General features: G+C 45.2%; 1 protein-coding gene and 1 long non-coding RNA gene across 14 annotated transcripts; both read right to left on the bottom strand.

The window, feature by feature from the left end:
• Positions 1-27,492: 27,492 nt before the first annotated feature.
• LOC123481626 lies at positions 27,493-65,588 on the bottom strand. Its single transcript, XR_006657214.1, has 3 exons — positions 65,215-65,588; positions 49,232-49,315; positions 27,493-27,531 (listed from the first exon to the last, which is right to left on the bottom strand). It is a non-coding gene; the product is annotated as an uncharacterized LOC123481626 (long non-coding RNA).
• Positions 65,589-65,807: 219 nt separating this feature from the next.
• Positions 65,808-139,129, bottom strand: gab1 (GRB2-associated binding protein 1). Of its 13 annotated transcripts, none has more exons than XM_041843258.2 (15): positions 137,832-138,284; positions 137,696-137,750; positions 137,458-137,579; positions 83,820-83,948; positions 83,329-83,494; positions 79,846-80,071; positions 78,801-78,914; positions 77,554-78,239; positions 75,797-75,891; positions 75,240-75,585; positions 72,632-72,721; positions 71,533-71,626; positions 71,006-71,123; positions 68,021-68,149; positions 65,808-67,929 (listed from the first exon to the last, which is right to left on the bottom strand). In XM_041843258.2, the coding sequence occupies exons 3-15, from the start codon at positions 137,527-137,529 to the stop codon at positions 67,771-67,773; spliced, it is 2,424 nt and encodes an 807-aa protein (XP_041699192.2). In that variant the 5' UTR covers positions 137,530-137,579; positions 137,696-137,750; positions 137,832-138,284; the 3' UTR covers positions 65,808-67,770. The 13 variants fall into 13 exon arrangements, with proteins under 13 accessions (XP_041699192.2, XP_041699191.2, XP_041699195.2 ...); XM_041843257.2 differs by having other exon boundaries at positions 137,688-137,750; positions 137,832-138,283; XM_041843261.2 differs by lacking the exon at positions 71,006-71,123 and adding an exon at positions 68,519-68,594 and having other exon boundaries at positions 137,688-139,124.
• Between the last annotated feature and the right edge of the window lie 5,050 nt (positions 139,130-144,179).

The following is a 144,179-nucleotide window of genomic DNA, read 5'->3' as shown; positions in this document are numbered from 1 at the left end:
CCTCTCACACACAGAGAGGGCTGAGGAAGAAATGGAGAATAGAATAGGTGTTGAAAACATACAGTCGCCGTGGGGTATGTCTAGGAAAAAGGCATTTGGACAATTAAATCAATGCATGCAATTTGTACTCAATGTAACAGTGGTTGTGTGTCAAATGGAACCCTATACCCTGTACAGCAGGGGTAGGCAACTAGATGGGAGGGAAAATTATTGTCATAATTTGTACACTACAAATTGACCACAACTAAGCTCAAAAAGAGATTGTATTTGAAAATAATGTCTGCTTTACATTGAAACACTATCACATCTCTTCTTATTCCTGGGAATACTTGGGAACAGATTAAACTCAATTTTTGCTGAATTCCTGGTGAATTTATAGTGAGTCAAAACAACCTATATAGGGAATAGGGTGTTTACGGAGTAATTCCAGCAATAACATCCAGCTGCACACCAAAGTGAACAACAACATCGCCTACTCCAGTGAAAGTTTCCCAGCAGTTTACTGTAGAAAGACCCACTCAGCACTTTGGGTTCGGAACATATGCATTACAATGAAAAACAATATCACGGTTTCTCTGTGCGTGTGTGCCTCTAGTGTCGTCTGTACGTACAAAAACGAATAACACTCAAACAGCACTGAAGCACAGCCTCTGAGTACAATATAATACTCCCCTCACCAGGAAATACTGTATATTCCCATTCCTGATCATATACCTTCATCCAGATAGATAGGGAATGGTAAAGTACTGCAGCTGTAAGTCACATTCTTTAATGAAACACAACTAGATTAAATAACAGATATGCTTTACATGTAACCCTTTACACTCCTACCTGTATACGGGTTGAAAGTGGTAGATTTGGCCTCTAATAAGCGGCTAAATTGGAACGCAATGGCTGTACAGTAGCATGCTATACATGACGTCAGAGCTCTGGCTCTGTGCTTCACAGTGCTGTATGGGTTTTGACTGACAGTCATTCTGGACTTGAGCACTGCGCGCAATATGAAGAAGTTGCCCCCATCCCGCCCACTAATTGGGTAAGTTTTGCAAATGTTTTGTTGTTGGAGTGATAATAAATACCACTGATGTCATACAAAATGTAAACAAAATGTGAACAGTAGTTGTGTGATGCCGGGGATACAGGGCTGTGTTCAAAACTACTACAAGTCTGCTTGCTCTAGTTCCTCAACAGCACAGCTAGGAGAGCTCAAAAAGTACCTTATAGTTGAAGACTCTTCTTTGAGTCATAAAAGTGCATTGAAATTACTTAAGAACGATGCACACTTTGGAGAGGTGTGTGGCCACTTGGAAACACCAGTGAGTCCTCTCACTCAAACCCTTGTCATTTTTTTGTCTTATGTTGCACCTACCCCACATTTTCCAGGAGTAATCTTATCATGTTACTGAATGTATCCAGAGTATTTTCATATTTTGTTATCAACAAATGTGGCGAAAAGTACAGTGAATGTAAAATGCACATAAAATTCAACAGTGTAATGTTTGGATTCAGTCTTGTGTCAGGAGAACTGTTGTGTCCTCAACTTGTCTAATAATTTCCCCATAATCTTCTAACTGTTCCCTTTTGATTGCTACCATGCTTATGCATATATTTTTCATATTTCTTCTGTAAGAAACATTTCAATGTAGCCCTATCCATATAGGCCAATTCCCATGAGTATAAAGGGTTAATGGAATACACTACCATTCAAATAAAAATAAAATAAATCCACAATCATTAAAGAAGAAGAAAATATGTTGACAACATCTATTTAAAGAAAGTCAATACCATTTACTCCAATTGAAAAAGCGAGAGTCTTTTTACATAGCTTGTAGATAAGCTACAAGAGAGGAGTCGATAATTAGTGGAACAAAATGGTGGATGGCCGTCTACAAAGGGCCCCGTGAGCTCTACATTTAGTATGAATCCCAAATGGCATCCTATATTCCCTACATGGTGCACTACTTTTGACCAGAGCTCTGTAGTGCACCACAGTACATAGGGAATAGGGTGCCATTTGGGATGCAACCCTACAGCAACCAGTTACAGCCTCTATTTAGTTTTAACAAAGTGGAGGAGAAAATTAGGGGATTAATGGAAGACATAATAGAGAGATGGAGGATAAAAACACTCTCAGGTGAGCTGTGTGGATCGATACAGTCAGAGTGGAGAGAGGAGAGAGAGTGGAGAGCGAGAGAGAGAGAGAGAGAGAGAGAGAGAGCGAGAGAGAGCGAGAGAGAGAGAGAGAGAGATAGAGAGATAGAGAGAGAGAGGATAGAGAGAGTGGAGAGAGAGAGAGAGAGAGAGAGATAGAGAGATAGAGAGAGAGAGAGAGAGAGGATAGAGAGAGTGGAGAGAGAGAGAGAGAGAGGAGAGAGTGGAGAGAGAGGAGAGAGAGAGAGAGAGTGGAGAGAGAGAGAGAGGAGAGAGAGAGAGAGAGTGGAGAGAGAGAGAGAGAGGAGAGAGAGAGAGAGAGAGGAGAGAGTGGAGAGAGAGTGGAGAGAGAGAGAGAGAGGAGAGAGTGGAGAGAGAGAGAGAGAGAGGAGAGAGTGAGAGAGAGAGAGGAGAGAGTGGAGAGAGAGAGAGAGAGAGAGAGGAGAGAGTGGAGAGAGAGAGAGAGGATAGAGAGAGAGAGAGTGGAGAGAGAGAGAGAGAGGAGAGAGTGGAGAGAGAGAGAGAGAGAGGAGAGAGTGGAGAGAGAGAGGAGAGAGTGGAGAGAGAGAGAGAGAGAGAGAGAGAGAGAGAGAGAGAGAGAGAGGAGAGAGGAGAGAGAGAGAGAGAGAGAGAGAGAGAGAGAGAGAGAGAGGAGAGAGTGGAGAGAGAGAGAGAGTGAGGAGAGAGGAGAGAGAGAGAGAGAGTGAGAGAGAGAGAGAGTGGAGAGAGAGAGAGAGTGAGAGAGAGAGAGAGTGGAGAGAGAGAGAGAGAGAGAGAGAGAGAGAGAGAGAGAGAGAGAGAGAGAGAGAGAGAGAGAGAGAGAGAGAGAGAGAGAGAGAGAGAGAGAGAGAGAGAGAGAGAGAGAGAGAGAGAGAGAGAGAGAGAGAGAGAGAGAGAGAGAGAGAGAGAGAGAGGGAGAGAGTGGAGAGAGAGAGAGTGGAGAGAGAGAGAGTGGAGAGAGAGAGAGAGAGAGAGAGAGAGTGGAGAGAGAGAGAGGTTTTTTTTGACCAGCGCAACGTGATAAGGTCTTGATTAGGCAGCATGATTGCAGCAGAGATGCATCGCCGTGGCAACATCACGCTGAGACAGCCATGGAACACTCTCTGGACCTCTGACGTTGGTTACGTCCCAAATGGCACCCTATTCCCTACATAGTGCACTACTTTTGACCAGCGCCCACTAGTGCACTAAACAGGGAATAGGGTGCCATTTGGGACGCATCTGTTGTCTATAGACATCACAGTATGTGCTGACATGTTGAAAAGGCCTGGGAGGGGGAAGAAGGGAGGAAGGAGAGGGGAAGGTGGTCAGGTGTATGTTGTACTGTATGTGTGGGTGGGTGGTTGATCATGGTATAAGACCATGGAGGTCTATTTGTATAACCTACAATCAGCTGCCAGGGGTCAACACACACATACAGTGGGGAGAACAAGTATTTGATACACTGCCGATTTTGCAGGTTTTCCTACTTACAAAGCATGTAGCGGTCTGTAATTTTTATCATAGGTACACTTCAACGGTGAGAGACGGAATCTAAAACAAAAATCCAGAAAATCACATTGTATGATTTTTAAGTAATTAATTTGCATTTTATTGCATGACATAAGTATTTGATCACTTACCAACCAGTAAGAATTCCGGCTCTCACAGACCTGTTAGTTTTTCTTTAAGAAGCCCTCCTGTTCTCCACTCATTACCTGTATTAACTGCACCTCTCCACACTGTAGGTGATTTATGGGGTAGAGGGAAACAACTGAAAAGGAGGCATTGAGCCATGTAGAGGTAGAGAGAGCGACACACACAGAGAGAGAGAGCGACACACACACAGAGAGAGAGAGAGAGAGACAGAGAGAGAGAGAGAGAGAGAGAGCGACACACAGAGAGAGAGAGAGAGACACACAGAGAGAGAGACAGAGAGAGAGAGAGAGAGAGAGAGCGACACACACAGAGAGAGAGAGAGACACAGAGAGAGAGAGAGAGAGAGAGAGAGAGAGAGACAGAGAGAGAGAGAGAGAGAGAGACACACAGAGAGAGAGAGAGAGAGAGAGAGAGCGACACACACAGAGAGAGAGAGAGAGAGAGAGAGAGAGAGAGAGAGAAGCGACACACAGAGAGAGAGAGAGAGAGAGAGGACACACAGAGAGAGAGAGAGAGAGAGAGAGAGAGAGAGAGAGACACACACACAGAGAGAGAGAGAGAGAGAGAGAGAGAGAGAGAGAGAGAGAGAGAGAGAGAGAGAGAGAGAGAGAGAGAGAGAGAGAGAGAGAGAGAGAGAGAGAGAGAGAGAGAGAGAGAGAGAGAGAGAGAGAGAGAGAGAGAGAGAGAGAGAGAGAGAGAGAGAGAGAGAGAGAGAGAGAGAGAGAGAGAGAGAGAGAGAGAGAGAGAGAGAGAGAGAGAGAGAGAGAGAGAGAGAGAGAGAGAGAGAGAGAGAGAGAGAGAGAGAGAGAGAGAGAGAGAGAGAGAGAGACAGAGAGAGAGAGAGAGAGAGAGAGGCCTGTAGGGATGAGACTGTATGTGGCTGCTCTGGAAGTCACTGGATGTACAGTAGTCAACACACAAAGTGAAGGGGATACATACTCTATTACTGGGGGGTGAGCTCTCTTTTTCAAAAAATATTGTTTGCATTTTGAAAAGGGCAATTCCTATCACTGTGTTACCTATTTATATATCTAAGACTTAAAATGATACAGTATCAGGACTGTGTCCAATTCCATTTCAATTCAGTCAACACAGGAAGGTGTGCAGAAATGCCATTATACTTCCTACATTGACTGTATTGAAATGGAATTGGCCCAAACTCTGTCTTTCTTGGCCTGGAGAATACTGTTGGAGATTTTCTACAACATAACCAAGAGGAAATTACTTATACGTTGTTTCATATTTAGGGTGTTCTCAAAAGCCCAGAGCCTGAAGTTCCTTGACTTAAATGTTTTATGTGCTTTGATAAAAAAGATCTTGAACCGTCTCTTTGCGTGATCCGGACGATGTAAACACGCTCAGGTAACTGAAAAACAAACATACAATAAAATTCATGGTTGAGGACGCTGTTCAAGTGCATTGTGTATCCCCAAAGTGGTGCCTTTTCTCCGAAGAAAAATAAAATAATAACATGACAATAATCGTTTTTTTGATGGACATCCTTTCATTTCTTATCAATATAAACAAACAAGCCTTTGAGCAGAGGGCTTCTGAAGAGATTTTTATGAATAAGGGAAAATAAATGCATAAAAAATTAATTAATAAAAATATGTTTTAACCTGTACACAAATCCAAGGAAGCACATGTTAAAAAAATAAAAATAAAAAACACTGCACATTGTCGAAATAAATATGGCGAGGCAAGCATCCAGAAAACAATTACACAAATAAAAGCTAGTGCCTGTATGCAGATGGTGACTCCACTGGAGTTTATCCTTTAAGACAGGTGCAATGAAATGGAGCTTTGTCAAGGATTAGTCATGATAATATGAATACAAAATCATGAATAGCTTATTTTCAAGTGCCGAGTGACAATTATAACTATGCTGTGTGGTAAGGTTGCTGCTGTCCTTAGCTACCTCTAAGTTTGTCAATGCAACAAAAAAGGACATTCAAGATTTTGTTGAATTCAAGGTGATATGGTTTCGACAGAAAAAGGTTTCAGATGAATTATTTGTTGTCGGGGAAGGCTACACATGAGTGGTAGGTTGTCACGAGTTACCAAGTTAGCACTATTCTATCAAGGCTAACCAGTTGTTGATCCATTCACATCTTAATGGCAGATTTTCTAACGGTAACAGACAATGAAAAATGGTCTTCTCTGATAGTGGCAATTGGCTGCTTGTGTGTCCACTGAGTTTTGCCTCAGAGAGTGAGTGCAGCGGTGAAGAGAGATCAGCTCATCTGTGAGGAGGGATATGGAGGCTGTGAGAAGGCACCCAGTGACTACACAGTGGGGAGCGCAGGGACATGGTAGGATACAGTTGCAGTGCCGTTGTAGTGGAGGATCTTCACATTTAAGAAGTTGTACCCTGGCACGTGACACACCCATGATAGGCGGAGCGCTGACAGGTCATCCTAATGTCACCACCACCTCTATCTCCCCCCCAGCACTTCACCAGGAATCACAAAGGTGGGGATATAGGAGGTGACGGACCCAACCAGGGAGACGTGTACAATCTCTCTCTCTCCCACTCCCTCCCTCCCTCCCTCCCTCCCTCCAGTTGGGACTGTGGAGGGAGTGCCTGGAATTAGCTTTGGAAGTTTCTCAGCTGGATCCGGCTACCCATCAAACCAATTAATTACCATTTGTAACAAGCGATAACTACACATTTGAAGGGGACCCCATAGTGGCTCAACAGCCCTCCAGTTTCCCACTAACACACCAGCTATGAGGCAACTGGGCTGCGTAACTGAAATACACACTGTGCATCTAGTGCCTCTAGTACTGCATCTCAATGAGAGCAGCCATCTTCTACCTAACCCAATACAATTATCAATGATAATCCATCAAAGAGCTTAAAAACACAATCAGTGATTTGTGTAATTTGTTTATTGCCTGCATGTTTACGGATGCTTGGTATCATACAGTAATCCCATCATCGTTGTAGTTGGTGGCTTTATACATCAATTAACGTTATTAGCTAGCAAGTACAACATGGTTCTTCTTCATGGAGATGAAAGATTGCACCGTGGTACTTCATCAAAGATGCGTCCACTGAACTGACAAGACAGCTAATAGGAGATAATGGCTAAAAAGATATATACTTGATATGCAATCAAATATAAAACTCATGCCATTTTGAAATATGTAATGTTCACTCTTCTATATTACCTGCATATTGAGGACCTCAGATTGCCTATTATTGTCATGAGTCTTGTCCTGGAGGCAGAACTGAGCGATTCCCCCTTACATAGGCCAGCTTCAAAGTTAAAATTCGTTATATTGTAAATATTCCTGAAAACAAAAATTGGCTTTTTTGGTCTTAATTTAAGGTTAGGGTTAGGCATTAGGGCTAGCAGTTTGGTTAAGGTTAGATATAAAATCAGATTAGATGACTTTGTGGCTGTGCTAGCTAGTGACCACTCTGCAGAGCTGCCTCCAGAACAAGATTCATGACGAAAAATGCTAACCTGCTATTAGGCATGTAAGTCACATTTTAGATTGTTGTTTTTTGGCATTTATTTCTGCTGCTCATAAAGATGCACTTATATCCTTGATGTCTTAAATCAGCACATAAATGTAGGTTTGTGGCAAAATAAGCTGCTTTGTACTGAGTTGAGATTTTTCCAATAGTAGTTGACAGTGATTTATACAATTCTAATTTGGAACTGTTGGCAACTCATTAGCATATGGAGATGAAGCATGATCAGGTGTGTGTGTGTGCATGTGTGCGCGCGCGCCAATGGGTGTGTGTACAGTGGGAACGAGGACAGTCAAAGAAGCCTAATTAGTCTTTTGTTGGGCTGTCAGTCCATTATGGGCCAATTACCTCAACCTTTATCTGGCTCAGAGACAAAACAGTAATGAAGTCACTCAAGTAGTTGTCATGGAGATGACTCATTCAATGATGGAACCCACACGCTCCAGTGTCAGGTACACACAACCTAATTATCAAACAGAGTGAGTGTACAAAACATTAGGAACTGCTCTTTCCATGACATAGACTGACCAGGTGAATCCAGGTGAAAGCTATGATCCCATATTGATGTCACTTGTTAAATCCACTTCAATCAGTGTAGATGAAGGGGAGGAGACAGGTTAAAGAAGGATTTTTAAGCCTTGAGACAATTGAGACATGGATTGTGTATGTGTGCCATTCAGAGGGTGAATGGGCAAGACAAAATATTTAAGTGCCTTTGAATGGGGTATGGTATTAGGTGCAAGGAGCACCGGTTTGAGTGTGTCAAGAACTGCAACGCTGCTGGGTTTTTCACTCTCAACAGTTTCCCGTGTGTATCAAGAATGGTCCACCACCCAAAGGACATCCAGCCAACTTGCCAACTGTGGGAAGTATTGGAGTCAACATGGGCCAGCATCCCTGTGGTACGCTTTCGACACCTTGTAGAGTCCGTGCCCCGACCAATTGAGGCTGTTCTGAGGGCAAAAGGGGGTGTTTTGTACACTCAGTGTATATGATACCTCCAATCTAAACCTATTCAATTGAAGGAGAAAGAGAGAGAGAGATAGAGAGAGACCAGAGTTAGAGAAATCAAAAACAGAATTTCACCTTGTGAGAAAAGTCTGTTGGTTTTCAGTCAGTAGAAAAGCAACACTATTCTGTAAGTGATTCGCCTCTCGCTCCCCCTTCTCTATTCTCCTCGTTCAAACACACACAGGAGCAGTGAGTGTCCTTCTACAGGGGAAGAAACCCTATTACTTCTGAAACCACCTCAGTGGCACCAAATGATAGTCCAGCCGGAGCCAATGATTGGCTGTGACAATTGGCACAGCTAGCTAGGGAGCCAAAGAGTCACTCTGCTGGGCAGTTTGTGTGTCGGGGGACTTTTTTGGGCGCGACACCGGGTCATTCAAAGGGAAAATTAATAGCTAGGTCTCTCTTAGAAAATAGATTTTTTATCTCAATAAGACTAGCCTGTATAAATAAAGATTAAATGGAAAAATGTGTCAGGATTTTCTTGGGTGCGACACCAAGTTATTGAAGGGCAAATCATGTATGGTGACTTTTTTGGGTGCGACACCAGGTTATAGAAGGGCAAATAATGTATGGGGACGTTTTTGGGTGTGATACCTGGTTATTGAAGGGCAAATAATGTAAGGGGACTTTTTTGAGTGCGACACCAAGTTATTCGAAAGTCAAAGGGATGTCATATTATCGGAAAAGCCAGTATAGTAATTACAGTACAAGGTAATTCAAACTGGGCTTGATACAAATGCTACTTATCTTCATTCCTTGTGGCATTAACCGTTAGGTAAGGCAGTTAAGTACTTAATTGTGTCCAACACAGAAAGCAATAAGAGAGATAACTACGGTAGAATAATTACTTTTGAATTAAACCCTGAGGAAAGGGTTTATCACTAACTTAACCACCTCAAGCGCTCCTGTACTGACTGAAGAGAGGAGAAGTGGAACACACTGAAATACTCTTCCATGAAGGACTAATGAAGAAACACTAGGAAAGCCACTGTTTTATCACATGACAGTTACCCTCTCCCCTCTCTATACCCAATCTCTACCATACTCTCTCCTTCCTTTTCCATTCTCTCTCCTTCGACTTATATACCTGAGCCTTTCCCTTCAATGAATTGCATTCTCTCCCCCCTTCTCTCTCATTTCCTTGCCCCCTCAATCAATCAAATCAATCAAATGTATTTATAAAGCCCTTTGTACATCAGCAGACACAAGGTGCTATACAGAAACCAGCCTAAAACTCCAAACAGCAGCGATGCAGATGTAGAAGCACAGTGGCTCCCCTTCTCTTTCCCCATGCTGGACCCTGTCAGTGAGGTGTCCCCATGCGGGCCAGACTAGATCTGCCTCACTCTGCCTGACAGCCCGGGGACTTGGTGGCCATGGTGACAAAGTGCAGCCGCCCCGTTCTGTAAATCACTCCCCAATCACAGGGGGGAAGAGGGGAGGGAGAGAAAAGAAGGAGAGGTAGAGAGAGAGAGGTAGAGAGAGAGGTAGAGAGAGAGAGAGGTAGAGAGAGAGAGAGAGGTAGAGAGAGAGAGGAAGAGAGGTAGAGAGGTAGAGAGAGAGGTAGAGAGAGAGAGAGAGAGAGAGAGAGAGAGAGAGAGAGAGAGAGGAACATGGTGCATGAAGAGTGGAGCATTGGAGGATCTCTTAGCCTTTTATTCCACTCAGACCTGACATCCACAGAGAGTGACAGCGGTCCTTTAAAAAGGGTTATAATCCCAGAAATCATCAAAAGCTGAAAAGATGGAGAGACAGATGGGTATCTGAGGAATTGTGCATATTTTCTCCTCTCTCTCTCCCTCTCGCTCACTCTCACACACTCAGAATCCCACAGAGTTTGAGTGGTTCAGGCATCGGGGGCAAAGTACTGTATACGTGCGAACACACACACACACACACACACACACACACACACACACACACACACACACACACACACACACACACACACACCCCTCACCTACCCCCACACATATCCCTCAGCTATTATTTGACCATTAAGCTAGAGCAGACATAGCCTAATTAATTAAATATACCAATTTAAGAACATTCTCCATTAGTCCTCTTACATGTTTTATCAACCGCTGTACAGTTGCAACAGGGCCACACACACACACACACACACACACACACACACACAACCCCCACACATATCCCTCAGCTATTATTTGACCATTAAGCTAGAGCAGACATAGCCTAATTAATTAAATATACCAATTTAAGAACATTCTCCATTAGTCCTCTTACATGTTTTATCAACCGCTGTACAGTTGCAACAGGGCCACACACACACACACACACACATATCCATTAGGCCAATACTTTAACTGTCCTATTGATCTGCTGTATGTGGACTCATCAGAAGCCTCTCTGTCCACATCAATACTTCTCTGTACCTCACTCTGAGTTTCCTGAGACTTTGTCCATACTTCCCCAGAGCTGATTTAAAAAGCCCACCCTGCCCATCTCTGCACAGTGCATGTTGGCTTCATCAGGATCAATTAGGAGAGAAATTAGAGAGACGGTCTGCGTCCCTAACGGCACTACAGTACATAGGGCCCATATGGCTCTGGTCAAAATAAGTGCACTTTATAGGGAATAGGGTGCCATTTGGGACACATCCATGGTAACTGCCACTTCCAGAGAGGCTGGCAGGTCCATTTGGAGGAGCGTATGGTCGGTGGGAATGTTCAAGATGGTTCACTAAGATATGCAGTCCCCATTAGCTTTCTCTCCGAACTAGGGTTTTTACTTATTAATGAAGCTGTTGTGGATATTGCAGTGTGTATACACACACTGACACATACACACACACACACACACTAAACCCAGAGCAGCTGGAAAAAGTATTTTCCCAATTAAAATCTGTTTGCTGAGTAAACACATTCTCTACACAAAAGCCTGAGTCTTCCCCTCTCTGCATCGTTTGATATGCAAACTCACCGTGGCTCTCCCATTCGCTAACTCTGTAATTGTAAACATTAGTTTAGAGGGTTTACACAAGACGACACCACTGGAACCCCTAGTATTACCCTCTTCATTTCCACCCTTTTTGGTGCTGTATGGACCTTCTGAGACGCCGTACTCATTCAAACATGGTATGGGACTTTATACAGGGTTGTTTGGTACTGTAATATTCTTTGTTTAGTCTACCTAGAGATCATTTAACACCAATTTTCCATTGGTTGTGGATGACGTGCAGGTGAGTTGGCATCCTTACAAGGCAAGGCAATAATGTTATTTGAGCGCACTTGGAAAAGCACTATACTTCCAATTCATTAGTACTGTATTATTATAGTGGTTTCTTTGGAGTTAAAGTGGGTTTTCAGGGAAAGGTTCTTCCAACTCCTCTCTGTTTCCAACAGTCGGGAGGTACCAAAAATACAAAGGAAGGAATTGGGATTTGACTTGGGAGTTAAGCGAGGCAATGAGACCTAAAAGGCCTGTATCCACAAAGCCTCTCAGAGTAGGACTGCTGATCTAGGATCTGTCCATACAATCTTATTCATCATGAAATAAAAGGCTAAACTGATCCTAGATCTCTGAGACGCCTTCTGTTTTGAAACATAAACATAAAGTATCCTCAGCAGGCCCCCTCTAACATCCCTACCCGATTTAGAAGATGAAACATCCTTCCCTCCATTGAGGCTCCCTCCCTCGTTCAGGGGAGGAGAGCAAAAACAGAGAGAGGGAAATTGAGAATTCTCGTATCCACTATTGCTGGGAGCGAGGCATGAAGACAGAAGGAAAGAAAACTATACAGAGGAGTTTCTCCTCCTTCTTTTGGGTAGTTGGCAGAGTTATTTCTCCTGCTAGCCTGTAGCTAAATGATTAGGACACACGAGAGACAGAGGAGGTGAGGAGAGAAGAGAAGATATAGAGAAACCCACCAGTAGTGGTGGTTCCCAAGAGCTCCAAGGTAACCTGCCTAAATGACTATCGCCCTGTAGCACTCACATCTGTAATCATGAAGTGCTTTGAAAGGCTGGTCATGACACACATCAACACCATCAGCCCAGACACCCTGGACCCACTCCAATTCGCATACCGCCCCCAACAGATCCACAGATGACGCAATCTCAATTGCACTTCACACTGCCCTCTCCCACCTGGACAAGAGGGGATATAAATATGTCAGAATGCTTTTCATAGACCACAGCACAGCGTTCTACACCATAGTCCAATCCAGGCTCATTACCAAGCCAGGGACCCTGGGACTGAACCCCTCCCTCTGCAACTGGGTGCAGCCTACAGGGAGGAGGTCAGAGACTTAGCAGTATGGCGCCAGGACAACAACCTCTCCCTCAACGTCAGTAAGACCAAGGAGCTGATCGAGACTATAGGAGAAAGAGGGGAGAGCACGCCCCCCTCCGCGTCAACAGGGCTGTAGTGGAGCGGGTCGAGAGCTTCAAGATCCATGGTGTCCACATTACTAAGTACTTAACATGGTCCACACATACCCTCACAGTCGTGAAGAGGGCACGGCAGCGCCTCTTCCCCCTCAGGAGGCTGAAAACATATTGCATGGGCCCTCAGATCCTCAAAAAGTTCAACAGCTGCACCATCGAGAGCATCTTGACTGGCTGCATCATTGCTTGGTATGGCAAATGCACCGCCCTCGACCACAAAGCGCTACAGAGGGTGATTCGGACAGCCCAGTGCATCACTGGGGCCGAGCTCCCTGCCATCCAGGACCCCTATATCAGGCGGTGTCAGAGGAAGGCCCAAAAAATTGCCAAAGACTCTAAATAGTTGATAAATAGTTCATTAATGCTTACCCGGACTATCTGCACTGACCCGACGCACATTCACTAGACTATCCATCTATCTATATACACACACTATATTCACATACACTACATACGCACACACACACACACAACACACACAAGCATACTGACACAGCAAAAACACACATGCATACACACACGCACACACACACACACAAACACTTTTACACTCATCATTTGCTGTTGAAACTCTATTCTATATTTTACTCTTATTATTATCTATCCTGATGCCTAGTCACTTTACCCTGACTTCATGTACATATCATTCTTGTGTATTTTATTCCTTGTGTTACATTTAAAAAATAGATATATTATTATTTTTAACTACATAATTGGGAAGGGCTCGTAAGTAAGTATTTCATGGTTGTGTCTACACCAGTTGTATTCGGCAAATGTGACAAATAAAAAGTGATTTTTTGATTAAACATGATAAATTGTTAGCTCGTTAGCAATCAGCTCAATTAGCTAGCGCCTCAGTGGACATCAAATGAGGTTTTTATCCCATCGTGTTTCATCCTCCTGTACCAAGACACTGTCGGCCATTGTTTTTCTACATGTCATGATAGATAACAACACTATTGTATCTAACGTTTTATCAGTGAAAAGTGATGACTCTGGGCTGCAGTGAGGGCCCCTGGGAGCCATTTGGAAACTAAGATGGAGGCCCTGAGTCAACCCCCGTCAGCTTTAAATGGGGCTCTCCAGTCTAGGAAGAGGAGAAAGGAGGGATTGAGAAAGCATGAGAAAAGGAGACAGAGGATGGGGGGACTGTGGGGAGACGAGGAGAAAAGATGGAGTGAGAAAGGATGAAAAAAAGAGAAGGGAAGGAGGACTGTGGGGAGAAAAGCGTGGAGCGTTGTGTTGTCCTCATATGTCACGTAATTAACCTTTGCTGTCTGACTGTGCGGCGCTTTGTTTGGTTTAAAGCTCTACTGACCTTTAGTTAGCATTCTTAACCCACTTTACAAAACACACACACAATGGCGAGCTGCATTGACGCGTCGAAGACGCGTAGAGAACGTGTTCTGGTGTGTGCGTGCATGGGTGCGTGCTTGCGCAATCAAGATGTAATATTTACAGTGAGTGGCTATGTGTGTCTTGTTTATGAAAATGGGTGTTTGTTGTAAGGCTATATGCACAATGTATTGCCGTATGTCTGTTCAGGATATACTGCATAGATGTGCCATTCTATTCTGAGTCATGCCTTGCGTTGCACTGACTGCTCCGTGACATTTATAGACCCTATCAGATGGTGTAATATTATGGGGCTGCTTTCACGTCACACACTGTGGGGGTGAGTTATTGCACCCTTGGGAAATACTCTCTAATTAATCATTGCACAGATAGCGGTAGGAGATGGGAATTAGACTTCTAATTCTTTCTGCAGTATAGCTGCTTCAAATTAACAGAGTATGCATCCCAAATGGCACCCTATTCCCTGCAGGACCCATAGGGCTCTGGTCAAAAGTAGTGCACTATGAAGGGAATAGGGTACCACTTGGGACGCATCCAGAGTGTTAGCGTAGCATGCTAAGTACAATAACAATATTGGTGCATATTGCAAATGAAATGTCTGGGGTATACCTGCCCGTGCAAATTACACTTAAATCGATCACACACAGAAAACAATATTGGCACCATTTGAATGTTATTACAGTGGGGGCACTGTAGAGATATGAATTGTTGGTAGGAGTAAACATTATTATGTAGTACCGTGGTGTGACGACTAATAGATGCATTCAGAAACTAGTTTGTGTTCAGTCAGTTTATTAAAAGATCGATAGTCCTGAATCAATGTGTGGAAAATATATAAAGAGTAAAGTACTACTTTACATGCGATGAATGAAACTACAGTTTAAGTGGTAAAAAGCTAAGTAAAATAACTGTCAAAGAGCTAGGGCTTGAAGGCACTACACTCCATCCATACATCCACCCACCCATCCATCCATCTATCCACCCACCCACCCACCCACCCATCCACCCACCCACCCACCCACCCATCCATCCACCCACCCACCCACCCACCCACCCATCCATCCACCCACCCACCCACCCACCCATCCATCCACCCACCCACCCACCCATCCATCCACCCATCCATCCATCCAGTGAGTATTTCATCTGTAACTGCAGTAAGCAACAACAAAAAAAGAGACATGACCATTCAATAGCCATTTAATTTATTTCCAGTTTATCTCATGGCTGCAAACCAGACGAGTTGAGTCTCCATTGTCTCCCTGATCCAAGAGGTGCCATAACAACAGGGGAGAGGAGAGATATTTTGAGCACCAAATAAATGGTCTCTTTAGCCTGTCATTACTACAGGCTACACACACACACAAAGACGAGTGTTCTGTTTACAAGACGCTAATTGGGAGCCAGTAAAAAGCTAATAGCGATGGAGGTTAACAATTTTTGCCCATACTGCTGGGTCAAACACACACACACACACACTCATTTCTCATGAGTTTACAAGTACAAAGTGTGTGTATTTGTGTGGCTGGATTCAAAGTGTGTGTGCTGTGCAGACTACATGTATGTGTGTGTGTTTGTTTTACTACATGCATGTTGATCTACTGTCGCAGCTACACGGGACAGAGCCACGCACAGCACAACAGACTTATCTACCAGGGAGAGAGGTTTAAACACACACACACACACACACACAGCAAAGCCTCATGATTCTTCATGACTTCTAAGGTCAGCAGATGGAACAATCTCCCCGACCATCCATCTTACTGCAGCAGCCTTCAGAGACAAATGTTCCATGTACAAACAAGACTGTCCTGAAAGCTCTGCATTTATCCTCATCACACTAGAGGGCACGAATATATCTCTTTCTGATTTCACCGTAAGCCTATTAGCTTAGGTCTAGAAACAAAGGTAGATATTTTGGTTGGAGGACAGATTTGAGTGGGCCTGACCTCAAAATACCTTTCTATAAGTTACTGTACAGTACTATGTCTTTGAAGTGCACACAACTGAAGTGTTTCAAATGGGGTCGTGTAGCTTTCTGACTGTCTGTTAATGGGAATGTCAGGCAGACAAGAGGAGGTGGTACGTGGGCTTTTAAAAAAGTGTCATGTCATCTCTGGGGTCCCACTGACCTGGAACAGTCACATCTCGTCAGGTTAGAGGTGTCGATATCGTCAGAACCCTGCTGATGAAAGAGAGGAGGACAGGTGCCATGACAGGTGCTGTTCACTGAGAAGGGGTTTTCATCAAGGCATTAACTCCACGTGCACGGATGCACACACACACAAAGTGCAGACACACACACACGTATGCAAACAAGCACACACACACAGGGGGGGGTTATGTGTGAGGAAGTGCTGCCAGCCTGGCCAATTTCTTTGAATTTAATGACGGCATTTGTACTTGGCCTTGTAAACTTCACAGCCAGCTGTTTTATGCACCGGTTACTTTCACACTGATGTCAGCATAGGCGGCGCGTCCAATAGGCTTGGGGAATATACGCTTCACCTAAAGTAAATTCAATAAAAATTTGCCAAAATTAGCTATATAATTACTCATGCCTACACAGAAATAAATATAATCATTCAAAATACTACACCAGAGAGCATGATTTGGCCACAGAGGATCATTCGCTTCTTTTAAAAATTAGCTGTGGATTGTTTTAAGTGTGCAATTTGGGCAGCGAGCTCAGCAAATAGCCTACCAAATAGCTGATTGTTGAGTTGCAGCTGCCAGTGAAAAGCAGTTAAATAGGCCTAGGCTTATCGCAATATTTCAAAAAAACAATCGTAGGAAAAACCGTTTAGAAAGCAAATGGCTATTGCTGAGAAGAGAAGTCAAAGATAATACTCATCTGTCTCTAGTTATCCAAATTCACAACTCCTAATTGAGCGAACAGTAGCCTATCTTATTGGCACCAGCAGAGAGCATCAACAATATCCCCAGTGAGTGCATGCATATTCACTGTCTTTATCATTGGATCAGTACCACTGGAAAGTTTTTTTGGGGACAGTAATTCCCTCCTCCAGGCTAGATGGTCGTCATATCGTACAGTTTGTGTCTCTCCTTTTCGTAGGCCTAGATTAGATTGTTGCATTCAAGACAAGGACGTTTTTACGGATCTGTTCGTAAGTGTCAGCAGAGTAGGCTAGTAATTTGTGTTCTATTAAAAAAGATGTTGCTAATGTCTCCAGTCCAGTGGCGATCTTAGCATGTAAATCTTCGTGGGGCAAACAAAAACAAAAAAATGGGGGATGCATGTCAGCAAAGCCACTACACAACACAACACTAAACAATACATTAATTGCGCTTTAACGGTGACAAACAGTGGCCACAAACTGTTAGGGCCTACATAAAGCTGTCCCAATAGCAGAGCTTTCTTTTCAGCACCATGGAGTGAATCCTTACCACCGCTACACCTGGCTATCAACGAAGCCTTGTCTAGCAGCGAAACAGTTCATTCAGCCTCATTTACTGCCTTTAAAAAAAACATAGCTGATATGGCTGACTTGCTTAAACAAATGTGGTTTCTACTGACAATTGAGATGTACAAACTATGGCATAAGGGGACGACAAGCGGATCAGAGGCAATCCGTAATTTCGATTAAGACATTAATGAGTGAGCTAGGACGGACGTAGTCAATATAACTATTTGTTCAGCACTTTTGAAATGTACAGCGACAGAATTCAGAACATGGGCCGTTCTTACAGTGTTCTCCCTGTACACCAAGTCAGAACCGTAGGATAAATAAAGGGGGCATATAAGCAGACAATGAAAGCTCTTACAATATTCAATGATTACATTTCTCTAAAACAGGTTATAGGCTACATGTGAACCACCAAGTCAGAACAGTAGGCGAAATTAAGAGGGGAAAATACTTAAGCAATAAGGCACGAGGGGGTGTGATATATGGCCAATATACGGAGTGCCTGGATACGGCCCTTAGCCCTGGTATGTTGGCCATATACCACAAACCCCTGAGGTGCCTTATTGCTATTATAAACTGGTTACCAACGTAATTAGAAGAGTAAAAACAAATGTTTTGTCATACCCGTTGTATACAGTCTGATATACCACGGCTGTCAGCCAATCAGCATTCAGGGCTCGAACCACCCAGTTTATATACACAACATACACTTAGTATTACTTTCTTAGCTACAGTATACATATCTCCCTGGCATATTACATCATTTATGCACCAGCATACAATACATTTTTGGACTCACCTTGTTGTGCTGTGCTCACTTGAACAGGAAGGTGGCGCGGCGGTCCTTCGTGGGCAAATTTTGTCATCCAACTTTGTCATCAAAGTCTGGCATTCTCTGGATTTATGGTGCTTTCAAGACAACTGGGAACTCAGAAAAAAACAAGGTCGAATCACGATGATTCCGAGTTCCCGACTTACAATTCCGAGTTGGATGACCGTTCAAAACTTATTTTCCCAGTCAGAGCAAATTTTTTCCTGAGTTTCCAGTTGTCTTGAACTCACTGAAGTCAGATTTCCCAGTTCTGAATTAAGTTGAGCAGGGCAGAAATCATGATGGATTTACAGCATGGCCAATGTTAAATGTTTATCATTTTAAGCTTGGAAAATAGACCCTTAAACCGAGAATTGGGACCACACACCCACTACACTGAATAGCAGGCTAGTGATTGCTTTGCAATGCTTGCAGTTAGCCACTGATTCCTTCCAAACCACTCATTGTTGAATTTGCGATTTCCAACATGTTGTGTCCAATGGCCGATGAGCACCGATACGTTTTATCTATAATTTCTCTTCATTATTTCTCTTCATATGACACGGATTAAAAAGGATTTGCCAGTAGATTGTTGACTTCATTCATGATGGTGACTGCTAGCTAAGATTTTGAAAGTATGATGACGTAATCAGTCCAATCAAAGCTACTGTAGATATAATGTAATTTGACGTCATTTTATCTGTGGCCAATGACCTTGAGCCTTCTTGGATGGGCACTTCTAATGTAACTATGGCAGCACCCAAGGGGCAGTGAGTTAGTGTCCCCATGAGTGACAGAGCCAATTACGGTGCAACTAGAGAACATTACCAACCTCTGCCCCACCTGCCCTGAATGACGTGACGCACTACTCCAGCCATATAAAGTGTAGTAGAATTGCATGAAATGTGTTATAAACGTCCACATTTGTCCCGCGCAAAGAAAGATGAAACGTCTCCTGACTATATCACTAGGCATGCATTGTTCAGAATTGTCTCCCTACTGTCACTTTATTTTACTTCTGCTCTTTTTTTCTCAACACTTTTTTTGTTGTTGTTTTATTCTTACTTTTTTTGTTTAAAATAAATGCACTGTTGGTTAAGGGCTGTAAGTAAGCATTTCACTGTAATGTCTGCACCTGTTGTATTCGGCGCATGTGACCAATAAAATTTGATTTTATTTGATTTTATTTGATTTTATTTGTTTTGAGAACAGTGATTGAGTTATATTATTAACCTAAATTATGACTATGCAATCTACTCATCACATTAGGTCTTACATTAGCCTGCAAATGCGATGATAGATTCATGCAATCCTTTATTATAAGGGCGCAATTTATGGTGAAAAAATGGCTTCCCCAAACGTCAAACTCACACGGCGCCTATGGATGTCGGCATTTGAGATCAGCCTTGTTGTGACTTGAAAGTGTATATTATGCATCTATTCCATATTGCACTGGATGCGCCGTTCCAGAAGTAAATGAGTCAATTTAGGATGAGGTTGACCAGTGGTTGACATTGTATATGCCGTTCCACAGACTTTTAACCTACTATTGCGGTGATAATTAATGGCTGGGATCTTTTGTTTTGTTTTTTGTTTTCTCCAAATAGCATTTTAGTGTTTTTAAATTGTGTTGAAATGCAGTAAATTAGCTTCAAATTCCAACAAATGTCCCACTTTGCCATACCCTAGGTTTAGCTGAACTGACGCCACTAGTGGAGGGATACATCGCTAACTTCAGAGAGAGAGAGAGAGAGAGAGAGCGGGGACGGGTGACAACACCCGGTGACTCATCATTGATTCTGATGTCGCCATGGCGCCCACAAAGTGAGACAGAACAAGCTCCAAAACAAAGAGAGTAAAGAAAGGGGGGAAAGTGGAATGTAAAGAAGAAAGAAAGAGAGCGAGAGACACTGTTGTTGCTGCATTGTTACAGTACTTCCTCCCCCAGGTCTTTCTCGCTTCCTTTTCTGTTATCTCCCCTCCCTCTGTTTTCTCTCTCTTCCTATACTACGAGCTAAAGCTCATGGGCTTAAGGCATCCATGCTACACAATCAGACGCTACATTTCCTGCACTTGAAGAGGGTGCTTCTGGGTATTACTCTGCCAAGCCCATTGTCAGCCTCTAACACACTGTGGGGGAACTTCTGAGATTATTTGTTAAAGTGCGTATGAACACAGAGGCAGAACCGCACCATGCACAGCCATAGAGTTGTTATAGAGACCGACGTTGTAGATCTAAGCATGGCGTAGCAGGCTGCTCATGACTATTAGGATGTCCTTGGATCTCTAATTCATCTGTGTGTTCACAGAAAAGAGAAACACACACACAGCTATAATTCAGAGCTGGTGGTATATCAGAATCTAACTTACTCTTGATTTCACCGTTTCAACCTCGTTATTGTGGCAGTATTACTTCCTCGTGGGAGCAACCACACAAAGGGACTGCCCGTTGTCCTTGGAGACTTGCACAACAAGGGTGACCTGGCCTTGCTTGAACTCGGGCGCCCAATGGGCAGTTTAGGGGGTTAAGTTTCTTGCTCAAGGAAACATCGGTGGTAGGAGGCACCTGAGATATTGGTGCCAGCAACCCTACGGTTGCCGGCTCACTCCCCGCCAGATTTATAGTAGAGGTGGTGGAGAGGTGAAGAGTGGCCCAGGTGAGAGGCCTGCAGAGCGGGTTACGTCTGAGCCCCACTGGCCTCTTCTGGAAGCCCTGGTCCATTAATAACTCGATGCTACCTTGTACAGTACATGCACTAGAAATGCTTCTGAACATACTTAAATTGTTCTGTGATTAATAGTTTGGTGGCTAAATAGTTAGTCCAACCCCTGAGTTTTTGTTCCTATATGCAATTTAATTATGCAACTTAAGAGCAGACTACGGAATTCCCTTGATATGTTTTTGCAGTGAGGAAGAGAGACAGAGACCGAAAGAAAAATAGAGAGACAGCGAGAGAGAGACAGCGAGAGACAGCGAGAGAGAGAGACAGCGAGAGAGAGAGACAGCGAGAGAGAGAGACAGAGAGACAGCGAGACAGCGAGAGACAGCGAGAGAGAGAGACAGCGAGAGAGAGAGACAGCGAGAGAGAGAGACAGAGAGACAGCGAGACAGAGAGAGACAGCGAGAGACAGCGAGAGAGAGAGACAGCGAGAGAGAGAGACAGCGAGAGAGAGCGAGAGAGCGAGAGAGAGCGAGAGAGCGAGAGAGAGCGAGAGAGACAGAGAGACAGAGAGATAAAGAGAAAGAGAGACTTCACACTCCATTGCGCAGGTCACATTTAGGGTGACCCAATATGCGAGGTACTTTGAAATAATTACAAGTAAAGACAACCAAAATGAACGCTTTCACACCCACTTGTTTTTTTCTCTTACTCTAAGTGAAGGTTTATTAGCCAAGGAGTTCATTATTATAAAACTCCCACACAGATCTGCAGAAACCACACAGATCGGCAGAAACCACACAGATCGACAGAAACCACACAGATCGACAGAAACCACACAGGTCTACAGAAACCACACAGATCTACACTCACAGTGACACAATCATACACACATGCGTGCGTGCAACATATACACAAGCATGCACACTCTCTCCTCTCACCCCTCTCTCCTCTCACTCTCCTCTTCCCTTCCCTCATCCCCCTCCTCCTGACCATCACCCCTCATCATTCTTTCTGAGGAGCCTCCCCACGCAGGACTGGACCGCCCCAATCGTATTCCCAGTCCTGCCCTGGACAGACCGCCCCAATCCTTGTCCTACCCTGGACAGACCGCCCCAATCCTTGTCCTGCCCTGCCCTGGACAGACCGGCCCAATCCTTGTCCTGCCCTGCCCTGGACAGACCGGCCCAATCCTTGTCCTGCCCTGCCCTGCCCTGGACAGACCGGCCCAATCCTTGTCCTGCCCTGCCCTGCCCTGCCTTGGACAGACCGCCCCAATCCTTGTCCTGCCCTGCCCTGGACAGACCGCCCCAATCCTAGTCCCTGTCCTGGACAGACCGCCCCAATCCTAGTCCCTGTCCTGGACAGACCACCCCAAACCTTGTCCTACCCTGGACAGACCGCCCCAATCCGAGTCCCTGTCCTGGACAGACCGCCCCAATCCTAGTCCCTGTCCTGGACAGACCACCCCAAACCTTGTCCTACCCTGGACAGACCGCCCCAATCCTAGTCCCTGTCCTGGACAGACCGCCCCAATCCTAGTCCCTGTCCTGGACAGACCACCCCAAACCTTGTCCTACCCTGGACAGACCGCCCCAATCCGAGTCCCAGTCCTGCCCTGGACAGACCGCCACAATCTTTGTCCCAGTCCTCTCCTGGACAGAGCCCAGAGGGAAAAGAACCATTACAGAAGCTAAGAGAGAAAGAGAGAAAGAGAGAGAGAAAGAGAGAGAGAGTAATTATGCAATTTAAGAGAAGACTACCGAATTTCCTATACATGTTTTTGCAGTGAAAGAGAGATAGAAAATGAAAGAGACTTCACACTTCATTGCGCGGGTCACATTTGGGGTGACCCAATCTGCGAGGTACTTTGAAATAATTACAAGAGAAGACACAAACTAAATGAACGCCGTCACACCCGCTGATTTTTTCTCTTACACTAAGTGAAAGTTTATTAGCCAAGGAGTTCATTATTATAAAACTCCCACATTCTCTTAGAGCTCTATCTGCATAATAATATTGTCGGTTTGTTTTTAGTTCGTTGCACTCTGGGAGAAGTCACGTACCCACCACGCGACTGCTACTGTTGTCTTCTCGCACTGTTTGCCACATCACAGACACTACAATGGCTCTCAGTGGTGCCTAAATGATTTCCGCTCCCCCTCTCACAATGGCTCTCAGTGGTGCCTAAATGATTTCCTCTCCCCCTCTCACAATGGCTCTCAGTGGTGCCTAAATGATTTCCGCTCCCCCTCTCACAATGGCTCTCAGTGGTGCCTAAATGATTTCCGCTCCCCCCCTCTTTCTTTCTATGCAGCGGGAACTTTTGTCTCTTTTTTCCCCACCATTACATCAGAATTGTCTTGTGTTCTTAACTCTTAAATAAATAAAACTGTTTTTTCAAAGAACTGTCAGGAGGGGGGCTGTCAGCAAAGCAAGAAATCAAGAACATTAAGAACAAATCTAACATCAATCACAGTGTTTTTTGACAGACAGACAGACAGACAGACAGTGTATGACTGCAGAGTGTTGAAAGGTGTGTGTTGCCTGCCTGAAGAGATGTTGGTGTGCTTTGGTTGGTTACACTCTATTTGAACCCACTGTTTGGTACTATTAGAGTTACGTTTATAATGGAACAGAGTATCATTAATAGGTAGGCTTTCTGATGTGTGTCATGTTGATGTGTTCGGTTGGGTTGTCTTCACAGTAAATACGTTGACAGTTTAAAGGTAGAATTGGTAGTCAGGCGATGGTTTGTATGGTTTAGGTTTAAGGAAGAGGCACATAGGCTAGTCTTCATAACTGCTCTAGAGTTTACAGAGATCTTGCATCTTTATCCCACTCACGCTGTCATACACCAACTGAATATTAAACTAGTGTAGCCTTGGAAACAAGAGATTTAAAGAGAAATTATGCCAAAACTCACGTACATGCACACACCGACACACACTTTCTAAACTTATTGTATTTCACAACACATTGTAATTAGAATGACAGAGGCTGGCAGAGTGGGATAAAGAAATCTGACATGGCCGGTTGGCAAAGCCATAAATTGCTTGATAGTTTCTATGTTACTTTCCAGGGAAATTGACTATTTGACATGAAGCGTCCAGCAAAATGTCAGTGCTCTGACAGCAAATTACTGGGATGCTGCAACATCGGTCTCCAATTAATAATTTCAAAAGCTATGCTGCCTGCCGGGTGATGTCTGTCTGTCCATATGCAGACTAGAGACGGTTATTATTACAAATGACCACCTCTTTACAAATCATAGAAATAATGCCGTATTTTTCTCTTTGAAATGGGCAGTGTTAGGGAAAATATTGAAATTGTGGGGATGGAGGGAGGATGGGAGGGAAAGAGAGAAAAGAGAGAGAAAGATTTTTTTAAAAGAGGGAGAGAGTGATTCGACATTAATTTGGATTTCAGCTGAAAGCAAAAGAAGATTCCAGTCTTTATATTCCCCTTCCCATGCAGTTTCTCTTCTCTACCCCGTTTGATGTAACTCGAGCCTAAATGAGATAAAACAAGCTGACGTGAAATTTTAATTTCAACCTATCGCTCCCATCTCCCAGGCCCTTAGTCTACGCCTGTACCCAAATCATTAAAACAGGACCAAATTGCCTTTGATATGCTTTAGAAAATGTATTTCACTGTTGAATATTGGTCTGGCTTTTATTATTCTGGCTTTTTCTTTAAGGACTGAGAAGACTAAGGCCTTTTCAATCTGAGGAAAAAGCAAAATGGCTGCAACGTGTTATGATTATAATAAACAGGAAAGTTATTCTCACTACGTTGAAGCAGAGAAAGGTTTTTGAGTTTGACCGTGTAAATGTTCCTTTCTAAACACTTCCATAATCTATTCCACACCAGGGTACTAACGAGGTAGCTAGCATGGTTTATTTGACACATTATTAGCATTCAATTAGCGTCCGAACAAACTAAGACTTGAGAGGTCAAAGTATTATTCAAATTGACTGCTTCATAGCACGGACGCTAAACATTGATAATTACTTAATGAATGAAGCAAAAATAAAAAAGTCTCTCTAAACGAGAGAAAACCAATGCAATTACATTGAGGTTGCTAATTGCTAATTGACGTCGTAGCTCGTTTACTTTTCATTGAAACTCATGACCAAGTAAAACAATGTATGTGGCGGATTCCTAAATGTATTTTCCATTAGTGTTAGAAGCCTACGGGTTATGGAGGATAGATAATGATTTAGGAGATGTCGGGAGACAAATTGACTGACGAGCAAAATGGAAGCACTTCACTTCAACCCCTCCCCCCTTCCCAGTGTGTGTGTGTGTGTGTGTGTGTGTGTGTGTGTGTGTGTGTGTGTGTGTGTGTGTGTGTGTGTGTCCCTCCAAGGATGTGTTAATCACCTGCGTTTAAAGGCAGTCCAATGAAGAGGGCATTTCTCACAGGCTAATGCATCTCATTTAACACAATGACATCTTAATGGCCGTTTGATGATAGCGTGGTGCGATAGAGCCCCCGACGGTCACCAAGATCAACGGTCGTCATGGGAGTGGTGGCCGTGGTGACGCCTTATCTTTTAGAGGACATGATCAAAACCCCTTCAGATCTGTGTAAGACTAGGAAATTGGTCCACTTCACAGGGGTGCTGGCCTAACCCCCCTCCCTACACTCTCATCCCAAACTCTCCTCTCCTGAAAAAGTCCTTTGAAGAACCTCACACCCCAAATCAAAAGGAGACATCCTTTAACTTGAGTACGTGGGGATCATTATTAATACACTATTCACCCAACCACTACTTTCTTTCTTAAACTGTCCTCTATGAAATGCATCAAATGAACTACAACCTTATATTAACACTCCAATGTCTAACATGCAGGTGTTCAAAACACAACAACCAAAGTGATTTCTTGGACCGGATAATGAAGGCCCAGGTCTGCCAGAAAGATCTGTAGGTGTCGAGCACTCGCAGACGATTGGCCTCCCGTCCCAGTCCTGATGAAAAACAGAAGAGCGCGTAAAATTCACAGGGGATGAGATTGACAAGACTGGTGGGGTGGCCCATTACCCTATCCATCCATCTCTCTCTCTGTCTCTCTCGCTCTCCTCTCTCACCCTCTCCCACCCTCCCTCCCTCCCTCCCTCTCTCTCCCCCTCTCTCTCACCCGTTCTCTCTCGCTCCTCTCTCCCTTTCCTCTATCACCCTCCTCCCTCGCTCTCTTTCTCCTCTCTCTCCAGTCTCTCTCAGACAGAGGAAAGAGGCCCCTTCGTTTCATGCGCTGTCAAAGGGGCTTCCCAGACTCCCAGTGTTTCAGCGGAGATCTCTCCAGCCCAATTGGGTATCCTGAGACAAACCGAAACAGAGGCCGGCTACTACAAAACACCATGATGGAAGACTGTGGTGCTGTGTGTCTATGTGTGTGTGTGTGTGTCTGTGTGTGTTTAACTCTTTTTTTTTAGGACAAACTACCTGAAGTTCCTGCAGGCGATTGGCCCCCCATCCCAAACCTGATGAAAAACAGAAGAGCGCTTAAACTTCACAGGGGATGAGATTAAGAAAACTGGTGGGGTGGCCCAATACCCTTCCTTCATCGCTCTCTCTCTCTCTCTCTCCTTCTTAATCCTTCCTTGCTCCTCTCTCTCAGACAGAAGAAAGAGGCCCCTCATTTCTCATGCTATCAAAGGGGCCTCCCAGAGTATTACAGCAGAGAGCTCTCCAGCTGTCACGACTTCCTCCGAAGCTGCCTCCTCTCCTTGTTCGGGCAGGCTTCAGCGTTCGTCGTCACCGGCCTTCTAGCCACTGCCGCTCCTCATCTCATCATTCCATTTGTTTTGTCTTGTTTATTACACACACCTGGTTCATTTCCCCTCATCAGTACCTGTATAAGTGTTCCCTCTGCCCCCCTGTTGTCACGCGACGTGTATGCGGTCAGTGAAGTCAAACGCAGGACACAGAGCGGCTGGCAACGTACTTTTACTGAACACAGTAAAATAATGTACAAAACAACAAACCTCCAAACAGGGAGGAAAACACAATAACCCGAACACCAAAGCAACTGCCGGAATGACAAAGAACAATCACACACAATAACCAATGAGAGACAGGGGTTAATATAGGGAATACAATACAACATAATGGGAAACAGGTGTAAACAATAAAGACCAAACAAGACAAACACCGAAACATCGATCGGCAGTAGCTAGTACTCCGGGGATGACGAACGCCGAAGCCTGCCCGAGCGAGGAGGAGGAGGAGCAGCCTCGGCTGAATCCGTGACAGTACCCCCCCCTTGACGCGCGGCTCCAGCCGCGCGCCGACCCCGGCCTCGGGGACGGCCAGGAGGACGCGGAGCAGGGCGAGTCGGATGACTCCGGTGGAAATCCCTCAATAGGGAGGGATCTAGGATGTCCCTCGTAGGGACCCAGCACCGTTCCTCCGGACCGTACCCCTCCCACTCCACGAGATACTGCAGACCCCCCATCCGACGCCTCGAATCCAAGATGGAACGGACTGAGTACGCCGGAGCCCCCTCGATGTCGAGTGGGGGCGGAGGAGCCTCTCGTACCTCATTCTCCTGGAGTGGACCAGCTACCACCGGCCTGAGGAGAGACACATGGAACGAGGGGTTAATGCGGTAATTAAAGGGCAGTTGTAACCTATAACATACCTCGTTCAATCTCCTCAGGACTTTAAATGGCCCCACAAACCGCCGACCCAGCTTCCGGCAGGGCAGGCGAAGGGGCAGGTTTCGGGTCGAAAGCCAGACCCGATCTCCCGGTGCATACACCGGAGCCTCACTGTGGTGGCGATCGGCGCTCGCCTTTTGCCGCCTGATAGCCCGCTGCAGATGGACATGCGCAGCGTTCCATGTTTCCTCAGAGCGCCGAAACCACTCATCCACCGCAGGGGCTTCGATCTGGCTCTGATGCCAGGGTGCCAGGACAGGCTGATAACCCAGCACACACTGAAAAGGCGTAAGAGTAGTGGAGGAGTGGTGGAGTGAGTTTTGGGCTATCTCTGCCCAGGGGATATACCCCGACCACTCCTCCTGCCGGTCCTGGCAATAGGACCTCAGAAACCTACCCACATCTTGGTTTACTCTCTCCACCTGCCCATTACTCTCAGGGTGAAAACCTGAGGTAAGGCTAATCGAGACCCCCAGACGTTCCATAAACGCCCTCCAGACTCTAGAGGTGAACTGGGGATCCCGATCAGACACTATATCCTCAGGCACCCCGTAGTGCCGGAAGACGTGAGTAAACAGGGCGTCGGCAGTTTGTAGGGCTGTAGGGAGACCTGGCATAGGAATGAGACGGCAGGCCTTAGAAAACCGATCCACAACGACCAAGATCGTAGTGTTCCCCTGGGAGGGGGGAAGGTCCGTGACAAAATCTACCGATAGGTGAGACCACGGCCGTTGTGGAACGGGTAGGGGTTGTAACTTCCCTCTGGGCAGGTGTCTAGGCGCCTTACACTGGGCGCACACCGAGCAGGAGGAAACATAAACCCTCACGTCCCTAGCTAAAGTGGGCCACCAGTACTTCTCACTAAGGCAGTGCACTGTCCGACCAATACCAGGATGACCAGAGGAGGGTGACGTGTGAGCCCAATATATCAGTCGATCACGAACCTCGAGCGGCACGTACTTCCGTCCCTCTGGACACTGTGGGGGAGTAGGGTCGGCACGTAACGCCCGCTCGACGTCCGCATCGACCTCCCACACCACCGGTGCCACCAAACAAGACTCCGGAAGTATGGGAGTGGGCTCAATGGACCTCTCCTCTGTGTCATATCGTCGGGACAGGGCGTCTGCCTTAGCGTTTTGTGACCCTGGTCTATAGGTGAGCTTAAATACAAATCGGGTAAGAAACATGGCCCACCTAGCCTGGCGAGGGTTCAGTCTCCTCGCTGCCCGGATGTACTCCAGGTTACGATGGTCAGTCAGAATGAGAAAAGGGTGGTTAGCCCCCTCAAGCCAATGCCTCCACACCTTCAGGGCTTGAACCACCGCTAGCAGCTCCCTGTCCCCCACGTCATAATTGCGCTCCGCCGGACTGAGCTTCTTAGAATAGAAAGTACAGGGGCAGAGTTTTGGTGGCGTACCCGAGCGCTGAGACAGGATAGCACCGATCCCCGCCTCGGACGCATCTACCTCAACTTGGAACGCCAAAGAGGGATCCGGATGTGCCAGCACCGGAGCCGAGGTGAACAGGTCCTTCAGATGTCTAAACGCCCTGTCCGCCTCAGCCGACCACTGCAGACGCACCGGGCCCCCCTTTAGCAGGGAGATGATGGGAGCTGCTACCTGTCCAAAGCCCCGGATAAACCTCCGGTAGTAATTGGCAAAACCCAAGAACCGCTGCACCTCCTTCACCGTGGTGGGAGTCTGCCAATTACGCACGGCTGAAACGCGGTCAATCTCCATCTCCACCCCTGACGCGGACAACCGATGTCCCAGGAAGGAGATGGACTCCTGGAAGAATCCTCTGCGGCCACAGTTGGTGCAGGGGACGGCCTCTCTCCTGGTCTCTCTCCTGGTCTCCCTAGCACCAGCACCCCCGAGCTCCATAGGGCTCGGCTCGGAAGTGCTGGGGGATGGAATGGACGGCCCCAACTCCGGACGTCCGCGGGTAGCCAACAGGGTATCTAGGCGAATCGACATGTCCACCAGCTGATCGAAGCTTAGGTTGGTGTCCCTGCAGGCCAATTCCCGACGCACGTCCTCCCTCAGGCTACACCTGTAGTGGTCGATGAGGGCCCTCTCATTCCACCCCGCGTTGGCAGCCAGAGTCCGGAAGTCCAGTGCGAACTCCTGCGCACTCCTCTTCCCCTGTCTGAGGTGGAACAGACGCTCACCCGCCGCCTTCCCCTCTGGGGGATGATCGAACACCGCCCTGAAGCGGTGGGTGAACTCCGCATAGTTGACTGTAGCGGCGTCTATTCCCCCCCACTCAGCGTTGGCCCACTCCAGCGCCTTGCCGGACAGACAGGAGATGAGGGCGGACACGCTCTCGTATCCCGAGGGCACCGGGTGGATGGTTGCCAGGTAGAGTTCCACTTGGAGCAGGAAACCCTGACACCCGGCCGCTGTGCCATCATAAGCCCTCGGGAGCGAGAGCCGAATCCCACTGGACCCCGGAGGTGAAGCGATGGGTAGAGCTGATGGTGGTGGGCAAACCTCCTCTTTCCCATCGCTCCATGGTGTTCAACACCCGTTCCATGGCGGTGCCGAGAGCCTGGATCATGGCCGCTTGTTGTGCTACGCGCTCCTCCATTGATCCAGCTGGCACCGCCGCTCCTGCTGACTCCATGTCTTGGTCTGTGATTCTGTCACGCAACGTGTATGCGGTCAGCGAAGTCAAACGCAGGACACAGAGCGGCTGGCAACGTACTTTTACTGAACACAGTAAAATAATGTACAAAACAACAAACCTCCAAACAGGGAGGAAAACACAATAACCCGAACACCAAAGCAACTGCCGGAATGACAAAGAACAATCACACACAATAACCAATGAGAGACAGGGGTTAATATAGGGAATACAATACAACATAATGGGAAACAGGTGTAAACAATAAAGACCAAACAAGACAAACACCGATCGGCAGTAGCTAGTACTCCGGGGATGATGAACGCCGAAGCCTGCCCGAGCAAGGAGGAGGAGCAGCCTCGGCTGAATCCGTGACACCTGTCTTTGTGTGTGATTGTTACTTTGTGGAGGTATCGCTAGCTCGGTTGAGCATTTTGTTATTTTTATCGCCGGGAATATTTACCTGTGTATGTTTGGTTCCCAGTACGCGTTTAAGTCGCACTGGGATTGTTTACGTATTGCTGCGGACTACCTTATTGGGCTGAATAAAGCATATTCCTTCTTCACACTCCTGCGCCTGACTCCGTACATCCCCTCACCACAGAATCACACACCGAACAGTATGGAGTCAGCAGGAAGCGGGAATATGCCTGGAGTCGTGGAGCGGGTCCGGGAGCATTCCACCATTCTAGCCAGCCTGGGCAAAGCGATGGATCGGGTTCTCCAGGTCGTCCAACGCCTGGAGAGGAGAGGACCCGACCCTTCTGGACCAGCTGAGCAACCGGATCCAGCCACCCACACCCCAGCACCCAGAGGGATTCACCTATCCCGACCGAGGGAGTATGACGGGACAGCTGCCCGCTGCCAGGGATTCCTTCTGCAGCTGGACCTCTATTTTTCTACCATCAGCCCGGCTCCATCGGAGCGGGAGAAGGTGTCCGCTCTCGTTTCCTGCCTCTCTGAGAAAGTCCTGGAGTGGGCCAACGCGGTCTGGAGTGAAGGGGGAGACGCTTTGGACAACTACGGGGAGTTCGCTCGCCTCTTCCGGGCAGTCTTCGATCACCCTCCCGAAGGAATAGAGGCGGGCGAGTGGCTGGTCCATCTGAGGCAGGGGATGAGGACCGCGCAGGACTTTGCCCTTGAGTTTAGAACTCTAGCGGCTGGGTCCGGTGGAACGAGCGTGCCCTCATCGACCGCTTCCGGTGCAGCCTGCGAGAGGACGTCCGAAGGAAGCTAGCCTGCCGGGATTCCACGTTGGCTTTCAACCAGCTGGTGGTCATGGCCATCCGGTTGGACAACCTGCTGGCTTCAAGAGGACGTCCTGCCCATTTCACCCCCCTTTAACTTGGATTACGTTCCGATGGAGCTGGGTGGTGCAGCGATCCGGGAGAACGAAGGAAGACAGCTCCAGTGTCACTCTTGTGGCAAGAGAGGACACTCTGCTGCACGCTGTCGTCAGAGTTCTTCTGGGTCTGGAGGCGGCAGGCAGGGCACTCTCTCGTCACCCCAGGTAGCGCAAACCCACACTCGTTCAGAGCCCTCTGCTGCGCACTTCACCATACACGTCACCTTCCCTGATTACACGGTAGTTCCCCAGTGTAAGGCGCTGGTCGATTCAGGCGCAGCTGGGAACTTCATGGAAAGGTCTTTAGCTAATAGTCTATGTATCACCTTGGTTCCCCTACCCATTCCATTGCCCGTCAAAGCACTTGACAGTCAACCATTAAGGTCAGGTTATGTTAGGAAGGTTACAGCACCAGTCACAATGATTTGGCAGGAGACCCATAGGGAGCAAATAACCTTTTTTATTATTGGATCCCCTGATTTCCCTGTTGTGTTGGGTCTTCCCTGGCTCGCACTACACAACCCCACCTTTTCATGGCCGCAGAGGGTTCTCACGGGTTGGTTGCGAGAGTGTCAGGGTAGGTGTCTAGCTGTTTCCCTGTTGCAACCACGGTGGAAAGTCCAGACACTACCTCCACCATGCGCATTCCCCCCGAATATCTCGACTTGACGCACACGTTTTCCGAAACGCAGGCGACCAAATTACCTGTGCCTCCCAGGAGTCATGTCTATCCCCTGTCGCAGGCTGAAAAGGAGGCTATGGAGACATACGTCTCCGACTCCCTGCGCTAGAAGTTCATACGTCCCTCCACTTCGCCCATCTCCTCGAGTTTATTTTTCGTGAAGAAGAAAGACGGAGGTCTGCGACCTTGCATTGATTACTGATTACCAGGCACTTAATCAAACTACCATTCGCTATAGATCTCCGGAGTGCGTACAACCTGGTGCGTGTCTGGGAAGGGGACGACTGGAAGACAGCATTCAGCACAACCACGGATCATTACGAATACCTGGTGATGCCGTACGGGTTGATGAATGCTCCATCAGTCTTCCAGTCCTTTGTGAACTAAGTGTTTCGGAACATGCTTGGTCGCGGTGTGGTGGTCTACATCGATGACATTCTGGTGTATTCCGCTATGTGCGCCGAGCATGTGTCCCTGGTTCGCAGAGTGCTGGGCTGACTGTTGGAGCATGACCTGTATGCCAAGGTAGAAAAGTGTCTGTTCTTCCAACAGTCCATCTCCTTCCTCCCAATCACTATCGGAGGTTTATCCGGGGCTTTGGCAAAGTCGCAGCTCCCATCACCTCTCTGTTGAAGGGTGGGCCGTCCCGGCTCCGCTGGTCTGCTGAGGCTGACAGGGCTTTCAGTAACCTGAGGGCTCTGTTCACCTCAGCCCCGGTACCGGCCCATCCCGATCCATCATTACCGTTCGTAGTGGAGGTGGATGCGTCCGAGGTAGGGATAGGTGCTGTCCTATCCCAACGCTCGGGCACGCCACCCAAGCTCTGCCCCTGTGCCTTCTTCTTTAAGAAGCTCAGCCCGGCGGAGCAGAACTACAACGTTGGTGATCGGGAGGTGTTGGCTGTTGTCAGAGCCCTGACCGCATGGAGGCACTGGCTCGAGGGGGTGAAACACCCTTTCCTCGTCTGGACTGACCACCGTAACAATAATAATAATAATAAGCCATTTAGCAGACACTTTTATCCAAAGCGACTTACAGTCATGCGTGCATATATATATATATATATTTTTGTGTATGGGTGGTCCCGGGGATCGAACCCACTACCTTGGCGTTACAAGCACCGTGCTCTACCAGCTGAGCTACAGAGGACCACGTAACCCGGATGTACCATGTAACCTGGAGTACATCCGGGCAGCGAGGAGGCTGAACCCTCGCCAGGCCAGGTGGGCCTTGTTCTTCACCCGGTTTGATTTCACGTCATACATACCATGTACTAAGAACGTGAAGGCAGACGCGCTGTCACGGCTGTACGACACAGAGGAGAGGCCCATTGACAACACCCCCATACTCCCGGCCTCCTGCATTGTGGCACCGGTATTGTGGGCTGTGGTCGCGGACATAGAGCGGGCATTATGCACAGAGCCATCTCCACCTCAGTGCGGTACGTGCCGTCTCTTGTCCGTGACCGTCTTAGCTATTGGGCACACACGTCTCCCTCCTCTGGTCAACCAGGTATCGGCTGTACAGTGCGCTGCTTGACCGGGAATTACTGGTGGCCTACCTTGGATGTGAGGGTGTATGTCTCCTCCTGCTCAGTGTGCGCCCAGAGTAAGGCACCTAGGCACCTCCCAGTGGGTAAGTTACATCCCTTACCAGTTCCACAACGGCCATGGTCCCACTTGTCAATGGACTTCCTCACGTCTTCCCCTCTCTCAGGGTAACACCACCATCCTGGTGGACCGCTTTTCTAAAGCCTGCCGCCTCCTTCCTCTGCCCGGTCTCTCCACAGCCCTGCAAACTGCGGAAGCCCTGTTTACTCACGTCTTCTGGCACAACGGGGTGCCAGAGGACATAGTGTCTGACCAGGGTCCCCAGTTTACATCCAGGGTCTGGAAGGCGTTCATGGAATGTCTGGGGGTCTCGGTCAGCCTGACCTCTGGGTTTCACCCCAAGTCTAATGGGCAGGTGGAATGTGTGAATCAGGATGTGGGTAGGTTCCTGCGGTCCTACTGCCAGGACCGGCCGGGGGAGTGGTCGGTGTTCTTGCCATGGGCTGAATATGCCCAGAACTCTCTCCAACACACCTCCACTAACCTAACTCCCTTTCAATGTGTCTTAGGGTATCAGCCGGTTCTGGCACCGTGGCATCAGAGCCAGACCGAAGCTCCTGCGGTGGACGACTGGTTTCGGCGTGCGGAGGAGACGTGGAACGCTGCCCACGTCCACCTCCAGTGCGCCGCCAGATAGCCAACGCTGACTGCCACCGCAGTGAGGCCCCGGTCTTTGTACCGGGTGATCGGGTCTGGCTCTCGACTCGGAATCTGCCTCTCCGCCTGCCCTGCTGGAAGCTGAGCCTGTGGTTTGTGGGGCCGTTCAAAGTCCAGAGGAGAATCAACGAGGTTACGTATAGGTTACTACTCCATCCTGATTACTGTATTAACCCCTCGCTTCACGTGTCTCTCCTCAGGCCGGTGGTGGCTGGTGCGCTCCAGTAGTCCCTCCGCCCCCCTCTGGACATCGAGGGGGCCCCGGCGTACTCCGTCCGTTCCATCCTGGATTTGAGGCTTTGGGTGGGTGGGGTACGGTCCGGAGGAGCAGTGCTGGGTCCCGGTGAGGGATGTCCTCGATCCCTCCCTGTTGTGGGATTTCCACCGTCGCCATCCGGCTCGCCCTGCACCGCATCTTCCTGTCTTCTAAGTTCCTCAGTCAAAGGGTCGATGGATGACAGGCAGCTCCTCAGCCAAAGGGTCGATGGATGACAGGCAGCTCCTCAGTCAAAGGGTCGATGGATGACAGCCAGCTCCTCAGTCAAAGGGTCGATGGATGACAGGCAGCTCCTCAGCCAAATGGTCGATGGATGACAGGCAGCTCCTCAGCCAAAGGGTCGATGGATGACAGGCAGCTCCTCAGCCAAAGGGTCGATGGATGACAGGCAGCTCCTCAACCAAAGGGTCGATGGATGACAGGCAGCTCTGTGTGTTTTCATTACAGCTCATGAATAAGAGGAAATTAGACCTTCGGTGTAACACAATGGGTTGTTGTTGTTTCAACAATGTTTTGATCGACCACTTTTAGGGCTATTTATCTTATAGTTGCATAATACATGTTAGATTAGTAAGCATTCAGGAGTTAAGTTAGGCCTGCAGATATTATCAATTGACTCTTAGAAGGTTGAGGTGCTTCCCTGATTCAAATCCAACAGAATCAAATTAACAATTAATAAACTTGTTATAAGATTAGCCAGGGTTACAGGACACAAATTAATTATTAATAAGTACGTGTGATACTTAAACGCATCTGAAGAAGCATAAACGCTAAAACCAAAGAGGAGTTGCAAAACAGTTTAGACTTTAACAGCACCGCTGTTCCTTTTATGATTAAAGAAAAATGAGGATTTTTTTATTTGGTTAATATCTGTTCTGACTTCAAAAACAACATTTGCTTTGGTAACAGGCAAGTTTTATAAGCACTACCAGAGAGACTAGTCCCACAGTAAAGACTGAAATAATAACGAATAATGTTTTTATTATAATCCATACCTTTTAATATCCTATCAATTGATCATCTGGTTGGGATAAACAAGTGGATCCTTTTTGCTTTTCATGTAATCTAATGTGTACGTATTTCATGTAATTTAACCCATAACTAAAGAATTTGAATTTGTATGTTTTGAAAACTACATGAGTATAGATCTGAACACAAGACAGGGACATTTGATGGAAGAATGCTCTTCCTTCCAAAGCTTGAAAATAGCACAACTGCTTCTCTAGTCTCCATCAACACAACCATAACATCACAAAACCTTTCATTAAGTGACTTAGGAGTTAACAAACGACGAAGGCTCCAATCAGACATGGGTGCAAATACTATTTTAAATATTTTAAATCCATTAAGACAGGCAAGGTCAATCAAGCACAGGTAGCTCACATTATATGAAATAACTGAATAACGCAGGTGTAATGTATTTAGACCACACATTCACTACATATGCTCCAAACTCATAACTCCTCCTCAGAGAATTAGTGAGTGACACACAGTGTGGAGGGGTTGGAAAATACATTCTTAGTACAGGGTTTGCAAACAAAACTTAGGAGGGTTGAGTAGCTTCCACTCTGCCCCAAAACTGCTTAGTCGCCGGTATTTGTTGAGTATATGCTAATCAACCCTATCTCTCTCCATTTTAAGAACAGCCCAGTTAGTTCCCACTAAGCTTTAATCCACGACGGCTCTTTCTGAACATTTACATTTTAGTCATTTAGCAGACGCTCTTATCCAGAGCGAATTACAGTTAGTGCATACATTTGTGCATAGTGCATTTATTTTTTCATACCCCCTGTGGGAATCGAACCCACAACCCTGGCGTTGCAAACGCCATGCTCTATCAACTGAGCTACATCCCTGCCGGCCATTCCCTCCCCTACCCTGGACGACGCTGGGCCAATTGCGCGCCGCCCCATGGGTCTCCCGGTCGCGGCCGGCTACAACAGAGCCTGGATTCGAACCAGGATCTCTAGTGGCACAGCTAGCACTGCAATGCAGTGCCTTAGACCACTGCGCCACTCGGGAGATGAGCTACTAATAGTTTCATGCCCCTGGTGAGTACAGGCCTATATAGCTGGAGGGTACGCCCTAAATGGCACCCTGTTCCCTTTGTAGTGCACTAATTTTGACCAGGACCCAAAAGTAGTCCACTGCATAGGGAGTAGGGTCCCATTTTTACCCTGACAGTGTGATACATTACTGAGCATATTTCATCTTGCTTTGAACTGCTTTCTCCTGCATGCTTAATTTTTTACTGCTGGACTCTTAGTTGTCCCGTTCTCTTCCGGGTGATATCCTACAACCACTAGCATTCCCTTAATGATCACTAATGTCTGAGATGCATGTCTCGCTTTAGGGCATTTATGGGCTACACTTTATTTTATAGTGCAGTGTTTATCTGATATTCACCTAGTAATAACACGGTGAAATTACGTATTTCTTTGAAATTCCCAGACACAAGATGAATTCTTCGAAGGTAATACCAGAGTACATGTTCTTAGATGAGTACCAGGTCAAACAGGACGGATCTACAAAGCTTGGGTAGCAGAAGAAGCCTCTACCAAGCTTTGAACTTGTACTGAGATCTATGGAACTCCAACCTCTGATCACTACACCCCATTTCTCACACCATCTAAACAGGAGTTTGAACCTGTCAGGACTCTGTTGTGAACAGAATCAGTTGTGAACCATCAGCCTACGATGGCCTGTTAGGCCGTGACACGCTGAGACCAGCAGATGTGCTTTAATATTCACCAACACGCTGCTTTCCAGGTTGGAAGAGACATCCTGAAACATCCGCCACAGCAGGTTACAGAGAGCAGAGAATAAAGTTTAGGGGCACTGCAAGGTAAACACCAGTCATGCCTCCCCTGCTACACTTAATCAACAGCTCCAAGCATCAACACTGGGGGCTGCATCCAAAATAGCACTCTATTCCCTACATAGTGCACTACTTTTGACCAGGGCCCATAGGCTTCCCAAAGGGCTGTGGTCAAAAGTAGTGCACTATATAAGGAATAGGGTTCCATTAGGGATGCAGATTGGTTCTGTTAGCCTCCTCCGCATGAGGCTCCTGACTGCTGCCCGCCTGATCCGCGCCGCCTCGGGCACTTCTCTCTCGCACTGATGGGATTATTTCTTACTTCATCTTTTTAAAAACGCTGAGGTACTGTACCGTCTCCTTCCATGAGTAAGCACTTGAAAAGCAAACAAGGAAATGAATTTTCTCTGGATAACAGAAGGCTGTAGGAAAGCTGAGGAAGGGATTTGTTTTATTAGGAATTTTTTTGTTGAGTGCGGTGTGTGAGAGGTGGGTTTCAAACAGGTTACCTTGCTTCTAAACAAACACATTCATCAAAAGTCTATCCTCGAAACACTTGCTTGGGAGGTGAGTGGCTTTAACAACAAGGACACCTGCATTCACATGAACCAACGGTCTTCAAACAATGACCCCAAAATTGCAAAAACGCTTATCAGCTAGAGTGTGTGTTGGTTTATATTTGTTGGACTGAAAACACCACACTAGCCAAAGCACTGTATCCCATTTAGTCCCCAATACTTCCCAGAAATGTAATTCCATCTAGTAGATCTGATCTGGGGTTCATCTCAATAAGTCGTTTGAGGACGTTATCGATCTGGAGAGTCTTGTTTGGCTACCCATCCATATCGCTCTGTCCAAACTGACATTTCTTCTCAATGATGAGTCTGGATTTGCCTTCCAGCCCTGTGATTTCTACAATACGAACACATTCTGACCGTTCTGATTGATCTCAGAAACCGATGGGTTGGGCCAGAGCCAACCTCCATGACATGTTGTCAACTTTGACACTCTGATTGGATCATCAAACAAATCTAACCAATCACTGATTAATTTGGTTTGTACAACGCCCCTCATTTTGCAGAATTGCATTCAGGGTGAGTCGTCAGGCAAGAGAATGAATGGGTCTGGTCTCATCTACGTTGTCTAACTCCTACTAGGCCCACTAATCCCACCAGTGTAGTGTGTATCGCTGACTAAAAAGCCAGCGCCAAAGCCACCCTAAGGGGAGTGAAGGAGCCCAGAAGACAGCAGTTAGCCTGAGATAAGGCTTCTCCTTCAATAGCATTTCTCCCTCCCCTGGCATCCCTCCTCGTCGTGGCTCTAAATCAAAACGCAAAGCCTCTTTATTAATGGCTTGTCAGGTGACTGAACATTTATTTCGTGTGAATTCATCTGAACAGGATTTTACAAATGGCGCTTGAGCACCGCGGCGGTGCTCCTGAACCTCCTTGTTGAAAAAACGTGCCTTGTTTTTTTCCCCCATGAATTTCAATGACGGAACGTCATGGTGATGCCGTTACCGCCGTAGCCCTACCTGACGTTTGTTATTGTGCCCAGGGTAAAAGGAACATGAGGATTGGCTATATTTAGGGTGTTCAGAAATGTCCCAGCGTGAGGTAGTTTGTTAAAAACGATAGGCATTATCAGGGGACATTGAGGCAGATGTCCGGGTAGACATAGTCAATTAATCTCTTGGCATTATGCGGTGAGGAGAGAAATGCTTTCTGCACACAGACACACACAAGTCCAAGCCAAACCAAGCCAATTTGACACTCACAGGCCACCATTAAAACACACACATCCAATCAAAGTAAAAATGCTCAGCAAACGCTTCTGCATCCTGTCCATCGCCCTAAATAACTCTTCCTCATAAAGCCATTCAGGGTAACACTTTGAAGATGGAGGAGTGAGAGAGTGGGGAGAGAGCCAGACTGAAGGAGCACGCCAACAGGAGACGCTAACAAGATGCATCTGTATCAGAGACCCCCCCCCCCTAAACCTAAGTGAAGCCGACAGGGTCTCTCTCGGCAGGATTTACGGTCACCCATTATTTCATTTAGTGAATACCAAGTGTTCCCCTGCATTGGCAGTTCCAGAAAGAAGGCCTGGTGTGCTGACACAAATTGATAGTGGGAGCCAGGAGACAATCTATTTCCCTCTAAGCTGATAGGAGAGAGGGAGAGAAAGAGGAGGATGAGGAAGGGCTAGATAGAGGGTGCTAGGAAGGTTGATGGAGGTGGCTTGGCAACTACTTCCCATCTCCAAAGACTAACAACACTGTTGCAGATCCCATTCTGTGATAACTGCTGCACCTAACAAAATGTAAATCTGTATGTATGTATGTATGTTAGCTTTGCTTTCTCTTTATATAACTGCAGAGCTACCCACACATTGAGGAGATGCGTGAGGCAGCGGAAATATGATCAACTTTGCATTAATAGAAATTAATTAGTGATGTGTAGTCGGCGCGAGAGAGCGTCCTTCCTTCCTGAGTCCTAGGTACAAAGCAAGTTCTTTTTTTGTTTGTTGGTTAATTAGAACAGAGCTCCTGCGGTTTGGATTCCAAATCATCATGGAGGGAACTACCGTAGTTACAGTACATTCATCTCTTTAATTTAGTTAGCAAACACGTTAGCAAACACCCTCATAATTGTGAGACTACACTTTGATTTGAAGCTAATATCAATTCACTTATTTTTAATTTATTGCGGTTTTTAAAGGGACTGACAAAGAAAAGTGATCTTCTCTCTCTCTGGTTAAGCATAGGTAAAAGCAGACAGCCAATACATTTGTCCTTCAGTTTGGACAGCCCAGTCTTACTAATGAGGCATTTAGTGCCGGTGTGTTCTCAAAATTAGTCCCACGGGAAGGCCCTTGTGGGTTTGGAGAAGAAGAGTGCCTAGAGACCGAAAGGTATGGCAATACCTCATATTGACAGGGAGAATTAATAGTGAGAGAATGTCCATTATTTCCATTGAGGTTGTTTTAAAAGAGGAACTAATCTCTTCTGCTCTTCTGTCTCTCTCCGTTCTCCCTCCGTTCTTCCCAAAGGGAAGCTAGCGTGTCTGGTCCGTCGCCCGCGGAGCCTGCGGCAAACTCCAACTTTCACAATGAACGACTTAGGTAATGCATGATTTATTGCCCGCACTTGGCTGTGGAAAACTGTCAAAATGACTGGCGGCCACATTCTAGAATCCTGTGGTTGTTTTGGTTTTCTCTTCTAAAAGATGCCTGCCAACACTAATGGAATTTAAAAAGGAAACGCTGGAGAAGGCGATGTGACAGAAACTAAAAAAAAGTGAGTCTACCTCCTTTCCTTTCCTAGTGTTTAATGCCAACTCGTCGTCTCGAGCGGATATTTCAAACAGAGACTTGAGCGAGGCTCTCTTCTCAACATATAGCTCCCCAAAGACCAGCACCCCTGTCATCATCCAAACACACACCTGGAAAATGTAGGATCCGTGAAAACAGAGCCTTTTTGGATAATCTCATTAAATCTTGTGAATATTCATGAGTTGGAGTGACGGTAATCTCCTGTGGGGACAAATCCGTGATCAACAACTTCTGTCTGTCACTGTCAATGAGAACAGGATGCTCTGGGGACATTGTTAGCTTTCCATTATGAGGCATGAGTTGCATTCCAACGCTCAGCAATCATTCCAGACAAAGCAAGAGCCATATTGAGAAGAATTCAAAATGACCACCTTCAAAACGGCACGTTTTCTTCTTTGCCAGCCTTGCCGACAAAGAAGTCATCAGGCATCTCCTATTTACCAAGTTTATTCAATTTAAGAAGTTCATGAAGAACTATGAAAATACTTTGGATAAACAATGTATTATCCCACAATATTTTCGTCATCTTCCCAAACCAACCTTCCAAGTAAATGAGCCTCCATTAACTGCTAAAACAGAACGCTTGAGAAAGATTCTACGACTAGTACACTGTAAAAAGTAATTAGTTCAACTAACTATTTTTTTTTGTGGAATCTCGTTGCCTAGAACTATTTGAGTAACCCAACTCAAAGTGTTGCAGTGTTCAATACATAATGTAATAAAGTGACATCGTCACCCATATGGTTATCTTTTTAAGTTATAAATACTTAACTGTTTTGTGTTCTATTAACTTTTTTACACTAAATGTCATTATTACATTTACATTTTAGTCATTTAGCAGACGCTCTTTTCCAGAGCGACTTACAGTTAGTGAGTGCATACATTTTCATACTGGCCCCCCGTGGGAAACGAACCCACAACCCTGGCGTTGCAAGCGCCATGCTCTACCAACTGAGCTACAGCGGACGATTGAAGTTACTTGAACATAAATATTTGTTGTAGTGAACATAAAAATGAAGGGTCCCTTCTACTTAAATTATTAACCTTCATTACTATTTTGTAAGTAGTAAGTTGTTCTGATTAGTCATTTTCAGTGGTCGTCACTTAATGTTTACCATTGTTTTATGTATTTGACGATTTGTCATTTTAACCCACTTTAGCAGGCTTTGTTGAGCACGGTGCTCATTCCTCTAGCAGTAACTGGAGGTGTAGCTGTAAGCCGCCTGGTATGGCAACTGCTTGGCCTCTGACCGCAAGGCACTACAGAGGGTAGTGCGTACGGCCCAGTACATCACTGGGGCCAAGCTTCCTGCCATCCAGGACCTCTATACCAGGCGGTGTCAGAGGAAGGCCCTCAAAATTGTCAAAGACTCCAGCCACCCTAGTCATAGACTGTTCTCTCTGCTACCGCACGGCAAGCGGTACCGGAGTGCCAAGTCTAGGTCCAAAAGACTTCTCAACAGCTTCTACCCCCAAGCCATAAGACTCCTGAACAGCTAATCATGGCTACCCGGACTATTTGCACTGCCCCCCCACCCCATCCTTTTTACGCTGCTGCTACTCTGTTAAGTATTTATGCATAGTCACTTTAACTCTACCCACATGTACATATTACCTCAACTAGCCGGTGCCCCCGCACATTGACTCTGCAACGGTACCCCCCTGTATATATAGCCTCCCTACTGTCACTTTGTTTTACTTCTGCTCTTTTTTTCTCAACACTTTTTTTGTTGTTGTTTTATTCTTACTTTTTGTTTAAAATAAATGCACTGTTGGTTAAGGGCTGTAAGCAAGCATTTCACTGTAATGTCTGCACCTGTTGTATTCGGCGCATGTGACCAATAAAATTTGATTTGATTTGATTTTGATTTGAAGCGTTACAGGATGCTGCATTAGCCTCGGTCATTAAGAGTGGTGCACATTAACTTGTTGATGATGGGAATGGCTTGTCTCTTTATTGAACATCAATTTGCTCAACGGTTTTGATATCCATTCATCATGAACAATTACACTTCATAGCACAACAAACTGCTTAATGCTATTTTAGAAATATATTTCAAATATGCTTACAACATTGTGTGAAAGTATCATAGTCTAAAAATGTTGAGTTACCCACAATCCTCTAAAAACAGACCCACATGGCACTATTAAGTATCATAACTTGCAAAAACGTTATAACAAAGTGTTTTTTACTCAAATAACAGTGTCTGACTACTACTTTATTTTAAGTAAAGATGTAAAATATGATAGAATCAAGTAAGAACAACTTATTGAATAAATGTTAGATTGACTTTAAAATATTAAATAATTATAACTTGTAAAAACTCAATAACTTTAGATTTGCAGAACACTGTCACGACTTCCGCCGAAGTTGGTGCCTCTCCTTGTGCGGGCGGCTATCGGCGGTCGTTGTCACTGGCTTTCTAGCTGCCACGATCTACGTTTCTGTTTTCCATTTGTTTTGTCTTGTTTGTACACACCTGGTTCCCATTGCATTATGATTATTTCCCTATTTAACCCTCTGGTTCCCACATGGTTTTGTGCGTGTTTGTTCGTTGTGTTGTGTCATACACTTTTGTGAGCTGGTGTGTTTTCCCTGCGTGGAAATTAGTGTTTGTTTTTTCAGAGTAAAGTACGTCTTGTACTCAGTTCTGTGTCCTGCGCCTGACTCCATCCTACCGCTGCACATTTGACACATGACAAACACAAATAAATAAAGTTTACTCAATAACTTAATACTTGTTAACAGTTCTCAAAAACATTAAGTGACAAGAGATCTTATTGAGATCTGAGTTAGTATCACTTACAGTGAGAGAAAAAAGTATTTGATCCCCTGCTGATTTTGTACGTTTGCCCACTGACAAAGAAATTATCAGTCTATAATTTTAATGGTAGGTTTATTTGAACAGTGAGAGACAGAATAACAACAAAAAAATCCAGAAAAACACATGTCAAAAGTGTTATAAATTGATTTGCATTTTAATGGAGGGAAATAAGTATTTGACCCCCTCTCAATCAGAAAGATTTCTGGCTCCCAGGTGTCTTTTATACAGGTAACGAGCTGAGATTAGGAGCACACTCTTAAAGGGAGTGCTCCTAATCCCAGCTTGTTACCTGTATAAAAGACACCTGTCCACAGAAGCAATCAATCAATCAGATTCCAAACTCTTCACCATGGCCAAGACCAAAGAGCTCTCCAAGGATGTCAGGGACAAGATTGTAGACCTACACAAGACTGGAATGGGCTGCAAGACCATTGCCAAGCAGCTTGGTGAGAAGGTGACAACAGTTGGTGCGATTATTCGCAAACGGAAGAAACACAAAATAACTGTCAATCTCCCTCGGCCTGCGGCTTCATGCAAGATCTCACCTCGTGGAGTTGCAATGATCATGAGAATGGTGAGGAAAGCTCATACTACATGGGAGGATCTTGTCAATGATCTCAAGGCAGCTGGGACCATAGTCACCAAGAAAACAATTGGTAACACACTACGCCGTGAAGGACTGAAATCCTGCAGCGCCCGCAAGGTCCCCCTGCTCAAGAAAGCACATATACAGGCACGCCTGAAGTTTGCCAATGGACATCTGAATGATTCAGAGGAGAACTGGGTGAAAGTGTTGTGGTCAGATGAGACCAAAATCGAGCTCTTTGGCATCAACTCAACTCGCCGTGTTTGGAGGAGGAGGAATGCTGCCTATGACCCCAAGAACACCATCCCCACCGTCAAACATGGAGGTGGAAACATTATGATTTGGGGGTGTTTTTCTGCTAAGGGGACAGGACAACTTCACCGCATCAAAGGGACGATGGACGGGGCTATGTACCGTCAAATCTTGGGTGAGTACCTCCTTCCCTCAGCCAGGGCATTGAAAATGGGTCGTGGATGGGTATTCCAGCATGACAATGACCCAAAACACACGGCCAAGGCAACAAAGGAGTGGCTCAAGAAGAAGCACATTAAGGTCCTGGAGTGGCCTAGCCAGTCTCCAGACCTTAATCCCATAGAAAATCTGTGGAGGGAGTTGAAGGTTCGAGTTGCCAAACGTCAGCCTCGAAACCTTAATGACTTGGAGAAGATCTGCAAAGAGGAGTGGGACAAAATCCCTCCTGAGATGTGTGCAAACCTGGTGGCCAACTACAAGAAACGTCTGACCTCTGATTGCCAACAAGGGTTTTGCCACCAAGTACTAAGTAATGTTTTGCAGAGGGGTCAAATACTTATTTCCCTCATTAAAATGCTAATCAATTCATAACATTTTTGACATGCGTTTTTCTGGATTTTGTTGTTGTTGTTCTGTCTCTCACTGTTCAAATAAACCTACCATTAAAATTATAGACTGATCATGTCTTTGTCAGTGGGCAAACGTACAAAATCAGCAGGGGATCAAATACTTTTTCCCCCTCACTGTATATGATTTGAGTTCTACTGAGCGTTGGAGATGTTTGAGTAGCCACTACTCAATTTCTTTAATGAATTAGGCAGTTACTTTTCACAGCGTATTCTACTATAATGAACTCAAAGGACTTTATGCATAAGCGACGATTACTTATAAATAGGCTGTCAGTCACATTAGAATTAAGTCATAAATGTTTATTAATGAGCGCATACAAGTCTGATGGGCTTTAGCATCAGAACTTATTTTCAAGTGATTCTTAATTTAGCAGGCTATTGCCGCAGTGTTTAATACCGAGTCGTACAGTTACAAAAATGGTGGCCAGATCACCACTTTGAACAGAACTAGATCAAACACTGCTGTACCTTGTTTGCAATAGCGCTAGAGGCTAATGTTGACATGAAGATCACCAAGTACACCTTGCAATCTAAACCTGCCTCGGGAAACAGGAGAAAGCATTTCATTTAACCCAATCCCCTTTACAACATATTCAAACATTTAATTAAGACCACATACTGTACCCTCAGACTCACTGAAACCACATACCTCGGGCTCTCTGAAAGTTCATGACAGCAGACCTGGCTGTCATGCGTGTGTCTCTCTGTGTAGCTTCATGGGATTTTTGTATCCGAGGATAAATTCTAGGCTATGTAGGTATGATACACTAGTAGAGCATCTGTATATTATTCTCCACCAACACTATATCTGTGGCTCTTTGACAAGAGAGGGACATAGTGGTTTGGTATAGTTATGAGGTTAAGAACTCAAGGGAAATGGAGTTGATTAATGTGATGTTGTGACTAGAATAAGGTCACACAATACAGCAGATATGAGAAAGTAGGGGAGTGGGTGGGAGTTAAATAAAGAGATGGGGGGGGGAGAGAGAGAGACTTTGCCTCAGAAACCAATTAAGTCTGCCAGTAACAGCTTGAAGACTTGGTAAAGAATTAAATAGAAACTTCAGAACGGGGAATCTGACAACTCAATAGTTTTCCCTCCTTAATGATTTGATGATGAGGCCATCTGTTTTATCTGTAATGAATAAACCCTAGCAAGCAGTGCTGTTGCGCTACATTGCAATTTACATAATGCAACATAGCTTAGAAAGACATTAAAGAATATAAAATGAAAGATATTTGTATGTAAAACAACAGAATACCATCTAACAGCATGTTGACAGTCTACACACAGTAGCCTTTGGCAACAATGATCACGCTATTAAAATACCAGCATGCCATGAGTGTTCAGGGTCTCTGCCATGGTTTCCAAATGGGATAATGCATTCCACCTGACTAAGATAGTGTATATGAGAAAGTAGGTGAGAGAGAGAGAGAGAGAGAGAGAGAGAGAGAGAGAGAGAGAGAGAGATGCTTTGCCTCAAAAACCAATGAAGTCTGCCAGTAACAGCTTGTAGACTTGGTAAACAATTAAACAGAAACTTCAGAATGGGGAATGTGAAAACTCAATAGTTTTCCCTCCTTAAAAGGCACAATGCAGCTGTTTTTGTATCAATATCAAATCATTTGGGGTAACAAGTGAGTACCAGCCAGGGGGCAACAGGCATACTGTAATAGATTTCCATTGAAATGTGAAAAAATAGCTTTTTAGCAAAACACTTTTTCCTCAATAAATACTTTTGCTAGGACTGTCTGGGAGTGGTCTGAGTGGGGAGGGGGAGACTGAAAACAAACTGTTATTGGCAGAGAGGTTTGGAACTTTCTTTGTTATTGGTCTAATAACCAATTTACCGCATGGTGATGTCACTGTGGAAAGCCGAAACTCCAGCGCATGCAAACCTGCTGATTAGAAGGTCCTGTGTAGATTATATTTTCAACCAGGAAAGAACTATCATGAAATAACACTGATCACATAGTATCATCAGCTGTTGTACAATATGATACAAAATAAAGGGTAAACAGAATGTTGATTGCACTGGGCCTTTAATGATTTGATGATAAGGCATCTGTTTTATCTGTAATGAATCAACCATGGCAAGCACTGCTGTTGCGCTACGATAAAATTAACATAATGTAACATTGGGCTTTAGAAAGATACTAGATTATGTAGAAAGAAATCCATCTCATGTATATAAAACTACAGGAAAACATGTTGTGTACAGATAGTAAAGTCACCCTTAAAACAACAGCATGTCATGACTCATGAGTGTTCAGGGTCTATGCAGTTGTTTCCAAATGGGATAACACACTTTATCTGGCTAAGAGTGATACAACATGGCAACAAGGAATGTCAAGCCACCTGAGTCAGAGCTCAGGAAAACAGTATCCTACTGAAGGAATACGTCACCATTCGTTAATGATTAATGATGACATAATAAGACAATCTCTTCAGTCAGAGTGGTCTCCCTTTAAAACTCACAGTCCCACCTCTATCTCCCATCCAATACGTAAAACTGCTTCAGTTACAAAACGTTCCCCACGCTTTGATAACGAGCTACGACGCCACAAATTGCGCCACCCGCAATTAAGCGCCGACACGACAAAGACGTTAACATCCAGACTGTGTCCTTCCTGTCAGTATGATTAGACCTCTGGGTTCCTGAACGCTGCGTCTTCCACTGGCTCGCTATCGAGGCCCGTTCATTAACCAGAGGACCTCAGTTTTATTTGCAACGGGCCCACTTGTCTTTCTCTTCCCCATGTGCTCAAGTACCATTCACTGCAGGGGCAATTCATTAAAACACCAGTCAACTGTGAATAATACATTAGCCATCTTGATATCCCTCCTGAATACCGCGTAATTTATGTGGCGGCCGTCGCTTCTTTAAAAAATAAAGAAGCCCGGGCAGGGATAAAAAGAAAGAGAGGATGGAAACTGGAAAGGAGGAGGCGGTGGTGAAAACGACAGCGCTAGCATGCAGATGTTCTCATCCATCTTGCTGGGGAACACTGAGTGCGGGTTTATCTGATCCTAGTAAAGCAGTCCATCTCTGTCGACAGACTACACTTAGACAACCTGCTAGCCATAAACCGGGATGCTAACGGCACTAGCTACCAAATGCTAAGGGAAAAACTCACTCACCCGGGTGGGTTAGCATCTTGCGCACACACACAACCCACTGCTTAATCCCCATTGCCACTGGCCCACTGTATCATTGAGTCAGCCTGAGTGAGTTAGTGGTGCAAGGGATTATGAGGTAAAGGACCTTGGGTGAACGCTGTACCGGCCAGGGGGCAACAGGCATCCAGAGCCGTTCCTAGAACCTGCTTCTGCACTTGCGGTTGCGTTGGAGGGTACTGGAGAATATGACGACCACAACAGGGGTTCCAGAACCCCACCACAACATCAGAACACTGCACTGGTGGTCTGACCACTGTCCAGGTCAAAACACTTCCCTTACATGTAGTAACTGAAAATCTGGAAATGACTAGAACACATCGGAGAGTGGAATGACATGGCAGAATGGAAGCTACAGTAGTACTGACACTGTTGTTGGGAAAGCTCCAAACCAGGGAAGATGAACAGGGACTGAGTTGAGGCAGGACTTTGATATGAGCCAGGGACATGTAAGACAATTCGTTTTGCATTTTACCAGCAACAAATGAAGCCACTACTGCACAAATGGACTTACCTTGCAACTCTATATGAAATGTACAACCATCTTTATACAAAGGATGAAGGTTGCAGCAGTGCAATGGACTACTTCAATGTTTTACAATACAGGAAATATCACACAAACACTGGCACAGTAATGCACATCTGTATGCTGATAGGTCCTTCCACTTACATATTGAAATGTACACACACCCCTCACTTCGGCTTCAAATTCTACCACAAGATTCCCAACACACTGTCACAATCAATCAATCACACACACACACTCAGCAAATCAATGAAATACATTTTCCCCTACCTTGTTTCGAAGGACGTCTTCAGAGAAAAAAAAGCTTGCATCCGTCCGTCCCTCTGCATCCCGTGTCCGGCCTCTCGGTCTTGTCTGTGTGTTATTGAGAGAGAGGAGAACACAGAGGTGAACAGACAGCCCCACACAGAGCACCTGTAGGCACTTCACTAGTTACTCTACGGTTGGTTTGTTTACTGTAGAGCCAGATTTTGAGAACAACGTCAAGCGCAGAAGCAAGAGCAGCAGTCCTATAGCCAGGCTGGCTGACTGGACAGAGCCACCCGCTTGGAGCAGAGAAAAACACTGCCTGGGAAAGGTCAGGGGAGACCGGAGGGAGGGAGGGAGGAAGCGAGTGATGGAGAGAGGGGGAGGGGATAGGGGGATTGTTAACGATTGGTGCCCTGGCAGTGGCGGGGCGGCGAGGGAGCGAGGGGAGCATTGGTGTTGGTCCTGCAGGCGTGTAGCTGAACGCCAGAGAGGTTCCCAGATGGCTGTGTGGGTTCCCTGCAGCCCTGGCGATGTGGTGACTGCAGCACAAACTCACTTTAGTTTCATTGGCTCCTGCTGCCTCTGTCCAGAGCAGAGATAGATGGCCGTACTTGAGCAAGGGAGTGTGGTGTGTGTGTGTGTGTGAGTGAGAGGGAAGGGACATGCCATGCTTCTCTTGTAGAGGGCACCACATTAGGGAATGCTTATGTGTGTGTGTGTGTGTGTGTGTGTGTGTGTGTGTGTGTGTGTGTAATAGCGCACAGCTCTGTAAAATTCATGAGCTCCCCTTGGGCAGCGGCAAAGGAATCGGTAAGGATGGAGCATGCACACAAACAAACACACATTTTTTTCAAGTGTTGCTTGTTGCAAATGTCTTCCAACGTTTCCTGTCTGTAACCTTTTTACATTTACATTACATTTTACGTCATTTAGCAGACGCTCTTATCCAGAGCGACTTACAGTTAGTGAGTGCATACATTATTATTATTTTTATTTTTTTCATACTGGCCCCCGTGGGAATCGAACCCACAAACCTGGCGTTGCAAACGCCATGCTCTACCAACCGAGCTACATCCCTGCCGGCCATTCCCTCCCCTACCCTGGACGACGCTGGGCCAATTCTGCGCCGCCCCATGGGTCTCCCGGTCGCGGCCGGCTACGACAGAGCCTGGATTCTAACCAGGATCTCTAGTGGCACAGCTAGCACTGCGATGCAGTGCCTTAGACCACTGCGCCACTCAGGAGAGAGAAAGAAATAGAATGGAATTCATAGCCCTGTTATCACATATGGGAGTAGAGATGTTTGCCAACCAGATGGAAATCAGGATGGGATCATTTGGAGTATTCCACTGACCACAGCTTTCTCACTGTGCTCTGCCTGCTCTGCATTCAACAAAGCATTTCTACCCAATCTATTTCTATGCAGATGATGCAGATGTACTTGGAGGGGCAATGTGTCCTGGGAGAGACATCACCATACCCACCTCTCTCTGCGTCATTTCCCAAATGAAGTGCTTTAGAAGCAAACGAACCCCGTCGCTTTCCTTTCCTAATAAATCAGCATCATTGTCATTGACCACTGGACAGACTCCAGCTTCAAAATGTGTTTTTACCACGAGCAGCTAAGGACGCATAAAATGTATCACTCAAAGTACCCCGGACATTTCACAGCTACTTTGCCAGGCCAAGTATTTAACTGCTTTAGTTGTGGGGCGGCCATAACTGGAGAATATGCGCTCAATACCTCACGGATCTGATTTATATGTATACTATAAAGTAATATAAATTGCTCCCTTTCTGTTCCAGACTTTTTTCTGAGGACCTGTAGTGTCTGGAGAGATGCCTGGACAGAAATATATGGATTCATGTACACACAAGCAAGTGTGTATGCAGATACAGTATCAGTCAAAAGTTTGGACACACCTATTCATTCAAGGGTTTTTCTTTATTTTCATTGTAGAATAACAGTGAAGACATCGAAACTATGAAATAACACATATGGAATCATGTAGTAATGAAAAAAAGAGTTAAACAAATCAAAATATAATTTAAATTTGAGATTCATCAAATAGCCACCCATTGCCTTGATGACAGCTTTGCACACTTTTGGCATTCTCTCAACCAGCTTCACCTGGTATGCTTTTCCAACGGTCTTGAAGGAGTTCCCACATATGCTGAGCACTTGTTGGCTGCATTTCCTTCACTCTGCCGTCCGACTCATCCCAAACCATCTCAATTGGGTTGAGGTCGGGGGATTGTGGAGGCCAGGTCATCTGATGCAGCACTCCATCACTCTCCTTCTTGGTAAATAGCCCTTACACAGCCTGGTGGTGTGTTGGGTCATTGTCCTGTTGAAAAATAAATGATAGTCCCACAAAGTCCAAACCAGAGGGGATGGCGTATCGTTGCAGAATGCTGTGGTAGCCATGCTGGTTAAGTGTGCATTGATTTCTAAATAAATCACCAACAGTGTCACCAGCAAAGCACCTCCACACCTTAACACCTCCTCCTCCATGTTTTACGGTGGGAACTACACATGCGGAGATCATCCGTTCACCCACACCGCGTCTCACAAAGACACGGCAGTTGGAAACAAATATCTCAAATTTGGACTCCAGACCAAAGGACATATTTCCACTGGTCTAATGTCCATTGCTCGTGTTTCTTGGCCGAAGCAAGTCTCTTCTTCTTATTGGTGTCCTTTAGTAGTGGTTTCTTTGCAGCAATTCAACCATGAAGGCCTGATTCACACAGTCCCCTCTGAACAGTTGATGTTGAGATGTGTCTGTGACTTGAACTCTGTGAAGCATTTATTTGGGCTGCAATTTCTGAGGCTGGTAACTGTAATGAACTTATCCTCTGCAGCAGAGGTAACTCTGGGTCTTCCATTCCTGTGGCGGTCCTCATGAGAGCCAGTTTCATCCTAGCACTTGATGGTTTTTGCGACTGCACTTGAAGAAACTTTCAACGTTTTTGAAATATTCCGTATTGACTCTTTGCTTATTTGAGCTGTTCTTGCCATAATATGGACTTGGTATTTTACCAAATAGGGCTATCTTCTGTATACCCCCCTCTACCTTGTCACAACACAACTGATTGGCTCAAACACATTAAGAAGGAAATAAATTCCACAAATTAACTTTTAAGAAGGCACACCTGTTAATTGAAATGCATTCCAGATGCCTACCTCATGAAGCTGGTTGAGAGAATGACAAGAGTGTGCAAAGCCGTCATCAAGGCAAAGGGTGGCTATTTGAAGAATATGAAATATGAAATATATTTTGATTTGTTTAACACTTTTTTGGTTACTACATGATTCCATATGTGTTATTTCATTGTTTTGACGTCTTCACTATTATTCTACAATGCAAAAATAGTAAAAAGAAAAAACACTTGAATGAGTAGGTGTGTCCAAACTTTTGACTGGTAGTGTACATATATGCATACATACACACACACAGAAATGCACATACACTCACACCAGGCTGCACACACACACCCTTGTTTCTATTATTATTATTTTTTTATTGAATACTAAAACATACAATCTACCTGCAGTGAAGCCGCTCAACATTTACATTACAGTCAGTCATCTAACAGACTCCCATCCAGAGCGACCCACAGGAGCAACCAGGGTCAAGCGCCCGGCCCAAGGGCATGTCGACAGATCTCCCAACAAGTCAAAACGGGGACCCGAACCAGCGACCTATCGGCCACCGGCCCAAGCTCCCAACTGCCAGGCCACCAACCATCCAAGATCCCCCCACAGTTCCCCCGAGAGCTGCCCCTCAACCATCCGAGACCCACTCCCCAAAAAACCTCTCCCTCCATTCCCCAACCCCCCACAAGGCACAGTCCCCCGATGCACCAACACACCAACAAAATGAACAAAAGAGAGAAACTAAGGATAACATCAGAAAACAATGCAAAATCAAAAGACATCAAGGAAAAACAACAATCATAACAGAAAGGCCAACTGAATACGTTTGAGTACTATTTACATGTGTGTATATCTGTGTGCGTTTGAATGCGAGTGTGTGTACATGCATGTGTACACGCGTACAAGCACCTGCACGGCATCAGCCTCAGACAAACAGGCATTGGATGTAACAGCATTGCCCCTCGGTGTTGCATTAGGAATTACCCTTGCTTGTCGTGTCCTGGCAGTCTAGGCGTGAACGCTGTGTGAAGTGGATGGCAGCGGTTCAAAAGCGTGTGGAGAATGACTGAGCATGTTTCTCCCCCTCTATCTTCCACCCTGATTAGATTAAACCATTCCTCAATTGATTGTAACGAGACTGTCAAAATAATATATCTTCCTCAGTAATATCTTCCGTAACTGTCTACCGGATGAAAGACGTGTAGAATGTGTTAGTGAGACAAAGCAGAAAATCAAATCAAATGTATTTATAAAGCCCTTTTACATCAGCAGATGTCGCAAAGTTATCTTGCTGCATTGTACAATACTCTTAGTCCAAATAGATGATGCAATAATAATGTCAGTTGTTCTATCTTTAACTGAAGGACAATGTTGCATTAAAATATTTCGCTTATGTCTCTCTCGATCTCTCTGAGACAAACAATTATTCCCACCAGAATTTTTACATATGGGAAGAAATGTTGGCTTCTCCCGACAACAACAACTACCAGCACTTATTCCAAGGCCAGCAAAAAGCCAAGTAAACAGGCATCAAAGCTTGAAAAGTAAAATTTTAAGAACATGTCTGAGTAGTAGTTTGCTGGTTGCTGCAGCCAAGACTAGTCTCGGAAAACACACACACACACACACAGAGAGAGAAATGAAGAAGTGATGTCTTAATGTAATGACTGTGTAATGATGATTAGACTGAATTACCACCCTTTACAAAGTCCTTCACTCTTGGTTGGCCACTCTGGGTTGGCTGCCTTGTTCCTCATAACATAAGCCCCTCTACCAACCCCACACTGCTGAACACAGAACCAGACAGACATCACATGGTCTTGGTTGAGGGGGAGTGGGTGGGCTGTCTGGGTTGCCTGAGGGGCAGGCTTCTTCATCTTACCGTCTGACTGACAGAGGAGGAAAGCGTGTGTGTGCGCATGCATGCGTATGTGTGTGTGTGAGAGAAAGTGAGAAGGAGAGGGAGAGAATGATCAAGAGATAAGACAGGGATGGCAGCAATGAGGCTCTTCACCCCAAAGCACAGCAAAGATCTATTTAGAAAATAAAATAACCACAACATTTTTTCCCTATCCGCTGATGGCCTGTGGTGTCCCAATTATAGATGTCATCCATTTACATAAGGCTTCAAATAGAGCGGAAAACGGATTCAATTATTAATTCATTCCGCTTGCGTTCGTTGGTAAATAACCAATGTGGTGGAGGAGAGAAGAAGAGGAGAAAACGAATGGTACAGATTAAACGTAGAAAAACCCGGCCTGACGACAGTGACAGAATGGGACAGGAAGGAAGTCAAACACACACAAAAATAAAATTGTTCTGCATCAACACCGTTTTTAGAGAGCCCTCAAATGGGGCTTTCACAACTGATCAGCCTCTTGTTCGGAATTGGCGGAGGCTGGCGAACGCACCCTGCTCAAAGTGAACTGCTGATCCACTTTAAAACTTTTGACAAGCTCTATTACACAGACGGATGGCTGTTTGCTGCGGAGCCCGAGCTGCGATCACCAGCCGTCTGTCTCCTACTGCTGTGCATCGGGCTGCGTTCACAGACGGACACTCAAGGGCTGCTAAAAGCAGCTCCAGTCAACTCCTATCTGATATGTCTGCTTCATCAACACAAGATGCTGTGCTGTAAAGTGGTGGGCGGCACTTGCTCCCCCTCCACCCAAGCACTAATAATCAATGCTGCTGGAGCTGTCATTCACTGGGACAATGCAGCACTACTCAGCCAAAATGGCCGCCACTGGGCCACAATATTATCTCACTAGGGGAAGATAACTGCACTGATACAGGACTTACCTTTCTGTTTATTCACATGAAGATTATTTCAATAAAGGGAGGGCAATGTATTTGAAAATAACCTGCGCTCAGCTAAAATGGCCGTCACCGGGAAACAACATTCTCTCAGTAGGGAAGATAGATGAACAGAGAATGGACTTGAAGAGGCCTTATCTAACTATTTATTAACATAAACATCATTTGATTTAAGGGGCAGAGGTATTCCCTAGTAAATAGTTTGGTTCTTAGGATTGTAGAGTAGTTAGATATTTAGACCCATCCCTCTGCATAAAGGAAAAATCCACTGTGTTTCGCATCATATGATGCGTTTTCCGTCATCATGATGATGTGGCAAGTGACAATTTGCATCTTGAAAGTCCAATATCTTGAAAACTTGATTGCTGACATGGAAAACATTTTGGCATTATATCAACAGTGAACTAATGAAAAAATACCAAAAGATAGTTTTTGAGTGGATTATTTATTTAAGCTCGAAACTACTGACCCTCTCAGGTACAATGGCCTTTCAGTGATTTCTAAATGTTCCCTGACCTTGGAGTTGCTATGTCCTGGTAAGATGCATGTGACAATACACTTGCTGACGTTGTCTGAACGGTCCGAATCTCCAAAATGCTGTGCATGGCATCTAGCTACAATACAGTGCATTCAGAAAGTATTCAGACCCCTTGACTTTTTCCAAATTTTGTTACGTTACAGCATTATTCAAAATTGATTTTTTGTAATGTTCACCCCCTTTTTCTCCCCAATTTTGTGATTACGATCTTGTCTCATCGCTGAAGCTCCACAACAGGCTTGGGAGAGGTGAAGGTCGAGTCATGCGTCCTCCAAAACATTGCCAAACCGCGCTTCTTAACACCAGCTCGCTTAACCCGGAAGCCAGCTGCACCAATGTGTCGGAGGAAAAACTGTTCAACTGACGACCGAGGTCAGCCTGCAGGCGAACGGCCCGCCACAAGGAGTCGCTAGAGCGCAATGAGCCAAGTAAAGCCCCCCCCGGCCAAACCCTCCCCTAAACCGGACGACGCTGGGCCAATTGTGCGCCTCCCTATGGGACTCCCGGTCACGGCTAGTAATGACCAGGCTGTAGTGACGCCGCAACACTGCAATGCAGTGCCTTAGACCGCCGTGCCACTCGGGAGGCCTCTAAAATGATATACATATATTTTTATCCTCATCAATCTACACACAATACCCCATAATGACAAAGCAAAAACAGGTTGACATTTTTGTGAATGTATAAAAAATAAAAAACAGAAATACCTTATTTACATAAGTATTCAGACCCTTTGCTATAAGACTATACATAAACTAACAGCTGACAAAAGCACACAAAACATACCCAGAAAGCTCTATATAAAGTGGGGAGAACAAGTATTTGATACACTGCCGATTTTGCAGGTTTTCCTACTTACAAAGAATGTAGAGGTCTGTAATTTTTATCATAGGTACACTTCAACTGTGAGAGACGGAATCTAAAACAAAAATCCAGAAAATCACATTGTATGATTTTTAAGTAATTCATTTGCATTTTATTGCATGACATAAGTATTTGATACATCAGAAAAGCAGAACTTAATATTTGGTACAGAAACCTTTGTTTGCAATTACAGAGATCATACGTTTCCTGTAGGTCTTGACCAGGTTTGCACACACTGCAGCAGGGATTTTGGCCCACTCCTCCATACAGAACTTCTCCAGATCCTTCAGGTTTCGGGGCTGTCGCTGGGCAATACGGACTTTCAGCTCCCTCCAAATATTTTCTATTGGGTTCAGGTCTGGAGACTGGCTAGGCCACTCCAGGACCTTGAGATGCTTCTTATGGAGCCACTCCTTAGTTGCCCTGGCTGTGTGTTTCGGGTCGTTGTCATGCTGGAAGACCCAGCCACGACCCGTCTTCAATGCTCTGACTGAGGGAAGGAGGTTGTTGGCCAAGATCTCGCGATACATGGCCCCATCCATCCTCCCCTCAATACGGTGCAGTCGTCCTGTCCCCTTTGCAGAAAAGCATCCCCAAAGAATGATGTTTCCACCTCCATGCTTCACGGTTGGGATGGTGTTCTTGGGGTTGTACTCATCCTTCTTCTTCCTCCAAACACGGCAAGTGGAGTTTAGACCAAAAAGCTCTATTTTTGTCTCATCAGACCACATTACCTTCTCCCATTCCTCCTCTGGATCATCCAGATGGTCATTGGCAAACGGGCCTGGACATGCGCTGGCTTGAGCAGGGGGACCTTGCGTGCGCTGCAGGATTTTAATCCATGACGACGTAATGTGTTACTAATGGTTTTCTTTGAGACTGTGGTCCCAGCTCTCTTCAGGTCATTGACCAGGTCCTGCCGTGTAGTTCTGGGCTGATCCCTCACCTTCCTCATGATCATTGATGCCCCACGAGGTGAGATCTTGCATGGAGCCCCAGACCGAGGGTGATTGACCATCATCTTGAACTTCTTCCATTTTCTAATAATTGCGCCAACAGTTGTTGCCTTCTCACCAACCTGCTTGCCTATTGTCCTGTAGCCCATCCCAGCCTTGTGCAGGTCTACAATTGTATCCCTGATGTCCTTACACAGCGCTCTGGTCTTGGCCATTGTGGAGAGGTTGGAGTCTGTTTGATTGAGTGTGTGGACAGATGTCTTTTATACAGGTAACGAGTTCAAACAGGTGCAGTTAATACAGGTAATGAGTGGAGAACAGGAGTGCTTCTTAAAGAAAAACTAACAGGTCTGTGAGAGCCGGAATTCTGACTGGTTGGTAGGTGATCAAATACTTATGTCATGCAATAAAATGCAAATTAATTACTTAAAAATCATACAATGTGATTTTCTGGATTTTTGTTTTAGATTCCGTCTCTCACAGTTGAAGTGTACCTTTGATAAAAATTACAGACCTCTACATGCTTTGTAAGTAGGAAAACCTGCCAAATCGGCAGTGTATCAAATACTTGTTCTCCCCACTGTACATGCTTTGTAAGTAGGAAAACCTGCAAAATCGGCAGTGTATCAAATACTTGTTCTCCCCACTGTATACAGTGTGTGTGTATAATATATATATAAAGTTTGGACACACCTACTCATTCAAGGGTTTTTTACAATTTTTTACATTGTAGAATAATAGTGAAGACATCAAAACTATGAAATAACACAGAGTCATGTAGTAACCAAAAAAACTGTTAAACAAATCAAAATATATTTCATATTTTAGATTCTTCAAATAGCCACCCTTTGCCTTGATGACAGCTTCGCACACTCTTGGCATTCTCTCAACCAGCTTCATGAGGTAGTCACCTGGAATGCATTTCAATTAACAGGTGTGCCTTCTTAAAAGTTAATTTGTGGAATTTCTTTCCTTCTTAATGTGTTTGAGCCAATCAGTTGTGTTGTGACAAGGTAGGGTGGGGGTATACAGAAGATAGCCCTATTTGGTAAAATACCAAGTCCATATTGTGGTCCTCTGTAGCTCAGCTGTCCTATATCGACATAACTTGAAAGGCTGCTCAGCAAGGAAGAAGCTACTCTCCAAAACCGCCATAAAAAGCCAGACTACGGTTTGCAACTGCACATGGGGACAAAGATCGTACTTTTTGGAGAAATGTCCTCTGGTCTGATGAAACAAAAATATAACTATTTGGCCATAATGACCATCGTTATGTTTGGAGGAAAAAGGGGCAGGCTTGCAAGCCGAAGAACACCATCCCAACCGTGAAGCACGGGGTGGCAGCATCATGCTGTGGGGGTGCTTTGCTGCAGGAGGGACTGGTGCACTTCACGAAATAGATGGCATCATGAGGAAGGAAACTTATGTGGATATATTGAAACAACATCTCAAGACATCAGTCAGGAAGTTAAAGCTTGGTTGCAAATTGGTCTTCCAAATGCACAATGACCCCAAGCATACTTCCAAAGTTGTGGCAAAATGGCTTAAGGACAACAAAGTCAAGGTATTGGAGTGGCCATCACAAAGCCCTGACCTCAATCCTATAGAAAATTTGTGGGCAGAACTGAAAAAGCGTGTGTGAGCAAGGAGGCTTACAAACCTGACTCAGTTACACCAGCTTTGTCAGGAGGAATGGGCCAAAATTCACCCAACTTATTGTGGGAAGCTTGTGGAAGGTTACCCGAAAATTCTGACCTACTGGGAATGTGATGAAAGAAATAAAAGCTGAAATAAATCATTCTCTCTACTATTATTCTGACATTTCACATTCTTAAAATAAAGTGGGGATCCTAACTGACCTAAGACAGGGTATTTTTTACTAGGATTAAATGTCAGAAATTGTGAAAAACTGAGTTTAAATGTATTTGGCTAAGGTGTATGTAAACTTCCGACTTCAACTGTGTGTGTGTGTGTATGTATGTATGCATGTATATATATATCCACTTCTGAGTACAGTCCTACTGTAGGCTAGATGACTTACTGATTGTAGAGTAGATATATGAATCCGTTTCTGAAAGTGAATGGATACTTTAGTGCGTGGTCTGGAAACAGAGAAAACGTCCCATCACACAGAGATCATGCAGCTGAGCAATTAGAGACAAATCCATCTGCACACATCACAGATCCCTCACTCTTCACCCGCAATTAACACTCCTTCTCACTGTAGATGAAGGAGAATGAATGAGCACACAAGTGGCATATCTATTTCTCTTTTCTGTAATCAATGGAACACTAACAGCTGAGCTCATCTGCCAATATGTCACGCTCTTTGTTGCCCATTTTTCATTGAATGTTGGTGAATCAGTCAATGAATAATCAAATGTATTAATACATGTATTGTTAATCTAGTTCAATAAAACATGAGTGAAGCTGTGCTCGGCTCATGTTTTAGTAATAATTAACTTCTTAGCTAATTGGTACAAACATGTTTTCTCATTGATCCAATCATTGATCACATACAGAAAAGTTAGTCCTACTTTACATGGGGAAATAATGCCATAATCATAACTATTGAACGACAACTATTGACATTTTAGAAGAGAAAGAAACTGATAGTTTTACAATGATTGATTCATTATAGATGAATTACATTGCGCTTAAGACACACCCGATAAACTACTAGGATTTCAATTTCCTCAAACCAGAGCAGTTCTAGCTCACTGACTTAGCATAACCTGGTTTAATGGGCCTAAAAACAATGTAGAATAACTGCAGTAAAAACTGCATAGTGGAAAATGACTCAAATCATTGTTCTCATAACCTGAACTATGAAACCTCATTCAATCGCACACTTTAGTACTATTATTACTATTTCAAATATACTAATGACTTTCCTCTCCAAAGCTCTGTTGATGATATTAGTCCCACACAACAACTCTGTCCTTAAATCTCATTACAACCAGCCTATTTGTGAGAGGGTGGTACAGAACAATCCACATCCCCTGGGCCCTGTTTTTCAAAAGTTATCTGGATTTCGCTGATCGGATAGGATTAAATCAATAGAAATAGAATGAATTGAACGGATGAAACAGAACTGACTGGTTTCCAGGAAGTTGGGGAATTGAGGTGATGATGTGAAGTGTAGTGGACAGGATAGACAGGTTAGGAGGGTGAGTTGTGGCTGAGGAGGGTTTTGGCCAGGCTTGGTGTAGTGAGCCACGAGGGGGAGGTTGCCTGCATAGTGCACTACGTCTGACCAGAGCCCTGTCAGAAGAAGTAAGTAGGGGTAGGGTGCCATTTGGGATACAACCGAATGGATCGATTCTGTCTGACTGGAGGCCCACAACATTGATGATGCATCTGGAAGTGTTTGAAATTCACCCCGGCACTGTTCGGGTCTTAATGGGATTAAAATATTTTAGATGCAGAGGGGGAGACAGCTGGGTGGGAGTCTGGAGGGAGAGAGGGAAGGAGACAGACAGGCAGAATGAAAGGGAGCTAGAGAGGTAGACAGACAGACAGACAGACAGACAGGCAGGCTGCCTGCCAGTGAGACACATGGACACGCTTACACAAGGACATACAGGTGGGCACAGAGACACTGATAAGCTAGACAGACAGACAGACAGGATAATAGACCCAATACAGATAGACACACTCCCCCAATCAGGCAGACAGCAGGCAAACAGGCAGACTTAGAGAAGAGGCTGGCAGACAGACACAGACCCACAGCCAGAGACATGCTGGCAGGGTTGTGCGGCCCAGGCGAGTCCCGGGCTCGGTTATTGACAGCTCCCATCAGTCCAGGCAGAGGTCCAGCAGGACAGTCAGGCAGGCAGGCCCGGAGCTCACAGCTCACCCAGGAGCAGCTCTCATCCTCCCCCAGCCTCATTATTATTCTGTTGGCCCTGTTTGGAACCGAGGGACTGATCCATTACTCACACACTGTCAAAGATACGGCAGAGAGAGAGCCTCACATCCCAATCTGCATGGAGAAGCCCGCACACACACACGCAGGCAGGAACACACTCCCTCCTTCTCCCTCTCTTTCTTCCAAAAATATGCACACAGTCTCTCTCCATAGCTCTCTCTCAAACAGTGTCAAATACACACAGGCACACTTCCTCTACCGCCCGTTCTTTCTCCCAAAGACTCACCCACATACTCTCTCTACATATCTCTCTCTCTCGCTCTCTCAACATGAACACATTGTCAAACACACACAAGCAAGCACACACACTAGGGCCGGGACGATACCAGTATCGCGATACTCGTTAGTATCGTGGCAAGGAAACAAAACACAAAGCGGATTAAACTTGTGTTTTAATTTTTCCATGGAAAAAATATTGCGATACTGGTATCATCACAGCCCTAACACACACACACAAAAAATACACCTCCAGTGGCTTCTCAACATCCCAGGCTGGTTTGATATCAAACATCTCTACATTAAAATGCTTGTCAGCAACCTAAAACAAAACAGCTTTATCCTTCATCTCTATTGGCTACAATGTGTTTGAAGCCAGAATAACACTGATCAAGGACAGCTAAATGGGCTTTACATGCTCCAAACAAATGTATGCCACCATTCATATTATAATGAGGCATATCAGTACCTCGCACATTCAGCACCACAGAGAATGTTTAGTAAAAAAGGTCACAGCGATCAGCTTGTATACTGTAATCTATGGAAATGTGTATTATGTTTTAGTACAACTAAAAGAACACGGCCAAGAGCATCGAGTAGCAGAGCAACAGTCAACAGTCTTAGTCACCTATAGGACGAAAGCAGGGAAATTAAAGGGCAATCTGGGATTCAAACAACAAAGTAGCCTCCCTGTCACTTTTCTTAGTAAACAGCTGAGACAAAAATAACATTTGGATATATGATGTTACAGAAATATGAATGCTCGCATACAGTGGCCCCTGGTAGAGACACAGCTCAGGCAATGTAACCAACCAAGTAGCAATATGGCAGCTTCCCGCTCTGTCCCACTACACCACGTGTCCAACTCATTCCATGGAGGGCCGAGTGTCTGTGGGTTTACGCTCCTCCCTTTGAACTTGATGGATTAATTAAGGTCAGTAATTAGTAAGGAACTCCCCTCACCTGGTTGTCAAGGTGTTAATTCAAAAGGAAAAACCAAACACCAGCAGACACTAGGCCCTCCATGGAATGACTTTGACACACCTGCACTACACCAATACACTGTCAATTATAACTCATATACTTCGATTAGGTTCTTTAGTCAGCGATCAGAGTCTTAATGCAGTTCAGCAAAACACAGACATCTGTGACTGGAGCCAAGGAGTAAATCTATCTTCAGATGTGGAGTAGTAGTTATTTATAGGATTAAAGATGGCCGCCCAACGCTAGGCCCCTCAGAGTAGCTAGCCGAGCACCGTATGCTGTAGCGCTTCTGTATTTGGGGAATAACTGGGAGACCGGTTTCAACGGCATAAATCTGTATGACGAGGATTAGAGGAAGTACTACGAGATTTATGTTGAGGTGCTGCCGAATGTCTTTGGGACCGGGAAAGGGAGAGAATTCTGACTTGTGATATATTGACAGTGATATACTGTACTAGTGGACTATATTGTGATAAAGTATGTATCCCCTTTGAGAAGTTACGTTCATGTTATATGTGGCTAAAAGTAAAAGTGTGTGATTTAAGAGGGTGTCTTGGTTTATTGTCCACCTACAGGACTTGGGTTGTAAACTGGATGTGGATTCATTGCAGTGGTGCCAGTTGTTTCATCATAACCACTGGAGTGGAACCTATCATATTCAACCTTTAGTTGACCCTGCTGTACTGTAGCTTCCAATGTACACAGAGGATCGGTTTTCCTGCCTAGTCCTGCAGTAAAAATACTTCCAGTGGAGATTCTACATTAAGGATGCTTTTTAGTCCAGCACTAGGTTTAATCTGTGTCTGGGATACCGGCCCCTGTCCTCTGTAGCTCAATTAGTAGAGCATGGCACTTGTAACGCCAGGGTAGTGGGTTCGATCCCCGGGACCACCCATACGTAAATATGTATGCACACGACTGTAAGTCGCTTTGGATAAAAGCGTCTGCTAAATGGCATATTATGAAGTGAAATAAATGCACATTTTCCTAAATGTATCTTTTAATGTGTATGTGATTAGTAAGTTTAGGCTACATATCTTTACTCTTATCTTCCACAATAACATAGTTGAACATTAGACTGGGATGAGTCTTTGTGGTCAAGAAAGAAACAGAATGTCCATCAATCTTTCTCAGAATGTACTGCAGTACCCTGTCGATGACATCACACGATGTGATGCCCAACATGGAAGAGCCTGTCAACTTCTTCACTGGTTTGTCAAGCGACCATGCCCCCTAGTGGTGTAATTGGTCAACAGCAAAACTGGCGCTGATAAATGACTATGCTTTTACATGGTGGTTCCGCTGAGTTCCTACCCATTGTTATACATGGTGGTTCCTCTTTCTAACCATTCTTTAACATGGTGGTTGCTCTCCCTACCCATTCTTTTCAACCAGAGGAACAGTGAGACAAAACAGAACAAAACAACATTAGACATCCAAGAACAATGCCATGCCCATAATTTATGGAATATGCCCAACTTAAAGATCACAGTAGAAGTAAATAAATTGGGAACAATGGAAAACAGACAGACATACAAAAGATTATAAAAGACGAAGGTGTTAAAGATTAATCATAACCGGAGTACTTCAGCCCATTTCCACCTGCCACATTTCCACTGCTCCTCAACAAGTTCAATTTGAGACTAATTATGATTATGGCCCTCAGCTTTTATAATAAATGGATTTCTATTTAAAATGTGTCAAAATTATATGGAAGGCTAATTTATTATGAGTGCAGGTAAGAAGTCTCTCCAAGCTACTGTGGCAAACAGTGACAAGAGAAGTGAAGTAGAGGCTTGAAGGCTGCGTTTACACAGGCAGCTCAATTCTGATCTTTTTTACACTAATTGGTCTTTGGTCCAATCGCATCAGATCGACCACAACTAAGGGTGTAGCATGCTACTGACAACAATGACTGCCATGGATGTCTCCCAGTTGCTTTGAATGTTCAAAATCATAGTGTTAGAACACTTTTAAAGCCTCATAGGATAAGATGATCCAACTTTCAAACTAGTCCTTTTTGGCTAGCCACAGCGATCAACTAGCTACCTAGGTAGCTGTTAAGCTTTCTAGCACATTGACAAAATGTGTTTGTAAACAATTAACAAGCTAGCTAGTTAGCTACCACATCTTCCGGTAAAACTGTCAACCGACTAGCTAGCAAGCAAAAAGATATGCCAAATAAGTCTAAAAACCACTTGAGGGCAAATAAATCAGATTTGACTGTTCAGACAAGTCGCATGGCCTGGAATCCGATTTGTATCGGATTTCAAACCACATACGAAGGTGGTTTGAAATGGGATTTGAAATATCCGATTTCATATGATTTTTGGTTGTTCAGACTGCAGGAAAAATAAAAGATTTGAATACGATATGCAAAAAAATTACAGACATACAGAAGATTATTTTAAAAAAAAGAGTACTTCAGGCCATTTCCACTGCTCCTCAACAAGTTCAATTTGAGACTAATTAACGCAGCTAATGTAGTACAAAAACCCTAAGTGCAATCAATTCTTCAATTTTTCTATAGACACTTACCCACTCAGTCCAAGCACACTTCCCATTCATTGACAACTGTCCCCTTTTCATCCAGATGACATGTTGCTCCAAATCTTCAAAGAAAATTACTGAAATGTGAGAGATTAGATTTTAATGTAAATCGCTGCCTGTTGAAGAGGGTTTTTCCTTTGTGGGTAAATGGAGAAACATCAAATTAAACGAGGGTGAGAGGGAGAGAATAGGGAACAGGTGAGGTAATCATTGATTGGAGAAGTGGTAGGCATTTGGACACTTCCTGAAACTGAAATAGAATGGCACAGTTTGGTACAACACACCACTGTGTGTATTTCTCATTCCTCTATAGCAATGTTGGTGGTCCAGAGTAGGCTGGTGGGAAGAGCTATAGGAGGACGGGCTCATTGTAATGGCTGGAATGGAATGGATGGTCAAACACAAATATATGGAAACCATTTGACTCCATTCCAATTTTTTCATTCCAGCCATTACAACGAGTCTGTCCTCCAGCTCCTCCCACCAGCCTCCTCAGTGGGAGGGACTTTCAGGCCGAAAATGTATTAACATATAAATTAGCATACTGTAGGTGACGTGACAAATAGAAGACGCATAAAAGGTTGTTTTTATTTAGTTTACTTTCAAATGGAAATGTTTCTCTTTTGATTCTTTAAAAAAAGATAAAGCATCAACGTTTTGCAGTTGGTCTCGAGACAAAGCTGCAATGGGATGGTGAGAATGAAAGTATGGAAATGACAGTACAGGCACAGTTTTTCAATTCATGCTGGAATAGTTGGTGCAAATATATACAGCAAAGACTTTTATTCTCCTGGTAAAACATGCTTAGGACTTGTGTGTGAGAAATGGGCCCGTCTTCATGAAGCATCTCAGAGTAAGAGTGCTGAACTAGGATCTGTTTTGCCTTTAACAATGATCAAATCAAATCAAATTTTATTGGTCACATGCGCCGAATACAACAGGGGAGACCTGATCCTAGACCAGGGCCCAGTTTCCCAAAAGTATCTGAAGGCTAAGTTAATCGTTAGAACCGTAGGATCGTTTGGGAAACTGGGCCCTGCACTCCTACTCAGACACTTTGTTAATAGGGTCCCTGGAAAGTTAGTAAAGCGAATAGTCATCATGAAAAACACTACAATTCTGAAGTATTTTCTTTTTAGGTAAAACATCACAATTACTCACTATTTACAAAAAGACATCAAGTAAAGTAGATCGTAAGGCATACATACATCAGATCCCAGACGGTTTACGTGTAAATCCATTTGAAATAAATTAAAACCTAAGAGAGAATTAAATTGACGCGCCAGTCAATAAGGGAATTGATCATCACAATAATAAACTCCTGAAGCAAATTGACTGGCGTTCGTTAAGAAGGCATTTTAAACAGCACTTTGTTCTATACCCATCAAATCTTTTGTCTGTTTATAGATTATTACTCGGACATCTATCGTTGAGATAACTCAAAATAAATTAGAAATGGAAATAGCTGTTATTAGTATTTTAATGAGTACCTGATTTCTCTCGTCTATAAACCTAAGGTTGACACCTTTGCATAACTCACAGAAAGTGTCGGGGAGCTTCCCGTTAAAAAGCTGTCACAGTTGATTCTGTCATTTCATATCATATCACATGTCCCGATACCATCTCGGAGAGCGTATAGAATTCTACCCTGCAGAATTACCACACACCATATATAGTGTTGAATAAAGGACACTTTCCGTTTATATACATAACACTTTTGTACACAGTCTTTTTGTTTTGCAAATATGAAGCATTTCCTCTTCCACGAAAATCTAAAATAGTAAGAAAATCATTTCTCAGTCGTTTAAATGACGTTGTTTCAGTGAATCCAAACCTTTGATTGAGCACTTGGTCAGTTGCGTTTCATAAAAAGTAACTCGCATTCTATTTTCTTGCATTCACAACAAGTTTTTCACTAAGAAAACCTGGTTCTCTCTCTTACAATGTTTTGGATAATATTTGACCTGTACAAGAGAAAATTGCCCAATTTCCTACCAGCAAAACTAGGCAACCTTGGCAGTAAAGTATTAAGTAGACACTAAGCATTCTGATTCTGAAAGAGAGATGACTCATTCTCTCCCAAAACAGACTCCAGACAGTGCCCTACAGTGTTGTGATTTAATCATAAAGGAAATGTTTTCTTTAAGTCTTCTCCTGGTCATTCTCCAACCAACTGAAATCCACCATAAGAGGCAGTAAGTGTTCCAGACTCCAAGTCTTTGTCAATGTGGTAATGTCTTTACAGAGTCCCCATTCGGGCAGGTGAGGACTGATTCATCAATCAATCCTTCTACTTGCTTCCATACTGCATACAGCTTATTCCTGGCACATACCCCCTGTCTGCCACAGAGGGGCGCTGTGCTGTCGCTCTTCTGTCCTCAGACTGACTGATAGCAGGGTAAACTAAAGACAGTTCAGCAGCCCTGGAGGTCTGCCTGCCCCTTCGCGTCGGCACTGGGAGTCTGGAGGAGGGGAAGGCCGAGCCTGGGCTTGGAGTAATGTCTGTGGCCCAGCGGCGTGGGGCTGTAGCTGGGTGAGCTGGGGTCACTTGGGCCCTTTGGTGGAGGTGTCTGTCTCTGTGGACTGGCGTCCGTCGTTCCAGGCCTCCCGGGTGCTCTTGAGGGCCTGCGTCCGCTGCTGGTCCACCACTACGTAGTCCACCCGCTCATCTGACACCGCCAGACCAATCCCATTACTCTTCTTCTGGAGAGGAACACACAGGTCAGTTTCAATAGTGTAAGTGTGAGTGTGAGAGTGACCGTGAGCGAGAGCGAGAGCGAGAGATCGGTCTCACCTTCCGTGGTGGGGTGGACTTGCCGGGGTCCAGGTCTAGGTCCAGGTACTCCACCTGCTTGTCTCCTTTGGGCTTCACCATTGGGCTGCTCCCCCCGTCCGCCGTCATGGGCGCACCCCGCTTCATGTTCTAATCAACAAGGGAGATACCATGTTACAGTGTAGATAGGGGGAAGATGACAAACTCACAGAGCATGATTAAATGTTAGTGCTACACTCTAGGAGTGGGCAAGAGGAGTAGTAGTACAGCTACAATGGAGACAGAACTAGAACAGATACTATCATCATAAACACATTGAGGTATTATGCAAACCTCAAGTCACGTCAGCATGTACACTACCACTACAGACGGTGTCTGAAATCTTAGTGGGTTTTGGGGGGAAATAACAGCATAACCCACGCCATGCAGTGAGAGCATAGGCTCTATGGGCATCTCCGGTTAGGCTCCAAACTGGCAACCCAGGCAGCTTGTCTAACCAAACTTGGCAACCCGTCTCACCTCCTCTACGGTGTCAAGGCCCTCCATCTCCCTCTTAACAGGGGTGATGGGGACAGTGCAGTAGAAGGACTCCTCTCTACAGAGACAGCAGGGAAAGGTCAGAGGTCAAACAATAATACAGGAGGAACTGAGGAGATGAAGAAGAGGAGGAAAAGGGGGACTAGGAAAAATATCAATGAGTGATAAAGCAACAGGAAGTAAACATTAGGTCAAGGCGAAGAAAGGATAAGGGAAAACATCTCAATAAAAGGTCAAAAAGACTAAGACAACAACAGAATGGAAAACATGCAATCAAGCAGGAAATGACCCATTTTGTTGTTGGTGAAGTTAATCAGTCAATTTAGTATAGTTAAGATCATTTCCTTTAGGAGAGAATGGAACAACGTTAAACAGTGATCGTGTTGTTCAATGTATGGCTCCCCAAGGGGGAAATGTATTTAGGACATTTTTGCTATATTCAGACAGATTAGAAACAGCGGGAAGACGAAACAGCGTGGAGACAAATTAGGAGGAGACAAAGTGGGAAAGACAGAGATCAAACCCTGGTGCCTAGACCACCAGATCATGGAGCCTGCGCAAGGGAAAATCATTTATATCTGACCAGTCAACAAAAAGGGTCCTTGAGAATTGATGGAAGAAAAACAACATGAGTTAGAATAATAGAAGAAGATGCAAAGAGGAGATCTCCATCAGATGGACTGAATACCTGCAGGGGGAAAAGAGTGAAAGCGCAAACGAAAAAGACAAAAAAGCAGGATGACAAGTGGTTGAAGGGGGGGAGAGGTGAAGAAAGAAGAAGTGTCGAGGAGGAGTCCTTCTGTGGCAACCATCGATTTCTCCATAAAAGATGAGGCTGGGAGGCCAAGGAGGATGATAACGGACTGACTTTTACTAGGTATACTATACTAACATGGGATATCAGAAACAGAAAATGTGGACTCATCATTTCAATATCATCACACACTAACAAAAAACAGTATTTGAAGTGAAGTCAAACTATACTATATACACAAAAGTATGTGGACACCCCTTCAAATTAGTGGATTCGGCTATTTCAGCCACAACCGTTGCTGACAGGTGTATAAAATCGAGCACACAGCCATGTAATCTCCATAGACAAACATTGGCAGTAGAATGGCCTTAATGAAGAGCTCAGTGACTTTCAATGTAGCACCGTCATAGGATGCCACCTTTCTAACAAGTCAGTTCATCACATTTCTGCCCTGCTAGAGCTGCCCCGGTCAACTGTAAGTGCTGTTATTGTGAAGTGGAAACGTCTAGGAGCACCAACGGCTCAGCTGCGAAGTGGTAGGCCACAAGCTCACAGAACGGGACAGCCGAGTGCTGAAGTGCTTAGGGTGTAAAAATCGTCTGTCCTCGGTTGCAACACTACCGAGTTCCAAACTGCGTCTGGAAGCAATGTCAGCACAAGAACTGTTCGTCGGGAGCTTCATGAAATGGATTTCCATGGCCGAGCAGCCAAACACAAGCCTAAGATTACCATGCGCAATGCCAAGCGGGGGCTGGAGTGGTGTAAAGCTCACCGCCATTGGACTCTGGAGTAGTGGAAATACGTTCTCTGGCGTGATGAATCACGCGTAACCATCTGGCAGTCCGGTGAACAAATCTGGGTTTGGCGGACGCCAGGAGAACGCTACTTGCCCCAACTGGGTGCGCCCAGTGCCAACTGTAAAAGTTTGGTGAAGGAAGAATAATGGTCTGGGGCTGTTTATCATTGTTCAGGCTAGGCCCCTTAGTTCCAATGATGGAAAATCTTAACGCTACAGCATACAATGACATTCTAGACTATTCTGTGCTTCCAACTCTGTGGCAAAAGTTTGGGGAAGGCCCTTTCCTGTTTCAGCATGACAATGCCCCCGTGCACAAAGCGAGGACAATACAGAAATGGTTTGTCGAGATTGGTGTGGAAGAACTTGACTGGCCTGCACAGGGCCCTGACCTCAACCCCATCGAACACCTTTGGGATGAATTGGAACGCCGACTGCGAGCCAGGCCTAATCGTCCAACATCAGTGACCGACCTCACTAATGCTCTTGTGGCTGAATGGAAGCAAGTCCCCACAGCAATGTTCCAACATCTAGTGGTAAGCCTTCCCAGAAGAGTGGAGGCTGTTATAGCAGCAAAGGGGGGACCAACTCCATATTAATGCCCATGATTTTGGAATGAGATATTCGAAGAGCAGGTGTCCACATACCTTTGGTCATGTAGTATATTTTAATTATTCTGAATACTGATGTTCTATGGATATTCAGCACACTAAGATATGCCATTAGACGAATTACATTACAAATGGTGCACTTTGCCATGAATAAAAAAGTTTTAATTGAATTGTAATAAATTCATTGGCTACTGACTTTTGAACATTAGCTTATTAATGTGACAAGTTTTTAGAAAATGTACATAAATCATTGTATCATTTAAAATTAATATTTTAGAAGAGAGTAGTTGAGGACGTGTGTTACATACTAGTTCATCTGCCTTAGAGACCATGGCTACATAATTCTCATCACAGTCCTCGGAGTCGGTGCTGGAGGCGGTGCTATGCACCGAGGGAGGCCTGGGAGGCATGGGGAACCTGGAGGGACTGAGCAGCACCACACACACACCGTTTAACACACCGTCTGTACACACACACACACACACAGCAGCAGCGCTGCATGGGAGCCTGCAGAGTTCCCTGCAGATTAAAAATGACTCACTGGAAAAATACAAATAATGCACATTTCTAAGACATACATGTATGACTACTTTGACATGTTATGAGGTGACTAAAGTACTGCGTGGAGGGTTAGTGTTCTGATATAATACCAAACCTATAGTCACATGCGGTAGAAAGGAATTAAACTAAGTTGACACTGACCTAAGGTCCGTTTTATGTTTTACTCCCAAATGGTTAGGATGCGGTGAGTGACACTAATCCTAGATCTGTGCATAAGGGCAACTTTGACCCTGAGCTGCTGTAGAGGCGAAAGGTCAAAGGGTAAGACACTTACTCCCGAGCGAATGACCTGGTGACAGGCGAGCGGACGGGCGCAGATGAATCCTCCCACTCAGGTAGGGGCTTGATCTCCAAAGGGGCGGGCTTGGCTGTAGAGGGGAGGGGCAAACACCACCGTCAATCTCTCTCATCACATACCATCATCGCAACACAATACATTACATTATACAGAAAGTAATGCTTTCATTTGGCCAACAGAGGTCCCTATAAGCCACAATACCTCCTTCCAAGACTAAAACTGTAGGCTAAATTCCAACATGAGAAGTTCAGCGTAATACAAAAATGTAATCAATTGCCTATAGGTTTATAGAGTATGTCCACAGCCAACCGTTCACGCATGGTTAACGTAACAGAGCCCAATCTGGCAACCCGGGTGCTATAGAAACACATTCAGCATAGCTCCCTCGGCCTGGTTAGAAAACACCATCTGGTGCTGCAGTCTACAGGACAGCAGCACTTACACTTCTCAGCCTACAGTACAGCACTAAACAGACTTCGCATACGTCTAAAAACCCTTCATACAAACCCGGGGATGTATGTGTGTGTGTATATATATATTATTACATGTCGAAACAGGAGCATGCCAAAAAGTGTTAAAAATACAAGAGTGAATTGGTTAGAACAGTCCATCACTGGTGTGTTGGAGTGTGTCGGCAACCTAAGAAACAACTACTGTACTGGTGTTATACATTAATGCTATTGATTACTTTGACTGTGAACAAGGGAGAGGGCTTGAGATGTGGTTGTTGGTGAGGTACACTAGTACACTGACAACGTTTTCCTATGTAGTGGAGCTCTTTCACTAGACAACACAATAACATTCCTGAGATATGATCTCTCCTCCATTTCCTGAAGAAGCCTAGAAGATATTAGGGTGTTGGTGTGGTTCAAAAACGTGTAATGAGAACAAAATGTTAAATTAGAAACACAACAGAACAGGAGTTAGTTGACTGGATGAGACCGGACACCACATGTGATGTCACAGGTCACAGGTGAACATTCAGAAGCATGCGTTGAGTTCAGACAGGTTCAGAGAGAATGAGAGATGAGTATTCAGAACCAAGTTTCAGGCGTCGTTGTTTGGTAATACCTACCCTTGCGTCGTCTTGGGAACTCCCCTACGGTCTGAGAGTCGGTTCGCTCTAAACCAACACCCTTTGCTCTTATTATTTTAGGACTCTGACCTGATTGGTTAAAAAAGAAGACTTTTCACATTACCATCATTGATAAACGATGACATCATTGTAACACCTATTTTAATAAAAACCTGCCATGCAAAGCCGACGGATCAACAGACTGTTGAGAGACAACTCACTACTTCCACCCTACCATTCCTTCCTCCCTATTGGTGTATATACAGTATAGACAGGACTATCTCCATGGCAACAGCGGACCCCGACATTTCCCATCATGCACCTCACTCCATGCAACATGGTTGTGACTAGAGGGAGTACAGCTACGACCGGAAGTGACTTTTCATAGCAGGTAAGGAGGGCATTTTAGCTAACCCTAACCCTTTCCCTAACCTTAACCTATGTCTCCTAACCTGCTATGTTAATTATCCTAACCTGCTGGGTCAATTCTCCTAACCTGCTACGAAAAAGTAACTTCCGGTCGTAGCTGTACTCCCTCTAGTCAGAACCCTGCAACATGGTTGGCCTCAGAGACTTGACAAGACAACAACATGCACTAGTATGAGCGTGGAAGATCCACTGAGAGAAGAGAGTCATTTTGAGGGCAACAACACATCCACAACAGCAGACGCAAATAAAGGCGCACATTTATCTGTACACCAGCACACTGAAGTGGTCCCCTGTAGCTCAGTTGGTAGAGCATGGCGCTTGCAACGCCAGGGTTGTGGGTTCGTTTCCCACGGGGGGCCAGTATGAAAATGTATGCACTCTAACTGTAAGTCGCTCTGGATAAGAGCGTCTGCTAAATGACTAAAATGTAAAAAATGTAAGTGAAGTCATAACCTTATGTATAATCCTCACAACAGCCATAAAACACAGCATACCCCAGCTAAAACCATGGCAGACATTTGCAATTGAACCCCATAACAAAGCCATAATGAAGGAAAGTGAATAAATGAAGCTACTTGTCGGCTTCGACCACAGATGCTTCAGCCTCACAAGACCTCACCCACAGAACAAAACCAAGCAAGAGAGGCCCAATCCCACATTGACCCCTAGACCCTATTCACTATGCACTTGTGGAGATCTGAGAGGAATTGATTTGTTAAAGCAATATGGTCAAACTTCCACCAAGTGCATAGGGTCTAGCGGTCGATATGATTTGGGATTGGACCAAAGACTTTGAGCCAGAGAAAAGGCTAGAGAGAGTAACCCTGAAGCCAACAGTACACAACAGCCCTACATGCACACACAGTCGGGACAACAGAGGTCCCAAACTCAGCAGATGGACAGCAGTTGTGGTTCGGTGAGGAGAGAGATTGCATTGAGATGGAATGGCCCATGGTTATGAAACACTCAAGTTAAAAACCTAACTGTAGGCCTATACCTTCGTCATCATAATGACCCCATGACTACAGTACCATTCCAGTCTAACATGTCCTCACACTGAACCATTCACATTCAGCATCCCATTGTGACACCACGGTAGATGCTGGAATGAAAACAACCAAGAGTCATTGATCTGAATGTTAAAGCTCTAAGCCATGAATAGAGAGCAACTGACTTTAGGTTTTCTAACAACTTTCCTGACATGGATTCCTCCTTTCTTCTCCACCATTGACAGTGACTGGTAATTACCTCTGCTTTGGGTCTGCCTCCCCTGTGGGATATTCAAATCCTCCCCGCTCTAGATTGAAATGTCCCATGGTGGATCTGGAGGGGGTTGTTGCTCCATCAAAGAGGCCCTTTCAGAGGGGGGGACAATGGGGACAGCGGTGACCGCTCTGGCCGCTCCATGGTGATGGTGGCCCAGGCCGGTCCCCCCCCAAAGCCCCAGAGAGGGCCCCCTGAACTCTGGGACAAAAGTCCCTTTGACTGGGGTGAGAGGGAGAGAAGATGAGGGGGAGAGCGGGCTAAACTAAAAGAGCAGGCTGAGAGGAGGGTGGATGGGGTGGAGGATGGGGCCTTGTCAAGGACTGACTGAGGAGAGCGCTCTAGAACACTGACTACATTGAGGAGAGAGATCTAGAACACTGCCTACATAGAGAGAGATCTAGAACACTGCCTACATAGAGAGATCTAGAACACTGCCTACATAGAGAGATCTAGAACACTGCCTACATAGAGATATCTAGAACACTGCCTACATAGAGATCTAGAACACTGCCTACATAGAGAGATCTAGAACACTGCCTACATAGAGATCTAGAACACTGCCTACATAGAGGAGAGGAAGGGTGAGCCACAACATTCTGCACTACTGTCTGATGCCATACAGGAATTGTATAATGATGACAAATGAACGTGTTCTACTTCAAAATAATGAAATTGTAATCTGTCTTTCATAACCATGAGCCAAGCACATGTAATGGGAGTGAGTTAGAGTTGAATGCCAGGATGTAGAGAGAAGCAGTTGTGAAAACGTTGATGCAACAACAGATAAAAGACAAACGTACCAAGATTCTCTCTCAAGATTCTCTCTCATTCAAAGACACACACCCCCTTCCCCTTCTCCACAGCCACACCACCTCACCCCCCAGCCATCCACCCTGCCCCTCTCCTCCCTCACCTTTGCGGTCCGGTTTGAGGTTGCGGTCCACGGGCGGGGGCTGACAATCGCTGATGAGCATGGGCCTGCGGGGTGGGGTCTTGGGGCTTGAGCGAAACCCCATGTGGGCCGGCGGGGGAACCTGCTTGCCCAGGGAGAACTCTAACGTGCCCGGGCCCGGGGTCATGGGTACATAGTTGGGTTCCATGATGGGTTCACAGCCCGACAGGCTGCCGGAGCGGTGGTGGGACGGGGAGTTTGCGTTCATGGGTACGTAGTTCTGGTCAACTTCCTCCATGGACTGGCTGCCCACTGGCATCATGCCTTTGTTTTTCTGAAGGGGAGGGGGGGCAGAGAGAGAGGTAGGCTACATAAGAGCACAGACAGACAAGACAAAAACACGTACACACACGTGAAAAGAAGTGAGAGCATACAAGCTTCCCTTATCTTAATCTGCACCTTAGTGCACTACAAACAACTCAACTATCATAATAGCCCAATACTTCAGTATCAATGTGAGAGGTCCTTTAAGTCCATCGTTTTAATCTGATTGATGAGCATGTCGTGTAAAGACTTACCAAGTAGCTGTTGAAGCTTTCGTTGAAGTCAAACGAGCAGCTCTTGTCAGAGGGAAACGACCTGGGGATATCGTAACAGTCCTGGGACACAAGATCTGCAACAAACATTACAGAGCATTACAGAACAGTGTAAACACACCATACCTACACTATAGTAGTCTAGGTAGGGCCTACAGCAGTATGAATCAAAATGGTGTTAAATACTCAATTAAAACGGAATACAAATGCACCATTGAAACCACAGTAAGTGGTGAACAGGGATATGTGAAGTCTGTCTGTCTGTCATCTCAGCAGCTGGACTATAGTTGCTGCTCTTGCTCTGATCATCATGTGTAACGTCACACTAATGCATTTCAGGAGGAGTTCAGACAAACAGGATGATAGGACTTGGAAGGTCGCCATACTCTACAGCCAAGGCAAGCAAAGCCTACTCTGGTACACATACCACTAGACAAACGGGGAATCCTGGGGCATTTGCTAAATGCCCTCGTGTTAGTTCAACAGACCTGTTTCATGTTAAATGTTATGAACAGACTTGGACCGGATGTAGCTGGGCATAATGTTTTATCTTGAACTTCAACCTCAGATGCTCTTTTGGTTGTGTAAATGATTGTCCTTTAAGAACAAAAATATTATTATTATATATTTTTTGGGGGGGGTGTTGACAAAAGTGTTATTACCAGTGGCCACCACCAGAGGGGGTGATGAGGAGAAGGACTCAGTGTTGTTTCTCTGCTGCTAGTAGAGAAAAGAGGTTGGGAGCATTCACTGTATAGAGGTTGGGACTGAGGCGCCAAACTGCTTTCTCCTAAACTCTGAAGTACGTGTTGTCTGTCTGCATGGTAACTGAACACCACTAATTCTGCTTGCTACACCAGATGTCCTTGGAGGCAAGGCAATCTTCGGCTGTGAAAAGGTTTTTGTAATTAGCTATTCAAAAACACATCTGTTGCGTCAAGAAAATTATCTTGGAGGATTAGACGCTTGCTTTGCTTTGTCTGAACACAGCACACACCAGCCATGTGTTGTTATGAACATACTGTCGTTGTTAGCTAGTGTATTTAGCCTTTATAATGATGCACACAGTATGTTAGCCTAAGCGTTAGCCTATATCACTTAGCATCATGATAAGTAGTGACAGGATGTGGTACCCTATGTCACTTAGCATCATGATAAGTAGTGACAGGATGTGGTACCCTATGTCACTTAGCATCATGATAAGTAGTGACAGGATGTGGTACAGGATGTGGTACCCTATGTCACTTAGCATCATGATAAGTAGTGACAGGATGTGGTACAGGATGTGGTACCCTATGTCACTTAGCATCATGATAAGTAGTGACAGGATGTGGTACCCTATATCACTTAGCATCATGATAAGTAGTGACAGGATGTGGTACCCTATATCACTTAGCATCATGATAAGTAGTGACAGGATGTGGTACCCTATATCACTTAGCCTCATGATAAGTAGTGACAGGATGTGGTACCCTATATCACTTAGCCTCATGATAAGTAGTGACAGGATGTGGTACCCTATATCACTTAGCATCATGATAAGTAGTGACAGGATGTGGTACCCTATATCACTTAGCATCATGATAAGTAGTGACAGGATGTGGTACCCTACATCCCTTAGCAAAAAGTGAGAGTGAAATGAAATGCGTTCAATTATATCTCTGTTCTTCATCTATTTGACAGGACTAATAAGGGTCAATCAATCCACCAATGAATCAAGATCAATCGATGAGCCGTACCTTTCCTGAGGCGTGATGAGTCCATGGTGCCGATGGTGTTGCTCCGCAGGGCCTTGCTCCCGGCGCTGGTGGGCACGCAGTAGTTCCCGTCCGTCTCCGACATCGAGCGCGGCACGCAGTACGTGTCCGTGGGCGAGCGCTCCGCGGGGGGCGGCGGGTGCCCAGAGGTCAGGGAGTTGAGTGAAGGCTTGGGGGGCCGGGGGGGAGGCATCACGTCACCACCCTCAGACCCACCACTTGGTGGACCTCGAGGCACCTGATAGGTACAGTTACTGCCTGGTGTGGGAGGAATATCGTAGCTAACCGACAGGTTCCTCATCTGAGTCTCCATGGAGGGCTTCCGCGAGGGCGTGTTGAAGACGTAGAGCTCCGGGGCGTCGCCGTCGACTGGGATGGGGGGCGAGGAGGTGGAGGCCGACTTGGGGAGGAGCACGGTGTCCTGGGAATAGGAGCGGGGGAGTTGGTAGAGGCCAGAGGAGAGGTCGGTGGAGAGGGAGGCGCCGCGGGAGGGCGGGGAGTCGTAGATGGAGGAGGCGGAGGCGGGGTGAGGGGGCGGGACAGAGAAGAAGAAGCCGTTGGCGTGCTTGGAGGAGGAGGAGCTAGTGGAGGTTGGCGTGCGGTGGGCAGGGACGTTGTCGTTCAGGTCCGTCTCCGACGAGGTCGACTTGGAACACTCGGCGTGGGCTCTATGACAACGGCAAGGAGACAGATAACATCAAGAGGCTGAATGGTGTGTGAACATCTCACACATCTCAACACAGATTAGTGATACGAGTTACATCAACACATCCATTCCAGTTAAGTCACAATACCACCAATAACTACTATTGAGGTCCATTGGATCTGTTGTTGAGTAGATCTTATTGAGTTGTAGGCTCAGTATAATGATCCATGTTTCATCCTGTGGTTAATTTCAAAACATGCAGGGTCAAACACAGCACTGTCCTTTGCCAAAGGTCCATTGACATATTAAGCCATTCTGGATCATTCCTCATTTCCCTGACTGAGAACAGCCAGGAGCTACATTTTGGATTAATGGAACACTTCTCAAACACATCAAACCCAGAGGTAAGTGCTGGATTAGTTTTGTGTCTATTTACAATGTGTGAGTGTGTATTTGTGTGCATGTCCACATGTATATGTGCATGTTTATGAACCTGTGTGTGACTGTTTGCACACGTGTGTGTGTGTGTGTGTGTGTGTGTGTGTGTGTTCACTCCACACTAGACAGGCTGCTCCAGACTCACTGATTAACCTGAGGAGGAGAAGGAGCCCCTTTGCTCTCACACTCCCCCAGAAGGAGGTACTCCTGGTCCCCCTCGGAGGGGGGGAGAGGAGTAGGAGGGAGAGGAGTCACAGAGCTACACCACCACACACAGAGAGGAGGAGGAGGAGAGAGTTAGATAGAGAACCACATCAACAAGAGAGGAGAGGCACTGAAATATGGACAACATATAGAGACAGTACAAGAGACCTAATAAAGCACACCACAGAGGAAAGTAACCAGAGAGAGAGAGAGGCGGGGAGAGAGAGAGAGGCGGGGAGAGAGAGAGAGAGAGGCCGGGAGAGAGAGAGAGGCAGGGAGAGAGAGAGAGGGGGGAGAGAGAGAGAGAGGGGCGGGGAGAGAGAGAGAGAGGGCGGGGAGAGAGAGAGAGAGGGCGGGAGAGAGAGAGGGCGGGGAGAGAGAGAGGCAGGAGAGAGAGAGAGGCAGGGAGAGAGAGAGAGAGGCAGGGAGAGAGAGAGAGAGGCGAGAGAGAGAGGCAGAGAGAGAGAGGCGGGGAGAGAGAGAGAGAGGCAGGGAGAGAGACGAGAGAGGCAGAGAGAGGCGAGAGAGAGGCGAGGAGAGAGAGGCAGGGAGAGAGGGAGAGAGGCGGGGAGAGAGAGAGAGAGGCGGGGAGAGAGGGAGAGGCGAGAGAGAGAGGCGAGAGAGAGGCAAGGAGAGAGAGAGGCAAGGAGAGAGAGAGAGGCGAGGAGAGAGAGAGGGGCGAGGAGAGAGAGAGAGAGAGAGGCGAGGAGAGATGGGCTAAAGACGCCATACTAAATAAAAAGAGTGACACAAACCTAAAGTATATAATAACAGGAGACTAGATGGAGACCAGAGGGAGACTAGAGGGAGACTAGAGGGAGACTAGAGGGAGACTAGAGGGAGACCAGAGGGAGACTAGAGGGAGACTAGATGGAGACCAGAGGGAGACTAGATGTCAGAGAAACACAGCGGGAAATGTCACAAACACCTCTCCACTCTGTACCAATGGCAGCGGTGCACTGTCATATCATGGACTCCACACCCACCTGTTGGGCTCTGGCTTCTTGCTCTCACAGTTGACCAGCCACAGGTAGTCCTGGGGTTCATCCAGGCTGGACTCTGAGTCCAAGTGGCGCACGCTGACTGGCTGGTAGGGAGGGGGCACGTTGGTCAGCATGGCCGGAGGACCCCCCAGCACGCCCAACCCCGGGTGAGGGGGTGTGTCCACCACTGAGCCACCGCTGCCCGCCTGGTGGGCAGCCTTCGCCGCTTCTGTGGGGAAGAAAGAGGAGGGGAGATGGAGGGAGAAGAGGGGACACCATCAGAACAACACCGGAGTTTTCATGCACGACAGTTATTAATGAAACGTACATGTTCTGTAGTGATAATATTGTAGGTGTTTGTACGGTTATATTTCTGACTTGTTTGTGTACAGAAATCTGTATTACGTTCTATAAAAGCACTACAGAGCTGTGGGAAATGGATACCGAGTTGAACACATGACAGAGATACTGCAAGATGACATCCAGTACAAACAGGTCATGAGTCAGACTTGAAGGACAAACACTGTACGTACACTGGCATGCATGCACTTTCCCTCCCTCCCACACACACACACACACACACACACACACACGTGTATGTCTGTGAACCACGCAATAGCCTTTCAAATCTTCACAATCAATTATTAACGCATGAGAAATACAACTATGAAATTAAAATGTAGCATTACATTTACATTACAGTTTGAGGGAATTTATAACAAAAGGGGAAATATAGGGAAACACAAAAACAAAACAAAAATGCTTCCTTTCTTCCAATAGCTATTGTATCTGCCAATGTTATTCAACCCATTAATACTGAGCTGTATTCCATCCAAATCTATGTTTTGCCTTTTGAATCCCAACCACTGCCAGACAGCATTTCCTCAAGGTCTCTGCCTTGTCCGTCTCCATGTAGGCCTGTGTGGTGACGACTGTGCTTGGTTGTGCTCTATTCACAACCTACTCTCCGGCTGCATTGCTCCCCGCCTACACTCCTCAGTGTGTACGCACATACACACCCAACCACCAACAGAGAGATCGTCTTTGAGTGGCTCCCTAAGTGCTCAAACTGAAGGATGCGCACCCTGAGACGACAGCTGCTCTCTGAATCTTTACTCCATCCATCGCTCTCTTCCTCCCCTCCTACTCCCTCCTCCACTGTTTTATCTTGTGCACCCTCTCCCTCAATCGCTCCCCAATCAGTCACTATTCTCCTGCTTTATCCTGTGCACTCCTCCTTCCCCCCCAATCACACCCTATACATTGCATCACTTAATCTCTGTCTCTTCTCCCCAGCCCCCTCTCTCACTACTATCCTGCTTTATCCACTGTATCACTCTCTCTCGCCATCCCTCCACCTCCTTGTTTGTCTGTCTTATGTGCTGATTCACCCAGGCAGCGGGAAAAACCCTTTCCTCCTTCATCTCCCCCTCCCACACCGGTGGTTTACAGCCCTGCTGCTCCAGCACTCCAGCACCCCCCCTTGCTGACATTTCCCCAGCCACAGTGCACCCTCGCCTGGGCGCGGGAGTGGGCTGAACTGTCCCCTCTTTTGTTTGTGCTGTATGATCAGCAAGACTTTGTGAGGCACAGACAGAAGTAGCCAAGGCCTCTCTGCAATTTGAGAGTCACACCGCTCAACCACAGCAAATCTGCATGGCCATTATGACAGACAAACTCGCTGCTTGGATCCATAATAAACTCAACATTCCAAAAATGGCCCCATAGATAAGCGATATGTTGTGGTTGAAGTTGCACTATAACAGGGAGGGTAGAATACAGCCACAACACTGAGGAAGGAGTGAAGCTGACCTTGTGGTTTGATACGTGGTCTCCCTGTTGTCAAAGATGTACTGGGTACTGCTGATATCATAATCCAGGACATTCCAGGGACTCGAAATGGTTCCCTAATATTCGGATTAAACCCACATGCATTACAATAGTGAGTTCAGATTGTAGGGTCCATTTCCGGTTCCACACCAGTGTAAGCAGTGTAAGCCATAGCCATTAGCCAGGCAACAACTCAACCAGGGCCTAAAATTAAAACACCCGCCACTTTGGCATTAGCGGGTAAGATGTCTATTTCACCAGCCACGTTGGCGGGTGGTCAGGGCTCCATAGGGCGAGCATTTCACTCGCATTTGTGAATACAAATATTCAAGTATGATCACATTTATAGTAAAATAAATGCTCCAGTAGCTGTTTTCAAAGAATTTCTGCAGTTTTGTTTGATAGCTGGTAAATTAAATCGCACAAAGTCAAAGAACTACGAATCCTACACAGCCTATCCCACCTCGCATTGCAACACTGCCTGGCTGGGGGCTGTCGCACATGAAGAGTGAAAGATTCATTTTTAGAAGCGCTGTGCACAGGCATAAACGTTGGTCTAATTTACAGAAAAACGAAATTCTACTGACGTGAGACTTTATCCTTGTGTTTCTTGGCTACTTACATTGTTTTGTTCACAAGCTAGGTTGTTTTTCTATGTTTGAGTTTCAACTGCTAGGGAAGAGAAGGCAAGGCTTGTACTAGTCAGACTCAATCTCACAGGCACAAACATGACTGGAGTCACGTTACCACGGTAACCTCATGCCCTTAAAGGGACAGGTGAAATGTTTTGTCTCATCTGTGATATTTTGGATACAATTTCAATTAATATACCACATTACTTCTTACTAGTAATAAATGTATTGTTTTAGAAATATTACAAAGCACGCTCATCATTTTAGCCCCCCCAAATATTTTTGGCTGGTAAAAAATCTGAGTGGCTGGTAGATTTTTAAATCTACCTGCCACAGTGGCTAGTGGACCAAAAAGTTAATTTTAGGCCTTGAACTCAACAGTACCTCCCATGTCAGCTGAGAGGGAAGTTCAGGTCCGGAGGCCCCTGTATGTGGCCCCCACTGATGATGGTGGGAAGAAAGAGCAGGAAGTAGAACTCTAAATAAACCACCATTCTGGTTTGGTGGGCCCCACTCACTCGCTTTTCCCCTGAGTAAGCGAGCAAGCACGAGAAAGAACGAAAGAACGAATGTGAGCGAGAGGGAGAACAAATGAGAGCAACTGAGAAAGAGAGAACAATAAAGGTAGAGAAGGAGAGAGAGCGGCAGTGGGGCTCAGTTTAGGGGAGCACACATTGCTTTAATTATACAGTACATGGAAACATGGTAACGTGAACCCATCTGAAGACATGGCTCATTAGGCCTCATTAGGCCTGTGCTGGGAACAAAGGCCGCTTGGCACACCGTGTCCAAACCTACACTACACCAGGATATGATCATTATGTGAGAATAATACGTGTGAGGAAAGACTACTGTTTCCACTCATGCATATTTCTGTTGCATTTTCTTTCTGCGTTTCTCTTTCTCTTCTGTGCGTATTTTGTGCACATTGTATAGACACATCTCAGAGTCCCTCTCGTGTGGGCGTGCATGCGAGCCTGTGCAGGGACGTGTGTGGTACGTGTGTGTGCAGCATCATTGTTACCGTCGTCTGTGGGGTTGAAGCCGCAGATGTCACAGATGCAGCGGACCCACTTGTTCATGTCGTCCTCCGTGTCGGCCACCAGGTAGAAGACGCGGTCGATGGTCTTGATGTCGAAGATGAAGCTGTGCTCCAGGTCCTTCTTGTTGAACGTGAGCCCTGCGTCCACCTGTGGGGGGGAAGGTTTAGTGTTAGCATGTAGCATTACCAACCACATAACAATAGGGCTTAGCATTAGCACGTAGCATTACATAAACAATAGGGGTAGCAATATCTGTTGTAGCCAAAGCTGCTATAAGCCACTGTCAATGTAATTTACTGTTATAGCTTCCTTAAGACGTTTTAGCAGTATTAGCTAGTGGTACTGTAGCATTACTAGGACCATTAGTTTTCCCGGATCACGTGACCTGACCTGGAACTAATGTATTACATAACTAGGGTCCAGAGTAACAAACTCCTGGCCATAATCAGCCTTAGCATAAGTAGTGTTTCACCTGTTCACACAGGTTGAGGTCGATCACGCGGATGGGCTTCTTGGCGTGGTCATTCTTGTAGTATTCCAGCACGTCTGGGTCGCCCGAGAGACGGCCGCTGCGGAGAACAAACCACCGCTTCTTCCATGCCTACAGAGAGAGAGAGAGACATTTTAATGTTGATGCTCTAAATACATATCATCGCTTACTTAAAAACACCACAGTACACCCATAAACCCCCCCTTGAAAATCTTAACAAACCCCTGAAGACTTCACAACAACAACAACCCATATTGGCTCAGGGGACAAGAGAAGAGCGAGCGCAAGAGAGAGAGAAACAGAGAGAGAGAGAGAGAGAGACGGACCAATAGAGAAAGGTCACTGTGTGTTTGCTCATACGGCTCCATTCCTGGCTGACCACAGGCTGGACAGGGGCTTTGTTTTTCCACCCTGGCCTCTCTGTGTGCTTCTCTCTATCCCTCCCTCACTCTCCATTGCTCTTTCCTCTGGTCCTGTAAGCCACACAAGGACTATGTTCAAAATTCACCCACTCTCACCCTCTTCTTATATACCAATCCATTCCTCTCCCTCCCGCTACAGCCTCTCCATCTCTCTCCTCTGAGCCCCACTAGGACAGACCTGTTCCCAAGCCAGAAATGTGTGTCTGGGACACCCAGAGCCACCACAGACAGACAATAGTTTGGTCTGGTTAGGTCTAGCACCCCGACTGTGGAACAATAGGATTTGTATGTCTATGAGACACATGTTCCGTCTGAAATGTCACCCTATTCCCTATATAGTGCCCCTACTTTTAACCAGGGCCCATAGGGCATTATGTAGGGAATAGGGTTCCATTTGGGACACAGCCACAGAGTTTCCAAGGCAGCTAGGGTTTTAACACAGGGCACAAGACCCAGACAATGGGATATAGCATAGAAATATAATCCAATTCTATTTCTATTCTATCAGACTTAAGACCGTGGGATGGATAGGGTTGAGAATGCGGAGTGGTTTAGTTTTAGTTACACAAAAGGCACTAAGAATAAATCGTGTCAATCATCGTCAGGCACTACCATCAGAAAGTCAGTCAGAGGGAGCGAGATAGAACCAAGTCAGATGTCTAAACAGGAGTCTGGTGTCTAATGCTTTTATTTTGACAAATGAGGCCCGGCCCATCTAGATGTCTTTTCACCTAAACTGTGTAGCTTAAACTTATAAGGTGGTTAACTTGTTCAATGAAACCTGCTCCCTGAACGGATGCTAGGAGAAGCTAACTCAAGGATAAGCAGGGCTAAAAAGCACATGATGAAAACAAACTGTGGCTAATCGCTATGAGCCACCAACTCTGATTCGCTGAGTCACTTATGCTAAACTTGAGTTTTTTGGAAGGATTTGTTCCAGATTGCAGAGTTAATTGTGCTTAATCGATCCGCTTCAGGTTGATCAATATTGTGGCGCAAAATAGACTCTGCCTATCAATGGACACTTGATAGAGGTATTGAATATTGAACAGGTGAAATTTGATACAAAAGATGACATAACAGAAAGGAATTGCTATTCGTGGAATTTCTCAACTGCCACTTTTGGATTTCAAACAAGGAGGGAAAACCAAACCAGTAGAAAAACAACTCCCCTTGGAGATCAGAGCCCTAGCCTCACCCAAGCACAGCCAGCAATGGCCTGTGAGGAATGCAAACTAAAAGCTTTGTTGTTTTTTTTCGGGGTAAGATTTTAACCGGATTAACAATGCTCTGTGTTTTTTCCCCCTCCCTTCAGTTGTTTTTCTATCCACAGAGTTCCCTTTGTTAGCGGGCCAAGCACCGAGTAGGGAAGAACAGCCAGGAGGAGAGGAGAGAGAGAGAGCATCGTCCTGCTGTCCTCTTCTGTCAACAAACAGGAGAGCCGACCCTGGAGAAATAAACAGGCTGGCTGAAGGAGGAATTTTACAGGGGCGCGCACACACGCGGGCGCAGCCTTGCACGGCAGAAACGCACGCAGATATACACTCACACGCGCAGAGAAATGCACATTCATACATACGCACATGCCCCTTGAAATTCTAACAGGCCTACATTCATGGCCCTAACACTCCCTACAGTCATCAAGTAAACATGCCGGCGCAGGGTTCAAGAGGTCTGCTTGACATTGAGGGAGGAGGAAGGTTCCCACACAGTATGTTCCACAAGAAGCCATGCCCTAAAATCCCATAATCACATTTAATATCACTGTTTATTTAACCATAAAACATGAACAACCACCAAAAACAGCCTCCAGATAACAATACACAGAGCAATTAACTCAGTCTGTGTATAACTGGTCCTGTCCAGCCTGAACAGCAGCCTAATCTAACCCAAGCAGCACACATTAGCATGTTGTTGTGGTGCTGCTCTGTTGCGGTCAGACAAAGAGGAGGGCGACCCCTCTCTCTGGTACATGACAAAGCACTCTGGCCTCAGGTTACCCTGTGGGCCATGGGGTGAGGTTACACTGGGGGGGGAGAGGTTAGGCCAGGCCTGGGTCGTATTCATTTTTGCTAAGCATTTCTTATTGGACAAGCCCAGGTAGAACACGACCCTGGTTTAAAACAGACACAGGAACATGGAGACATTTTAGTCATTTAGCAGACACTCTTATCCAGAGCGACTTACAGGAGCAATTAGGGTTAAGTGCCTTGCTCAAGGGCACAGACAGACTTTTCACCTAGTTGGCTTGAGGATTCGACCCCAATACCTTTCAGTTACTGGCCCAACGCTCTTAGCCGCTAGGCTAACTGCCACCCTGCTGCTGTCCATAACAACAGCTGGTCTGACTAGAAAGATGACATTGACATTCATAGTTTCAATGGTGCTGGTTAGCTGGTTAAGAGCTCGTTGAAGGCGGCTTGTTTGAGTGGTGCTTCATTGCAGCTTCAATACGGAGTGAGTTTTGGAAGCCTACCTGATTCAGGGGTGCTTTCCCATATTAGCATGGTAGCAGACAGCGTGTAGGGGTCGGAGGAAAACGGTCAGGGATGGAAAGCTGTGTGATAACATGAGCAATGAGAATCACTCTCAATCTCTCTCTATCTCCACTGCCACACACACCCCATGTGCCCATTCCATTAATCACAACTCAAGTTAAAACTTAGCCGCAAGTAGAGCTAAACTGGTCCATTTAAATCCCTGCCAGGTTCCTATCCAATGAAACTGCACACAACCAGAAATGCCATTGTGTCTCCAGTCAGCCAGCCAATGGCATCTCGCTGACACAGATACTTTCTATTGTCAGTGGAAAACAGTACAAAAAGCTCTTCACAATGACCACACATGACAGTGACTGTCTGATGCACACAGCAGCTGAATAGCAGCACTGTTAGACAATAACCATCTGTCCACAGACCTAGCCTGGTTCCAGATCAGTTTTTGCGGTCTTGTCAACTCTTATGGCCATTGTTTTGACAATTACCATAAGCGATGGCAAGACTGCACAAACAGATCTGGAACCAGGCTACCACAGACCTACCTTGTGCTATTGATCCTGAAAAGGCCAGCAGAGGTAATGAGGACTCTAGCAGTGCTGAACCCCTGTTACTGTCCTCTCCTCCATTGTAGTCAAAGAGGCACAGAACAGTCAATAATCCAATAGTCGTTACTGATCACAGAACACAGCTAATCCAGGTTGGTCTACTTCACAAGGCCCAAGATGATAGAGTAGATCTCAACTGATCACAAATCAATCCTTACATGCAACCAACCAAACAATACAAGCAGTAACCAAGTGTGTTGACTCTTCACTCCGGGGGAGTGGAGTGGGACGAGATGAGGAGCCCCTGGTGCAGCAGTTGTCGTCCCCCCCCTCCACCCTCTCCCCTCCACCCTCCCCTGCCCTCTGATAGGGCGTGAGGCAGGAAGAGACCCCGGTGCCTGCTCCAGCCTCCAGCCAGACAGAGACACCATTGAGGGGATGACTGGGAGGGATGGACGGGGGAATGCCATCCGAGTTGAGTCACACTGTTGCCATCAGGCCCCCACTGACCCAGAGACAAAGAGGAGAGGAGATGGGGGGGAAAGGGAGAGAGATGGAGTGAGAGAGAGATGGATGAACAGTATAGAGAGAAGAGACAAAGGTAAAGGAGGAAGAAGATGAGAGTGAGTGAGAAAGGAGGAAGTAAAGAGAGCTAGCTAATACAGTAGACTTGAAGAACTCTACCACATTGGGGGCTTCCCCCCCATTGAAGACTGGTTATGGGGTGTGGTGGGTGAATCAGAGTGACAGGGACAGACATTAGGGAGGGGGGTGACAGTGGGTGGGACACAGGGCCCTCAACCACCACATTCCTGGCTACGGCCTTGGCCCTGCCCTATCCAGAGAACAGTGGCCTTTGTTGGGCTTAACTTTATCAAGCTGTCCCCTGGAACATCTAGAACTCGAGGGCTCCAGTCACAACCATCTGCCTGATAGATAGGGGCCACAAGGGGCCCAGAGTACCCAATTGTCTGCCCATACATATGTATTTAAATACTGTCTTGACATAGCCCACTCTAATATATCTACTGCAGTACATATGATTCTTAGAAGATCTTCATCCGGTGTACAGTGGCTTGCAAAAGTATTCATCCCCCTTGGGGCTTTTCCTATTTTGTTGCATTACAACCTGTAATTTAAATTGATTTTTATTTAGATTTCATGTAATGGGCATACACAAAATAGTCAAAATTGGTGAAGTGAAAAAAAATACATTTATTCAAAAAAATTAATAACAGAAAAGTGGTCCGTGCATATGTACTCACCACCTTTGCTATGAAGCCCCTAAATAAGATCTGGTGCAACCAATTACCTTCAGAAGTCACATAATTAGTTAAATAAAGTCCACCTGTGTGCAATCTAAGTGTCACATGATCTTCAGTATATATACACACACACCTGTTCTGAAAGGCCCCAGAGTCTGCAAAACCACTAAGCAAGCGGCACCATGAAGACCAAGGAGCTTTCTAAACAGGTCAGGGACAAAGTTGTGGAGAAGTACAGATCAGGGTTTGGTTTTTTAAAAAATATCCGAAACTTTGACTCTGCACCGGTACCCCCTACTACTTCTATCTGTCCCTCTCTTCTATATATATATATATATATATATATATATATGCTCCCTACTGTTATTTTATTTTACTTCTGCTCTTTTTTTCCCCTCAACACTTTTTTGTTGTTGTTTTATTTAACTTTTTTATTAAAAAATAAATGCACTGTTGGTTAAGGGCTGTAAGTAAGCATTTCACTGTAATGTCTGCACCTGTTGTATTCGGCGCATCTGGCCATTATTAAAAAATGGAACAAGAGAGGGCCGCCCACCAAAACTCACAGACCAGGCAAGGAGGGCATTAATCAGAGGCAACAAAGAGACCAAAGATAACCCTGAAGGAGCTGCAAAGCTCCACAGCGGAGATTGGAGTATCTGTCCATAGGACCACTTTAAGCCGTACACTCCAGAGCTGGGCTTTACGGAAGAGTGGCCAGAAAAAAGCCATTGCTTAAAGAAAAAAAATAAGCTAACACATTTGGTGTTCGCCAAAAGGCATGTGGGAGACTCCCCAAACATATGGAAGAAGGTACTCTGGTCAGATTAGACAAAAATTTAGCTGTTTGGCCATCAAGGAAAACGCTATGTCTGGCGCAAACCCAACACCTCTCATCACCCCGAGAACACCATCCCCACAGTGAAGCATGGTGGTGGCAGCATCATGCTGTGGATGATGTTTTTCCATCGGCAGGGACTGGGAAACTGGTCAGAATTGAAGGAATGATGGATGCAGCTAACTACAGGGAAATTCTTGAGGGAAACCCGTTTCAGTCTTCCAGAGATTTGAGACTGGGACGGAGGTTCACCTTCCAGCAGGACAATGACCCTAAGCATACTGCTAAAGCAACATTTGAGTGGTTTAAGGGGAAACATTTAAATGTCTTGGAATGGCCTAGTCAAAGCCCAGACCTCAATCCAATTGAGAATCTGTGGTATGACAAAGATTGCTGTACACCAGCGGAACCCATCCAACTTGAATGAGCTGGAGCAGTTTTGCCTTGAAGAATGGGCAAAAATCCCAGTGGCTAGATGTGCCAAGCTTATAGCGACATACCCCAAGAGACTTGCAGCTGTAATTGCTCCAAAAGGTGGCTCTACAGAGTATTGACTTTAGGAGGGGGTGAATAGTTACGCACGCTCAAGTTCTCTGTTTTTTGTCTTATTTCTTGTTTGTTTCACAATAAACAATATTTTGCATCTTCAAAGTGGTAGGCATGTTGTGTAAATCAAATGATACAAACCCCCAAAAAATCAATTTTAACTCCATGTTGTAAAGCTACAAAATAGGAAAAATGCCAAGGGGGGTGAATACTTTCGCAAGCCACTGTACATACGTATAGATTGAAGTTGGATTACTGTTACAGTGCTATTTGGCTGTTAATTGGATTCGTTCCGACATTTCTTGATTTCTGCATTGTTAGGAGCAAGCAACAAACATTACGCTGCATCCGCTACAACATCTGCTAAAATGTGTACGCGACCAATAAACTTTGATTTGATTACTGTACCAACACTGACATACTGGGAAGTTGGCAACAACACCAACCCATCATACACTATGATGTAGCCTAGCGTCTAGTTCATTATAGTGATACAGAACCAGATTAAGCCCAACAATACCAACCCATCATGCACCATGATGTAGCCTAGTGTCTTGTTTATTATAGTACTGTAAAGTAAGTGATACTTACACAGACCCAGATTAAGCCCACTCCTGTACTTACTGTTTTAAATGGAGAATCTTCTTTGAAAGCTCTATTTAAAAGTAGCCAAGGCGTGGGCTTAATCTCTGTGCAAACGCCCTCGACTGTTCTAACATACTAACTAACTTTTATTACATAGTCTAACTGTACTGCGGCACCTCTCTTATAATACACAACCAAATGATGTAATAGTGAAAGTGAACATTCCAGAAGGATAACAGCACCAGCTGGTTGGGGAGTTCCACCGGGCTCTAATCCTAATCGAAGAATGTTCTGGAAATGGAAGAAGAATAAGGGGACATTATGCCGCCATTGAGGACAGTGATTAATGACATGCTCCAGTACTGTAGCCAGAAATGAAGAGACAGCTGGAGGAGCTGGCTGGTGTTTAACAACCGTGAGGCGGCAGCGTGAAGAGTACAGTTCACAACACGCCTGGAGTAGGAGTACTGCCGATCTAGGATCAGTTTCACATTTTAGATCATAAATGAATATGATTACATAGACAGGCCAGACCTGGATCCTAGATCAGCATTCCTACTTTGAGATACTTTGTGAATACGGGCCCAGCAACCTAACATTCAATATATTCCTTATCATTGCTAACTACATAGTAGCTTCTTCCTGCACTTATGAGGGCTAATTCTATTGCAAAGAAAGGTAGCTAATGCACCTGAAGAGCCTTTGAGAGCACTGATGGCTACGGATGGTCCTCCAAGGCTGATAAATGGCACACTTTAATCCATCCATATACTCTACATATCTGATGGTTTGAGAGTTAAAGCTAGAATGCTTAATTGTGCTACATTCATTTTTGGTCTTATAAATTAATGATATATACCCATAGATTTTTTAAAGAACATAACTTAGAAATGCCTCATTAACTTAGTTCAACAGTCATACCCCAAAATATAAACTTGTTTTACTCCAATGTTTGTAAACAATGTAAATGTAAACAAACACTGCATAGCCTCAAAACATGTTTGAAACTATCATCTTGATATCATGGATGGTCAGTCCTTGACTCTGTCTATAGGTCCATCCCTTAACCTTTTAACAAAACAGAGGCGGGGTAGACACTCTTGTTTTAAACAAATATTTTCGCTTTAAGCAAGGCAGGCCTTGGTCTTTTTGGATGCCTGCCACAGAAGCATTTGAAGCAAAAGAGGGAACCGTCAATTGAACATATAGGGCGGTGTCGTTACTAGGATACCAGGGCCGGCGACTCTGACGAGCTTGCGAAAGGTGACGTTGAAGTCATTTGTAAGTGTGAAATTGGCCCTGGCTCGTGTGCCAACGAGGGCTAATGTGGCACAGCGTGTGCCCTAATGGACCATCAGACTCAATGGGCTGGAACAGCGGAGTCAGGTCCATTTAGAACGACAACAGGAGTCACTGACCACACAGCCACTGCTAACCATAAGCTCTTGGGTTGGTCCTAATAGTGGAAACTGACAGTGTTTGGTTGGACATGTCAGGGATTTAGCCATCGTACTAGTCTTGCAGGGGAAATTAGCTGTCTATTATATAGCCGTTACAGCTGACTTTAGCTTGGTTGCTTCTTCATAAAGGGCCTACCTGGGCAATGAACAGATATTCCCACATTGAGTCAGGTGGGGTGGTGAATGGTTCAGGGGGTGTGTTAAGACGTCAGCAGCTCAAACAAGGAGTACCACAGATTGGCCTAGTAATCAACTGACTCACCCAGGCATGAGCCAAATACAGGAGATACACACAAAGAAGACGGAGAAACTTGGCACTGGAATCGGACATGCACTAGAGTAAATCAGGAAATTAACTAAGGGTTTAATCTGTCTTGATAAGTGTAGCGAACCAATGTAACACCACATGAGACGAATCATAACTCAGTGACTGACTGGGTTACATAACTGATTACAGAGGTTACTGGGGCTGTTTGTGTAGGAGTGTGTGACCAGAGCCCAGCTGTCCCAACTCCATATATAAACACACACAGCTGCCATCTTTGAGAGGAAGGACTAAGCTAGGCACTCTGGCGTGTGTTCAGTGTGACAGACATGTCAGGGCAGATTCCCAGGCAACCACCGCTCGTGCTGCTGGCACCGCCACCAACACAGGGTTAGTGTGTCAGCTTCAGCATTCTGACTAGCTACCACACAGTCAGATAATCAGTCACCTTTGCTGACAACAACCACCTCTTTCACCTCCTGCTCCCTTATATTTAACACTGCAGACCTATGCTGCCTAGTGACAAGTGAAAGCACGTGGGTTGGTACAATATGAAACTAAATCAAAGGCAAGTTTACATTCTTTTTAAATTTTTTTGTCATTTAGCAGACGATCTTATCCAGAGCGACTTTCTGTAGTGAGTGCATACATTTCCATACTTTTAACTTTCTCATAAACTGTGGCACAAAAAGTAGATGATTACTGTTTTAAGGAAATAAGGTTGCGATCTACAAAGGCAATTGACCGCTGAAAACGTTGCCATTGCCTCACCTTTCAAAGTACATCGATTAAATACATCCTGATGGCTGAGACTCAGTTGCTGTAGGGGAGTGATTTCACTCACTATTGAAGCTATGGTAAACCCTAACCAACTAACCAACCTCATCCACATCAAAGGCCACTTTCCTAATTTCCCCATCTAGTCATTCCCAGATGGATTGGGATTCCCTTCCTTCCGACTTCCCTGTGCTCCAAGGGCCAGAATAGGTAATACTGCCTCTGCCTAGACGATATTCCGGGAGGTGGACACTGCATGAGGCCTAAAGGCCCACACGACCTGTGGTTAGCTCTGGGGCTTTTATGTCCGAACAGCCGGGCTAATGGGTTAAGCAGTAAGCAAGTGTCATAAAGGAGAGTCAACCGTTATCCCTCTGGTCCAGTGCGCTCTCCCTCGCCCTCTCTTTCCCTCTCTCTGGTTCAAACCAAGAGCATATGTTCACTTTAAATGGATGGAGCAGCTATATTTTTTTACGGCCTCTCTCCGACACTCAAGACCGCAGGTGCATCACAAAATATCATTTTCTCTCAGTCCCCCTTTCTTCTTTTTGTGTGTGCTTAGTAAGGGGTGAGGTCAGATCGTTTTACAGTCTTGACCTGAATAATTATATAATTGTAAACCATCTTTCCTGATAAGAGTTTCAAAGGCAGAGACTGACAAAAGCGTAGCATATTAAAGTCTGTTGATTTATGAAAGGAAACGTCTGGAAGATAAAGTGTCCTGAACCCGTTGCTCCCATGACTGTGTCAGTTGTCAGTATTAGCCTGGAACTTTCCCTTACTCAGATTGTTGTTAGCATTAGCATAGAACTCTTTGCTTAATCAGACTTGTGGAATGCAATTGATTTATTCAGTTTTTCTGCAAAAGCATGGGGCTAACAGCAATTATGCATTTTTAGCGTAGCATTGGCACAACTCCCTTTGCACATGTTTTTAGCATTTTCTAGCCTAGCTCCCTCAGTGGCTTTGGGTGTGTTAGCATTTAGCGCTTGGCCCAGCAAAAGCAATCTCGGCGGAGGTGGGATGGAGAAAGAGAGAGGAGGAAGAGAGAGAGAGGAGGAAGAGAGAGAGAGGGCGCCGGGGGCGTGTGACCTGCAGCTCCAGCTGCACTGACTCATCCCCGGCTGGGAACAGCCTCTCCGTTTGTTCCTCTGAAAACAGCTTCTCTCCAATCCCAGAGAGCGAGACAGCGCGAGAGCGAGCGAGAGAGAACCAGAGAGGGGAAGGCAGGAGTGAGCATGGAGAAGGAGGGAGGGAAAGGAGAGGGTAGAAGAGGTCAGGGTATCAATGATCCCATAACAAATAACAAGATGGCCTGGTGACGCTAACAAAGAATGGGGTTACATATTTTCAGGCCGGCCAGTCTGCAGACAGTGACTTCAAGGTGACGTACGACCAAACCCCTCTCATATGGAATACATAGCCTAACCAATACAGAAACAAAAGAGCAGTCAGTCGTCCAAGGGGAAAAGACCAAGCAGACCCAAACCAGAGAGGTCTCTCTAGAGAGGTCTCTCTAGCCCTGACTAACAGTAGCAGCCTCTGTTCCAGCCATGTGTTGTGGTGAATAGAGAGTGCAGTCTTATGGGGGAGAGGCAGCCAGGGAGAAAGGAGCAGGTAGCTAGCTGAGGCGTCATGTGCGGTAACCTGAGAACTAAGCGTTCTTCAGCCGCCACCCCCCCATTCGACAACAACCTCTCTCAGCTCTGCCTGTAAACCAAACCCTCTCCCTTTTTCCTCTCTCCTTCTCCCTCTACCTTGAACAAACAGGTCGGTTTGTCCTCAAGTCGGGTTCCGCTCCAGCACCAGGATAGAAAAAGAGGAAAACCCACAGAACACGCGTCCACGATGTACGCACATCATAGGGCATTCTTATTAAAACCACATGGCGATATGTTGCGGTCAACTCTCACACGTTGGTGGGTATGCCTCTGATTACGCTTTGCTTTTCTAGACTGTGAATGCATGAACTGTTCTTTGAGGGTCCCCACAAACAAAGATGGTGCCACGCAAACACAGGTCATTTCAACAGAATAACCCTCCTTGAGATCTTGTTTGCCCAGCAAGCATGTGTTCTAATCAAGTGCATTTCAGAGCATATGTAGCCTACATTCTATGGGGCTTTCCGGGTAGTGGAGCATTTGTTGTTTCTTATAGACCTGCTCATGCAGGCAGGCAAGCCACAGGACTTTAAGTTTGGGTAACAGTGCTGGGAAAAGGGAAACGGAGTGGGAGGAGCCATTCTGGAACTTTTCCTGTTCCGTGTTGATGACAGATCCGAAGACGCATTCAGTTGCAATACTATTGGCTCTTGCATTCATAGTATGCTGTTCTCTTTAAAAGCACAGTGTTGCAACAGGGTGACAAGTAACTGGGCAAATTCTTCCAGTAATGACTTGGGAGGAGCCAATAAAAACACAGGCCTGCTGGAAATAGTATTAGTAGAACTAGACGTGAAAGCACACTTGTGAGAATAAACCCCAACCACAAGATAAGGATAAACGTTTTAAAAGAAATTGTGCAATAGCTCTCCGCTTACGCAAAAATTTCCTGAAACCAACCACACATTCTGTATGACGCTGTAGCCCAACGTGAGGGGTTATAAACAAACGCAATCGCGTACACCATTGTGGTATGCCAAGCCAATCAGCAAGGACCCCAAGGCCGTCCGGAACAATGCCCGTTCTTAGAGTAGAGTATTAGAGAGCGTCAGAGGTTTTGGCGCTCACGGCCTTGGTGATGATGTCTGGATAGAGAGGGAGATGGAGGGAGGTTGGGGGGCACAAAAGCCTCTCTATGCTTAGCCCAGCAGCTTGCATAAATCAGTCTTTGTTTTCTGGGCATGTCTAGGATTCTTGCTGCTAAACAGCTATTTTTACATCCTCATAGACCACCAGAGATAATATGGCGGTCAGTGAAGGCCAGTAGACGTTCGAGCAGTGTGTATGCCCTTTGGCTGAGTGTCTGTCCAGGCGTCATCCCCCTCCCCCGCTGGAGGAAAAGGGGACTTCCATCTGCAGCAGGCAGGCATGCCTGAGGTCCAGCTGCCTGGAGAGTGGTGGTCAGTGGTCAGTCCCTTCTCCTGTTATTCACTGCCATCAACACGTGACCTGGGATCAGCTTTGCCTGCCAGCAACTGTCACTTTAAATCACTAGCAACAAAGCAACATAACAGGTCCTGGATCTGCTTTTAAAGGCAAATTGTGCACACATACAGACCTGTGACAACCAGAGTATGGCACCTCCAGAGGTTTGGGGAAACAAAACAACCGAATGATTATACTGGTGATGATACATTGAACAGTGTTTTTACATAGTATTCTACTAGAGAAGGTAACTAACTGTCAGTGTGTCAAAACTCCATTGCCAAACCACCCAACTGCCACAATGCGGTGTAACAGTATATCGTGGAAAACAAGGCAGGATCCACAGATCTCTCTTTGCCCACAGGTTGCTCAAAGGTTGCCCATGGTTCATTTAAGGTTCCTCTGGGGTGAGAAAAGGCCTCACTTGTTTCTGTTCTAATTAGTGGGAGTCGGTGTGTGTCCTAACCGTCCTCCTTGGCCGTCTCTCTGGCCAGTCAGGAGCCCAGGGAGAGCGAAGACAGAAAGAGAGAGGTACACGGTGCGGGCCAGCTGCCCCTGCAGACAGATACACAGAGCCAGAGAATAAGAAAGAGAGAAGGAAAGAGAGAGAGAAAGAGCCACGCGGGGGCAGGAAACAAGGGCTGGGAGCCCGAGGAGCGATGGCAGTTTTCCTGCGAGCGAGCAGGAGAGAGAGAGAGACCGAGAGAGAGAGACCGAGAGAGAGAGACCGAGAGAGAGAGACCGAGAGAGAAAATGGTCTCCCTGTGCTAGCACTGTCAGCATATAGCGACCAGCACACGTTGTGCCTCTGGCTCTGTCCAACCTGGCACAGTCGTTAGGGGAATTCAAACCCATCTAAACAGCTGGCACTGTTCATGTCATAAACAGACATGTGTAAGGTTGGACCAAAATAAAATAGTTACACAAAAAGGTGGCAAGTGTTTCATATCAGATCACAGCTATTGTAAAGCCATTGGTTTTCAATCAGTAATAAAATACTGAGCTAACACCTCAAAAAGCATGAGAGGATTTAATAGTATTCCCTCCAACAACTGAATAGAACAAACATCTGGATCTATTTGTTCAGTTAAAGTAGTGTATGGCTGCTTGGTGCTCCTTACGCCAGCCTCTCACGTCGGCCAAAGTCAACGAGACAGACCCTGTCAAATACAAAGCAGCAGGAGCAGAACAGAAGCTCGCGTTACGTTGAGAGAGATCAAGCCAAAAGGAGACCGCAAACCCCTCTTGACCACGTTCTTCCACCCCAAACACCATCCACCACAGACGAGAGTTTCAGCCCATGCTGCTCCACTGTCTAACACACACTCCACAGGTGAGTTTGTCATCTCACCTGGCCTCTCCCAGCAACCCTCTTGGCAGCGTCAATCCCCTTACACGCACACACACAATCTCTAGGTATTTGATATTCCATCCCCTGGCTGACACACAGTCCAAACAAAAACACAGGAGAGACAGCGTTCCCTTTACTGTACCTTCCAAGTGCTGCGCGGGGTTTTGAAGAGTCTCCTTGAGCGTCTGGTTAAAGTGTGAGAGAGCGTTGTTGTTGTCTGCTCTCGGTCTTTATCGAGAGGTGCAGTATGTTGCACGGGGCTGGAGTGTGACCTCTCCCTCCTCTGGCTTCCTGTGTAGTGTAATCAGGTCGTCCCAGACCCTCCTTAAAACGCCAGCAGCACACAGCAGAAAGCAGCAGTGACTAGCCACCAACCCACCACTAAAATCAGAGGGGGAGGGCCAGACAGGCAGGGGTGGTGTGTGTGCGCGTTCCAAAATGTGAGTGCACCCCCACACATATATTTGGAAAGATAGTGAGACAGTTACCAAAGAACATCTCTGAAAAGCAATCACATATGGGAACACACACCAGTTCCCATTCCACTAAAATAGTTGATAATTGTTTATTTCAGTGACATTGATGGATTACTGACTTCAGCAGTCGAGAGCTTTCCTCTAATATTGACGGTCTCTTTCCCTCCTCTTTGAGAATGAGGATATGGTCATCGTTTCACACACACACACACACACCTTATCAGAACCACAAAAATGTCAAAAATCCCCTCAGCACTATCAGTAACTAAAAGACAAAAACTGAAAGACAAAAACCATTCTTCTGGCCAGTAACCCAAAAGGTCGCTGGTTGGAATCCCTGAGCCGGCAAGGTAGAAATATTTGCCGTTCTGCCCTTGAGCAAGGCAGTTAACCCCCAACAACAACAGCTCCCAGGGCAATTCAGAGGGGTTGGGTTAAATGCGGAAGACACATTTCAGTTGAATGCATTCAGTTGTGCCACTGACTAGGTATCCTCTTCCTTTCTGAGTAAGACACGTTTACACGCTTTGCAAGAAGAATGATTTCTCTAATAATCCTGTTTACATCTGTTGGGACTTCAATACATGCAGAAAATCGACAATCAAAATAAACGTTCTACCACAGTGACCATGTAATATTTGCGAAGGCTATTCCATTCGCAGTTCGGACATAACGTTTGTATGCGGCAACTAGAGCTAGAATAGATTTTGTACCCTGTTGTGACTTTCACCAAATATGTTGTCTTCTCACACTATTCAAACCCCACAATCGAATAAACAGCTTATGAAGCGTTCTTACCCTATACTATAGATCACATATTGCAAACAAATAATCTTAAACTAAAAACTCCACACATATTTTGGAATTCCAGTGCATCCTTGACAATCGTTTAATCAATATCCTAAAACAGCACACGTTTTTTCTGCGAACCCACACATATTTTCTCTTTGTGGCACCAATGTGAGGGGTTATGGCAGGGGAAACGGTGTTGCAGTAGTCTAGTGTATGTGGTGCGGGAACCTGGGGAGCGGTGTGTTCACATTGCCCTAAAAAAGGGAACCGGACCGCAGAATTCAAGCGAACCAAACTCAGACCACTTCTCAACATGGAGTGCTCACTCTGCACACAAAATTAAGCTATCCATGTGCTGGCACATGCAGAGTTCACAAAAATTGGCTGAAATTGAGTGTGAATACTTTTAAGTTTTTCCGAACTCACTTCATAAGAGGCTTGCGCTACCGGTGCTGGTACATGCACAGATCAAATACACAGCTGGAACACCGATTAAGCGGTTTACAGTGGCTTGCAAAAGTATTCACCCCCCTTGGCATTTTTCCTATTTTGTTGCCTTAACCTGGAATTAAAATTGATTTTTTTGGGGGTTTGTATAATTTGATTTACACAACATGCCTACCACTTTGAAGATGCAAAATATTTTTTGGGGTGAAACAAACAACAAATAAGACAAAAAACAGAACTTGAGTGTGCATAACTATTCACACAGGCCTTTTGGCGAACACCAAATGTGTTTGCTTATTTTTTTTCTTTAAGCAATGGCTTTTTTCTGGCCACTCTTCCGTAAAGCCCAGCTCTGTGGAGTGTACAGCTTAAAGTGGTCCTATGGACAGATACTCCAATCTCTGCTGTGGAGCTTTGCAGCTCCTTCAGGGTTATCTTTGGTCTCTTTGTTCCCTCTCTGATTAATGCCCTCCTTGCCTGGTCCGTGAGTTTTGGTGGGCGGCCCTCTCTTGGCAGGTTTTTTGTCGTGCCATAGTCATTCAATTTTTTAATAATGATTTTAATGGTGCTCCGTGGGATGTTCAACATTTTGGATAGTTTATTTATAACCCAACCCTGATCTGTACTTCTCCACAACTTTGTCCATGACCTGTTTGGAGAGCTCCTTGGTATTCATGGTGCCGCTTGCTTGGTGGTGCCCCTTGCTTAGTGGTGTTGCAGACTCTGGGGCCTTTCAGAACAGGTGTATATATACACACACTGAGATTATGTGACAGATCATGTGACACTTAAATAAAGTCCACCTGTGTGCAATCTAACTAATTATGACTTCTGAAGGTAATTGGTTGCACCAGATCTTATTTAAGGGCTTCATAGCAAAGGTGGTGAATACATATCCATGCACCACTTTTCCATTATTTATTTTTTTGAAACAAGTTTTTCATTTCACTTCACCAATTTGGACTATTGTGTGTATGTCCATTACATGAAATCCAAATAAAAATCCATTTAAATTACAGGTTGTAATGCAACAAAATAGGAAAAACGCCAAGGGGGATGAACACTTTTGCAAGGCACTGTACATATCCTAATAATTCAAAAGATTGCAGACTTCGATTATGACCTTGCGCTGATTAAGATAAGCAGATAAAGGTGATTACATGACTAATGCCATACTCTGCCATAATCAGTTTAATATCAAATTATTAGTGTGCATGTAAACGTACCCAGTGTCACATCTTGAGACTTCAACCTATTTCCTGAATCCTGGGCCAGCTAAGAGTCTTCCTTCCTGTGCTCAGTTAGTTTCCTCCTGGGCCTGGTTGCTCGGGCTGGCACAATTAATGAATAATCATGTAACCGACGATTATGGATGAAGACCGTCAGCTGACTGAAGAGGGGACGGCCGGGCATTAATGCGATTCAGTCCGTTTCCGCAGTAACAACATGATGAAACTTTGTTGCTCCTTGCTGAAACAAGCAAGGTATTGGGGCAAACAAGTATTTGGTTGCCTATGCAACGCCCCCATTCCTGTGGCAGCAACACATGCAGTCAGAAGCAGAGGAGTAAACCTTTTGTTAGTGAGAGCGGTCATTCCATGACCGTCACAGGCCTAGTCACAACCACAAAAATTACACAAAAAATTAAACTCAGCACTACCAGTAACTAAAAGACCAAAACTGAAAAACAAATAACTTTGCTTCGCAGTAAGACAGCCACATTCCTTGCAGACATAGAAGCAGGATTGTATTCTTTTTCCAGCCAGTGTCACATCTTTAGACTTCAACCAATCTCCTGAATCCTGGGCCAGCAAAGAGTCTTCCTTCCTGTGCAGTTTATGGTCCTGTTCCTGCACGGTCAATAAAAGAGGTTGGAGACGGCACGGTCTGCATGGACGGTTTCCTCCCGGGCCTGGTCGCCAAACACTACCCATTAACAGAGCACAGCCCCCTCTTAGTCAGTCTTACACTGAACAAAAATATAAACCCAACATGTAAAGTGTTGGTCCCATGTTTCATGAGCTGAAATAAAATATCACAGAAATGTTTCATACGTACAAAGAGCTTATTTCTCTCAAATGTTTGTTTACATCCCTGTTAGTAATGGGGGGGCAGTATGAAAAATGTATGCACTCACTAAAATGTAAGTAGCTCTGGATAACGGAGGCGGCTTATGGTAGAGAAATTAACATTCAATTCTCTGGCAACAGCTCTGGTGGACATTCCTGCAGTCATCATGACAACTGCACGCTCCCACAAAACTTGAGACATCTGTGGCATTGTGTTGTGTGAAAAAAAAAAAAAAAACATTTTAGAGTGGCCTTTTATTGTCCCCAGTACAAGGTGCACCTGTGTAATGATCATGCTGTTTAATCAGCTTCTTGATATGCCACACTTGTGAGGTGGATGTATTACCTTGACAAATAATAAAATGCTCACTAACAGGGATGTAAACAAATTTGTGCACAACATTTGAGAGAAATAAGCTTTTCGTGCGTATGGAACATTTCTGCGATCTTTTATTTCAAAGTCATGTAACATGAGACCAAAACATTACATGTTGTGTTTATATTTTTGTTCAGTGTATTTGCACATCGTTACAACACGGTATATAGCCATAATATGACATTTGAAACTTGTGAGTGTAATGTTTACTGTTAATTTCTTATTGTTTATTATCTATTTCACTTGCTTTGGCAATGTAAACAAATGTTTCCCATGCCAATGAGAGCGAGAGCCAGACAAAAAGCCAGAGAGAGAGAGCCAACAGAAAGAGAAAACAAAGAAGAGAGACAGAGAGCAGAGAGACAGAGACAGAGAGACAGAGAGACAGAGACAGAGACAGAGACAGAATAATTTATGCTGCTGCTCTTTGCTTGGCACGAGAGTGGTGCGTGTAGCTTGTTGTTGTTGGCCAATCATAAGTCATCAAAGCGGCAATAGGCTATAGTCAAATCAAATCAAATTGAATTTGCCACATGCGCCGAATACAACAGGTGTAGACATTACAGTGAAATGCTTACTTACAAGCCCTTAACCAACAATGCAATTTTGTAATGATTTTTAAAATAAATAAATAAAATAAAAAACTAAAGAGCAGCAGTAAAATAAAATAACAGTAGGGAGGCTATATACAGGGGGGTACCGGTGCAGAGTCAATGTGCGGGGGCACCGGCTAGTCGAGGTAATTGAGGTAATATGTACATGTGGGTAGAGTTAAAGTGACTATGCATAAATAATAGACAGAGTAGCAGCAGCGTAAAAAGATGGGGGTGGGGTGGGGTGGGGTGGGGTGGGGTGGGGTGGGGGGGCAGTACAAATAGTCCGGGTAGCAATGATTAGCTGTTCAGGAGTCTTATGGCTTGGGGGTAGAAGCTGTTAAGAAGCCTTTTGGACCTAGACTTGGTGCTCCGGTACCGCTTGCCATGCGGTAGCAGAGAGAACAGTCTATGACTAGGGTGGCTGGAGTCTTTGACAATTTTGAGGGCCTTCCTCTGACACCGCCTGGTATTTATTTTTATTTTATTTTACCTTTATTTAACTAGGCAAGTCAGTTATGAACAAATTCTTATTTACAATGACGGCCTACACCGGCCAAACCCGGGCGACGCTGGGCCAATTGTGCGCCACCCTATGGGACTCCCAATCACGGCCGGTTGTGATACAGCCTGGAATCGAACCAGGGGGTCTGTAGTGACGCCTCAAGCACTGAGATGCAGTGCCTTAGACCGCTGCCCCACTCGGGAGCCCAAGTATAGAGGTCCTGGATGGCAGGAAGCTTGACCCCAGTGATGTACTGGGCCGTACGCATTATCCTCTGTAGTGCCTCCATGTAAGGCAAAAATTAGGAGATATCTAAATTAATGGAAGACGGAATTAAAATTATGGAACTATAAATTAAAGGAGAAGGATAGGCTACAACGACCAAGAACAACAGGTAGGATGCTACTTTATATTCTAAATGGAGTTGGTTGTAAATGTGTAGGACTCACGCTATATTATTAGTCTACTATAGCACGAGTCGGATTGGTTGCGGTCTCTCGTCTCTCCCTCCCTCCTCCCTGTTCCCCATGTCACTCGCTCACACTCACAGTAGCCCACACACACAGACAGACACAGCCCCTGCTAAATCCTCTCCTTCACGCTTTATCAGCTTCAGTTAATAAAGAAGCTTAAAAAAAGTAACTTTTCTGCTGCTTCCCCCACTCCGATTGGACCGGGGCTGGATCCGACCAGGTCTATAAAGAATGGGTCTAGTTGTCCACGGGTCCGATCGGAACGGGTCTCTATATATAAAAAAAAAAGAATATGTTATGCATATCGGGTCCGGATTGGAAAGCCCCACCCAGGTCCATTTCGGAACGGGTCCAGCTTTTTGGACCCATGAAGGTCTCTAGTTTGAAGTAGCCTACTTTGGAGTTCAGAAATTCAAGTACTGGAATAGGCCTACCGTGAAAATCAGACATTACCTCAATTTGGTGTTTGAAAAGTTATTGTAGACAACTTATAAGTTCTCCTGCTTTTTTAGAATTATTTCATTTTTGATCAGTTTGAGTTTTTCCTCGCCGCTTGAATTGAAGGTTGTGGTAAAACGACGTGTGGTTATTATGAGCACGACAACATCTAATGTTGGCTTCAACTTGGCTTTCCATACAAATCCTTCCATTTAAAAAAAGGAACCTGTTTTTTAGACCACTTTCTCATTATAAAAACAGCGATGGTGAGGGTCAAATGGTGAAATTAATGCTATCGCTATTCATGGATGTATTGTGTGTGCCTGCGTCAGTCACATAGGCTACAGAAAAATCGGCATGCAACCAATCTCTTTAGTCAGGCAATGTCCACATTATTCTTGCATATTTTAGAATGTAATAATAATTTGACTATCAACGCATTGGCAAGGCCTAAAAAATGCATTAAAGTGGCACTGGCCTACTTTTGACACTTTTTGCATGAATAGCATTTTTTAGGGGGGTTCTATATGTTCAATTATATAAATTAAACAATTGTATAACATTGAGGTCCTTGAAAATTACAAATGCTTGAATTTGACTTGCCAAAGTCTGTATGAACCCTGCTTAAAGGATGTATCGTCCTAGGTCTGTGTTGTTGTATAGGTGGGAGTTAAAGGCTGGGTAAAATAGGTTTTGCCTGCCTTTAACAGAATATTCTCTGGGCACATAAAGTGTATGTGCTCATTTAGAACACATAGGCGGAGTAAGGGGATTTTTGTCCAAATAGAATGCGAATGGCCTTCAAAAAGGCACACAGTGAGTGACGTTGCCAAGCACCCAGGAGAGGTCACGCATGACAGCCTAAACTGCAGCTCTGTGCATATTGACTAAGGTGCTGCTTTTCATACCTTTCCATCACCGCATAAATGGCTCTGTTTAACTGGCTAATTTGAGGCGTTACAATGAAATATGAAGAAAAATAAATAAATTTGGCCTTACCCATCGTGATTAACTTGACAAATGAGGTCATTTATAAAACTTCAGTTGAAACAAATGTTGCTTCCAATAAAACCTACTCTCCCACATCCCACAAGCAGGAGAAAAGAAAACCCTATTTGAAAACCACAAAATGGGGGAACTACCACATCCAGTATGAGGTCATAAGGTAACGCTGTCTCCAGGAAAACCACCATAGCCCTAACACAACCACTCTACAGAGACCCTAGTCAGTCCCTAGTTCCTATCCCCAGCACCTGAGCTGACATGTGAGCCAGCAGCAGGCTTGATTAAGGTGGAGACACAGGGGAAACACTGAGGCGGGGCTGAGGAGGCCACACACTTACATTACACAGCCCTTGGCTAATATGAATCATGGAGAATCCCCCTCTATTCCTGTGTGTTTGAGCAACAGAGAGAGAAAGAGAAAAAGGAGAGAGAAAAATAAAGTCAGACTGGTAAGGAAAGACATGGAGGAGGAATGGGCTGAGGAGCACCCGTGACCTTCTATTACAGCGACCTTGTAACCATGCCAGATGTAGGCTATAACCAGAGGGGTATACTACAAAGCAGGATCAATGAGTTAGCCAGCTAACTTTGATAAACAACCAGAAATAACTATTTATTTTCATAAAGAAATCTGAACTTAGATATGCATTTTTGGTTTTTGAATTAAGTTGACCATGCCCATTTCAACTTTATTTTTTTAGAAAGTTAAGCTTATTTCAGAATATTTAGGCAAGTTAGCAGGCTAACCCCTTGATCCTGCGTTGTAGTATATATACACCCCTCTGCTCCGAGTACGACACTCATCCTCACTGTTTATCAACAGAGCCTAGCTTTTACTCCCTCACCATAGAGAGAGCGCTCATCCTCCTGGGGAATAGGACTCAAAACTAAGATCATATCCAACTCCTCTCTCTCAGTGCTCTATTCATTTCGTCCTACACTGATCAGTAACACAACAGAGCTAAACAAATAGCCAGGAGACAAGTTTCAATCTGGATGGGTTCTTCTGAATAAGGTCCAACATCAGAAGGAAAAACAGCGGCCATTCCACCAAAGTCATCATCATATAGTGTGACCTTAAACACTTGTGAATTCCCCCCACTGGAAATACACTGGCAGAGACCTACATCTGCTGTGTAACATAAGGACGAGCCTCTCTCTCTCTCTCTCCCTCCCTCACTGTAAGGGAAAGGCCAGCTGTAAAAATAGCCTACAGTTTATGCACAGCACTGCTAACAGCAACAGAAAAAGGCCTGGAATCAGCATAAGTCTTCATACACAGGGGTCACAATTACAATGGAGGAGACAGACTGGCCAATATGGCAACCCAAAAACCACGACGCAGAGTTCATAAAACATTTGCCTTTGCTGAAACTAAGAATGACTATGATGATTTCTGCGATGTTGCGAGAGAGCAGTATTCAAAAATATATATATATATATATAGATCCCCGTGAAACAATAAACTGCAAAAAGGTGCTCAACTTCTCTCATCTTGTATTCATATGACATTAAACAATGACGTGACCAACAGCCAAGGTACAGTATTCTGCCAAAAAGCCCTACACATATAAACAAAGGCAAGAGAAGCATCCTCACCTTACAATTCCATGTCCTGTTGAGAGTGTGTATCCTCAGTGGCCATGCATAGAGAGCATCCCATCTACGTCGCCTTCCAGTATCGCGCTGTAGCTGTATGTATCAGACCCTGAGCTGCACTGGCTGGCTGGCTGGCTGGATGTCATCACTGTATTGATCTACCATGATGAGGCTCCAGGAACAAAACAAGCCTCCCTCCCCTCAGCCGTCCCACAGTCCCGCTCTTTGATGTGCAGCTGTGAAATTCACACCCAGCGAGGCGCCGTCAGAACTCAAATCCCCTAACCACCCTCTACACTGACAGTCCAAAGAATACAAACCCATGTTTGATAGCCCTGCTATCCAGCCAAACAGTACACACACACACACTTCTTCAAAGGCTTTCTTGTAGTTGTGGGACAACAAGTGTGCACTACTGGAACCTATTTCCCAGTCCCAGCCCACTAGAACACATTCTGCTTCTTCCCAATTGAGATAAATGAGATGCTTCAGTTCTTACCTGTCTGTCTGTTGGAGTGTTGGCTAGCTGGGAGGTGTTATCCAAAGTGGATCAGTTAGAGGCAGCACCCTTGTCCACCAGATCCTACTATCCCAATGCTCCATTTCTGCTGCTGTCCACCTGTCACACTGTCACCCAACACCATACTACTGCTGCTGTGACGGCTAGGCTAGGTTAGTACTGTGTGACTGACTGACCATTACTGTGCTGTCTCTGCTCTCTCAGGGCAGGGACAAGAGGAGCTCTCAGTCAGGGGTCAGGGCACAATCATTCATTAGGAGAGGAAGAAAGAGGGGAGAGAGAATGAGAGAGGGGAGAAAGAGCAAATGAGAGGGGGGAGTGAGGGAGGGAAAAGAGAGGAGGGAGGGAGGGAAAAGAGAGGGGGAGGGAGGGAAAAGAGAGGGAGAGGGGGAAGGGAGAGAGCGAGAGAGAACAAGGGAGGGAGAGAGATCAATAGCCCTGAACAGTAACAGTGGTCCCCTGGGAATGGCCTGGTTTTAGAAACCCCAGGATCGTTTTTATCTCCCTCCTCAACTGGTTCCGTTTTCTGCACCACCTGTAACCCAAAACCCCCAGCGACAGACAGGGTTGCCAGAGTGAAGAAATCCTCCCTCCCCACCCCATCCCCCCAGTGTGTATAGCTCCAGTCAATCCAGGTTAGGCTGCAGAGGCCTAAGGCGGGTAAAGCATTAACTAGGAGTGAGTGGGCTTAAACATTAACGTGTTGGTTGATTTCACATCGTTCATGGCTGAGAGAGCGTGGTTAAGTAACAGTTCTCACACAGCAACTGAACACACACAATGACTGACTGAACAGTAGGTACTAATCCATTTCTCAAACGCCAAACCAAATATCTCTCTCACTCTGTTTACCAGGAAACAGGGTCTTTTAGTAGAGAGAAAAACACGAGAGGGGGAGAGGAGAGATAGACAAACATGCAAGGAAAAAACATCCCTTGCTGCTGGAAGTTTCCACTTTGTTGGCATTTTTTCATCTATTTTTTATCTTCCTGGTCATCTGTTCCCGACACACACACACACTGTGCAGAAAGACTTCCTGTTTTGCCTCCGTTGTCACGCGGCAGGGGGTGTTCAGGGGGTCCGTTGGTCAGGGCTAACTATAGATCCCCCCTCTGCTGGGCTTGGACCCATGGGAGGAGGGAATCCTTTAGGAGAGAGTCCCTGTCCTGTGTGAGGGGGAACTGGGGATGTCCTGTCCATCCATGTCCCCTTTGGTCCCCCACAACTCCACAAGTGTGCCATTTGGTTGTCTCAATGCAATACTGAGCAGAACGGATTCACACACTGATTACACAGGTTAGATAATAAACTGTATACTGCAGGTTACAAACTCAATACCCCCATTGACATGAACATCCAAGTAAACCTAATGACATTTAGCTCCCTTGAGAAAGGACTACTGTTCAGCCCAACGTTACCAGACAGAAAGGCTATTATTGACAGTGTTATTACCACAGGTACCGCCTAGCTTCCTCTCCTAGTCTTCAAATAATACATGTCGCCCACAATGGCAGCCATGGAGGAGGCTTCACCTTACATAAGAGTGAGGGCGGATGGCACACTTCCACCGCCTACTTCCTGTCTCCCCTGTTACTGGGTTTTTAGCGGCGCCGTCAAAAACACTGTCCACATGCAACGGATAAACAAACAAGCCGCGGACAGACAACGATCTACAACGTCTAACTTGAAAGAAATAGGTGCCGATTGAAGGTAGATGTTACCCGCCAGACACGGGTGGTTCGAATATAGTTTCCCCAACAATAAGTCCAAAACCGGCATAGCAACAAGAGGAAAACATGGCTACCACTAGTATGCCAACGAAATCAGGGGGCAACGTTTTACCTGGTGGTGCGATTCTGAGTGGAGAAGAGTATAAGGAAGCGAAGACCGGAGCGAGGTAGCTAGTCGTCCAAGCTGCTTGCCAGCCAGCGAGTGTTGAGTCGACCAAGTCTGCTTACTTTCCTCCCCCCCCCCCCTCCGTCAAGTCTGCAACACTCTGCTCCAATAACCACTGGCCCACAGGAAGTAGACACAATGGACTGAAAATAACAGAGGCCACCTCCCCTCCACCCACCTCCTCCTATTCCCCTCTCTGCTACGACAGGCTGTTTCCACTGAGAGGAGAGGGCCTACGCTAGCTAGGACAGAAAACACCCTCACCGTCCACCCCTCGCTAGGCTGTGGCCAAAGTGGAGTCTGTGGAGTCAGGCACCTTAGTTCTCCTAATGTCTGACCTACAAGGCCTACTGACAACCTGTTGTCATATGTCATCATGCAAAGTTCATGACCCTTCTAACAGAGGGTCAAAAGACGATGATATACCTAAGTAGGGGCTTCACCACTACCCATGAAAGACAGGTTAACTTCTGACAGACACACTAAACCACAGTATGTAGATGAAGCTGATAGAACCAGAGAGACAGCACTAATCAGTACAGCATTCACACTACAGCAGCAGGCTGTGGGTGGTGGAGACGGCAGCTAGACAGACACATGACCAGATCTTCTCACTGCCCACTGAGGGTGAGTGTGTGTGCGTACCTGTGTCATGTGGGTATGAGTGTGTGTGAATGCTAGGGCTGTGACGATGAAGGAATTTTGGGTATCATTTTAATTCTCATGCAAATGACAGTCATGATGGCAATATTTGTTTATTTTATTTTTGTGTGTGCTTTTAATGCATCTTCAAAAATTAGCTACGACATACTTTTTTGAAGCTTTTACTCCTGACCGCGTGGTTCTAAAATAATTGCCAATCTTACCCTCTTCATGGAACATTTTAAAAACTGTTAAAAGTTCAAATCCCACTCCTCCTAAAATGATTTTTTTTTTAAACGATTATGACAACAAAAAGATACGTTTGTCCATAATTGTTGCTTACACAATTATACGATTATTGTACCAGCCATAGTGAATGCATGCATGTGTATGCATTTAACGGGGAATCCCTGGACGGTACACACACACACACACACACACACACACACACATATCTCTCCCTCCCTGAGTGTCTGAAGACAGTGACCAGCAGCAGACAGACCATCTCTAATCCGATCAGACAGCAGAGCTAACCCAGACTAAATCCCATTTCCTGGCCTCGGCTGTGTTGATTCAACCATAATCCAATTCCTCTGCTCTCTATGACTAAGGAAGAGGAGGAAGAGGAAATGGGCCTGAAGTCGCACTGGCTATATTTAAAGATAAGGAAATGGAACGGACTCAATGGACACAGTCTCAGACTTGTGGTTTGTGGATGTGCATGATGTCACAAGGGACATGTTTTTGTCTCCTCACCAAACCACTAGAGTACACAATGTACAAAACATTAGGAGCACCTTCCTAATATTGAGTTGCACCCCCTTTTGCCCTCAGAACATCCTCAACTTGTCACGGCATGGACTCCACAAGGTGTCGAAAGCGTTCCACAGGGATGCTGGTCCATGTTGACTCCAATGCTTCCCACATTTGTGTCAAGTCGGCTGGATGCCCTTTGGGTGGTGGACCAGTCTTGTTACGCACGGGAAACAGAGAGCGTGAAAAACCAAGCAGCGTTGCAGTTCTTGACACACTCAAACCAGTGTGCCTGGCACCTACTACCATACCCCGTTCAAAGGCACTTTAATCTTTTGTCTTGCCATTAACCCTCTGAATGGCAACCATGCAATCCTTGTCTCAAGGCTTTAAAATCCTTCTTTAACCTGTCTCTTTCCCTTCATCTACACTGATTGAAGTGGATTTAACAAGTGACATCAATAAGGGATCATAGCTTTCACCTGGATTCACCTGGTCAGTCTATGTCATGGAAAGAGCAGGAGTTTTGTACACTCAGTGTATAATGAGTATTTAGAAATTATTTGGTAAAAAATATATACTGATCAACACGATTGCAATACTTGACCACCTATAATCAAACCCTCCTTATGAGGGCTAAAAGCTCTCTCACACTACTTATTTTGGAAATGTGACTGCTTCAACAAGTGAAACTAAAGTAAGCAGTGAGAAGCAGTTTATTTTAAATCGAGTTATACCACACCTGTTAGTGTCTCCTCCTACAAGTGCAGGTATATCCCTTTGAGGATTCTAATCCTGGCATTTCTATTGTGACTCCAGTCACATGACGTGCCTGTGTGTGTGTTTCCTCTAAGAAGCGGTAAAGGTGTTGGGCCTGTTGAGGCATGTTGTTCAGACCGCAAGGAGACACACCTCCCCCTCTCCACCAGTCCCTAGGAACCCTGCTCACTGGCCCACATCGTCACACCGATACCGCCACGCCGATACCGCCGCCGTGCTTCACTTTCAGTTGAAGGGGATTGTCTGTGAGTGCGTGCATAGTGTGTGAGTGTGAGTGAGAGTGGAGCCACCATGCAACAGTGGAAGCAGCAGCATGAGAAGTCAAGGCCTTACGCAAGCAGCCCCAAAACAATGTCAGCAATTTCTCAAATCGTTTTTCAATATGTTTTTCGGCCCTTTTTACAGAGGACGGGGGTTGACTTGTGCATACTCAGGCCCAAGAGGCTCGTACACATGGGGGTGTGACTAAGTGTTCTGATGGGTGTGTTATGCGTTAGGTTCTGCATTGTTGGAAAGGACCCGTAAGTAAGCATTTCACTGTTAGTCTACACCTGTTGTTTACGAAGCATGTGACAAATCAAATTGCATTCGATTGTGTGTGCGCGCGTTCCTGACTGGGATGTGTGTGTTCCTGACTGGGATGTGTGTGTTCCTGACTGGGATGTGTGTGTTCCTGACTGGGATGTGTGTGTTCCTGACTGGGATGTGTGTGTTCCTGACTGGGATGTGTGTGTTCCTGACTGGGATGTGTGTGTTCCTGACTGGGATGTGTGTGTTCCTGACTGGGATGTGTGTGTGTGCGGTGTGTGTCTGTCAGTGTGTCCCTGTGTGTGTTCATGCTTTCCTGAGAATTACGCGTTATGATGCTCCTCTCTTGTTAAACTCCTCTGCACACCACAGCTGAGAGCCTGCTGGGGGTTTCAGTTTGTTAATGGCGTAAGCACCGCTGTGTACATGGAAAGAATACCAACCATCCCACTTCCTACTCCTGAAGCAGTTCTCTGGAACTATGAGCAGTGGGCTATTGACGTGCTACTCCGTTAACACCGGTGGTGCTGCCTTCAGGAGCGCAACCGTTCATAACACTGCAGACGTGAGAAAGTAGGGACACAAATAGTAATATGCATGAGGTTAGCACTGTTTTACATGGAAAGATACATTATGCTTGGAAAAGGGATTTGTCAGCGTTGGTGCGCAACAGTTCACTGCAGATTGAAGACATTAAGGCACAACAACTAGGACTCTACTAGTATCCAATACACCTCATGGAGCAGTCTCTCTCGCTCTCTCTCTCAGAGCAAAGACACCTTGATGGACAGTGAGAAGACAGGAGTAGAGAACTGTGCGGATGTCTCTACTTTAAAATCACAGACAGACAGCATAACAGTTTGCTTACACTGCTGCCAGAGACCAGACCCTCTCCGGACTAACCAATCCAAAAGGGATTGTGTGTCTGTCTGTGTCTCCTCTCCAGTGATCCGTCAAGACCACCGCCCTCCCCTCCATGACCACAGCAACCCGCACTCCTCCCTACTCCTATCCCACTCCACCAAACCACGACTAAATGTCTCCATCCCTCGATCTATCAATCTACACAACAGAGCCAGCCAGTCTCTCGTTCTCTTAATGGCATGAGCAGCACCAAACAAAGCAGCTGCCCAGCCTCAGGCCTTTCCTCCATCCATAACATTACTCTGACTGTTTACGCCAACAGGACCGAGGGTTTCCATGAACCCAGTGGACGTAAACTTTAATAATCTAAAATAATAAAAGCCAATGGCCCGTAGGCTATATAGAGCTTTACAGTGAGTCTGGTGTGTATGTTCCCATAGACAGAACAAGGCTAGTCTAAATGACAGCCTACTGTGTTACAGCAGCAATTTCCCACAAGCCACCGGAATGCACTAGATTACACTCCGCCATATAATAATGGACTGTTTTTTGTGTTGTAAATGACTGTTTTTACATTAGTCTTGTGACACAATTTTGTTGTTTACATTGGTTTGCGTCTGAGAGGAATTGTAGGGAAGTGAGAGTGAGGAGGCAAGCAAACACACTCTCGTGCGCACACACACACACAAAGTGCCAATAAGCCTGGTTGCCTAGTCTTCTCAATTACAGTTCCTTCAGAAAGTACTTTTACCCCTCGACTTATTCTACATTTTGTTGTGTTACAGCCTGAATTCAAAATTGATTAAATATTATTTTTTTCACACATATACAGAGAATACCACTTAATGACAGTCAAAAAAACTTGACATTTTTGCTAATGTATTGAAAATGAAATACCTCATTTACATAAGTACAGTGGGGAAAAAAAGTATTTAGTCAGCCACCAATTGTGCAAGTTCTCCCACTTAAAAAGATGAGAGGCCTGTAATGTTCATCATAGGTACACGTCAACTATGACAGACAAAATGAGAAAAGAAAATCCAGAAAATCACATTGTAGGATTTTTAATGAATTTATTTGCAAATTATGGTGTAAAATAAGTATTTGGTCAATAACAAAAGTTTCTCAATACTTTGTTATATACCCTTTGTTGGCAATGACACAGGTCAAACGTTTTCTGTAAGTCTTCACAAGGTTCACACACACTGTTGCTGGTATTTTGGCCCATTCCTCCATGCAGATCTCCTCTAGAGCAGTGATGTTTTGGGGCTGTCGCTGGGCAACACGGACTTTCAACTCCCTCCAAAGATTTTCTATTGGGTTGAGATCTGGAGACTGGCTAGGCCACTCCAGGACCTTGAAATGCTTCTTACGAAGCCACTCCTTCGTTGCCCGGGCGGTGTGTTTGGGATCATTGTCATGCTGAAAGACCCAGCCACGTTTCATCTTCAATGCCCTTGCTGATGGAAGGAGGTTTTCACTCAAAATCTCACGATACATAGCCCCATTCATTCTTTCCTTTACACGGATCAGTCGTCCTGGTCCCTTTGCAGAAAAAACAGCCCCAAAGCATGATGTTTCCACCCCCATGCTTCACAGTAGGTATGGTGTTCTTTGGATGCAACTCAGCATTCTTTGTCCTCCAAACACGACGAATTGAGTTTTTACCAAAAAGTTCTATTTTGGTTTCATCTGACCATATGACATTCTCCCAATCCTCTTCTGGATCATCCAAATGCACTCTAGCAAACTTCAGACGGGCCTGGACATGTACTGGCTTAAGCAGGGGGGACACGTCTGGCACTGCAGGATTTGAGTCCCTGGCGGCGTAGTGTGTTACTGATGGTAGGCTTTGTTACTTTGGTCCCAGCTCTCTGCAGGTCATTCACTAGGTCCCCCCGTGTGGTTCTGGGATTTTTGCTCACCGTTCTTGTGATCATTTTGACCCCACGGGGTGAGATCTTGCGTGGAGCCCCAGAGCAAGGGAGATTATCAGTGGTCTTGTATGTCTTCCATTTCCTAATAATTGCTCCGACAGTTGATTTCTTCAAACCAAGCTGCTTACCTATTGCAGATTCAGTCTTCCCAGCCTGGTGCAGGTCTACAATTTTGTTTCTGGTGTCCTTTGACAGCTCTTTGGTCTTGGCCATAGTGGAGTTTGGAGTGTGACTGTTTGAGGTTGTGGACAGGTGTCTTTTATACTGATAACAAGTTCAAACAGGTGCCATTAATACAGGTAACGAGTGGAGGACAGAGGAGCCTCTTAAAGAAGAAGTTACAAGTCTGTGAGAGCCAGAAATCTTGCTTGTTTGTAGGTGACCAAATACTTATTTTCCACCATAATTTGCAAATAAATTCATAAAAAATCCTACAATGTGATTTTCTGGAAAAAAAATTCTCAATTTGTCTGTCATAGTTGACGTGTACCTATGATGAAAATTACAGGCCTCTCTCATCTTTTTAAGTGGGAGAACTTGCACAATTGGTGGCTGACTAAATACATTTTTTCCCCACTGTATTCACACCCGAGTCAAAACTTTGTAGAACATTTTACATTTACATTTTAGTCATTTAGCAGACGCTCTTATCCAGAGCGACTTACAGTTAGTGAATACATGTTATTTTTATTTTTTTTATACTGGCCCCCCGTGGGAATTGAACCCACAACCCTGGCGTTGCAAACGCCATACTCTATCAACTGAGCTACATCCCTGCCGGCCATTCCTTCCCCTACCCTGGACGACACTGGGCCAATTGTGCGCCGCCCATGAGTCTCCCGGTCGCGGCCGGCTGCGACAGAGCCTGGATTCGAACCAGGATCTCTAGTTGCACAGTTAGCACTGCGATACAGTGCCTTAGACCACTGCGCCACTCAGGACACAAAAATAATAAGCCATTTAGCAGACGCTTTTATCCAAAGCGACTTACAGTCATGCGTGCATACATTTTTGTGTATGGGTGGTCCCGGGGATCGAACCCACTACCTTGGCGTTACAAGCGCCGTGCTCTACCAGCTGAGCTACAGAGGACCACGTTATGAAGCACCTTATGCATTGATTACAGCTGTGTGTCTTTCTGGGTAAGCCTCTAAGAGCTTTCCACACATGGATTGTACAACATTTGCCCATTATTATTTTCAAAATTCTTCAACCTCTGTCAAATTGGTTGTTGATCATTGCTAGACAACCATTTTCGGGTCTTGCCTTAGATTTTCAAGTGTATTTTATTCAAAAACTGTAACTCAAGAACATTCACTGTCTTCTTGGTAAGCAACTCCAGTGTAGATTTGGTCTTGTGCTTTAGGTTATTGTCCTGCTGAATGGGAGATTAACTCACCAGTGTCAAGTGGAAAGAAGACAACCAGGTTTTCCTCTAGGATTTTGCCTGTGTTTAGCTTCAATACGTTTTTATTTTTATCCTGAAAAACTCCAGTCCTTAACAAGTCCAAGAATACCCATAACATGATGCAGCCAACTCTATGCTTTAAAATATGGAGTGTGGTACTCAGTAATGTGTTGTATTTGCCCCAAACATAACACTTTGTATTCAGGACAAAAAGTTAATTGCTTAGCCTAATTTTTTGCAGTATTAATTTAGTGCCTTGCTGCAAACAGAATGCATGTTTTGGAATATTTTTATTCTGTACAGGCTTCCTTATGTTGTTGATCCATCCTCAGTTCTCTCCTATCACAGCCATTAAACTCTGTTACTGTTTAAAAGTCCCCATTGGTCTCATTGTGAGATCCCTGAACGGTTTCCTTACTCTCCGGCAACAGCGTTAGGAAGGACGCCTGTATCTTTGTAGTGACTTGGTGTATTGATACACCATCCAAAGTGTAATTAATAACTTCACCACGCTCAAAGGGATATTCGATGTCTGCTGTTTTTATTTTTACCAATACAGCGGCTTGCGAAAGTATTCACCCCCCTTTGGCATTTTTCCTATTTTGTTGCCTTACAACCTGAAATTAAAATAGATTTTTGGGGTGTTTGTATCATTTGATTTACACAACATGCCTACTACTTTGAAGATGGAACATTTTTTTTGTGTGTGAAACAAACAAGAAATAAGACAAAAAAACAGAACTTGAGCGTGCATAACTAATATATATATATATATACATACATACATACACACACACTTCCTTTTTTTTTTTTTTTTTTTATATTTCCCTTTATTACTTTCCAACCCCCACCACCCCTTCCCTAATTGGAGTAAACTAGTGAACAACAATGCTTAGGCCTCTCCTTCCAGCTTATACATACTATATACATTTTATGGACACAGTCAATTTTACAATAATTCTATTTTGTTTGTTTTTACTCCTGAACTTCCTCTACGATCATTTTCGGTTTGCATCTATATGCCATATCTTCCACAAAAAGCTCTCAACCTATAACCTATATACTTATTATGGACACAGTATGCTTACATTATTAGTTACCTTGTTATTAGTTGTTGTTAGTCCCATCCTTCAACACCACCCATCTATCTCTTAACACCATCCATATTTGATTTCTATTTCCCAACTGTACTGTGATGTTTTACAAAAGTTCTGAACCTTTCTATTCTCATTGTTTCTACAGATTGTAAATAAACATTTTTGCTAAAAGTATTATTATATTATTGATCGATTGACTATGACTTTTGAGATCACCCAGTAATGCTATCTGCAGGGTTAGCTCCAGGTAAATACACTGCTCAAAAAAATTAAGGGAACACTAAAATAACACATCCTAGATCTGAATGAATGAAATAATCTTATTAAATACTTTTCTCTTTACATAGTTGAATGTGCTGACAACAAAAATCACACAATAATTATCAATGGAAATCAAATGTATCAACCCATGGAGGTCTGGATTTGGAGTCACCCTCAAAATTAAAGTGGAAAACCACACTACAGGCTGATCCAACTTTGATGTAATGTCCTTAAAACAAGTCAAAATGAGGCTCAGTAGTGTGTGTGGCCTCCACGTGCCTGTATGACCTCCCTACAACGCCTGGGCATGCTCCTGATGAGGTGGCGGATGGTCTCCTGAGGGATCTCCTCCCAGACCTGGACTAAAGCATCCGCCAACTCCTGGACAGTCTGTGGTGCAACGTGGCGTTGGTGGATGGAGCGAGACACGATGTCCCAGATGTGCTCAATTGGATTCAGGTCTGGGGAACGGGCGGGCCAGTCCATAGCATCAATGCCTTCCTCTTGCAGGAACTGCTGACACACACCAGCCACATGAGGTTTAGCATTGTCTTGCATTAGGAGGAACCCAGGGCCAACCGCACCAGCATATGGTCTCACAAGGGGTCTGAGGATCTCATCTTGGTACCTAATGGCAGTCAGGCTACCTCTGGCGAGCACATGGAGGGCTGTGCGGCCCCCCAATGAAATGCCACCCCACACCATAACTGACCCACCGCCAAACCTGTCATGCTGGAGGATGTTGCAGGCAGCAGAACGTTCTCCACGGCGTCTCCAGACTCTGTCACGTCTGTCACGTGCTCAGTGTGAACCTGCTTTCATCTGTGAAGAGCACAGGGCGCCAGTGGCGAATTTGCCAATCTTGGTGTTCTCTGGCAAATGCCAAACGTCCTGCACGGTGTTGGGCTGTAAGCACAACCCCCACCTGTGGACGTCGGGCCCTCATACCACCCTCATGGAGTCTGTTTCTGACCGTTTGAGCAGACACATGCACATTTTGCAGGGCTCTGGCAGTGCTCCTCCTTGCACAAAGGCGGAGGTAGCGGTCCTGCTGCTGGGTTGTTGCCCTCCTACGGCCTCCTCCACGTCTCCTGATGTACTGGCCCGTCTCCTGGTAGCGCCTCCATGCTCTGGACACTACGCTGACAGACACAGCAAACCTTCTTGCCACAGCTCGCATTGATGTGCCATCCTGGATGAGCTGCACTACCTGAGCCACCTGTGTGGGTTGTAGACTCCGTCTCATGCTACCACTAGAGTGAAAGCACCGCCAGCATTCAAAAGTGACCAAAACATCAGCCAGGAAGCATAGGAACTGAGAAGTGGTCTGTGGTCACCACCTGCAAAACCAGTCCTTTATTGGGGGCGTCTTGCTAATTGCCTATAATTTCCACCTGTTGTCTATTCCATTTGCACAACAGCATGTGAAATGTATTGTCAATCAGTGTTGCTTCCTAAGTGGACAGTTTGATTTCACAGAAGTGTGATTGACTTGGAGTTACATTGTGTTGTTTAAGTGTTCCCTTAATTTTTTTGAGCAGTGTATTAACATCCTTTAGCCATTCCTGGACCTGTGTCCAAAAACAAGCTACAAATGGACAGTACCGAAACAAATTATCTAATGATTCTGTCTCTTCGCAGCAAAATCTGCAGAGCTGGGAAGATTGTAGCAATTGAAAAATTCTAAGTTTTGAATCCGGCGTCGTTTTTGCGTATCAGTTCATAAACACTATGCCATGGGATTGGTACGTCAAAAATCTCAACTATTTTGCAATCTATATGGGACGGACGGTTGTCAACCCTTTCGTCATTAAATGAAACTGGTATACTTCGTTATTTATCAGTTTTCTTTAACCAATTATGTTCTTTAACGCAAGGCCGACAGACAAGTTCTGTAGAGCCACCTTTTGCAGCAATTACAGCTGCAAGTCTCTTGGGGTATGTCTCTATAAGCTTGGCACATCTAGCCACAGGGATTTTTTCCCATTCTTCAAGGCAAAACTGCTCCAGCTCCTTCAAGTTGGATGGGTTCCGCTGGTGTACAGTAATCTTTAAGTCATACCACAGATTCTCAATTGGATTGAGGTCTGGGCTTTGACTAGGCCATTCCAAGACATTTAAATGTTTCCCCTTAAACCACTCGAGTGTTGCTTTAGCAGTATGCTTAGGGTCATTGTCCTTCGGGAAGGTGAACCTCCGTCCCAGTCTCAAATCTCTGGAAGACTGAAAGAATTTCAAGAATTTCCATGTATTTAGCCATCCATCATTCCTTCAATTCTGACCAGTTTCCCAATCCCTGCCGATTAAAAACATCCCCATAGCATGATGCTGCCACCACCATGCTTCACTGTGGGGATGGTGTTCTCGGGGTGATGGGTTTGCACCAGACAGTGTTTTCCTTGATGGCCAAAAAGCTCAATTTTAGTCTCATCTGACCAGAGTACCTTCTTCCATATGTTTGGGGAGTCTCCCACTTGCCTTTTGGCGAACACCAAACGTGTTTGCTTATTTTTTTCTTTAAGCAATGGCTTTTTTTCTGGCCACTCTTTTGTAAAGCCCAGCTCTGTGGAGTGTACGGCTTAAAGTGGTCCTATGGACAGATACTCCAATCTCTGCTGTGGAGCTTTGCAGCTCCTTCAGGGTTATCTTTGGTCTCTGTTGCCTCTGATTAATGCCCTCCTTGCCTGGTCCGTGAGTTTTGGCCCTCTCTTGGCAGGTTTGTTGTGGTGCCATATTCTTTCCATTTTTTAATAATGGATTTAATGGTGCTCCATGGGATGTTCAAAGTTTCTGATATTTTTTTAAAACCCAACCCTGATCTGTACTTCTCCACAACTTTGTCCCTGACCTGTTTGGAGAGCTCCTTGGTCTTCATGGTGCCGCTTGCTTGGAGGTGCCCCTTGCTTAGTGGTGTTGCAGACTCTGGGGCCTTTCAGAACAGGTGTATATATACACTGAGATCATGTGACAGATCATGTGACACTTAGATTACACACAAGTGGACTTTATTTAGCTAATTATGTGACTTCTGAAGGTAATTGGTTGCACCAGATCTTATTTAGGGGCTTCATAGCAAAGGGGGTGAATACATATGCACGCACCACTTTTCCATTATTTAGTAATTTTTTTCATTTCACTTCACCAATTTGGACTATTTTGTGTATGTCCATTACATGAAATCCAAATAAAAATCCATTTAAATTACAGATTGTAATGCAACAAAATAGGAAAAACACCAAGGGGATGAATACTTTTGCAAGGCACTGTAGTGACTTTACCCCTACCTACATGTACAAATTACCTCGACTAACCTGTACCCCCACACGTTGACTTGGTACCGGTACCCCCTGTATATAGCCTCGGTATTGTTATTTTATTGCGTTACTTTATTTTATTTAGTAAATATTTTCTTAACTCTTTCTTGAACTGCATTGTTGGTTAAGGGTTTGTAAGTAAGCATTTCACGGTAAGGTCTACACCTCTTGTATTCGGCGCACGTGACAAATAACATTTGATTTGACTGGGGGACATTGCACATAATTGTATATGTGGAGTACAGAGATGAGGTAGTCATTCAAAAATCATGTTAAACACTAGTATTGCACACAGTGAGTCCATGCAACTTATGTGACTTGTGGTAAGTACATGGGGGCCACCATCTTCATGCACTTTCGCTATTGGCTGGTGAAGCTGTATAGATGTTGGTTTGTGGTGGAGGGACGGAGCAACAGAAACCAGAGCTCAATAGCCATTAGCCCCAGTGCTAGACTTGAACTGAAATAGGTTACGGTACTCATTTTGGGTGCCGGTACTGTTTATATTTTAGGTGCAGGAGCTCCACAATACTTTTCAGCTAATATTCTATAAAAGGAACAGGAGCTCAAGCAGTTGAAAATTTGAGGTGCCGGTACTCAGCTCCGGTGAGCTCCTGCCCAAGTCAAGCACTGATTAGCCCAGCAGAGAAGACAACACACACACACACACACACACACACACACACACTGGCTTCTAACTTACTGACAACTGAACGGAGGTGGAGTCCATGTGTTCACTTGATGTGTGTTTGTAGGGAAAGCACATAAATACAGTAAGCTATTGTATATGTATGAGAGAATACTTAAACTATGCGAAAGGAGTCAATTTTATTTGTTGTGTAGGCCTACATCATCAAATCAGATGGGCTGAACTCCAATTGTATTACAGAAATCAAGAGCAATTTGTTTTCCTAAATAATAAATGCAACAGTAATCCATGTTTCAGATTAGTTTAGAATTCCTTATATCAGATAGACAGACTGCAGAGAGAAGTGTACCACAATATACCATCTGATTTAGTCAGTCAGTCATACAGTAGGTTGACCCCTATTAGCTTGTTAACCCTATAACCTGACAGAATTGACTAGTTGATTTGTACGTTTATTGAGTTACCGATTGGTTGAATGATTGATTAATTTGAGTTTGAAATGTGTCCTTCCTTCGTAATAGGCCTGCAATGATATAGGACTACCGTTACTTCCAGATGCGCACACACACACACACACACACACACACACACACACACTAGGGTTCATTGTTTATCCAACGGGAACCGCCACTAAGAACAATTCTCATATTTCTGTAGTTAATTGCCCTTGTTACTATACAGTAGCCTTTTCAATTAATGCAGGATAGTATTCAGTCAGAGGGATTGTTGTTAGTGGAACTGGCAACCGGTCAGCCGTGAGAACTGATGGTGGACTGGAGATAAGGGCTGGGACTGGGTCATCTGACTATAGCAGTACAGGGCACAACAATGTGGAAGGCTCAGATATAAATATATTACGTAGAACAAACATGCTCTCTCATGTTAGGAGGAATACTGTAAGTTCTACTCATGACATTTCTAGCTGGAATGTTCAACAGCGTTTGTCTACTTAACGTGGGGGAGCAGGCATGGTGGAGGTAGGTGGCAGAGAAAGGGGGGAACAAAGGAAAATGTCTGCAGAAAGCAGAGATCAGGTTGTCGCCTTCCCCTCTTTTCTTTCATACTACATCTCATTCTGATTCTCAAGTTTGTTCTCAACAATAACATTAGTAAAAAGGTTGGAGGGTCATAACATGTACGGCAGCATAAAATACCCACACAAGAGCCCCATCCCCCCCCCTCCCCTCCCCAAGTCACATGTGTTTGTCAAAGCCGCATCTTTAGAATTCAACACATTCCATTGACAGGGCTGGGCCGTTCACATGATCAGTGTTCTTTGGCTGCAGAGAGCGAGCAGCCAGGCTGAGGGAAGACCAGCGGCCCAGACAATTCCCCTCTTAGCTCTGCTGTGGTCCGTCTCTGTCTGTGAGTGCGTGTCTGTACACACAGGAGAATGACTGAGTGCACAACTCGACAAGCCAAATGTCCATCAGAGTAGTGGTCTAAACCACACACTGGTATAGTGGAGCTGAACACACAAAACAGATCAACACAAGGCTATGCCATGTGTTATGTTAAGGATGTATGACAATGAATGCATGGCCAATGCCAGCACATAAACACATGTATTGGCAGAACACTGATCAACATAATGGCCTGTTGATCGATCAGTTATGATTGAAAGAGCAGTATCTGGCTGAGGCGTATCTACTGTAAACAACAAATCCCTTCCAGACAACCAGCATGTGAGATTACTTTCTGGAATGTTGTCCGTTACTTTACGAATAAACTATGAGGTTTATTTTTTGGGGATGATCGTTGTTCAGCTGAAAACCAGATCACTTTCACTGACCCAACACTTACAAGCTCCGTCACAGGCTGGATGGTTTCTGAATAGGTGAAGCTGAGTTGTATTGTGTTAAGGTAGAAGTAAAGCGCTAAGCGCCAACGGCTGGTGTCTTGAGTTGTATAACACCTGCAGCCTGTTACTCCACCTGGGAACCATAAAGCCAGGGTCTATAGTTCCAAATCCCCCAAATGTCCAGTAAAGCAGTAGTAAATTCAATAGAATTCCCTCAACAATAAATAGAAACAATAAAAATACCAATATTCTGTACAGCAGTACTGACCTGGAATTCAATGCCCGATCAACCTGTCCAGTCGCCTAGCCAAATGCCATTGGTATATGAGAGCGAGAGAGAGAGAGCGAGCGACGAAGTCGGCCCTACAAAATGTTGACGGGTCGAGCGCTCAAGCTATTCCACAGGGTTCCGAGACGTACCCGAGAGATATACGGAAATAACGTTGGGAGAGTTCACGGGAATACCGAGAGAGAAGGTGGGAGTTCGCCGTCTCTCAGCCACCAATCAGAGGGAGTGTAACCCAGCCCGCTCTCACAACAGGGTCTTCACTGGGAGGGTGTGTGTGTGTGTGTGTGTGTTCTCACCCCCTTCCTCTGGCTGGTAGCCAGACCAGAGATAACGAGCAGCAACAGAGCAGAGCAGAGCAGAGCTCTATAATGCAATCAGGGACAGTGGCCGGCTGACCGCAGGACACTCACTGGGGACTGGCTAGGAGAGGACTGGCCTGCCCCACTCTCCCTCTCCATTAGACACACATCTCTCTTTCTCTGGTCTAGACTCGGTTAGCGAAAGAACAAGACGAAAAGAGAAGAATGGAGAGAATGAGAGCGATAGAGAGTGTATAGTCTGTCCGTATGGGCCCGGCTGACTCGCAGTAACCCGAGGAATTACACGGGGCGGCGGCGGCATTTCACAGCTTGTCTCCAGGCTGCCCCCTCCCCCTCACACAAACACACAGGAGTCATAGAGAAGGGAGATTGGGACACACACAGAGGGGCTGGGCCACAGAAGCAGTGGGTCTAGAGGCTATATTAAGGTCTTGCAGAAACACACGCCAGGCTCGGATCACACGGAGAAGCATAGCTGGCGTGACAGGTGCGTGTACATGTGGCAGAGATGACAGGTGAGGCGCCACAGGGGCGGGGTTGCATGCGCACACGTTTGACAATCCATACCAAACAGTAATATGAGTGACATACTGAAACATGCGCATAATATTAGTTAAGTAATGAGGTAAAGCCACTTACACAAGGTCCCTTGTGGTCGACTCTCAACAGAAAACCACTCACATGGATTGATAAAGAGTCAACATGTCACACGCCACACAGTCCAGATCAAACAGTAAAGTCACAAAACACCATGTGAAATGTGAAGGGCACACCATTTTCTCTCAACGACCATATATTACAGTGGCTGTAAAAATGTACGACGTCTGGATATTAAAATGTAGCATTACAGGCTTTTTGGCCCAGATATGCTCATCTACTTCTCGTCTGCGTCCCAAATGGCACCCTATATAGTGCATTTCTTTTGACGCGAACCATAGTTAAAAAGGTAGTGCACTACATAAGTAATAGGGTGCCATTTGGGACATGACCAGGACATGCAGAAGGAGGAGGGAAGATGATTTACTGGTAGTTTCTAATGACGCGTGTCTTTTCTATGAGAGTGGATCTGGGAGGAGGCTCAACTATAAGCTGACTAAGAGGAGCACTGGGACAGACAGGCAGAGTTAAGAGCCTCTACTGCAGCTCACACCCTGATACACACCCACAAACTGTGGGATTAGGTTAGAGCCAGAGAAAGAGAGGGGAGGAGGAGACCGGGAGAGAGAGCGTGACTGGGAGAGAGAGACCGAGTGACTGAGTGACCGAGAGACCTCAACATGAGAGCAGGACATATGCCCAGGCCGTGAGCAGAGCAACAGGCCCAACCCCCACTATTACACCCGCCCAAGCTCCATCCTGTGACCTAAGAGGTATGTATCAGATGCTCAACATGCTCTGCTCACACCTACTGTAATGGTCCGGGCCTAAACCACACAAAAACAACACTAGACACTATGGAACAAAGCTTTTACTATCTCATCCTGGAATATACAAGGTCTGAGGTCATCTGCCTTTGGCCTAAAGAGCAGGAACACATACTTCAAAGAAATTGGAAATACAGACATTGTCATCCTACAAGAAACATGGCATAAAAAGAGACGGACCCACTGGTTGCCCTCTAGGTTACAGAGCTGGTAATACCATCCACCAAACTACCAGCTGTGAAACAGGGAAGAGACTCAGGGTGTATGCTAATTTGGTATAGAGCAGACCTAACCCACTATTAAATTAGTCAAAACAGGAACATTTTACATCTGGTTAGAAATTAATGAGGAAATTATCAACAGAGAAAAATGTCCTCATATGTGCTACCTATATCCCCCCAATAGAATCCCCATACTTTAACGATGACAGCTTCTCCATCCTAGAGGGGGAGATCAACCATTTCCAGGCCCAGGGACATGTACTAGTCTGTGTCGACCTAAATGCCAGTACATGACAAGAACCTGACACCCTCAGCACAGATGGGGACAAACACCTACCTGGAGGTGACAGCATTCCCTCCCCCATATGCCCCCCTAGACACAACTACAACAACAAAAATGGGTCACAACTCCTGCAGCTCTGTCGGACGCTGGGTATGTACATAGTCAATGGTAGGCTTCGAGGGGACTCCTACGGTAGGTACACATTTAGCTCATGTCTTGGCAGTAGTACTGTAGACTACTGTATCACTGACCTCAACCCAGAGTCTCTTAGAGCAGTCACAGTCAGCCCACTGACACCCCTATCAGATCACAGCAAAATCACACTACTTGAACAGAGCAATACTCAACCATGAGACATCAAAGCCAAAGGAACTGAATAATATTAAGAAATGCTATAGATGGAAGGAAAGTAGTGTCAAAACCTACCAAAAAACAATTAGCCAACAACAAATTCAATCCCTTTTAGACAATTTCCTGGACAAATGTTTCACTGTAATAGTGAAGGTGTAAACTTGGCAGTAGAAAACCTAAACGGAAAAAGAAGGAACAGCATGTCAGAAATCAGCTCAATGTAATTGAAGAATCCATAGACTAACCACTTCTGGGAAAACACTAAACAAACAACACCACGAAGAGTTATCTATCCAAAACTGAGATGTATGGGTAAACCACTTCTCCAATCTTTTTGGCCCTATAACAAAGAACAGCAAAAACATATACAAATCTTAGAATCAACTATTAAAGACTACCAGAACCCACTGGATTCTCCAATTATATTGAATGAACTACAGGACAAAATGCAAACACTCCAACCCAAAAAGGCCTGTGCTGTTGATGGTATCCTCAATGAAATGATCAAATATACAGACCACAAATTCCAATTGGCTACACTTAAAGTATTTAACATCATCCTTAGCTTTGGCATCTTCCCCAATATTTGGAACCAAGGACTGATCACCCCAATCCACAAAAGTAGAGACAGATTTGACCCTAATAACTACCGTGGGATATGCGTCAACAGCAACCTTCGGGAAATCCTCTGCATTATCATTAACAGCAGACTCGTACATTTCCTCAGGAGAAAACAATGTACTGAGCAAATGTCAAATTTGATTTTTACCAAATTACCGTAAGACAGACCACGTATTCACCCTGCACACCCTAATTGACAAAGAAACAAACCAAAACAAAGGCAAAGTCTTCTCATGCTTTGTTGATTTCAAAAATGCTTGACTCAATTTGGCATGAGGGCCTGCTATACAAATTGATGGAAAGTGGTGTTGGGGGAAAAAAATACAACATTATAAAATCCATGTACAAACAACAAGTGTGCGGTAAAAATGGGCAAAAAACACATCTTTCCACAGGGCCGTGGGGTGAGACCGGGATGCAGCTTAAGACCCACCCTCTTCAACATATATATCAACGAATTGGCGAGGGCACTAGAAAAGTCTGCAGCACCCGGCCTCACCCTACTAGAATCTGAAGTCAAATGTCTACTGTTTGCTGATGATCTGGTGCTTCTGTCCCCAACCAAGGAGGGCCTACAGCAGCACCTAGATCTTCTGCACAGATTCTGTCAGACCTGGGCCCTGACAGTAAATCTCAGTAAGACAAAATAATGGTGTTCCAAAAAATGTCCAGTTGCCAGGACCACAAATACAAGTTCCATCTAGACACCGTTGCCCTAGAGCACACAAAAAACTATACATACCTTGGCCTAAACATCAGCGTCACAGGTAACTTCCACAAAGCTGTGAACGATCGCAGAGACAAGGCAAGAAGGGCCTTCTATGCCATCAAAAGGAACATACAACTCGACATACCAATTAAGATCTGGCTAAAAATACTTGAATCAGTTATAGAACCCATTGCCCTTTATGGTTGTGAGGTCTGGGGTCCACTCACCAACCAAGAATTCACAAAATGGGACAAACACCAATTAATGCATGCAGAGCAGAATTAGGCCGATACCCGCTAATGATCAAAATCCAGAAAAGAGCCGTTAAATTCTATAACCACTTAAAAGGAAGCGATTCCCAAACCATACATAACAAAGCAAATCACCTACACAGAGATGAACCTGGAGAAGAGTCCCCTAAGCAAGCTGGTCCTGGGGCTCTGTTCACAAACAGACCCCACAGAACCCAAATCATGAGAAAACAAAAAGATAATGACTTGACACATTGGAAAAAATTTACCAAAAAAATACAGAGCAAACTAGAATGCTATTTGGCCCGAAACAGAGAGTACAAAGTGGCAGAATACCTGACCACCGTGACTGACACAAAATTAAGGAAATCTTTGACTATGTACAGACTCATAGCCTTGCTATTGAGAAAGGCTGCCGTAGGCAGACCTGGCTCTCAAGAGAAGACAGGCTGTGTACACTGCCCACAAAATGAGGTGGAAACTGAGCTGCACTTCCTACCCCCCTGCCAAATGTATGACCATATTAGAGACACATACTTCCCTCAGATTACATAGACCCACAAAGAATTCAAAAACAAATCCAATTTGGATAAACTCCCATATGTATTGGGTGAAATACCACAGTGTGCCATCACAGCAGCAAGATTTGTGACCTGTTGCAACAAGAAAAGGGCAACCAGTGAAGAACAAACACCATTGTAAATATAACCTATATTTATTTATTTTCCTTTTTGTACTTTCACTATTTGCACATCATTATAACACTGTATTCACACATAATATGACATTTGAAATGTCTTTATTCTTTTGGAACTTTTGTGAGTGTAATGTTTACTGTTCATTTGTTATTGTTTATATATGTAAACATATGTTTCCCATGCTAATAAAGCCCTTAAATTGAATTGAGTGACCGAGAGAGAGAGGAGTTGTCAGAGAGAGACGAAGAGAGGAGCTGTCAGAGAGAGAAAAAGAGAGCGGTAGCACGAGAGTGAAACAGAACGAAGAGCACTAAACACCAGCGCAGTAGAACACTACTCTCTCTTCCCTCTCTCCCTCCAGACATCTGGTAGCCATCAGCATCGCACACAGGAAGCAGCCGCCATGCCGGGGCGCCAGGGAGCTGCGCCTTTTTCCTCCGTCAGACTCAGCACTGCTCTCTGCAGAAACAACAAATCAGCCAGCCGAGGCCGGCCCTCACTGAACACACCAGATCTGACCAGAAGCACAGAGGCGAATCACATTCCTACTGCCACAGCCTGCCAAGCGGAGCCCTGCGCTGGGAGAGGGACAGAGGGCTCTCTTCTCTGAGTAGGCTGACGAGGCTGGCTAATGGTGTGGGTTTGAGGCTAGCTCGGTGCATCTTTTATTTTCCTCCCACTCGCTCTCTGCCTACCTCTGGATGGCCTATTAGGAGGTGGAGGGGGTTATTGATTGACATTCTGGAATATCCCAAAATGCAAACACCAAACACATGCACACACACACCCCTTGCTCACTTAGCCTCTGATCCAGTCCTGAACTCCTTCCAGGATGATTTCACATCTGCTTATACACAGGCTCTATACACTCTCAGCTTTAGACTTGTTCCCGTGACTGCACAAACAATCCAGTGGTCTGGACCACAGAAACAGGATCACTAGAAAAAGCATTCCCATTCAGGTCAATGTTCTGTGATGGGTGGATGGCTTGGTGGCCATATATGTATTTCTATGGTCCTGTGAGCTGCTGGAAGGGGAGCCCAGCTCCGCCTGAGAGGCCAAGGCAAAGGGACCATCTTTGGACATCTGTGTGCTCCTGGGTCCCTGCAGCAGCCCCCTCTCTCTGGAGCAGCAGTAGGACTCAAAGTTGGGTCTGGAAATAACCTCTCTCGCTCTGTCATAAGGTCTATTTTTACTAGCCTGATGACTCCAACTGGATTCTTCCGCTGCTGTTTGCTACATAATTCAGTCTGAGACTGCCATCGTTGAAGTCGTTTGTGGCGACGTCAAAATGAGGGGTGTTGTACAAAACAAAGTAATCAGCGATTGGATAATCTCTAACCAATCAGAGTATCAAAGCCAATGACAAATGTAAAAAACAAAACAAAAACAGCACTTTACCCACGTGTTCCAGCTCTGGCCCAGCCCATCGGTTTCTGGAACCAATCAGAACGGTTAGAAAGTGTCTGCGTTCTAGAAATCGTGTGGGAGGTACTCAGATCCAGACTCATTGCGGAGAAGAAACTAGCATCCGTGGTCGTGGCGTAGCGTTTGGGTAGTCAGGCAATATCTTTACAGTGTGCCATTTTTCCAGCCAGACGTCACTGGACTGGCTTAAGTTGGAACATGAAATAAACATTTTTTAAACAAGTATAAATAATGATTTCTAAAGGTGAACTCTGTGAACACGCTCATATTATATCGTACTGCAAGTTGCATTTCTGTAGCCTGCAATGCATAACTTAGGACCAAAAACATTAAGGACACCTGCTCTTTCCATGACAGACTGACCAGTTGAAAGCTATGATCCCTTATTGATGTCACTTAAATCCACTTCAATCAGTGTAGATGAAGGGGAGGAGACAGGTTCAATAAGGATTTTTAGGCCTTGAGACATGGATTGTGTGTGTGTGCCATTCAGAGGGTGAATGGGCAAGACAAAATATTTAAGTGCCTTTGAAAGGGGTATGGTAGTAGGTGTCAGGTGCACCGGTTTGTGTCAAGAACTGCAACGCTGCTGGGTTTTTCACACAACAGTTTCCTGTGTGTATCAAGAATGGTCCACCACCCAAAGGACATCCAGCCAACTTGACAACTATGGGAAGCATTGTAGTCAACATGGCCAGCATTCCTCTGGAACGCTTTCGACACCTTATAGAGTCCATGCCCCGACGGATTGAGGCTGTTATGAGGGCGGGAGCGCAACTCAATATTAGGAAAGTGTCCTTTAATGTTTTGTACACTCAGTGTATGATAAAGACTCAACGACAGTGTAAACAGCAAGAGCCAGGCAATAAAGGAACACATCTGTTTACAGACTGCACCGAGCGACGCCAGCAGCCCAACCTCCAAGCAACATGACAAAAAGTAAACAGTGTCGTTTAAAAAGGGGGGAAATTAACTTCAAACAAGTTGCTATCTTTTCCAAGAGGAGCAGTAAGGAGAGAGGTATAGGGGGGTGGGTGGTGCTAGCATTATTAGCAGTGTTTGTCAGCGAGGCGCATTATGAGTTATAACAGGCAGACTTTGGAAAGATGACATGGGCCTAGAAAGCCACATGACCAGAAAAGCCACAAAAAAGAGAACTGGTCACCAGAGAGTGACGCAAGGAAATTGCTACATATGGGGAGGATGGGGTTTGTGCCGGTGGGCTTTCCCACTCCACAACACTAATAGGACCAGGACAAATCAGACCCCAACAAGGCAATACAGATAAATGTAGACTTCTTACTTATATGTAATAACTTAGAAGTTGAATAGATCTAAATCTCTGTTATGGTTTCACTGCAGTCCCCGCTGTCAGACAGTGTGCCTTCTCTGACAGGCTACACTACACTTAACTGCTGTAGCACTAGGCCTATCGGTTTACGGCAGTGGATCAACTCTAGGCCTATTCTTGGTCCCGGAGTCCCAGACAGACTATCAGACAGAAAGTGTGCATACTTTAACTGTCTAGTGTCTGTTATAAAATACCTATGGCTTTCACCACTGGATTCCTAACTACACCAATAAATCCAAATCAGGCGAAAGCGAGCACTCCCGTTGCCACACACACACACCTGAGTGAAAAACAAGCCGCTCAAAATACACCACTGCTCCAGACCACACCGCTCATGTTAAATCAGGCTTGCTCGATGTTGCAAAACACTGGCGGAGGTGGTTTTCACCCGTGTTGTGTGTGTTGTGTGTGCCCCTGTAAAATAACCCCAACTTTATTAATAGGGCTTAGCTTTAATTGGCTGCTGTGTTATTGTGGTTATGCCCATTGTTTATCATGTCGTGATTGGGTTTCAAGCGGCCCCCGCTACATAAACAAGCAAATGAAAACTGAGACAAAAAAAGCGCCTTGGCTCATCTGGTGATAGTGGTGGAGCTCTGGGTACATAAACACTAGTCAGGTGGAGTCGTTTTCTTTTTTGGGGAATCATTCAAATACAAACAAGGAATGGGTCTGAGGGGACATTCTCTGTTTGGCAAATACTTCAACTTTCATTTCAGTTTTTTGAAACGACTGAAAAGAGGGATAAACAGGGTGTATGTGATATGTAACAGCATTGTAATTGCTGCATCAACAAGGTATCACCCCGCATTCATATTGCATGCCTTTGTTTTATCTTTCTATTTGTAATGGACATTTAAATAATTGATGGCCGATGCAATCCATTATTTTCTGGGCATGACTGCTCCCACACAACAGACGTCTGCTGCTTTTCAAAATGGACTGTTCCGTTGTCGTGGTAGCCAGGAGGACATATTCTGCATCCCAAATGGGACCCTGTTCCCTATATAGTACACTACTTTTAGGTGAAAAGCAGTGCAATAGGATGGGAATAGTGCCGTTTGGGACGCATCCATAGTCTAGAACAGGGCTCTCTCCAACCCTGTTCCTGGAGAGTTACCGTCCTGTAGGTTCACTCCAACCCTAATCTAGTGCACCTGATTCTAATAATTAGCTGGTTGATAAGATTAATAAGATCAGTTACAACTGGGGTTGGAGCAAAAACCCTACAGGACAGTAGCTCTCCAGGAACAGGGTTGGAGAGCCCTGGTCTAGAACAATCATGCTGGCTGGCGTAAGAGGCTAACGCCACACAAGCGCTTCTCTGTGTCCTGTTCCAGGTTGAGGGAAAAAGTCCCCCCGTTCCACTCGCTAAGCAGATTTAATGAATCCTGTACTCAACAAAAAAAGCAAATCCTTTGTTTCGTTTGACCGCTCCACTGCGTCCCGTCCGTCTATCCGTCCGCTCTGTCGTTCATTCAGGAGTTGCAGCATTTCCTCCTCTGTTGGTCGCAAATCAAAAATGTTCAATTAGGCTTGAGCACAGGTAATAGCTTATAGGGCGCTGCAGCAGGCTACAGTAAGTGGTTCAGGTCAGGAGACAGACTCCCTCAAGCTGCTCACTGGTGAAGAGAAATGTAAACTACATGAGTGGATGGGGGGATATTTTCTGAGCCTGGCACCATATTTCCTACATAGTGCACTACTTTTGAACAGGGCCCAAAAGTAAAGCACTATATAGGGAATAGTGTGCCATTTGGGACACAGCGCCATACTCAAAACTGGGACCTTCAGGGTTCAACATTTTCCCTCTCAGCCTGTCTCTGTAGTACTGTCGTTCAAACACTGAGGCCCTGTGAGGGAAAGGATGGGAAAAGCACGGCGTGAATAACCCCTCTGAATGCTTTGGATGGGACCAACCAATTGAGCTTCCTATGAGGAGAGGAGCGATCCATGTCGCCATACGGGGAGGTGACACCGAGAGAGAATCCCCATGCTGCCTCCCGGCCTCAGCTATCTCTGCACATAAAGTGGGGGTGACAAAGTAACAACCAACTTTTATTCCCCTTCATTTCCTTGGGTAGTGTAGAAAACACAGTGCAGATGTCTCAAGACACACAACCTGCAGGGCTCTCTCTTTGATGAAAGCTTTACAAGTGGGACCTCCATAAATTCACAGATTGCGAGACAGAGGCGAGAAACGAAAGAGGAAGATTGTAAAAAAGAAAGAAAAGAGACAGATGGAAAGTGTCAATGAAATGAAAACCAAACAGTTGCATTTTCAGAGCAAACGTTTCGATTTCTGCAGCTGGGAAAATCAGACTGAAGTGGTTGTGGAAGGTTTCCTCATACCATCTCACCAAGATGAGAAAAGGAGAATGGAACGGTTCTGAACTAACTCTTACCCTAAGAGGTCCAAAGCCTGCTGGTTTGCTGTTCTACCTGATAATTAATTACACCCACCTGGTGTCCCAGGTCTAAATCAGTCGCTGATTAGAGGGGAACAATGAAAAAAGTTACGTTTAAGGGCTACAGTAAATAAATGGACAAAATACCTATCCCGTGTATGGATAAACCTGAACATACTAAACATCCATAACACTGTGGTGCATGAAGTTTATATGCCAGCGTATGTCCCCTAGCCATGTGATAGAGACCCCTTTCTCTGGGGCCCTGCACTGTCATGGTTACGCTCCCACTATATAGGCTGTCTGTGTCTGCATGTGTCTCCACTCTCCAGAAAATAGAAATAGGCCTTTGTGTGCACTTTGAGCGGCCCAGTGATCTGCCTGCCGGTAAACAGGGCGGTGCTGCAGACACAGGCAGGCCGCTGAACAGTTTAACCCTTGATCTCGTCCAATCAGGGGCTGAGCTGGCCAGCCGGGGACAAACTTTGCCCAGAATGGTTAACCTCCCGGCAGCCGGCAGGGCTACGTGTCTGGACTGGAGCTACTGTGGAGAGTAGAGGCTGAGTCTGGGGCTGAATGCTCAGACAGTAAGAGTCAACACTGTTGAGAATGAGAGGGCACACACAAACAGAAAGTCTATTTAGATCAACCTATACCGTCTATAGACGACCCGTCTCCCTGACAAACAACAGCAGCACCACTTCTCTGACCCCTCTCTCAGTCAACACCTCTACACACATACACAACCGAAACACTCATCCCTGTATCTGTAAGGTCACCTTTACATTCAGAACCCTTGCCAGAGTTAGACCGATATTATGAGGCAGGCCTATATTCTGGATGGGCCCCAGAAACTTGGTCATGATGACGTGGTTACGGCGTAATCCTGAAGACCCGTAGGCTGTGTTAGGCGTTATGGGTTCTGTTATTCACAGTCCCAGTCACATGCCATCCTGAGACGGCTCAAGTGAGGTCACCTCCACCCACAACCGCTGCTGTCGTTAACCACTGCCACACGCAGACACTCACAGATACACACACACACACAGACGTACGCACACACATACACAAATCTCACACACACACTCAGCGAGTGGGACGCACACACCTGGCCCAGTGTAACTCAGTGGGGGCTCCAGCTAACAGCTTCAACCAGGGCCAGAAACAACAATCTGCCAGTGATCAGTGTTCCCTCTCATACTGCATGCAGGGCATAATCTAGATCACACAGATCCTATTAACACACTCTGGAGGGACAAAATACAGCCATTCATATTGTAGAACACCATTAAGGAGACACACACACAGTTCCAAAACATCCACACACAAGGTTACAAAAACTGTGTTTAAACAGACGCCGCCAGGCTTTGGCAGAAGTGTGAATCAGATGAATTGGGTCAAAGAGTTCTTCAAAGAGACAGCAGCAGAACAGCCTGTTCCTACAGGGGCAAAAAGAGGCAGCAACAAAACAGCCTGTTATAGGGGCACAAAGAGGCCATTTAGGCCAGAATGGACACATACCAAATCATACAAATAGATAAACACATTCTTAGGGCCTAATGAATGTAGGGTGAGATAAATACACACTAGTCTAGAGACCTGAGGGTAGTAAAGGAGTAGACTACAGCGCAATCGGGTCACAATCTTAGTTTGTTCAGGGGCCTGGTGAAATGCAACGCACTACACTTACCCATTGGATTATGCACTTATCAAAATGTCCACTTCTAAGGGAGTAGACCGTTCTCAGTGCTCCATTCACATAAGGATAAGTGTTCCCAGTCAGTCACTCCAAAGTGACACGCTGTAAGTAAGATGGACTTAATGAATGAACACCTCAGGGTGTCGCAGTCCACCATGTCACCCAGTTAGCAGTTACAAAACCTCAGTGTGCAGCAGCTGGGCTGGCTCCCTACACTACCCTCCAGTTAAACATCACTTGGGCACGCGAGCGCACACACATGGCTCCCTGTGTCTTGGGAATAAGGAATTTTGGTCACTGAGTCTGTCATGTGATCAGAGTCTCCCGTCTCATCTGTTCCTGCTGTGGGAGGGCATGGTTACTGTATCACCATGGTTACTCTATCACCATGGTTAATGTGTCACCACCACCACTAGCCATCCCATAGTACCCCCTACACCCCCTGGCTGACTGACTGACACATTTCACAAGGACAGAGGGAGTGTTGAGCTCTGGGTGCCGATTGATCATGACTAGGGGCTGGACTTCTTATCCTGATCATATGACCTGATCAGGAAAAGCTCTGGGCCCTCAATACAGGCTCTAACTAGGACTATAACTTTTTATCCTGACCATGTGACCTGACCAGGAAAAGCACTGGGACCTCGAAACAGGCTCTAACTAAGACTATAACTTTTTATCCTGACCATGTGACCTGACCAGGAAAAGCACTGGGCCCTCGATACAGGCTCTAACTAAGACTATAACGTTTTATCCTGACCATGTGACCTGACCAGGAAAAGCACTGGGCCCTCGATACAGGCTCTAACTAAGACTATAACTTTTTATCCTGACCATGTGACCTGACCAGGAAAAGCACTGGGCCCTCGATACAGGCTCTAACTAAGACTATAACGTTTTATCCTGACCATGTGACCTGACCAGGAAAAGCACTGGGCCCTCGATACAGGCTCTAACTAGGACTAAGTAGGGACAGGAAGTGTTCCCAAAGTCAGGAAAAACTCCTGTCATAGGCATGTAGTAACAAGGACAACGAGGAAGACAATGAACTGAGTTCTGATTCAGATTCAGATTCCGAATGATCATAACATCAGTGGTGGAGGGAGAATAGAAGGAATGGTATTTGGCAGGCGATGCCTTGGTTCAGTATCGCCAACCAGAGACGACATTGGGAGAATCTCAATTGCATACTCCTCGCATCCTCCTCTCTCTCATCCTCCTTCTCAAAACCCATTGGATGAGAAAGCGAGGTCGCGCCCCTTTTACCTTCTCCTCCAATGGGTTTTGAGAAGGAGGCGAGGAGAGAGGACGCGAGGGGTATGCAATAGATATTCTCCCTGAGAGATCGGTTGAGGAGAACTGTGGTTCCTGTGAAAACATGTAGAGCGCAGGGCCGTCCAGTTCCTAATGCAAACATCAATAGAGATATCCAATAACCCACAAACACAACACTTAACAGCAAGCCTCTTTTAAAAATGGCAATTTTCTCTCAGAGATGTGGGGTGCAGTCTCTTTTCTAAGCCATCTTTGTAGGTTAGCAAATCCAACTGATAGCGGGCCCACGAATACAATGGTGATAGATGTTCTTTGGATAGATAACAGATCCAATATCATGGGGACTAATATACAGCCAACTGATTCACACAGTAAGCAAAGGGGACAAGCATATACAGAGAGGCAATTTCCTTACGGTGTGAGAATGTTAATACTTTCTCAGGTAAAAAACACAAAAGGTCATGTAAGACTATCAACAATGACATCCAGCTTCTAAAGTGTGTTATTTCTAGAGAAAGACATTCATTATATTGCGTAATCGTGTTCTAGCTATGCAACTGTGATTGAAATGTATTTTCATATCATTTCAATACTTCAATGTTATGACACTACTGTACTGATTTGTATGGGTATACCTCCCTGTCTCGTAAGTAGGCCGAGTCTACATGGGACACACTTTTCACGCCACTTTGACAAAGTGATTTGTAGCACGTTAGGAGAGCATGTTTGGTAACCTTAACCTCAGTCTCTTAACCTGCTACGAAAAATTCACTTCCCTAACGAAGTGGCGTGAAAAGTGTTTCCATAGTCTACATAGACTAGAGTTTCCTGCGACAACCAGGAACTGCTTTCGAAAGCATTCCTTATGGAGAACACAAGTCCATTGGAATTCATTCACGACATTGTGAGAGTTGTCAATGTGATCTGTTTGTTAGATCGGTACATTAGTGAAACCTACAGTTAGGATTTTGACATTGGAAGCTTGTGCGCATAAACGATTATGATATGACTAGACAGACGAGCATTTCAGTTGCCTTGCGTGGAATGCGAATGTTGCACAGTATGGGGCCATCTTCATGAATGCCTTGAAGTAAACCCACTGTTGGAATTTGCATCAAATCACTGAAAAGCTCAACAGCATGCAGGCTGTCATCATATCAAGATGTAGCCTAGGAGGCCATTGTCATTTGACAATACAATCGGATTTGAAATCAACTTCTGGCTATTCATGAATTGCCGATAGTTTTGTTGTATTAAACAAAGATTCGAGATGGTGCATAAACTTTGTGCAGCTAGGGGAACTGATTAGCTAGGCTACGTACGGGACTTCGAAATAATCGAAAGTGTTTTACATTTGCATAGCTACAATGTATCCGCTCTTTGTGGTAACGATCCAAAGCAAGATTAGAATATGATAACGCTTAGACTTACGTAACGTCTCAACTTTTTTTCTGGAGGTGATTTTCTTAGCCAGCCCGAGCACACCACATCTCCCCCGCTCATCTTTCCTCCTTTCCGTCTGGATGTTGTGGCCGAGATTGTTTTGAGTGAACCTGCAAATATTGACAGGGAGCGGTCAATGGAAATAAAGCAGAAAAAGTTACAATGTCGCATTGGTAGAGATTTTATGAGTTGTTTATGAGTGGGTAAGCGATAAATACCGTCACACCTCCCTCGATAGACTGCGCTGCGAGTCACCAACAACGATACTTTAAGATAGTCCTCTGAAATGTATCAACCACTTTTGTCAAGAAGTGTGTTAAATAGCCAAATTAAATCCCAAAGTGTCGTGCGTCCGTGGTTACCTTCTTTCTGGATATGTTTCGTTCTCCAGGCAGAATAGTTGCTAGCAAGACAAGCGCTAGCAAGTAACACTGGATATGTTTCGTTCTCCAGGCAGAATAGTTGCTAGCAAGACAAGCGCTAGCAAGTAACACTCGCCGAGTTTGGCTTTCAGTGAAAGCTCTTTTATGCAATTCCTTCCAAAGTAGAACAAATAATTTTAAGCACACTTGGATACTTATTTTCCTCTCCTTTCCGACGCATAGCCTAATTGTTTCACAGAAAGTACAATACCGTTTCACCGACCTTCCTCCCAGTTTCACTCGCTGTGGTTGCTAATTATGATTGACAGATCGGCAGCTCTGTGTTTTCCCTGAACTCAGCTTGACAGCCTCCTTTAGAACACGCAGGCAGAGGGAGAGGCGGCGTGCAAGAAAAATTAACCAACACACGATGGGACATGTAGTTCTCAATTGTTTGGCGTTTCTTCCCCAAAACAAATAACCGTATTTTGATAAATGCTTTTTTGCATATGGTTTGTATTGAATTACACCCATCTACCCGAATACAGGTGGAAATAATGGCTTTTTAATGACCGAACGGAATAACAAAGAAACTACATTCCAGTGTTCAAAGTAGGACCTATTTTCCAATGCGCACGTGCAAACTACACTTACCACAATACGCGCGCATTTGTGCGCTCGAAGTCATGCAACCTCGAGGACAGTGTAGAAATGACCATACAATTAGACAGTAGGCGATTGCCATTACATTATATCTGTGTGTAAGTGTAAGCACCAAAAACAGAAACAACAAAACCCGAATAGTTCAGCAACAATAAATAAAACAGATCTATTCATCATCATCGTTATCATCAAAAAATACAAATGAAACAATATTGGATTTATTTTACTCTTGAGTTCACCCAATTTCTTTGTTGCTTCATTGCAAGCAAGGCTGCAAGCAAGGCTATCCATCCCTTGAAAACGTTATTGTTGTTCTTGTAGACCCTGAGCCTGACTATTGGCAATTGGGCAGAGATGAGTTCCCATGAGGGTTAAAGTATCTGTGGAATCCTGGAATGCTATTGTAATGGTAAATAGCTCTCCACTGTCTTTTGGCTCTTAGCCTGTTTTTGTAAGTGCATCTATAATGTTTGACTGCCATTTTCTAATGGGTTTGAGCATAGTATACAAGAAGGCCAATATTGTTGTGATTAAAGAATAGTTAACTGATGTACAAAAACAAGTATTAACTTTTCATATATTCCTGTAGCTCAGTTGGTAGAGCATGACGCTTCTAACACCAGGGTTGCGGGTTCGATTCCCACGGGGGGCCAGTATGAAAAATGTATGCACTCACTAATTGTAAGTCGCTCTGGATAAGAGCGTCTGCTAAATGACTAAAAAAAATCAAAAATAAATAAATATCGAATACAAATTAATAACATTTACATTTAAGTCATTTAGCAGACGCTCTTATCCAGAGCGACTTACAAATTGGTGCATTCACCCTATAGCCAGTGGGTTAACCACTTTACAACGTTTTTTTTTGGGGGGCTAGAAGGATTACTTCATCCTATCCCAGGTATTCCTTAAAGAGGTGGGGTTTCAAATGTCTCCGGAAGGTGGTGAGTGACTCCGCTGTCCTGGCGTCGTGAGGGAGCTTGTTCCACCATTGGGGTGCCAGAGCAGCGAACAGTTTTGACTGGGCTGAGCGGGAACTATGCTTCCGCAGAGGAAGGGAGCCAGCAGGCCAGAGGTGGATGAACGCAATGCCCTCGTTTGGGTGTAGGGACTGATCAGAGCCTGAAGGTACGGAGGTGCCGTTCCCCTCACTGCTCCATAGGCAAGCACCATGGTCTTGTAACGGATGCGAGCTTCAACTGGAAGCCAGTGGAGTGTGCGGAGGAGGGGGGTGACGTGAGAGAACTTGGGAAGGTTGAACACCAGACGGGCTGCGGCATTCTGGATGAGTTGTAGGGGTTTAATGGCACAGGCAGGGATCCCAGCCAACAGCGAGTTGCAGTAATCCAGACGGGAGATGACAAGTGCCTGGATTAGGACCTGTGCCGCTTCCTGTGTAAAGCAGGGTCGTACTCTCCGAATGTTGTAGAGCATGAACCTGCAGGATCGGGTCACCGCCTTGATGTTAGCGGAGAACGACAGGGTGTTGTCCAGGGTCACGCCAAGGCTCTTCGCACTCTGGGAGGAGGACACAACGGAGTTGTCAACCGTGATGGCGAGATCATGGAACGGGCAGTCCTTCCCCGGGAGGAAGAGCAGCTCCGTCTTGCCAGGGTTCAGCTTGAGGTGGTGATCCGTCATCCATACTGATATGTCGGCCAGACATGCAGAGATGCGATTCGCCACCTGGTTATCAGAAGGGGGAAAGGAGAAGATTAGTTGTGTATCGTCAGCGTAGCAATGATAGGAGAGGCCATGTGAGGATATGACAGAGCCAAGTGACTTGGTGTATAGGGAGAAAAGGAGAGGGCCTAGAACTGAGCCCTGGGGGACACCAGTGGTGAGAGCACGTGGTGCGGAGACAGCTTCTCGCCACGCCACTTGGTAGGAGCGACCGGTCAGGTAGGACGCAATCCAGGAGTGAGCCGCGCCGGAGATGCCCAGCTCGGAGAGGGTGGAGAGGAGGATCTGATGGTTCACAGTATCAAAGGCAGCAGACAGGTCTAGAAGGACAAGAGCAGAGGAGAGAGAGTTAGCTTTAGCAGTGCGGAGAGCCTCCGTGACACAGAGAAGAGCAGTCTCAGTTGAATGACCAGTCCTGAAACCTGACTGGTTTGGATCAAGAAGGTCATTCTGAGAGAGATAGCAAGAGAGTTGGCTAAAGACGGCACGCTCAATAGTTTTGGAAAGAAAAGAAAGAAGGGATACTGGTCTGTAGTTGTTGACATCAGTGGGATCGAGTGTTGGTTTTTTTGAGAAGGGGTGCAACTCTCGCTCTCTTGAAGACGGAAGGGACATGGCCAGCGGTCAAGGATGAGTTGATCAGCGAGGTGAGGTAGGGGAGAAGGTCACTGGAGATGGTCTGGAGAAGAGAGGAGGGGATGGGGTCAAGCGGGCAGGTTGTTGGGCGGCCTGCAGTCACTAGTCGCAAGATTTTATCTGGAGAGAGAAGGGAGAAAGAAGTCAAAGCATAGGGTAGGGCAGTGTGAGCAGGACCAGCAGTGTCATTAGACTTAACAAACGAGGATCGGATGTCGTCAACCTTCTTTTCAAAGTGGTTGACGAAGTCATCCACAGAGAGGGAGGAGGGGGGGGGGGGGGAATAACTATTCTGGTGCACAACAGCAATCACATTTCAATGCATGACTGTGGCACTAAACACTGAGGCAACACAATAGCATTGAAACAATGTATTAATCATACCCTTATTCACAACTATATACAGACTAACAGGCATGACCCACCCAGTTCTGAGTGAGACTTTACATTCTAATATTAATCAATGTAAACATTCACATACAGCCAAGAAAGATATTCATCATAGTATAGCACCATACAGAAGGCAAGCCCAACCAGTGAGGACAACCATTGATGTACATTTGTCACAGTCTACCATCCATAATACTGTTGAGCCTACTTGTCAAAGTCTTCCAAAATACTATTATTTTTACTGTGTGCTCCTCAATATTTTATTTATTTAACTAGGCAAGTCAGTTAAGAACAAATTCTTATTTACAATGACGGCCTACCCCTGCCAAACCCTCCCCTAACCCGGATGACACTTGGATCGAACCAGGGTCCGTAGTGACGCCTCTAGCACTGAGATGCAGTGCCTTAGACCACTGCGCCACTCGGCTCTATGACACTATAGAGCTGAAAGAAAAATATTACTGTGGTAAAAGTTGCTCTAGTCATTGGCATTTTGCTGAGCCATGCTAGTCACTGGGGAACTTAACAGGAGCATAAATCACAACTTCATGGTCCCCAAAAGACTCAAATGGGAAAAGAGAGAGAAAGGGGGAGAGAGGAAGGGAGACAGAAAGAGAAGGCATTGTTTATTAAATTAAATTAAAAATGAGTGGTTCCAGAGTTCATGCTTTTGCAAGGGACTTACACTTTTATGAGAAAGGCATTAAAACCAATGTCATTTTACATGCCATGGGAGAGACCAACCACACAAAAAAACACAAAAAAAACAGTGATCAAACGATAAGCATTTGTGATTTATTGTGTTTGTGTGGGGATGTTAGCTGCTCATCAAGTCTTCCCACTGGTTTTTGCCTTCATTGTTATTACATACTGAAACCTCTGCAATAATAGAGGGGTTATAGCATCCATTTTGCCACCCCCCGCCACAATAATAGTATATCATAACTTCAATTGAATTGTATTGTACTTTATATGTTCCCAGAGGAAAGTTGGTTCGCCACCATGGCAGTAAATACAATAGACTGAAGAAGTTGCTCCTAAAAAGTGCAGCCAGGCAAGTCTACATACAATACTGAACAAAAATATAAACGCAACACGCAACAATTTCAACCATTTTACTGTGTTACAATTCATATAAGGAAATCAGTCAGTTGAAATAAATAAATTAGGTCCTAATCAATGGATTCCACATGACTGGGCAGGGGCACAGCCATGAGTGGGCTTGGGAAGGCATAGGCCCACCCACTTGGGAGCCAGGTCCAGCCAATCAGAATGAGTTTTTATTACAGACAGAAATACTCCTCAGTTTCATCAGCTGTCCGGGTGGCTGGTCTCAGACGATCCTGCAGGTGAAGAAGCTGGATGTGGAGGGCCTGGGCTGGCGTGGTTACACTTGGTCTGCGTTTGTGAGGCCGGTTGGACACACTGCCAAATTCTCTAAAACAACATTGGAGGCAGCATATGGTAGAGAAATTAACATTACATTCTCTGGCAACAGCTCTGGTGGAGATTCCTGCAGTCAGCATGCCAATTGCACGCTCCCTCAAAACTTGAGACATCTGTGGCATTGTGTTGTGTGACAAAACTGCACATTTTAGAGTGACCTTATATTGTCTCCAGCACAAGGTGCACCTGTGTAATGATCATGCTGTTTAATCAGCTTCTTGATATGCCACACCTGTCAGGTGGATGGATGATCTTGGCAAAGGAGAACTGCTCACTAACAGGGATGTAAACAAATCAGTATATTTGGGCAATCTGAACCTGCTGATAAAGCTGCTCTGGTGCTATCAAAAAAAAGGCCACACTTGATATCATACAACATTGAGTTGTGTAATTTACAGTGAATGCCATTGCTCAATAAAACTTTTGATGTTTCCTTACAAAACTGTAGAAGTGAATCGCAAATGGATTGGTCGATTAATAATTGAGTGATTTTTCCAAAATGCTTTTTGAGGCGATTACAGTGCTACTACTACAGTGTGTTGTAAACCTAATGGCAGAGATACCGAATAGCACAGAAATGCCCCATTTGCAAACCACAAGCTTGCAGTGCTACATTACACATATTGGCCATTAGCAACAGCAAGAGTGCTGATAGGGTCAACCATTGCATACCATTCAAAATCAAATCAAAACAACAAAAAAAATGTCACATGCTCCGAATACAACAGGTGTAGATCTTACAGTGAAATGCTTACTTACAAGCCCTTAACCAACAATGCAGTTTTAAGAAAGAATACCAACAACAACAAAAAAATCACAAAAAAATACTATATAAAACAATGCGAAATAAAAGTAACAAATAATTAAAGAGCAGCAGTAAAAATAACAATAGCGAGGCTATATACAGGGGGTACTGGTACTGAGTCAATGTGCGGGGGCACCGGTTAGTCGAGGTAATTGAGGTAATATGTACACTACCGTTCAAAAGTTTGGGGTCACTTAGAAATGTCCTTGTTTTCGAAAGAAAAGCTATTTTTTTGTCCATTAAAATAACATCAAATTGATCAGAAATATAGTGTAGACATTGTTAATGTTGTAAATGGCTATAGTAGCTGGAAACGGCTGATCTTTAATGGAATATCTACACAGGCGTACAGAGGCCCATTATCAGCAACCAACAGGCGCCTCACGTCCTCAACTGGCAGCTTCATTAAATAGTACCCGCAAAACACCAGTCTCAACGTCAACAGTGAAGAGGCGACTCCGGGATGCTGACCTTCTAGGCAGAGTTGCAAAGAAAAAGTCATATCTCAGACTGCCCATCTTAATCTTTTATTTTTATTGGCCAGTCTGAGATATGGCTTTTTCTTTGCAACTCTGCCTAGGTCAGCATCCCGGAGTCGCCTCTTCACTGTTGACGTTGAGACTGGTGTTTTGCGGGTACTATTTAATGAAGCTGCCAGTTGAGGACATGTGAGGCGCCTGTTTCTCAAACTAGACACTAATGTATTTGTCCTCTTGCTCAATAGT

Source organism: Coregonus clupeaformis, chromosome 22 (assembly GCF_020615455.1).
Source record: "Coregonus clupeaformis isolate EN_2021a chromosome 22, ASM2061545v1, whole genome shotgun sequence".
NCBI classification, from domain to species: domain Eukaryota; kingdom Metazoa; phylum Chordata; class Actinopteri; order Salmoniformes; family Salmonidae; genus Coregonus; species Coregonus clupeaformis.
The sequence above is the reverse complement of the archived record's forward strand: the minus strand, read 5'-3'. Positions and strand labels throughout refer to the sequence as shown.

Excerpts from the sequence above, each read along its gene's own strand:
- gab1 (XM_041843256.2), bottom strand. The coding sequence starts at position 137,529 with ATGAGCGGGGGAGATGTGGTGTGCTCGGGCTGGCTAAGAAAATCACCT. Across the intron at positions 83,949-137,457 it reads AAAAAAAGTTGAGACGTTAC|GCATGGAAGAAGCGGTGGTT; the intron begins GTAAGTCTAAGC and ends CTCTCTCTGTAG. Across the intron at positions 75,892-77,553 it reads CTCATCACGCCTCAGGAAAG|ATCTTGTGTCCCAGGACTGT; the intron begins GTACGGCTCATC and ends TGTTTGTTGCAG.